This window comes from Podarcis raffonei, chromosome 6, assembly GCF_027172205.1.
Source record: "Podarcis raffonei isolate rPodRaf1 chromosome 6, rPodRaf1.pri, whole genome shotgun sequence".
NCBI classification, from domain to species: Eukaryota; Metazoa; Chordata; class Lepidosauria; order Squamata; family Lacertidae; genus Podarcis; species Podarcis raffonei.
The window spans coordinates 90,030,920-90,175,098 of NC_070607.1; the positions used below are offsets into that span (position 1 = coordinate 90,030,920).

At 45.6% G+C, this 144,179-nt stretch overlaps 1 protein-coding gene across 2 annotated transcripts; it reads right to left on the bottom strand.

Annotated features, from left to right (window-relative positions):
- Positions 1-11,308: 11,308 nt before the first annotated feature.
- Positions 11,309-64,206, bottom strand: GATA5 (GATA binding protein 5). 2 transcript variants are annotated; one of them, XM_053394455.1, is made up of 7 exons: positions 64,091-64,206; positions 38,341-39,011; positions 24,423-24,592; positions 15,749-15,874; positions 14,377-14,464; positions 12,854-12,978; positions 11,309-12,073 (listed from the first exon to the last, which is right to left on the bottom strand). In XM_053394455.1, the coding sequence occupies exons 2-7, from the start codon at positions 38,873-38,875 to the stop codon at positions 11,918-11,920; spliced, it is 1,200 nt and encodes a 399-aa protein (XP_053250430.1). In that variant the 5' UTR covers positions 38,876-39,011; positions 64,091-64,206; the 3' UTR covers positions 11,309-11,917. The 2 variants fall into 2 exon arrangements, with proteins under 2 accessions (XP_053250430.1, XP_053250431.1); XM_053394456.1 differs by lacking the exon at positions 64,091-64,206 and adding an exon at positions 44,369-44,430.
- Positions 64,207-144,179: the final 79,973 nt, after the last annotated feature.

Below are 144,179 nucleotides of genomic sequence, written 5' to 3' on the forward strand. Positions count from 1 at the left end.
GTGAATCAGGAGCAGCCCAGAATTAGCCAATCAGGTGGGGCCCATTGTGTAAATAATGTATATATAGCTAGACGTTTTGGAGAAAGTTACATTCATTGCTACTATGAGCTGAATAAAGAGCATGAAATTCACACTCAACTCCAAGTATATTTCAATGGAGTTCCATGATTCTGTATTGCAAAATCTAAAACACCCTGGGAGGAGGCTGGTTCTCTGTCTATCTGTTACATTTATATCCCACCTTTTCTTCAGTGAGCTGAAGGTGGCATAAGATGGTTCTCCATTTCCCTTTTGTGCCCTCACAACAGCGCTGTGAGGTAGGTTAGGCTGAGAGACAGTGACCGGCCAAAGACCACCCAGTGACTTTTGTGGCTGAGTAGCAACCTGAACCCTGGTCTTCTTGGCCTTCAACTCCCATCATTCCTCATGTTGGACCAACTCCCATCAGCATGGCCAATGACCAGGGATGATGGGAGCTGTAAGCCAACATCCTCTGGAGGGCAGCACATTGGCTACCCTTCTGCCCTAAAGTTTCATTGCTGGCCCATATTATGTCCAGCCTCCAATGGAACTCTTACAAAACATGGTGGTTGAAGTTAAGGACCTACAAGCCTAGAAACTCCTGAGTGGCCAAATGGGGACAGTATCAAACAGACTTGGTGTCTGGCTGAGGAACAATGGAGACAGATGTGGGAGTCATAAAGCCATGGCAGAGGCTTGTAATACTGCAGGGTGCCCCCTGACCTCGGCTGACTCACACTCTGTGCCTTACAATGTATTAGAATGTATTGACCTTATATGGTGATGGGCGTACCAAAAGCCATGACCGGATGAGGTAACGTGAGATATTGGCAAACGGCCATGCGGCTGGGGAGAACAAAGGAGAATTAATCGGAGGAGAGCAGAGAAAGGAGCTGCTCTTACCATCCTGAAAATATAGCTGGCTCTCTGTGTCTTTTTTCTATGCTGTGCGCCATTTAATGATGGCTGGACTCCGTCAAGTGGTGCCTTCTCTGAGGCTACTTAAAGAAAACAGTCTGAGGCAGACTAAGAGGCTACTAAAAGAAAACAGACTAAGAGGCTTTTAAAAGAAAACCGTGTGAGGTTTTTCGATCCACGCAATCATCGACTCACCACGCCCAGCAAGGGTTGCAAGCGCTGAATCATCTTCGGATCCCTGGTGAGTCGATCCCTTTTATCTTGATTTTAGAAAAATGGGCAGCTCTTTGTCTATTCCCCAACAGAAATTTTTAAAAGACTTAAAATTTCTCCTCTCCTCCAACAAATTGGAAGTTCCTGAGGGTGATTTGATACAGCTCATTCTGGCCATCGATGAGCATTGCCCCTGGTTTCCTCAAGATGGAACTTGGGAATTAAAACATTGGGATAAGATTGGAACACATTTTCACGGACACCCCAGCATAGGTGTTCGGATTCTAAATGCATGGTGCAAGGTTCGTTACGCCATGGGCTCTTTATCTCCAAAAAATATCTCCATGGCTGTATTGCCAACATCACCTCCGGCTTCTTTAGTCCAGCCTGCTGTGATGCCATCTGTTCCAGCACTCGCCTTGCCAGCATCCCCAGACCCCAAGCCTCCGGACTACAGTTCCTCACCTGAGGACCCAATCCTGCAAAAATACCGTGGTCTGGCCGGCAATGATCCTACTCTCTCATCGACAGAACCAGCCACCCCTTTTCAATGTGCAGTACTTGCCTGTTCCTTAATTCAGGATACTGTGGCATTTCCCGTTATTGTGCCCCCTGCTGGTGCTCCAGCAGGAACTCAAGCCCAACACCAACCTTTTGACTTTAAAATCTTGAAAGAGCTGCAATTGTCAGTAAGGACAAATGGACTCCAAGCCCCATATACGCAGGCTCTTTTGGAAGCCACATTAGCCCAGCTTTTGGTTCCAGATGACATGAGCTTTTGGCACGTACAGTGTTACCCCCATCAGCTGGTGTTTTGTTTGCCCACGAATGGGAAACTGCCTGCCGTGTTTATGCCCCGGCTTTGTTACAACAACTCAGAGGAAATAATCCAAATATTACCCTCGCAGACATCCTAGACGCCATGATGGGGCGTGGTCCCTTCGCTCAGGCTTCAGTGCAAGCCACACTGCTGCAAATCTTATTGAGGGACACCGCTCTTGCTGCTAAACAAGCAATGAGAAAAATCCCAGAGCCCACCAGTATTCAATCGAGGTGGGGGTCGATCAGGCAAGAGGCAAGAGAATCATATTCCTCCTTTATGGACAGGCTGCTTACAGCAGTGAGTCGCCAAATTGAAAATCCTGAAGCAAAACAAATAATTATCAAACAATTGGCCTTTGAAAATGCCAATGAGGATTGTAAGGTTGCGTTATGACCGATAATACACAATCCTACCACAGACACAGCAGCCATGCTTCGCATTTGTCAGTCTGTAGGTACAGCCTCCCATAAAGCTCTATTGTTGGCGGCAGCGTTATATAAAAACCAGCCTGTAGCCACCGATACAACATGTTTCCAGTGTGACAAACCAGGATCACCGATACCCCAGTGTGGGTAGGACAGTGGCCTCTACCAAAAGAAAAATCCGCAGCAGCGGCAACAGCTTATTTCTGAACAATTGACTTTTGGCCACATTGAACCATCTTCATCCCACTGGCTCCAGCAGACAGGGAACGGTTTGCTTTTACATTGCCAGTATATAACAATTTGCAGCCCACCCAGCGATATCAGTGGGTTGTCCTGCCTCAAGGCATGCAGAACTCTCCTACACTTTGTCAACATTTTGTGGATGAAGCGTTGAAACCTTTCCACATGCGCCACCTAGAGGTGCTGCACACGAGCTGCATCAGGCAGTGTTTGCCTTCCTCACCATCTGCCTTGCCATCCTTTGCTGCACTGTTATACAAGGAAGAGAAGCAGACGACCCAGTCCAGTTGAAACCACCATATTTCACCTTATCAGCTGGCAAGCTGCTGTCATCAGAATCCTACTCTGGCTGGCAGTATCCACGGCTCAGCCACTCTCGAACTAGAAGAACAGTGTTGTTGAATAAGACTTTTAGGGGAGAAAATTATCATAAGATATGGAGGGATACCGGTAATATTTTTGTACAAGATATGATTATGTTTGCCAGTTTATTGCATGCTTCTAAATGTTGGTTGTGTATGCCTGCCCCCATTTGTTTTCAAATTAAAGAGGGGAAAGAATCATGGGGCATATATCCAAACTGTCAATATACATTGAAATTCACGTTTAATAGCTCTTGTTCTCTTACAGGAACATACAGTGACCAATCTCAGTGCTATAGGAGCGATACCAGTGCATGGCTAAAAACTAGGAAAGAAACCTACCATGCAAATTGGAGTCTGAATTCTTCTATCCCTGGCTTAGCAAATGCCGCAGATGAGCAATTTCATATCAGTTCCTTATTTACTGCAGCCTTTAATTGGTCCCAACAGAGTACTAATATCAGCTATTAACTCCAAAGAGAGTTATGGTTGCTTTGTGGCGAAAAAGCATACAAAGCCATTCCTCGAAACCTCACAGGCACATGTACCTTGGGTATCGTGGTTCCGTTGTTGTATAAGGTTGATAAGTTACCATCTTCTCTTAGACTACGAAATCGTCGGGAGGTTAATTCACCCATAAATCAATATATCGGTACCCAGATCTCTCGGGCCTTGCTGCCCTCAGTGGGCGCAGCAATGAACTATAGGGACCTCCATCGGCTAGCAAATTGGACTGAAGGATTATTCAATGGTACCATAAAAGCCTTGAAGAATCTCAACCAAGAGGTGTCTGCAATGAGAGAGGTGGTCTTACAGAATCGTTATTCTTTAGATGTGATTTTAGCCTCAAAAGGAGGAGTTTGTGCACTTGTTCATTCTCATTGTTGTATGTTTATTCCTGATAATAATGTTAGCATATCTGCGATGATCGACCATATGGAAACCATGGTAGCCCACAATCCGTTTGCCCCCCCTCCTTCCGCTGATCCATGGGCATGGTTATTTTCTTGGCTTCCGGATGGAAGTTGGCTTCGACATTTATTGATTTTAGTGATCCTTATAGTAGTTATTTGCGTTATTTTGTGTTGCTGTATACAATGTATTCCTTCTTTAATCTCTGTATGTACTGCATGGTTCTCCCGTCCGCGGCCTGCTTCCGGCCTCACAAGAGTCGCTTATCGCGCTCGATGTAACCGTATTGGTACTGACATATATGACTCTGATTAATAAAATAAAGAAAGAGGGCATGTGGGAGTCATAAAGCCATGGCAGAGGCTTGTAATACTGCAGGGTGCCCCCTGACCTCGGCTGACTCACACTCTGTGCCTTACAATGTATTAGAATGTATTGACCTTATATGGTGATGGGCGTACCAAAAGCCATGACCGGATGAGGTAACGTGAGACATTGGCAAACGGCCATGCGGCTGGGGAGAACAAAGGAGAATAAATCGGAGGAGAGCAGAGAAAGGAGCTGCTTTTACCGTCCTGAAAATATAGCTGGCTCTGTGTCTTTTTTCTATGCTGTGCGCCATTTAATGACGGCTGGACTCCGTCAGACAGAAGTGCCTTCTGTCTATGGGAAGGGTAGTAGTAGTAATAATAACTAATAACTAATAACTAATAACTAATAACTAATAACCAATAACTAATAACTAATAACTAATAACTAATAACCAATAACCAATAACTAATAACTATAATATCCCACCCATCTGGCTGGGTTTCCCCAGCCACTCTGGGCAGCTTACAGCCTATCTAAAAACATAATAAAAACATCAAACATTAAAAACCTTCTCATACAGGGCTGCCTTCAGATGTCTTCTAAAAGATGTGTAATTCTTTATCTCCTTGACATCTGAAGGGAGAGTGTTTCACAGGGAGGGTGCCACTACCAAGAAGGCCCTCTGCCTGGTTCCCCGAGCAGACCTCAGTGTCTGGGCCGAGTGATGGGGGTGGAGACGCTTCTTCAGGTATACTGGGCCAAGGCCGTTTAGGGCTTTAAAGGTCAGCACCAACACTTTGAATTGTGCTCGGAAACATACTGGGAGCCAGCAAAGATCCTTTAGAACAGGCTTCTTCAACCTCGGCCCTCCAGATGTTTTGAGACTACAATTCCCATCATCCTTGAACCACTGGGCCTGCTAGCTCATGGGAGTTGTAGGTCAAAAGCATCTGGAGGGCTGAGGTTCAGGAAGCCTGCTTTAGAACCAGTGTTATATGATCCTGGTGGCCACTCCCAGTCATCAGTCTAGCTGCCGCATTCTGGATTAATTGTCGTTTCCGGGTCACCTTCAAAGGTAGCCCCACATAGAGCACATTGCAGTAGTCCAAGCGGGAGATAACTAGAGCATGCACCACTCTGGCGAGACAGTCTGCAGGCAGGTAGGGTCTCAGCCTGTGTACCAGGTGGAGCTGGTAGACAGCCGCCCTGGACACAGAATTAACCTGCACTTCCATGGACAGCTGTGAGTCCAAAATGACTCCAGGCTGTGCACCTGGTCCTTTAGGGGCACAGTTATCCCATTCAGGACCAGGGAATCCCCCACACCCGCCCGCCCCCTGTCCCCCAAAACAGTCCTTCTGTCTTGTCAGGATTCAACCTCAATCTGTTAGCCGCCATCCATCCTATAGATGAACCTTCAGTCTATAATCCATTAGAACGTTAACCACACGTCTTTGACTGTCTAATGGTCTAGCTTGAACCTCTCTGCCTGCAGCTATGATGCCTCTTCTGCCTATTACTTGCTGTCCTGTTATGCATGCACAGGGCTTAAAGACTTAGAACTGTGTCCCTGCCACACCTCCTTAACCTAAAGCACATGTGCAATATGTGCAACCCTGTCACCCCACGTGCGTTGGTGGACGCGCTCTGCTGTTGTTGCACAGCCACCTTCAGGCTATGTCCAAAGGCCACTGGCCCAGATGGTTTTACAACATAACTGCAGCGATCTGTTCGTCCTGCCCTTTACACTGATGCCTCTGAATTTTCACCGAGTCAGCAAGTAGCACAACGAAGCTCTCACATCTATGTCAATGCAGGTTGTTCTTGTTTATGGTCATGTTAATGGTGCAATAAATCTTGAACTAACCTGGGAGACTTAAAAAAAATAAAAATTCAAAGTTATCTCTAGGGAACATTACTGCTTCAATCCCACCAGGAACCTTTGCAACTTCAGTTCCACTTGGTAGCTTTGTACCTTCACAGTAATCTGTACTGCTTTGAAGAGTGAGGCCCAATCCACTAGGAATTTATTCTGGACCATTGGAATGAACAGGATCTGTGCCAGGGGCGTAGGAAAAGAGGTGCGGTCTGCCCCAGGTGCCATCATGGGGGGGGGGGGGACAAATGATCAAGGAACAATTACTGACATACTAGGGCGGTTCATAAAAAACTTTTTTTAAAAAAAATGCCTGCTCCAAAGGTTTTATCGTACTACACTAGGGATTATAAGGCTACATATGAAATTTCATGCATATCAGTTAATATCTTGACCCTCCTCCATGAAAATAGCTGTTTATTTGGCCCTTTTTTCCTGTGTTGTGAAGGCTGAAATTTCAACAAAGCGTGCTCCTTTGCTAGACTTTTTTTGGGCACCTGCTAAAAGCATTCTTCTTTAGGCAAGCATACCTAGATGCTTAGGTCCTGAGAGATCTGCATTGGCTCCCAGTACATTTCCGAGCACAATTCAAATTGTTGGTGCTGACCTTTGAAGTCCTAAACGGCCTCGGTCCAGTATACCTGAAGGAGCGTCTCCACCCCCATCGTTCAGCCCAGACACTGAGATCCAGCGCCAAGGGCCTTCTGGCAGTTCCCTCATTGTGAGAAGTGAGGTTACAGGGAACCAGACAGAGGGCCTCCTCAGTAGTGGCGCCCACCCTGTGGAACACCCTTCCTTCAGATGTGAAGGAAATAAGCAGCTATCCTATCTTTAAAAGACATCTGAAGGCAGCCCTGTTTAGGGAAGTTTTTAATAGTTAATGCTGTATTATTTTTAACACTTGATCGGGAGCCACCCAGAGTGGCTGGGGAAACTCAGCCAGATGGGCGGGGTATAAATAATAAATAAATTATTATTATTATTATTATTATTATTATTATTATTATTATTATTATTATTATTAGAATGCTTCCATCATATGCATTCCCCATGCCCAGAAATCTAGGTATCAGGAATGAAGTTCCTCCTCATTAGCTTGAGGACTAGTGCCTTAATTTAAGCAACAAAAGCTTTCAACTCTCGGGAAACTCTGCTCAGTTCAGCAGTCAAATCATTCCATACTGCTTTCAGTGCATGCTTCTGTATGCATTCCTATGTACATGTGGGCTTCATTGACCCTCAATGATTTAACCGTATTATCTTATCACATTCACATGGTCCCTGATTGGCTAGGATATTGTAGCAAAAGAAGCAGCCACCTTGTTAAAGATAAACCAGTACTGAAGCAGCAGCAGAGCTGGAGAATGATGGCTGCAAATAGGTATGGAAAAGCAACGGGTAAGGTTCCCCCCCCCCATACCTGCACCCCTGCAAAAAGGACTTATGCTGTTCTGAAGGCAAAAATGTGCTACAGCTCTAATCTTAATGGGTGTTTAAGCTGAAGTAGCTTTTGTCTAAGGGAGGAGTACAACAGGCACCAACAGAAATTATAGCGTGGCAGTGGAAGATCTGGAAATTGGCAGAGAAGACACTTGCTGTGATTAAAATTAAAGATTCCCAACTAAAGTTGGTAAAGTCCACTCAATACCAACTTGAATTGCAGTTGCTTAAGAAGATGTTCTGTGAACAGGCCTATGTTGCTGTTTGAATGGTGTTTTTTTTAAAGTGATCTTTTCAATTATTGTTTCGTACCATTTAAATGACGTTTTATCATTGTACACCACCCTGACGTTGCAGTATATAAATGGCAGTAGATAAATACCTTTACAAATAAAGATCGCATTCAGGCTCTGTCAAGTCCAGGATGTGGACCACGAGTATTGATTTGTGTCTTTATTGTTGTTGTTTTCATGTTGTAATTGTATAAAACTGAAGACAGAAACTGCCCGCTTCCCCCTTCCCAGTCATTTAGGCCCATTCTACACATGGATGAGAGGAACACGGGTGGCCCTGTGGGTTAAACCACAGCACCTAGGACTTGCCGATCAGAAGGTCGGCGGTTCGAATCCCTGTGACGGAGTCAGCTCCCGTTGCTCAGTCCCTGCTCCAGCCAACCTAGCAGTTCGAAAGCATGTTAAGGTGCAAGTAGATAAATAGGTACCGCTTTGGCGGGAAGGTAAACGGCATTTCCATGCGCTGCTCTGGTTCGCCAGAAGTGGCTTAGTCATGCAGGCCACATGACCCGGAAGCTGTATGCCGGCTCCCTCGGCCAATAAAGCGAGATGAGCGCCGCAACCCCAGAGTCGGCCATGACTGGACCTAATGGTCAGGGGTCCCTTTACCTTTTTACACATTAACAACATATGGGAACCAGGATAGAGATGGTGTGGGAGAGGGGTTAATTTTCCTGCCCCTGCCCATTGCAGAAAAGGAACTGTTCCATTTGCTACACTGGAGACTATTGTGTAAAACCTACTCTGAAGGCTACAAGACTGACTGCACATGAGCATCGCCTTTGGGTGAGGAACGCTGCTCCATTATATTTCAGGTGTAAAAATGGATACCTTGCAACAAGCCTCCTTGCAGCCCTCTGTAAAAGTGGTCGGGCTTGCAGTGCAACTGTTTCGTTTTTTCCTCATGCTGTCATTGTTTCTTTAAGCTGCAAGTGTACAGTCTGCATTTACCAGCAGCCCATAAATAACTCTACTGGAGCCATCGGGAGTCAGCTCTTGGCAGAGTTTTGGTTCTCTCTGTGCCCACTTTACAAAATGACTTATGCAGACAAGGTTGAGAGCATGGCTATTGCCTGTGGACATGGCTGTGGCTCGCTAGGTGTTGCTGAAGTCCAAAGGCCACCAACCCTGACCATTAGCCATGCTGGCTGGAGCTGAGCAGCAGCCATTGTTGGCTGATGGGAACTGGAGTCCAGCATCTGCAGGTCCATCCATTCCCCGCTGCTGGCTACAAGATTGATGGTCAATGGATTTAAAATAGCTCTCTCTGTGTGTGTGTCCCCCTTTGTTCAAGCAGTCTAAAGCATCCAGTATCTTCATTCCAACATCTCTCATCAAATCCAACACACCTTCAGGCATTTTCTTGCTCTTTGCTTCAGGAGGTTATTCACCTATTATGATGCTGTGGAGTTCCAACAAGTACAGAGGTGGCAGACATAAGGCACCATCTGCATTATAAATAGCCATGGTTTACCCCAGAGAATCCTGGGAAGCGTAGTTTGTTAAAGGGGCTGAGAATTGCTAGGAGACTCCCTATTCCCCTCATAGAGCTATAATTGGCAGAGTGGTTTAATGATCAATCCCTCTTCCCGGGGAACTAACAATGTCCCCATAATTCACAGACAGTCTCCTCTCCATCTCCTCTCTCCTCCAGTACCGTGGGACATTGTGTGTGTCTGACATCATAAAAAACAACACTACCACCACCAAACTACATATTTCTCTTTGACAAGGAAAACAACCAGTGCAGGAAGCCCTGGACCAGATTGTTTCCATAATAATGGGTAATTCCTTGACAACTTCCTGGCTATAAATAGCTCCTGCTAGATTGAAGCAAAGTTACTGGACACACAATTGGTCATGCTGAGCTGATGACACCTCACCACTCACTTCTCCCACTCCCATTTCTGTTTCCATAGAGCATTTCAACAGGAGAAAACAGTAAATTTGGGTCTCTCCAAATCTCCTTATATTGGTCCCTGAATAATCTTGGAAAATCCTCACTTGTTTACAGAAGCTGGTCTGGAAAGGAACCCAAGGTCATTGAACATAATATACTTTCACTGAATACTGGCAGATCCCAAACTTGAAGGGGTTCTTCAAGAGTAAGAGGGATCTCCCAAGACCTACTAGTCTAACCCCCTGCTCAACCCAGCAAATCCAGGGATAGAGCATCTCTAAGACATGGCTGGCCCAAGATTCCCCACTGCTGGCTACAAGATTGATGGTCAATGGATTTAAAATAGCTCTCTCTGTATGTGTCCCCCTTTGTTCAAGCTTTGTTCATGCTCACTGGAAGGACAGATCCTGTAGCTGAGGCTCCAATACTTTGGCCACCTCATGAGAAGAGAAGACTCCCTGGAAAAGACCCTGATGTTGGGAAAGATAGAGGGCACAAGGAGAAGGGGACGACAGAGGACGAGATGGTTGGACAGTGTTCTCGAAGCTACGAACATGAGTTTGACCAAACTGCGGGAGGCAGTGGAAGACAGGAGTGCCTGGCGTGCTCTGGTCCATGGGGTCACGAAGAGTCGGACACGACTAAATGACTAAACAACAACAAACAACAAGACATGGCTGCCTAATATTTGCCTGAAGACCTCTAGAGTTGGAGAACCCACCAATCTCTAGGTTATGAGTTCCTTTGTTGAGCTGCTCTTACCACCCTAATGGACAACTAAAATTCCAACCTCCTCCTCTAAGCCCATTAGATCTCGTCCTGTCCTCAAGGATCACACAGAACAAGTCTTTGCCCTCTGCTGTATGATAAGACAGTGAGGTATTTGCAGTGCTGTGAAATCTCCTGGCCCCAAGCTTCTCAGTTTATGTTTGACTGGTCTTTGAGGGCAAGAGCAAAGCTGAGCTACAAAGATTCAAATGCCTGTAATTTGGAAAGTCAAAATTAAATTCCCAAAACCATTTTCCATAGTAGTTAGTTCATAATGAAGAGTTCTGCTGGATCAGATCAAAGGCTCATCTTGTCCAGCTTTCTGAACTTACAAGGGCCAACCAGATGACTATAGGAAGCCCCCATGTGGAACATCAGTGCAAACTCTGGCTCATGTTCCCCAGTGACTGGCATTCAGAGGCGTACGGCCTCAGATAGATTCATTTACTTTCTTACATTTGTACCCTACCTTTCTTCAGCCATGGAGCCCAGGGTGGTGGGCATGGAGTTCCAGGCCCTGATCAGACCCAGACCTGCTGAACCTCAGCAAGATGGTGACCTCATGTGCCTTCAGAGCATACCCTGGGTGTATAATATGACAAGTAGGCAATGAAAGTCTTAATCCACAATGTGGCAGCTAGACTGGTGACTGGGAGTGGTCCCAACTCTGCTACAGTGTGATGGGCTGGTGTGTTGAGAAACTTCCTTCAACAGAATGCTTGGAAGAGCAGTTCAAGAGAATTTCTCTGTGCGATTTATTTTTTAAAATGGTGATAAATTAGACACTCCAGAAGGTAACACACTATCAGAAGTATTTTCTTTTTAATATAAAACAGCAAATGTTTTAAAACAGGTTTATTTCCCTCTCCTTCCTCCCCCCTTTGCCTTGCCCACGCCAATAAACATTAGGAAGGCAAGACTTGTTTACATTTTAATAAAATTAAGTTACTTGGTGCCACTTTCTATTATAGTCTTTATTGGGAAGTGGAGTAAAATTGCACACAGGGGAGTCATAAAAAGAGGGGAGTTGAAATCACTGTGAACAAAAGTATAGATTCTGAGATTTATTTCTTTAAAATGGATCATGGGGAAGATAGATACCTCCTCCTCCGAACAGAGGTCTGGGTTTCTTCCCACTTTCGATTGGTGCTGGTAAAATTTGAAAACTTTCTGAGAGCAAAAGAGACCCATAGAGTCAGATGTGTCAAGAGGGAGGCAATTGGCCATATTCAGTTCAAATGGTGCATCTTCCATGGAAAAAGAAGCCAGCATTTAGAAAACATAGACCCACAGTGATCACCCAAAGTACTAAGGTAGGAAGGTCCATTTTTTTGGCCTGCTATCCACTGACGTCATGGGAACAATAGGTTCATCTGCTGCCTGCTTTCAATTTTAAAAATGGAAAACCAGTTTCCTAGGCCAGTGCCAGGGCGCACCACGAGTCTTGGCGAAGAGGAACACTTAGTCCCGACTGCTGGGTCATGGTGGCCGCAGAGAAGGCGTAGTCCTCTGGCTCGTACTTGAACTGGGTGTGGCTGTCAGCCAGAGCGTCTTCAGATTGGCTTGGACCCTACGAGGATTTGCAACAAAGAAATGAATGGGCTTGCTGTCCCCATTACAGGTGAAATTTCTATTGCATTGGTTATTTTAACCCCTACCGTAAAGACTAAGATGTTTAACACGGGTCAGACCTCCAGTCTTCCTGATCTCTGCAGCTCCTGGCTGTATACACAAAGAATGGGAAACCTGTAGCCCTCCAGATATTGTTGGACTACAGCTCCCATCATCCCTGAGCAGTGGCCACTGTTGGCTTGGGCTGATGGGAATTGGAGTCCAACAACATCCAGAGAGCCACAGGTTCTCCATCCCCGACACACACCCTTCTTTATGCCTCCCTGCTTCTAGTTTCCCTTTCAGTGTTTCTCAGACTTGGGTCCCCAGCTGTGGTTGGACTACAACTCCCATCATCCCTAGCTAGTAGTCAGGGCTGATGGGAGTTTGGTCCAACAGCTGGGGAGAAACACTAATCTCTTGTATTCCTTCTTCAGGTCTCCCACTCATTCTTTTGCAGGACTCATCTCCATTCCCATAATTCCTTTGGTCTACTGCCCCCTTTTATAGACCTCCATTTTTAATACAGGCCTTTATTTCCGCTCTGGCCTGCCGTACTCTAAGACTATGCCCAATTTCTAACTGGCCCAGGAGACTCTGAAATTACGGCAGCTTGGCCAATGACTGCTAGAGGAGTCCATCATTATCATCTCCACCAGCAGCACAAAATCCATGAGCATGCTACATATCATATCGTATCATTTGTCAAGATGTACTGCAGTTCCTATCATCCATTTACCTGGGAAGCTGCCACGATCGACTGCCCTGGATATTGCGCTGTTACAGAGGGTTCCGTTTTTAAAGTGACGGTGCTTTCAGAATTTGTGATGGAGGAAGGGGAATTGGTGGTTGAATTGGTGGACCCTGCAAGATAAAATGGGTTAAAGAATACATACATTAATGGAAGTGTGAAGCAGAAGCAGATTGCATTATTATTGCTAGTTATAGGCCATATGATTTATTCATATTTCCATCTCCTTCAAACTTCTGACATCCGTGCAAGGCCTCAGACAAAACATTTGCTTCTTTCTCAGAGGTGAGGAACTGTCAGGTCCAGGGGCTGAATGTGGCCCTTCAGGGATATCTATTTGGCCCTTGGGACCCTCCCTAGACCCTACCCCACCCCATACTTCTCACTGGCTCTCCTCTGCATGTAACTTGAGAACTTTTGCCTAGATGTCACATTTTCTGGAACTGTGATAATGGCTCTTGCTTTGGGGATGAAGGATGAAGAGGCAGGGAGGGGAATCTATAGCTTCTGTATTGCTAGAATCTAGCCTACTGTACAAAGGCAACAATCACATCCATTGCTTTCCCTGCTTTCGCCTCTGGCCCCTACCCTCACTGCATGTGGCCCCCAGAAAGTTCCTGCAATGGAATACAGCCCTCAGATTGGAATAGGCTCCCTACCTGTCGTTTTATCCCATTACCAACAGCGAACTCAACCCACCGAGTGCCAATCCTTTTGCAGCCAAAACAGTACCGTCCACACACAAGAGGAGCAGTCCCCAAGGTTTGCACAAACAGAAAATACTTTAGTAAATCTTAGAAGATCTTAATGGGGACGACGACCCCCAAATAGCCAAACAAGGACTAAGCACTTTAATTTTATCACTTATAATTTAATATTAATTTTTATAATTGTCCTCCTTCAAGCTCACCCTTGCCCTTGCTTTAACCCTTATCCTTCACAGAGGGTCTAACTAGTCGGCCAGCAGAATCATAAGAAATAATTCTTTCTGGGTGGCATCTCTTCGGACTGTGGGTTTGGCTAGGGTTGGATGTGTGTGAGGGTGAAGGTTAAACACAGAGAGAGAAACCTTGGCTGAACTGTGGATCACACACACAGAGAAAGATGAACTCTCTGTGCGAACACATGGGGTGGATCTACACACAGGGGGGGACGCTATAAATAAGTCAGAAATTAAATCGTTATAGGAAAAAACAACGCTATGAAAAATCGCAAATATTTTTTTTTGCTCTCCAGCACCATCTGGTGTTGCATCTTTATAATGCATTCAAAACACTGTTTTTTTACTAATGTAGCTGACTCCATAGTGTGTATGAACTGTGTGAACACTTCATGAATTCTGCTTCACAATGGTAGAAAGAGTCGACATCGAAGGATCAAATCATGCAGATACTGCCTTCCTCTCCTTAATTCTGCAGTGTAGAAGGTCGGATTGTAAGCTTTTTGGAGCAGGACAGCCACGCATGCACCGAGACGGCATTTATTTTATAATTTACTATTATTATTGATACCTGTTGAGGATTTTCCTTTGGTGATATTTTTAGGTTTCCTCTTCCTTGTCTGGATGCTTTCTTTTTTCATTGCCAGAGGTCTGGGTACCTTGACATCAAAAAGAGGAAGAATCATCAGTACCAGCTTTGACTTGCTTTTCTGCAGAGCACTCCAGTATTCGCTTTATAGTCACTGTATCTGTGCAATGCAGACGGTGTCCTTGTTCTTCAAAGGGGTTCATTTTTCTCATTGGCAGTCCTTGGGCTAGTAGATGCATGAGGCAGAGTATTTGGAGAACCTTACGACAGACACACACACCCATATTTTCTCCCTTTTCTTTCCTACACTACTGGGGTAGGAGAAATAGCTGTGGCTGATGACTACAGTATTTTTACTTCTTGAACAAGGACAGTCTTCTGTCTCTGGGACAGGTGAAACCTAGGTCCACATTTTGGAAAGACGCAAAGCACACTGGCACAGGTTCTGGCCCAGCGGCAGATTCCACTTCTGAACTCAAATCAAAATGCTGATCTTGGTGCATAAAGCTTAGGACCCTGATTCCTTATAGACTGCCTTATCTCATAAGTACTGACCCAGACCCCAAAATAGTTGTCTGAACCTTTTCTCTCAGTGCCCTTTTTCAAGAAAAGTTTGGAGGAGAGCAATGAGAGAACAGGCCTTTTCCGTGGTAGCCCCTCAGTTGCAAAACACTCTCCCCAAGAAGGCAAATACACGTTTCTTTCTCAAGTACAGTGGTACCTCGGATTACATACGCTTCAGGTTACATATGTTTCAGGTTACAAACTCCGCTAACCCAGAAATATTACCTCGGGTTAAGAACTTTGCTTCAGGATGAGAACAGAAATCGTCCTCCAGCGGCACGGTGGCAGCAGGAGGCCCCATTAACTAAAGTGGTGCTTCAGGTTAAGAACAGTCTCAGGTTAAGAACAGACCTCCAGAACGAATTAAGTTCTTAACCTGAGGTACCACTGTATTTGGGAACTGATGGAGACCACTATATTGTGCTGCCTTTATGGCAGTATTTGTCCATCCTGTTGTTGGGTAGAAGGGTTTTTGTGTCTGATTCTTTTGTGAACTGACCTTTAGAGTCATTGTTTTTAACTACATACAGGCCACTCTCAATTTGTGTGCATTTGATGCACGCATGTACCATGTTCAGCACCGGAAGGAGGAGGGCTGGGGCGGGCGGCTTAATGCGCTCTGCCAATGCATGCGGTGACCTGGAATGTAACTCCGGTGTAAACTGAGGTATGTGTGCCTGTATTTATTTCTATATATTGTACTTGTTTCTGCATTTATTATTTCTCTGGGGCTTTGTGTTTGAAGAGACACATGCTCAGAATACCAGGCTAATGAATACATGCTCCTTACCCCATGCAGTTTCATGTATAATCCGCATGCGTTGCAGACTGGCTCCCCTTCTGCGTTCCGTCTCCAGAGCGTAGTGTTGGTCGTATGGCAGTTAGTGCAGCAGAGACCGGCGCGTCTAGAGGAGGACTGAAAAGGAAGAAATATATATAAGTGGGGTGGTGCTGAAGCGCTGCTGCATTTGCATCAGGCAGGAAATGATCAAATCTGAGATAAAGCCCATTTCCTAGAAGATGAGGGGTTGATGTGACGTCAAATATAAACATGTCTAATTGCTTTTTAAAGCCATCCAGGATGGCGGTCACCGCTCCCATCTTGGGGGGATGAATTCCATAGCTTATAACTATGTACTGGGTGGAGAAGGTAACTGAATATTAATGGGAAACTATGTATTTTTTTTATTAAATTTGTTAACTGTTGAAATATACAGGGTGAGTCTTTTAAAAGAGGCCCCGTGGAACATGTGCACTCTATATCCACAGGGCCTCTTTTAAAGGACTCACCCTGTATATATCGTATTTTTCGCTCTATAAGATGCACTTTTCCCCTTCTGAAAAGTAAGGGGAAATGTGTCTGCATTATGGAGCGAATGGAGGCGGGAGGCTCTGCTCAGCGCTCCCTTTAAAGAGCTGCACACACACTCTGCGTGCTCTTTAAAGGGAGCGCGACTCTTGGGGGAGCCTTAGCCATGCGCAGCCTCTCCTGGGCAGTGGGATGAAAGCTCCCCTTGCCCGGGAGAGGCTACGCATAGCTATCCCATAAGCCAGGATAGCCAGTGGGATCGCTGCGCTGTGATCCTGCTGGCTGTCCTGGCTTCTGGGATTCAGAATATTTTTTTTCTTGTTTTCCTCTTCCAAAAACTAGGTGCGTCTTATGGTCTGGTGTGTCTTATGGCGCAAAAAGTATATATACACACACAGTGAGGGAGGGAGGGAGGGAGGGAGGGAGAGAGAGAGAAATAACCCAGTGGCCTTCCTTGCACGATGGTTGTGTAAACAAGCAGAATACAGTGGTATCTCGGGTTACATACGCTTCAGGTTACAGACTCCGCTAACCCAGAAATAGTGCTTCAGGTTAAGAACTTTGCTTCAGGATGAGAACAGAAATCGTGCTCTGGCGGTGCGGTGCGGTGGCAGCAGGAGGCCCCATTAGCAAAAGTGGTGCTTCAGGTTAAGAACAGTTTCAGGTTAAGTACGGACCTCCGGAATGAATTAAGTACTTAACCCGAGATACCACTGTAGTAAAAAATTACAGTGCAAGAACTGACAATGCTAAGGGTACCTGGATGAGCTGAATCTCCTACCACTATCACCCAAGGCAATTATCACCAGCCCCTGGTGTCTTCTTCAAGGTGTGTTCATACATGTACCCATGTTCATGAAGAAAATTAAGAGATTCTCTGGCTCTCTTGCAACCCCTTCACTTTTAAGGGCTTCAAATGAGAAAGTTTCACGAGTTAGAATTATGGAGCCCAACTTGTTCCACTGCTAAGTCTCTGATCCAAACAGAGAAACATATTTTGACTGCTACATGCAATCAGCAGTTCCATGTGAAGTTCGTGATGATTTGCTTCAGAGATGCCAGCGTGAGAATCATACCATTGGATTTGTGCCTGGTGAAACAAGTACTCCTCCTTTCACATGAAAAGTTACCCCCTCTCTCTCTGTGTGTGTATAGAAGTGTTTTAAAAATATTTAGGAAGCTTTGATGGCAACCAAGACAATCAAGGGTCTGGAAACTGAGCCTTATGAGGAATGGTTGAGGGAGTTGAGTATGTTTAGCCTGGAGAAGAGGAGACAGAGAGGAGATATGATAGCCATCTTTGAATATCCAAAGGGCTGTCACATGGAGGATGGAGCAAGCTTGTTTTCTCCTGCTCTGGAGGGTAGAACCCCAACCAATGGATTCAAGTTACAAGAAAGGAGATCCCAGCTAAACATCAGGAAAAACTTTCTGATGGTAACAGCTGTTTGACAGTGGAACGGTCTCTCTCGGGAGGTTATGGACTCTCCTTCCTTGGAGGTTTTAAAGCAGAGGTTGGATGGCCGTCTGCCATGGATGCTTTAGCTGAGATTCCTGCATTGCAGGGGTTGGACTAGAGGACCTCCAGGGTCCCTTCCAACTCTACAGTTCTATGTGATGAGGGAAGGCTCTCTAACCCCCCACCCCAAACTGGCAGCTTGATATTGTGTAGTCCTGCAGCAGATACATCTTGCGAACTAACATACTCTCACTTTAGGTGCTTCAATAATATTTCACAGCCTTAAAGTATCAGTTCTTTGTGAGCATCACCCATTGCCTTGGAAATTACCCACAATGCAAAAAAAAAACTGTGCATCCGTTTGTTTCGCTATTAAAAACTTGGTCCCCACAAATGATGAATTAAGTGAAGGGGAGCAGGAATCAGAACAAGAAGTATTGCAAAGACCACAGTGGTGACCGGCATTTCAGGAAGACATAGTGGAATGACACATTTTAGCATTCTGGTTGTGAAGTTCCTGAATGCTCACCCACATGTTTGTTCCCCATTTCTAGGCACAGGTTTGGGATTTCCAGGTCCAGGCCTGAATGTTTTGTGTTTGTTTTCTCCCACTGCTTTATATAGTAATATGTAATATGGGGTCATCCCTCCTTCCCTGCCAGGTCACATTCTACAGCGGCTGTAGCAAAAATGGCCAGCATTACAGACCTCAACAAAATTATTGGTTAAACACTGTGATCACGATAATGGAAAAAAGTGTCGACAGATCACAATATTGTTAATTAAAGTAAAATCAACTAGGACTGTAAGGATTGCTGTGATACTGTTTGATCAAACAGTGGCATGGCTTCCCCCCAAAAAACAAAATCCTTAAGAAATGCCATTTCTTAAGGGTCTCATATCAGCTATCAGCCCCCTTCAAACCACAGTTCCTAGGATTCTTTGGGAGGAAGCCATGACTGTTTAAAGACATATAAGAGTGATCGAAACATATGGTGTGACTGTGACCATAGCGGATGAGCCCTGTAGGAAAAGGACTACTCTTCCAGAAGAGAAACAGTCAGATTACAAATTCTCTCCAGCATTTGGCAATAGTGGTAAAAGACTAAGGTCTATTTTGGTTGTCAGGGAAGGAGGGAGGGAGGCACATTTGTTGCAACAGCTCCAGCACTATTCTTACTGTGCTTTTTTAAAAAGAGAAAGTGAATTCCTCCCTCCTCTTCCTATTAAACTCTGCCTTTGCGGAGCTTTGACCTTGGCTAGGAAGTTGTTGACTTCAACATTGCGCCCCGATGTGTTTGTTTATACAAAACCAGACCGAGCCCTTAAAACAGAAAGTCCACCCCAGACTGCGCTCGGCAGCCAAATGCAGCTGATAAGCTTTTGGTATCGTGGACTTTGTAATGTGTTTCATTCAAAGCACGCAGGAAAGGCTCGTACGCAGCCTCAGCTACAAAGCCAGAGGACTGAACCAAGATGGAGAGTCGCACCCAGAGTCTTTGTGGCTCGAAAGACACACGATACTCAGCTGAACAATTATTTTCTCCCATTCTTTATATGGTTGACTCTACACCCACACAAGCGTTTGTGTGAAAGGCAGCTCAACTCTTTTGTACTCTGGTGTACACTTGTTGAATGCTACCTGTGAATAAACGTGCCAGTGTGCAGCTCAACGATTTGTGTGCACAAATTGTACATCTGTTGAACATACTGTGTGAGCACCCAAAAAACAGCCATGGGTCCATGCCCCATGTTGGGCAAAAGATACCTGCATTGCAGGGGTTGGACTAGATGATCCTCGTGGTCCCTTCCTATGATTCTGAGGGAAAGAGATGGACAACTCTCCCCTCTGGCTAACCTTCCCCAGAACTTTAGTTCTTAGTCAAACTCTGATTCCAGATGCATGCTTGGTTAGGAGAGGGGGCTAAGGGGAGGTTAACTAGCAATATTAGGTTAGATCTTATCTTCATGTCCAACTACTCTAGTCCGAACTTAAAAATGGAAAGCGTAATGCCGGTGGTCAACAAAAGAGGTTCAAAGACTCTCTCTAGGCAAATCAAAAAAAATGTAGTGTAAACACCGACAACTGGGAAACATTGGCCTGTGAGAGCTCCAATTGGAGAACAGCCTTTACCAAAGGTGTCATGGGCTTTGAAGACACTCGAACTCAGGACGCAAGGGAGAAACGTGCTAAGAGGAAGGTATACTTGGCAAACCCTCACCATGATCAACTCCTGCCCGGAAACCTATGCCCCCACTGTGGAAGGATCCAGAATTGGCCTCTGCAGTCACTTATGGACTCACTGTTAAAACCGTTACAGATAGGTAGCCGTGTTGGTCTGCCATAGTCAAAACAAAAAAAATTTTTTCCTTCCAGTAGCACCTTAAAGATACCTATCTGAAGAAGTGTGCATGCACACGAAAGCTCATACCAAGAACTAACTTAGTTGGTCTTTAAGGTGCTACTGGAAGGAAAAATTTTTTTTTGTTAAAACCGTGTTTATGGAAGACAATCTTACTCAGCTACGAGTGATAGAAGAAGAAGAAGAAGAAGAAGAAGGAGGAGGAGGAGGAGGAGGAGGAGGAGGAGGAGAAGGAGAAGAAGAAGAAGAAGAAACAGCAGTACTAGGAAAGGGCTTATCTTCATTCACCACTGCGATTAGAATTGGACAATTTGCCCACAATCTCCCCCTTTTTAACTTTGATTAAGGCAGATTCCAGGTGCATACTGATCAGCTGTCATTGTGTATTTTCCTCTCCCTTTCCAATACTACATTTAGGGCTTGAATAGTTTTAATCCAGCAAAGACAGATGAAGGTCATGGGAAATACCTTTGGAATCCCAAGGACAAGTCAACATTTCTGCTGCCAGGGATGTAAGATATATTCTCTAAACAACTGAAGGGGGAGGGAAGAATGTTATACTTTAAAGCTCGGTGAGTAACAGTGGAAGGGAAAGACGCATTGGGTTGTATCCAATGCTATTCCTGCTCAGAGTAGACCCATTGAAATTACTGAACGTGACTAACTTAGGGTCATTACTTTCAGTGGGTCTACTCCGAGTTAGCTGGAGTCCAGCCACAGGGTATAAAATTAGATGAAGTGTGAAGTTGCTAAATGTAAACATAGGCAGTCTTGACTCCAACCATGAGGCGCCAGAGTTTTGCAGACTGAATCTGGGGAATGGCTGTGCTTTTTGAAAGCTTGGGCTTTCTTTAGGAAACCTAAAATTGGAACCCCAAACCTGAAAAGCAGGCCAAAAGCAAAGCAAAGCAGGGAGTAGCAGTCACGTGGTTTTAAAACCTGCATTTGGATGTATTCAAAATAAAATTGCAAGTGGAAAAAGTCACATATATGAAGAACATGTTGCAAAAGGTTCCACAAAAGTTCCTACACTGAATGCACACTTTCTTGCTGAAGAGAGTCTGACCCTGTAGGCATCCTCAGATATGCCTCAGTGGCAGAATGCAAAGATCAGGCAGAGGAATGGGGAATAAGGTGATCTCATATGCACACTGGCCCCAGGTTGCTTAAGACTGTATGCCAATAGCAAGACCTTGAAAATAGGTTGGTGGAGTGAGATCCATTGTTCTGTCTAGCTCAGTACTGTCTACACAGGCTGGCAGCAGCAACTCTCCAGGGTTCCAGACCAAGGCTCCTCTCCCAGCCCCACCTGGAGATGCCAGGAATTGAACCTGGGCCCTTTTGCAGGGAAGGTAGATGCTCTGCCACTGAGCCACAGCTCTTCTCCAAGTACATTCAAGAACATACTGGCAGTCAGTGGAGCAACCTCAACTCAAACAGCTCAGAACCACAATAACTCAATGTCCCACCCAGACCCCGCAATCATCATGTGAGGTCCTTCTTTGTGTGCCTCCTCCAGAGGTCCAGAGGGTGGCAACACAAGCCGGGGCCTTTTCTGCAGTGGCTCCCTGTTTGTGGAATGCTCTCCCCAGGGATGTTTTCCTGGCACCTCCATTATGCATCTTTAGGTTCCAGGCAAAAACATGCCTCTTCAATCAGGCCTTTGGTTGGTTTGCATTCTCTTTCCTTTTAAATGTGTTTGTGGAAGAGGGTGTTATGGGTTTGTTTTGTTCTTGTTTTTATTATGTCTTTTGTGTTTTTATCTTGTATTTTTATGCAGTGTACTACCCCAAGATCTATGGATGGTGGTTTGTATACTAATTTAATAAACAATAAATAATAATAGGTGTTATATGTTGGCAGTAAAAAGTAAAGGTAAAGCGACCCCTGACCATTAGGTCCAGTCGTGGCCGACTCTGGGGTTGCGGCGCTCATCTCGCTCTATAGGCCGAGGGAGCCGGCGTACAGCTTCCAGGTCATGTGGCCAGCATGACTAAGCCGCATCTGGCGAACCAGAGCAGCACACGGAAACGCCGTTTACCTTCCCGCTGGAGTGGTACCTATTTATCTACCTGCACTTTGGCGTGCTTTCGAACTGCTAGGTTGGCAGGGACCGAGCAACGGGAGCTCACCCCGTTGCGGGGATTCGAACCGCCGACCTTCTGATCGGCAAGTCCTAGGCTCTGTGGTTTAACCCACAGCACCACCTGTGTCCCATGTTGGCAGTAGCCAACACCCAATAGCAAACAGGCTGCAGAATTCTGCACCAGTCATGGCTTCCAAACCAGCCAAGAGAGCAGCCTTATCTTCAAGATTACCAGTGCTTGAATCATCATAGACCAGCTAAGCTGATCCAGGAAAGATTGCAGCTGACTCACAAACCAAAGCTGGTCAGAAACATACCTAGCCACCAAAGTAACCTGAGCCTTAAGCAAAAAGCTGGGTCCAAGAGAACCCACAGACTATATTTGCTGCTTCATAGAGAATGCAACGCTATCTAAAACTGACAACACACCCATCTCCAAGATACAGGAACTACACCCAGCTTCCAGAGTCTCTGGATGTAAACTCAATCTTATTAAAATTGTTAGACAGATTAGCTTAGTAGACAGATTTCTGGTGGAAAAGCCTACTTACCAGGATGGCTTTGTGCCTTCAGTACTGGCAGCAGTAAGCCTCTGAATACCAGTTGTTGGAAATCGCAAGTGGGGAGAGGGGTCTTGCACCCGGGGGGCTTGCTTGTGGGCTTCCCAGAATGCTGGACTAAATGGGCCTTGGGCCTGATCCAGGGGAGTTCTGGTAGGCAGCTTTCCTTGTGCAGGAGGAGAGAACAGTCCCAAGATCTCTGCATTGGCATCCACTCAGTTTGCAAAGAGTTCAGAATATAAGCAGCCACCTGCTGGATCAGACCCATGGGGTGTGGGTGGGTGGGTGGGTGTGGGTAGGACACACACAAACACAGAGAGAGAGAGAGAGAGAGAGAGAGAGAGAGAGAGAGAGAGAGAGAGAGAGGGAGGGAGGAGTCCAACACCCTGTTTTAACTAGTATAATGCCAGATACTTCCAGGAAGCCCATTAACCAGAACAGGAAGGCATAGCAACTGGCGTGTAGATTTTACTGACTCTGAAAATGGAGGTTCTAATCTGCCTATTGAAGGGACGCAGGTGGCGCTATGGGTTAAACCACAGAGCCTAGGACTTGCCGATCAGAAGGTCGGCGGTTCGAATCCCTGCGACGGGGTGAGCTCCCGTTGCTCGGTCACTGCTCCTGCCAACCTAGCAGTTCGAAAGCATGTCAAAGTGCAAGTAGATAAATTGGTACCACTCTGGTGAGAAGGTAAACGGCGTTTCGGTTCACTGCTCTGGTTCACCAGAAGCGGCTTAGTCATGCTGGCCACATGACCTGGAAGCTGTACGCCGGCTCCCTCGGCCTATAGAGCGAGATGAGCGCCGCAACCCGAGTCGGCCACGACTGGACCTAATGGTCAGGGGTCCCTTTACCTTTAATCTGCCTATCAGGTTAGAAGCAAAAGAGGGAGGCAAGTGCTGTGTGGAAATCAGTCTGCCCACTCAAAATATCAACACTATGCATGCCAGACCATCGTATTATAGCTCAGTTGGTAGAACATGAGACTTTTAATCTCAGGGTTGTGGGTTCGAGCCCCCCATTGGGCAAAAGATTCCTGCATTGGACTAGATGACCCCGTGATCTCTCCCAAGTCTACAATTTCTATGATTATAAGATTTATTCATTTCTATATTGGAAATCTCTCCTTCCCTCTTTCCTCCCATGCAATGTGCAGAACCTCAACTAAACAATGTAAGGAATAAAATCCAGTGGAAATACAGGAATGGGTCATCTGACAAGAAGCTGATGAAAACTGTAAATCGTTTTCATAAGGCGGCTTGCTGAAATAATCAAGAATTAAGTTGGCTTGTGTAGCTCATTGCAAACGATGCCTACTTGATTTACTGGGAAGAGAATTCCATACCCCTGGTACCATCCGCAAGCAGAGAGAATGTGGATTTCAGACCTAAATGTGGCCCCAAGGCATTTCAATCTGAAACCGTAGAAATCTGTCCAGACCTCACACCTCTTCCAGACCCTTAATCTGTGACAAGGCCTCTGGCTCACCTGGATGGAGAGTGGCATGTAGGTATGTGGCCCCTGAAAGGTTGAGTGTGGCTCCTGGCTTGAAAAATACCCTGCCCCTGACACCTAAGACCCCAGAAGCAGTAAACACAAGAGGCCATCCAATATTAAAGACCAGACAAGGTGGATGTGGAGAATCCTTTAGTAAAACAGAAGCCAACTGAGGGTTAGCCAGACTTACCAGCCTTTTCTGGGGCTTGATGAGAGGCCGGTTAATGCCATTCATTTTGTGATATAGACCACAGGCGTTGCACAGGTAGTGCCCTGTCCCATCTTTCCTCCAAAGAGGAGTGGACATCGCTCCACAGTTAACACATTCTCTGCCATCTCCGGGGAATTCCTCTAAGAACTCTGAAAGTGAAACAAAAGGTGAGACACATTTCGTTAGGCATTCAAGTAGGGACCCGGTCCCTTCACAGCATCGAGACAAGAGACACCGTAGCACATCTCAGAAATGGTAAATCTCCAACCGTGAAGTACAGTAAGTCGTGGAATGGGAACGATGGCTTCAGAAAGCCTACAGGCTAGGTTTTGAAGCTCCTTACAGAGGCTCCCACCAGACATCATTTCCATTGCATTTATGAAAATTTGTGCTCATGATGGGGCAAGACAGTCACAAGAGATCCCACTGTCAATACTGCTTATACCTTCAATTTTGGGTGAGGTTGCCTCATTGCTTCACATCCAATTGGTGCATATCCCCTTAACTTCCTGCTGAAATCCCACAGGATCCATACCACAAATATTCTGGGTTTATTTTTGTCCCCCTTTTGGTACGCCATAGCCTCTTGGGGCAGCAGCAAAATGGTGGCTTGGGGAACGAGGCAGAGGGCCTTCTCTGTAGTGGCACCCACCCTGTGGAACACCCTCCCATCAGATATCAAGGAAATGAACAACTACCTGGCATTTAGAAGACATCTGAAGGCAGTCCTGTTTAGGGAGGTTTTTAATGTTTGATTTTTTATTGTGTTTTTAATTCTGTTGGGAGCCGCCCAGAATGGCTAGGCAAACCCAGCCAGATGGGCAGGCTATAAATAATAAATTATTATTAATTATTATTATTATTATTAGCACTGCAACTGATGAACAGGAAGGAATTCGCCACTAACACCCTTTTGTTGTGTCAATAATGTTAAAGGATAAACCTGCCCCCCAACCTTCCCCCAGAGAAATCCATTGCATTCCATGGGAGTGAAAGAAGGGCAAAGAATTTCAAGGAAGGGTGAACCTCATAGAGGGCATTCCTTCCTGCTCTCCTCAAACACAGCCTCAGGGTTATTGTGTGCACAAACATTTGTAAGTCGGGTATAACATTGGACTAAGGGCAGGAAGCCCAATCAGTATGACCGAGAGACAAGAAAATGACCACTGTGTGTATATATTTAAGACAAGGGACTGTGCTTGGGCCCTGAGAGAGAGAGAACCAGTCTGGATGAGTTGTGTCTTAGGTGAGAGCCAAGAGGTTGAGAGATCTTGAAAAGAGAGGTGAGTTGGAAGGAGAAAGAGGCATGAGGTACCATCAGTACTCAATTAGAGTATTGCTATCAGTATATATAGAACTTTAGTTGTGATTCCTGCATTGCATTCCTGGACTGGATGACCCTTTGTGTCCCTGACAACTCTACAAGTCTATGATATGAGGAGTGAACACTTAAAACCAATAGTTTCCACTTCGTATTATTGGAAAAGGTAAAAAAGCTAAAGGACCCCTGGACGGTTAAGTCCAGTCAAAGGTGACTATGGGGTTGCAGTGCTCGTCTCGCTTTTCAGATTGAGGGAGCCAGCGTTTGTCCACAGACAGCTTTCCGGGTCATGTGGCCAGCACGACTAAACCGCTTAGCCAGAGCACATGGAAACACAGTTTACCTCCCCACTGCAGAGGTACCTATTTATCTACTTGCACTGGTATGCTTTCGAACTGCTAGGTTGGCAGAAGCTGGGACAGAGCAACAGAAGCTCCCCCCTTCATGCGGATTCGAACCGCTGAGCTTCCGATCAGCAAGTCCAAGAGACTCAGTGGTTTTAGACCACAGCGCCACCCTACTGTATCATTGGTATCTTCTTCCAGATTGCATTTTGTCCCTGCAATCTGCAATGTGCTGTATGGATTGTTTTGGGGTTATGGGTGTGGCTGTGTGTACTGTTGTAGTTCTAACTGTATTTTTATATGCCTTCCAATGAGAGACGGGATAGAAATACAAACAAAATAGATTGTTAGGATTTCACTGATGTTCACGAAGCTGAGGTGCATCTAGATTTTGCCCAAGGGGTTTAGGATCAGAGCATTAAAACAATCAAATTTCCAATACTTGTCTCTTTCTTATGTTTTTAAGAGGCAGCCATGTGTCTCCTGAACTAGACAAGTAGAAAAATGATCTACATCCCCTCCACTCAGTCCCCACACCCCCCCCCTTTTCAGTTAATTTCTTGTATTCTTTAATTAGTGATAAATGTATTGTCAATGAAGCAGCCATAACTAATAGCCACTGACATCGGCGGAGACTCGGAGGAGTGTATGGCTTCCATTTGCCCCCAGAAAAACGCTTGCTTTGTGCTGTGTGAATGGGCGAGATGAAGTGCGACCCAGCTTGGTTGTAAAAATAAATGATCGGGATGATGTTATTCTAAGATGATAAAAGGGGAGGCGGAGGAGATCGGGAGACTTCCCTGATTTCAATCAAGCAGCGCTGCTTGCTGACTGGTGGCGACAGGCAGACTGGACAAGACCTGCTGGAATGTCTTTGGCTGATGGAGAAGGTTGGGGGATACTGAGGCCTGGGTATCAATCACACCGACAGCTCAGAGCTGACAAATGACAGACTCCGGGTAGAGGTTCGGAGTCAGTTTTACAGCATGACGCCGGCCAAATACTGACCTCGTGGTAGGCAAGGACTCCAGAGCTCTGCTCCGATGGAGGGTCAGAGCTAAGCCTTCAGGCACACACATTTGCCCTATGCCTTGCTTTTAGGGCTGCGAGTTTTAAACTGGTAGGTCAAGCCAAGGCTTTTCATTGCTTAAAAGGAGTCAGACCCATGTTAAATACCAGCAAAGACTGGTTTCTCTTTCATTCCTTGCAGCAGATACACACCACAGCCAAACCAGGCACAAGAGTTTTAACAGTAAGGATGAACTTAGCTTGTCAGATGGGGGGCAGTAAGTGAAGTCTACCCCTTCCTGGCTTAACCTCACTCATTTATTTATTTTTTAAATGGAAGTCTGCATGCTTGGAGAAGGGCAACTCAATATTTAAGGGAAAGAGGACACTGCAGTTTTCAGGTACTGCACCAAGAATGCCTCACATGCACCTTAGCTACATAGGCTTGGATCATAAGAGGATATAATTTAGAAGGTGCTCTTGACCAAATAAAAAGGGCAGATTCACAGCTGACCTCCACCAATGCACTTTCAGAACTGAATGCCACTGCAATGCATGAAGAGACCATTAAATAAAATAGAGATTGAATCTTATCATCTTAAAATGGAGGTATAGGTACGACAGACACATTTTATCCAGGAGAAAGATAAATATAGGGAATATATAGATATGGGCTGCATCCAGCTAGTGCTTAATCAAGGTGAGCTGTGCAATCCTATGCACAGGCAGAAGCAAGTCGTACTATGTTTAATTTACTCCCATCTAAAAGAATGAACTCCTGCCAACCTAGCAGTTCGAAAGCACGTCAAAGTGCAAGTAGATAAATAGGTACCACTCCTGCGGGAAGGTAAATGGTGTTTCCATGCACTGCTCTGGTTCGCCAGAAGCGGCTTAGTCATGCTGGCCACATGACCCAGAAGCTGTACGCCGGCTCCCTCGGCCAATAAAGCGAGATGAGCGCTGCAACCCCAGAGTCGGTCACGACTGGACCTAATGGTCAGGGGTCCCTTTACCTTTAAAAGAATGAACCGGGTTGTAGCCTTAAGTCATATAATAGCTAGAGTGGGGGCCACATGAAGAAGACCATGCATGTGGTGTTCTTATTGTCATTATTAGTTATTCAGTTTCTTACCTACCCTTCAATACAAGGTCCCTGCAATTTAAAAATGCAATGTTAAAATCAATTTAAAACAAATGTCAAGGTATGTATATGAAGAGTGTTAAATGTGCATGCATACTTGAAAGTGAACATATGCTAGTCTACATTTATAAATGGAATTGCATTACATGCAATCCAAAGGATAGGGTGTGTTAACTACACACCAAGATGACTGCCTCTCTGGTGCCATGTGAACGAAGTCACATGCATTTTAGAGAGATGCTCCCTCATCCAGTTGTATTTAGAGATCTAGACACAATGTGGCGTGTTATTCCCCACCAGTTTCAGATTCTATATGCGGTTGGGCTTTTAAACGATTGATGGGCCAAGCAAAGTCAAATTATGTGGAGCATCGGGCAAAGATACATAAAGTGACAGATATGCCCAAAGACTATTTTGCTGATGACACCCACACACCAAGAAAGCCAACCCATGAAGACTACCCAGAGGAGACGTCTATCATGCCAGTGGAGGCTGGTCCATTAGAGTGAATATGGCACTGCCCCACACCAACCTGAGTCTGCCCTCAGCCAGCCTCCACCTGCCTATCTTATATCTTTCATCCAATCCATAGGGTGGCAGTGCCTGTCACCTTTCTCCTCCTCAGTCTCAATGTTGCTCTGGTAGAACACAGCAGGGAGAAGGATGGGGTCCTGTCGTTGGTTCTGGCTCTCCATCTATTCTTGGACCTTCCTTCAATTTGCCTTACCACTTACCAATGGACCCCAGTCACCAATGCAGGTCACCCAACCCCAATACACAAGAAGCATGCAAAGGAGCTACAAACATACTCCAGTGGTTGCTGGTGCAAGTCCCAACATGGGGGCTTTTTGATCTTGCATGAAATGAAGGTGGACAGCTTGACAGTAGCCAGAAACAGGAACCCTGTGGTGCAGTTTGCAAAGCATGTACAGGCATGCTCAGGGGACTTCCAGATCAAATCTGCACCAGGGAATTCCTCTTCCCTTTCCAGGTTGCAATCATCAAGTTGAAAAGGTGATGGCCAGCAATTGGGTGTCAAGATACACTGTATCCTATGCACTTCCATGGTAAAGTTGTATGGGAGGCTTTTGACACAGGAGTGGCTTTTGTTGTCTTGCCTTTCATTGAAGTCAATGGGAGGGAAATGTCCTGTGCCGGAACTGGTGGTATTGCCCAATGATAGGCACATAACCATGTCCTAGAGGCATGGTGAAGTATATCACCCAAATTGCTGCATTGCAGCCATGGCATCAGAGGAGTTTGACTGGTGTAGCTGTGATGCCTGTAGAATGTATCTGGGGTTGCAGAAACATTGCCCAAAAACTCCAATACAGCGGTACCTTGGGTTACATACACTTCAGGTTACAGACGCTTCAGGTTACACACAGAAATAGTATCTCGGATTAAGAACTTTGCTTCAGGATGAGAACACAAATTGTGTGGCGGCGGTGCAACAACAGCAGGAGGCCCCATTAGCTAAAGTGGTGCTTCAGGTTAAGACCAGTTTCAGGTTAAGAACGGACCTCCGGAATGAATTAAGTACGTAACCAGAGGTACCACTGTACAGGAATGCACCCTTAATCGATAGAGTAAGGTAAAGGTAAAGGTACCCCTGCCCGTACGGGCCAGTCTTGACAGACTCTAGGGTTGTGCGCTCATCTCACTCTAGAGGCCGGGAGCCAGCGCTGTCCGCAGACACTTCCGGGTCATGTGGCCAGCGTGACAAAGCTGCTCCGGCGAACCGGCACCAGAGCAGCACATGGAACGCCGTTTACCTTCCCGCTATAAAGCGGTACCTATTTATCTACTTGCACTTTGACGTGCTTTTGAACTGCTAGGTGGGCAGGAGCTGGGACCGAACGACGGGAGCTCACCCCGCCGCAGGGATTCGAACGGCCGACCATGCGATCGGCAAGTCCTAGGCTCTGAGGTTTTACCCACAGCGCCGCCCGCGTCCCTAATCAATAGAGAGAGAGGTTAAAAATAATTAAAAGGGTTTCTTTGGCTATGTCTGAAGGAAGAGGAAGAACCAGCAAATGGTAGGTCCTCTGTATAGGGAACATGGAGAAATGCTATTGGGTGGCAGAGCAACACTGAGGAGGAGAAAACTGACAATTCAAGAAGGGTGTTGACAAGCTGGAACGTGTGCAGAGGAGGGCAACCAAGATGATCAAGGGTCTGGAAACTGAGCCTTATGAGGAATGGTTGAGGGAGTTGAGTATGTTTAGCCTGGAGAAGAGGAGACAGAGAGGAGCTATGATAGCCATCTTCAAATATCTTAAGGGCAGTCACATGCTTGTTTTCTCGTGCCCTGGAGCGTAGGACTCAAACCAATGGCTTCAAGTTCCAAGAAAGGAGATTCCAACCAAACATTCGGGGGGGGGGGGGACTTTCTGACAGTAAGAGCTGTTCAGCAGTGGAACAAACTTCAATGAGAGGTGGTGGACTCTCCTTCCTTGGAGGTTTTCAAGCAAAGGTTGGTTGGCCACCTGTCATGGACACTAGTTTAGATTCCTGCATTGCAGGGGGTTGGACTAGATGACCCTCAGGGTCCCTTCGAACTCTAAGATTCTGTGATCTATTCTTTATAAATAAAACATCAAGGACCACCTTTCCCCCTCTATTCATTTTTGGTTACTGAAATAACGTTCAATTTATTTCAGTATTTATACACTTGATATAAAGCTCCAGTTATAAACCCTTCAGACAATAAGCTCCCATTTCTATACAATGAGTGGCCATTGTTGTAAAGAGGATCTATTTAAAAGTCATTCCACAGGCAACTTCAAAGAAGAGCCTCGTTTTAAAATAAGTCACCTACTACCTATATGGTTTTGTTTTAGCCCTTTCATTTTTGATAAGTAAAGGACCCCTGACCATTAGGTCCAGTCATGGCTGACTCTGGGGTTGCGGTGCTCATCTCGCTTTATTGGCCGAGGGAGCCGGCATACAGCTTCCGGGTCATGTGGCCAGCATTACTAAGCCACTTCTGGCAAACCAGAGCAGCGCACAGAAATGCTGTTTACCTTCCCGCCAGAGTGGTACCTATTTATCTACTTGCACTTTGACGTGCGTTCTAACTGCTAGGTTGGCAGGAGCAGGGACCGAGCAACGGGAGCTCACCCCGTCGTGGGGATTCGAACCGCCGACCTTCTGATCGGCAAGTCCTAGGCTCTGTGGTTTAACCCACAGTGCCACCCGTATCCCTTCATTTTTGATACAGCAACTTAAAAATACACAGATCTGCTGCTCTGTTAAAGGGGTACCTGCTCTGATACGTAGAGATATATTCTATGTTAAAATCATCAAACCAGGGAAACAACCAGAAAGCATTTGATTTTCAGGTAAATACTGTGTTGTGCACATGTACCCATACCAGAAAATAGAAAACAACCACCCTCAACTCTTTCATGGGAAAGCTTAATTGCATACCACTGGTTTATTTCCAAGTGAAACATGGACCGGGCTTCATATCTCGACATTTAACTCTGGATTGCAATCAAGTGATATGTACTTAGCCAAGCCATTGTAAAGTTAAAAACAAACAAACAAACAAAAGTATCAAGTTCTCAAACTGAGAAAACAGTACTGAATGCTTACTATTAATAGAAACCAACCCTTGCAGCTCATGGAACATTAAGAGCAAACAATGAAGGAGGCATAAGCAAGGCTTAAACAGTTTATGAAAAAGGAATTGCCTCAGTGGTAATTTATTTCAGTGATGCACAGCATTGCTCCATTCCAAGGATATTTAGGTAAAAGGAACCCTGACCGATAAGTTCAGTCGCAGACGACTCTGGGATTGTGGCGCTCATCTCGCTTTACTGGCCAAGGGACGCAAATTCAACTGATCCCTCTCACCATCAATCCCTGTGGATACATTTCACATCACAGAGCAACAGCCCAGTCTTATTATATGTTTACTTCTGAACTTTCACTGAGCTCAGTAGGGTTTACTTCCTGATTAAGGGTGCAATCCTAAAGGCACTGGAATGTAAGAACAACTGGAACCAGGATTTGCATTTTGAGTAAATGAACAGAGGACTGCGCTATCAAGAATGCTGATTATAGTCACTGAACTATTAGAAGGTATAATGATACATAAAGGGGGGGGAATGTATTGATTTGATATGAAAATTATAAATATGCTTAACAGTTGATATGACTTTTAATATGATTTAGCACCCCTATCCAAAGACAAGTCATTTCAAATATCTAACTAATTTAGTTGATCACTTGTTTGATGAAGTTAATCTGTTACAGCTCAACAATTTCCATTAACACAATAAAATAAAACCACACACCCCAAACCTCAGCAGACGTATGGCTGTACAAAATGATCAGTAGACTGAATTCTGTAACTTAGATTGCAAAACTGTTACTGACGGGGATGTAAATGTGCTGGGCAGTTTAATGCCATCCACAATATGTCATATTCCAGGTAGACACTCTGAAAATCAACAGTCTTCAGTTATTTATTTCAACGGTCCTCCTCTAAGCATGACTTAGGAATACAATTCATACTTTCAATGACTCTGATCTCTGCAAGCTCAGAAAAGAGAATAATCAAGTGAAAAACTGGTGGTTATGTTTGCAAGGAGTTCTTAATGACATGCATATTTGCAATTTAATATATTGATTTAAACGGCTGAGAAAATTCCAAATGCAAGTAGCAGGGAGGGAAAAGACATGCCATTTTGATACGGATGGAAGTGTAAAGGGACCCAACTTTTTGTTGTTACATTGTGGAAATTCCTTGCAGGTTGAAAATGTTGCATTTTCCCACTTTCATATCCAGAATTATTTCACACCCCGTCCTGGACTCTTCTGCTGAAGATCAGTTTAGAATTTAAGGAAATAATGCACACAACTAGTACATAGAATTTCAGCCTACTAGCCCCACAGAATTAAGTTCAACTCACTTCTTATGTGCTTATTCGAAAGTAAATTCCACTTTTAGGGAATTTGTGTTCAGGGATCTACTCCCAGATCACCTAGGCACAGGATTAACAGTCTTATTGCCTACTAAACACCTATGTTAATATTTTGTAAATCCTAAACTGCAAGCCTGAACCTCCATACTTTTTTTGGGGGGGGTAGATTAATACTGCAATCAATTAAACTTATTTCAAAATAATAATAAAAATTCCACTGGTTTAATTAGGGCTGCAGTCTTCTGATCACTTACTTGAGAGTAAATCCCATTGAAGACAGTGGGATTTCTGAATAAAAATGCACAGGACCTGTCTAAACTACAGGTTGCAGCTCCTAAATACAGAAACAATGCCTTTTGGAAATTCAAGAATATTTCCTGCTATGCTAGGGAGACCTGGTTCCGTGGGTTTTGCAAAATCCAGCTGAACTGAAAGGGCAGCGGCGAATTCACTTCGCAAAGGGCTCTTTGCTTGCTCCTTTTATTCGAATGCGAAAATATTTCCAGCGATGAAAAGTAGGAGAAAGGCAGTGTTTAGAATGGCGTTCCCCGGTGCGGGGTGGGGGGTAGGATTTGGGTCACAACCCCCAAATTTTACTCCCGAAGCCTTTCCGTTCACTCTGGCGGTGGGACTCAAGGTTAAAACACTTTTTCTCCTTTTAAGAGTCGAGGACTAATTCTGCTTTGTTCTTAGGATAAAGATAAAGGGCGGAGAAAAGCAGAGACAGGGCCATCCAGCCAAGATAACAAAAGATTAAGTCGTCTTTCAAAAGGATTCAAAAGGGACTTCGGAACAAACATAAAGCCCAAATGAAGGGACAGTTGCAGGAACCAGATCGAGGCAGGTTTTATTAACCAAGCGCCTGCTTAAGAAAGTGCGTTTGACTGAGATTCTTTTCTGTTTCTGTTTCTTTCTTTTCTTTTTTTTAAAAAAGCAGTGTGAACCCAAAGCGAAGCGAAGCGGCTTTGATGGTCCTATGGCTGGGCGATTTTGAGCGGGTGTTGATGGATGGTGCCACGGCGCACGTAGCCGGCGAGGGCGAGAGATTTGTTTGGGCGAAGGCGAATTAGGAGCCTTGGAGTCTGTTCAGATCTCAACTCATTTACCCCAATAAATTACTTTTAAAAGGCGAAACGGCTGTAAATCTGCTCACCTCATTTAAACACCAAACAGCGTCACCTCTGAAAGCTGCACAACATGGATATTGTGGAGGGAGGCAGATTACTCCGGGCGCCCGAAACCACCGCTGTTATTTCTGACTCCATGGGGAAAGTGTAAACCCGTGGCTCTTTCATAGCCTATATGTGACTATAGAAAGGCTATTCACCAAGGCAGCTTTTGGAAGGGCGCGACAACAACAAAAAATCTTTTCCCTTCTGAAGTTTCGCAAGGAAGGGTTTGGGAAGAGAGAGAAAGGTTTTGGAAGCAACGAATCCCGGCAAAATCGAGGGCTGGTTGTGGAATGGAATGTAAGAATCTTCTGCCTGCTTACTTAAGAGGAAGCCTAATTGAATTCAGCGGATTTACAGTCAAGTAAACATGCATAGGACCAGGCTACATGGCATCAAGGTACAGATATAAAAGTTCATGCGTGTGTTTTGGAGACTAGCTCCATTTTCCGTTGGATTGTCAACCTTCCCTTGTCAGTCACTCTTCTTGCAACTTCAAGCATTAAACTTTGAGCCATAATCCAATTCAGTATAAACGCCCACCAATTTAAAACTGGAATTCAGACGCCTGTTTTGAAAGGATTCTTTTAAAGCGACACATAAAATCTCAGGAAACTGGATTTTTAAGTCAAATGTCCAAAGAACAGAAGATGGCCCTATTTTTAATCTGCAGTGCTGAAAACTTCCCTTCATTTGAAGAGTGCCACCTCTTACTTTTTTATGTTAACAGGTGACAGCTAACGAGAAATGTCATCAGAAAGACAAAATCCTCACAAGGCACCACGTTCCTACAACTACAACCCTTCCAAAATATTCCCAGGAGAAAGCCCAGTTGCCTCCCAGCCCAATGGGATAATAAACCAATAATAATGGGATAATAGCCTAATGCTATTATCCTAAAATACACTGCAATGGCATATAAAATAGTTGATAGCATAGTGCAGTCCCCATGCTAAATCAAGACTTTCCAATTCCATTCTGAAATCCCCTACTTATGAAAATTGATGGAAAACCCACTGGAGTGCAGTTGTTCATTCAAAAGAAATAAGAGATGTGCACACTTACACCCACCCACACAGACCCAATCCATGTGCAAAGCAAAGCAAGGCCAAAGTTTGATATAGATGAGCATTTGACCCCAGAATTCCTTCCCATTCGCGCTGCTCTTGATGGGGGTAAAGATCTAAGGGCAATATGCTGATGAGGCACAGGGAACACACCATCCCTAGTTCAGATCTGGAAGTCATGAACTCAGAAGCAGACTTAGGCGCAAGTGCCCCGCATGCAAATCAGTGCCAACTCACTTCCAAATGAACATTGACTTCAGGCTAGACCAATGGTGTGCAGTGAAATTTTTTGCAGGGGAACAGTAAGGCCAGAGGCACCAGCTTGCAGGGGCAATGGGGTGGGGGAGTCACATGCTCCAGGCCTCTTGACAAGATACTGCAGCCCTCCTGCCTCCTTCCCAAAACCAGGAAGGTGAAGGGAGAGCTCTTGGACCCTGTTGGAGCATCAAGCCTCCCTCCCTGAGCCAGGCAGAAGCTTCCCAGGCTTTAGGAAGGAGGCGCCAGGCTTTGATAATTTAATTTACCAGGAACATTTAGAGGACTAGTCTAGTCCCCCTGGTCCACTTGACTGCACACCATTGGGCTAGATCCTGCACTCTCAGTCTCATGTCAGCCCCATTGCTATCTGCATTCGTACAAATACTTCAGAAGTGCTGTGAACATTTGATACAATGTAGTGTGACAATACAGAGCATTGCCATCAAAGCCTTTTCTCCCTCTTGGAGCAGTTTTACACACACACACACACACACACACACACACACACACTGAATAGAAGTCACTTTGCCTAGGAAACGGCATAACACCTGAACAGATATATAACGACACAGAGCAATTGGACACTGAGCAAAATGCACCTAGGTTTATGAATATATCGAAAGCTACTGCCAGGCAAAATATATCCAGCACACAAGCGCTTACTGAGAGACAAGCAGATGAATTCATTGCCTGAAACAATCTACGTTGCTCCTTCCCATATAGGGCATGAAAAATATCCAAGTGTTTTCCTCAAGTTCCTTTGCATCTGAACACTAACTACAGCGATCAGGCACATATTCTAAACTGAAGGGTTCCCATATATTGCCTGTCTGCGGCCACACCAAGGATAGAATTTGGCTTCCAAAGCCATGTCCCATGCATGCAGAACCCCCCAAATAGTTTTTACCACTTCCAAGCCAAGGCAGGAGATTCTTGAATGCTAGGGTGTGGGGAGGATTTGTTTTGGCCAAAGTTTTCATTCTTCTAATATTCCATGGTTGCTACATCTCATCCCTCTCTCCATTGCCCCCATTTACAACACTACCTCTAGCAGATTATTCCATAAAGGGAGACTTAGTATTTTTAAAATGAATGATGTAGTTATGCATGCACCCACATAAAACAAAACAAAACTCCGGGACAAACTTTGAAGCCAATTTCAAACCAGCTTAAGAACACCAAGAGAGCCATCAATCTAGTTCAGCTTTCCATTTTCAACAGTGTTGACCCAAATGCCTTCTTGCCTTGGCTTGGCTTTCAGATACACCAAGGGTAGCCATCATAGCCAATGTCACTCAGACACTTCTTGGAAGCTTCTTCTTAAATAATCCCCTTTTCACAGACCTATAATTTGCAGCCGACCTTAGAGGAGAACCAATTACAAATCAACTAGATACTGGCTTCAGTACAGCCTTAAAAGCACTCTTAGGCCATGGATGGTGAATTTCTGCCCCTCTGAATGTTGATGGACTCCAGCTCCCATCATCCCTCACCCTCTGGCCATGCTGACTGGGACTGATGGGAGTCTGAGTCTGAAAAGATATAGAGGACCATAGCTTCCCCATCCCCAAAGTGGATTTACAGAATTTTCCAGGTTCTGGAACTGCGGTGGGTTTGCTTATGACAAATTAAGACCAGAGACAGATTGTAGGTCAAACAGACATGTACTGAACACAGTGTGATGAGTGTATGACATAGTCCTTGTTTGCATAGAATGCCAGGTCAAACCATGGCTTAGCGTGAACAAGCAAACATGCAGGCTTCTGGAAATGAGACAGTGGTTGTTCTGAGCTTCCAGTCATTCTGCTGCTGCATCAAGCGAAACCATGGTTTGGCTTAGCTGCATGTTGCCTGAACTCAAGCTTGTGGTTTAACACTCACCGGCAAACCATAAGGACAGATTTTGGTTACAGCTCATGGTTTATCAGAAGTGAGGTAAACCACAACCCTGGGATTGGATGATGCACCAAGCCAAACCATGGCTTCAGTCAGTGCAAGGCAGAAGCAGAACGGCCCAAGGAGGAACAAAACAACTCTGGCTGATACTCTGGGCATCTGTGTGCTTCCTCATTCATGTTATTATGCCACCATTCAGCTTCATGCTATGTGTGAACCGGGCCATAGACCGCACACTTCTTTAACATTCATTGACAGGTTTTGCGGACTTTCATGGTGCTTTTTAAGCAACTGCTTTAATGATAATTTCTGGACAAAAGAAACGGGTGATAAGGCCTCCATCATAATGCCCTCAGGTCTGAAAAAAGTATCCTACCCAGAATCAAAAGGTCCTCAATAGCAGAAAACCAGGTTCCCTTGGAATGGTTTCTGAGAGTTGGACTGGATAACCCTTTGGGTCTCTTCATGAGTATAGCAAGGATTTATGTTGGGGGAGGGTCAGGACACCCACCTGTTAACATCCTCTGTCTGGCTCTGTCCAGCAGATTCGGAATGAAATGTCTCAATGACCATTGTTTTAAATTACTTTCTTTTGACCCCAAGTGCTCAGAAAAACCTGCCAAAAATCTTTCTACTTTTAGTTAAGCATCTTTACTTATTTACTTGATTTAGGGGCCCAGCTGCCCCCCTTGCCCCCTAGCTATGCCCATGGGTCTCTTCTGACTCTACAATTCTATTAGTGGGAGATACGCTACATACCAAACGTGGGTCTCCGGCCAGGCAAGCCCCCCTGTCGCGTCTGAAGGCTGTGCAAGACGCTGCTCTCAAAGTGTCCCGCAGTCCAAGATGGCGGTATCTCCGCAGAGCTGACGTAAGCCCCAGGATAAGGGCTGGAGTAGGAGCCGTTGACCGAGCGCACCAGAGCATTGCCATACTGGTCGCGCCCCCCGGTGCCCAGCAACAAGGGGCTCTGGTAGCCTGCCTCTCGGCCGGCACCGCTACTGCCAGGGGGGCTGTGAGAGTAGGAGAAGCCCGGCGGTGCATGGGGGCTGCTGCCATTGAAGTGCGAGGCCTCGGCACTGGCCGGCTGCGCCCATCCTGGGTGGCTGCTCAGGGGGTGGCCCTGGTGGGCAGGTTCGCAGCTCTGCAGGTAAGGCAGGCTCTGGAGCATGGAAGGCATGCGGCTGGTGGGAACGTAGACGGCCGGGCTGGCTGGCGAGTGCAGGAAGTTGCTGGAGTCATGGGAGTATGCCGATTGGCCAGGGTTGGGGGCAAGAGTTAAGCTCTGGTACATTTTGTATCCTTCAAGGCAGGAGCAGCGCAGGTGGTGGGGCACAAACAAGGCAGCTGGACGGCAAGGGTCGGAGCTTTGACATGAAGAACTTCTTTAATCCCCCCTGGCCGATACAACTGAAGCAGGTTTCAGGCACCTGGAACACAGGAGAGAGGAGAAATAAAGAGATGCTTTTGAGTCCTGTATCTTGGCTCCTTCTGGCAAATGACAAGTTGCTTCATCCAGCCTTTTTCTTTCCCCCTCTTTTGCTCATCTGTCAGTTACATAAAAGAAATTATTCAAAACATTCACTCTAGGGTAACATCCAGCTGCTCTGCTATCTGCTAAGCAATATTGACCCAATCTTCAGACCCAAATGTCTCAAATTCATTCATTTCCCTTTGCACATAAAAAGTTCAAAAGGGGTTCTCTAATTATTATCAGTAGTAAATGTAAACAATGATTTTTCTCTAATCAAACATATCCATTTTGCTTCCCGTAGCTTCCATCCCTGCCCTAAAAAACTTAGCAAGAGTGGTTTGAACATCACAGCAAAGATGGGAAGGAAGACTGGAACTCACAGCATTTGAAATTTGGAGAGTGTTCAACATTTTTAAAAATTTCTTTTGCTCACATGTTGTAACAGCAGCTTGACCGTCAAAGATCATCAGTTAGTAAAATGTCTCCTAAAAAAACTTATTTAACTGGATATTATAATTTTTTTGCATCAATGACTTGAAAAGGGCTGGTAAATATAAAGAGGCAGCACATTCCATTTACATATCCTAGCCTATTCTCATATATATATATATTGCCCTTTCTCTAACTAGGTCAAGGTAGCAAACATGCAGGTACCCCATTGCTGTTGCCATTTTTAAATTATGAAATGTACAACTTCAGTGTTCAGCATGGGCAGCATAAAGCTAAGTAAATATAAGCTATACAATTAAGGGAAAAGGTAAGATCTTCACAATATCCCTGTGAGGTTCAGAGGGTGAGTGTCTGGAGAGCTTTGTTGCTAAGGGCAAAGGGATGGACAACTCTGTCCTGGACACCAGCCGACCAGTTCTGCTGTGTTTGAAGCACTTTTGGCAATCGGAAGCCAGAGGAGAGACATTTGCAGCTCACTGATGCCCTCCATCCATGTATATTTGGAAGTAAGGCCCACAGAGTTCAAAAAGGCTTGCTCCCAAGAAAGTCTGCAAAGGATTGCATTCTCAGATCTGGACCCCGGTGCAGCTCACAAGCCACTAAACATCAAACTCATGTAGATTCCAGTTATCCCTATACTACACCCCACCAGTGTATAAGCAACACTATGGTGACTTCCATTTCTTTATGCCTACCCAGCATTAACCCACTGAGCCCCATAGGGTTATGTTGCAATGAATGAGTTGAGGATTACAGCCTGCATCTGTAGTCTGACAGACGGAAAGAGAAGTGGAACAATTGGCTATTTTTAAAAGTATTTTACAAACAATGCAAGAATGCATTGTTTGTGCCCTAAAAGCAAATTCTTTTGCGAGGCTACATGGAATTTAGACCCACCCATGTCAGTGGTGCTGATCCCCTAGCAAGTGTGCATTGCAGTCTCCAAATACACTTCCCGACAGGGCCTTATACAGGGAGCAAGTGGCAGAGAGCTCAAGCCTACTCATTTTGAGGTAGTCCTATCACCCTCATAAGAACAGCCTCCAGGATCAGGCCAAGGCCCTTCTCGTCCAGCATCCTGTTTTCACAGTGGCCAACCAGATGCCTATGGAAGACCCAAAATCAGAACCTGAGTACCACAGCAGTTGGTTTACTCTAGAAGTAGTAGCTGAATCCACTTTGAGATGCTCTAGCGATTAGTAAATGAAATACTACTGAGTTGCAGCCAACTAAGTCTTACTCCAAGAAGATTCATTGAAGAGTCTTGTGGCATCTTCGAGGCTAACAAATTCACTGTGACATAAACTTTCAAGGACGGGGATCCACTTCATATGCCACCCAGCAGGAATTTGCTATATTCAGAAGTTGTGAATTGAAGCATAACAGCATTCTGACTTTAAGTGATTTATTTTTTATTTGCAGGGGCAGAAATATAATTTATGAACAGAAAGTCACATGGAACCCATTTGAGGCTCAAGAATGACACTGTTAACCAGATGAAATATCCTCTTCAGCTGTGAGTGAATTGATCCATCTATTATGAATTAACCAAGAGCAAGCGGTGTCATCCTGATAAGGTTCTTCCTTGCCACCAAGTTGAAAAGCTAATCTCTTACAAATACTTCTGGTGAGTATGGAGAACACATTTGCATGAAATGTGTCCGACTAAGATAATTAAGCGTAAGCAGTGGTGCTCTTGCGGGGCGGTGTGTGTATATATATATATATATATATATATATATATATATATCATAAGCACCACCATATTACAGTAACTTCCCCTAAACCCCCAGAATAGAACAGACTACCAAAATGAAACAAAAAGCAGTACAATCCTCTGCATGTTTATTGTTAATGATAATTAATTAATTTTTATAACTCCTCCCAAAGGAGCTCAGCTTACCATCTGCTAGGAATGCAAAGGATTAAAGCCCCTTACACACACACACACACACACACACACGGCCGAAAGCTTCAGAATAAGAAAGAGAAACACTTAGCACACAAACAACATGTGGAATTTACACCCAGAAGATGTTGTGATGGGCACCAACTTTGGGAAAAGATTATATATATATGACATATAAAACTAAAATACAATGAGCGATAAGTGCTTAATGGACACCAGGAATCTATTCAGAAGAAGTTGCTTTTGGAAGGCCAGGTTCCAGGAAGGAACAAGAACCATCCAGCTGGCCACGGTCAAACACAGAACAGACTTTTGGTCTCATTTGGCTGTCCTTATTAGGCCAGTGGATTGTGTGCTAACTGATGCCCCAGCCTCCAACTTCATTTACACCCCGGTCCCAAAAGCGCTGTCAGGGTTAAGTTGCATCAGCCCAGATGGATAATGAAGCCCGTTTAGAACCACATTGCCCGTTGTGGTGAATGCACTGCGCCAATATAAATGCAAGCCATAAATAGGATACTTTCTGTCCACTGAACTACATCTGAAAGCTCAGCCTATAATATTTAGACAGAAAGCTAGCAGCTTAACAGGATACACTGCAACACAGTCGCTCTTAACTGAGTTTGGAATTGGGCTAAGTACTAACAATTAATCCTGCGTGCTCCCAGGATCCACAGTAGATTTTGTCCCAATCATCACATATATGTGTAAATAAGTCCCACTTCTTTGAAAAGAACCAAGTTCCAGGTAAGTGGATGTAGAATTTTTGTCCTCAAAGGGGTTATCAACTGGCGTCAGAGTTTGCCACCATAGATGTAGTAACAAATTGCATTTAAAAAATAAATATTAGTAATATTACTGCTGCTAAGACTATTTGCAAATGATTTAATTTTTTTCTTTTTAATTGTTTTTATTAAGGATTTTCTTGGGTTATGATTTCTATGCCAGTCTACTCAGAAGCAGGGCCTAAATTCAATTAGTTGGCTCCCATTTGCTTGAACTACAGTTCGTGCTCCATGCCATTTACAAGGAAAAAAGTCGTGCCGAATTTGGTGAGCCATTTTTGGACCCAGAACTTTGGAAGGAAAACCCAAGTGTTATAATCTAGGGGTTCATAGTTTTTCTTCTTTCTTGGAACACTCTTGAATTATTTGTCCTCTCTCCTCTGTCCATAATGGTTTGGATAATTCGGATCTGTGAAAACTCTCCCCAAAATTACACTACTATCCTAATAGCCACTTGCCACCCTAATGACAATTTTGAGGGAGAAAACCAAAAGCACTAAATCCACTTCCACGAAGGTGGCATTAAAATACAGACTTTCAAACCAACCCCAAAACCTCATCCCAGATATAAAAGCAACACTCTGCTAGAACATTTCAGAGAGCTAGCAATGAGTTAAGAGTGCTGGACTAGGAATTGCCCGAGGTGAGGGTGGACTGTGTTCAAATTCCACTCAGCCAAAAAACTACTTTAGTGACCTTGGAAATGGGTGCTTAACCTATGGCTCTTTTTAAAGTTTCAAAAAGTAAATAAAGAAATAAAGTAGTTGAAGGATGAGGAGGTGAAAAAACATAGAATAAGTACAGTCCTCTGAATGTTTACATGGAAGCAAATAATTCAGCTGTTGTCCAAAAATAAATAAATTGGAAAAATGCATAAAATGAAAATAGTAGAAACCCTTTTGAAGAGTTCAGTAGGAAATCCAGATCTCTGATCCATCACATATTCAAAAAATATATATAGGAAGCCCCCATGCCCTGCAAATGAACACTGCAGTTGGAGGGCACCAGTATTTTAATTTCACTAAAACAATTTTATGCAATACAAAATAGCAGCAAACTTTCTGACGTAGTTAGCGGGTTTTGGCTGCTGAAACACAGGGACCAAAGCAGGACGAGTTACTACGGAAGGCCGACTTAAACCTACACCTATAACCTTTTACTCCAAAGTAACCCTCTGGTCTTAAGCAGCTCGTGTGGCTGCGACCTCGGTTGCAGTCCCATTCACTCGAAAGTAAAGGCTGTCGCGGAAATTAAATGGGATTTCCAGTGCGCCAACCTCGCTTTGAGAGGATCTCTCGAACAGATTTAAGTTTCTTTCCAACGAGCTGTAGGATCGGTAACCAACTTCGGTGCCCTACGCAGGTTTCCTTGCGGAAACAAGAATTCCCCCCATTAGTTTCGAGGATTAGAATCCCACAGACTTCAGAAGTAAACTTACTTCCGAGTAAAGCATAGTTTGGCTTCATGTTTACTAGAAAGTAAAATAAAAATTGGAGGAAGAAGCTGAACACACTGAATTCCAACTCAGAATTAAGCGGTTCACGATAGCATGATTTACTCCGAAGTCAGTCCAGCTGCGCTTAACTCCGAATTAAAACTCGAACAGGATTTGCAAGATCAGATTGCAATGTTTTGGGGTTGCTGCTGTTTCGTTTTGTTTTTTTGCACGGATACATGCAAAGGTTCTAAAGAAGTAGAAAGCCATTAATGATAAAATGGGACGTAAAAATCTCCAGTGTATTTGCTTTTAGGATTCGGGTGGAGCCAAGGAAAGCAAAATCAGTAAAGGGGATCGGCGGCGAGATAGATCCCCCGCAAGATCTATCTAATAGGGAAAAGGAATGTGCTTCCTAGGCCCACCTATATAACCAATCCTCTCGTTAAACAGGGCGGAGGGGCGCGTCCTTTCCCTATCAGTTCTTCTGTAGGAAAACATTATCTGAACAGGGTTCCCCCACCCTTGCAAAAAAAAAAAAAAAGATAAAAAAAGATGGGGGAATTAATCAGGAAACTCGTAAATCACAGACACGGTTATCAATAGTGGGTCTTTGCAGAGCTAATAGAGTCCCCCCCCCAACCGTTCCCTTTCCCCACTTCTCCGAGTGTGGCATTATCTGGGAAGATAAGCCCAGCTTGCACGAGAGATAATTTAGAGAGTGGGATACTTACGATGGAGCAATGAAACTTCTGAGTTGAGACGATTTGAAACAAAGTATAAGAATTTAAAAAAAAAAAATCCAAAAGGGGAAAAAAATCCCAGGCAAAAGGAAAAGGGTTTGTGCGTGTAAAGGGAGTCTAATCCCAGTATCTCCCCACCCCACCCCCTAAAAAAAAAAAATGCAAAAGGGGTTCTTGCTCAGCAGCCCATTCCTTTGAAGCGCGGCTCTGCTGCGTCGCCGCTGCTCCGGCTGCGCCTCTTATCTCTGATCCGCCGCGCTGATAGCTGCTGGGGACTCGGCTCGCCTATCGCGACTGGGAGACGAGCTCCTCTCTCGCCTAATCTCGGCCTTAAAGTGATTCCCTTCATCTGTGGCTCGGCCCCTTTACGGCGGGGGGGGGGAGAGAGGGGGCCGCGTCACGTGACCGCCCCCCCACCTCCTGGCAAGCTGGAGAGAGAGAGAGAGAGAGAGAGAGGCATGTAGGGCAAGGTTGGGTGGCGACCATTTAAAAAAGGAGGTGGAAAAAAAGTTTGGGAGATTTCCCTGCCCCGAAGCCAGAAAGTAACTTAAGGGGATTTTTATTTTATTTTTTTAAAGCAGGGTATGGATTTCTCTTGCGTTGCCAAGGCCTCTTGATTTCTCCCTCGATTATTTCCTTTCCAGAGCTGCCACGCCGGCTGGCAGAGAAAATCGTGCGTGCTTGTGAATATACATGAAAGCACATCCCCACCCGCCTCGCCCAAAGAAGCGCGAGAACTGTAGTTTGTTCAGGGTGCCCGGAATGGGGGAAACTATAGTTCCCATGGTTCTTCCATATATATATATCTAAGGGGAGAAATTGGCTTTTAAATGTCTGGTGTGCGTGGCGGTTACTTGATAGACTGGATTGCCAATCGGCTACCTCCCCACCACGAATGGAGGGGGGGACAGACCTAGCTACGGTTTTGATAGCATTTTAAAGACGGATTGCTTCGGAATTGTGGCCTCTGATCTCACCTCCAGCTTCGTTAAGAATCAATTTCTATAATTAAAACTGGGGGGGGGGGCGGAATTTGAAGGCTATAACCCTTAAACACCTTTGCATGGGAATAAATCCATTGGGCTTCTAGCTGAGTCAACAACGCAGTTAGAGTCGTGCTACGTTTATTACTTCTGGGAAATCTCATTAACATCACTGGGACTTTTAAGGGGTTTTTCTCTCCCCAATCTCTCGGCAGTCCCCCCCCCCGATTATTTTTCTCTGTTCTGACCGTTCACCCCTATTTTGCCGACATCTCCCCCCCTTTATGCAATCCTTTCTTGTCGACGTTTTCCCTTAGGTTCTAAGTTTTTCGTATCGTTAAATCCCAGTTATTCCGTATTCGCTTCCCGTCTGAATTCTCTGGAACTGACATGCATCTATATATCTATATCTCTGCAAATTCTCTCGGTCTAAGACAACTAAACCATTCCCCACGCTTAAAAAAGTGACTCGAATTAAACCGGCTTTAATTGTGAGAGAGCAGCCTTGCTATCATTCATTTGAAACCTTAAAAAAAAAACCTATGTAATAATATATGAAGGATTTTCTCACCCAGGAAATCAATTCAAAATTATGAGCGGCATGAAGTTTTGACTTAAGCAGAAAGGTTTGCTTCGGATACCGACCAGGTCTAGGCTCACATTGTTGCATATTCATATGTAACATCCACTAGGTTGATTAAAACTTAAGGGGACCATCCTTGCCTTGGGGCTTTTTTCGAAGACCCATAAAAAGGGGGGGGGAGAGAGAAAGCGATATCTAGCACCAGCTGACAAACTCTGAAAACCGAGCTTTCTCCCACCGCAGAAGAAAACCCTCACACTTACCCCTGAACTTGCAACTTTTAGGGTGCATTAAAACCGACCGACCGCTTTGCAGTTGTGCCGCTGGGCTGTAAGGCGAGCTTATCAGTTTCACGAAACTGTCCCGAAACCTCATTGAGCGAGTTTGCTCGCTTGTTCCACGCGGAACTGGAACCGACAGCAGCCGAAATTTGAAGTAGAGAGGATGCAACGCTTCTTCCCCTTAGACGTTAAAAGTCAGGGAAAGAAGACGATTTGCGAAAGAGCTCGTGAATTCTCAAGCTCCAGGACAGGGTGACTTTTAAAAAAAGTATATTTCTGCCTCGGGCGCAACAGAATTAAGCAGAAATACTGTGGTTTCAAAACCATCTCGCCCCTCCCCCAATCCTTGATGGCGCTACTAGGTCAAAGTTTGAGGGGAAGACCTTTAAAAAGAAAATAAAAAAGCGATTCTGGTTTCTGGCTGATAGCGAGGAATTTGTCAGATTTGGCCGGGCTTCGAATCAACCCAGCCAACCACATCATCGTAAGCTAGTATTACATTGTATAGCTTGATATATTTCCATTAAGCGGTTAATCTTTTCCTTTCTGACTGAAAGAGGCTTTCCCACTGCTGATTCTAGCCCGATTCTGCCTATTCTGTATGCAGTCTCGAGTCTAGTTAAGTTTAAATGGAATTTACTCCTCCAAATAACCGTGCGTAAAGCCTACAGCCACAACAACCCATTCCCAACTATGTTTACTTGGAAGTAGTTTGTTTCAATGGGATCGCCACACTTATTTAGGAGTAAGCCCCATTAAAGAACAAACTCGCAGAGGTAGGATTGGATTGTTTACTTCCAGAGACTTGAGGCTGCTAGCTGGAAAACTTGGGTTGGATTTTGCGCATTTCCAAATACATCCGCATAGGTGAGATTTACCGGCTCTGGCTACCTTGAGATTAGCGTAAAAATGTAAGTAGATGCATCAAACCCGAAACCTATTCATTTCTGATTTGCATTATAAAAACGACGATCAAAGCCTCGTGGATTTCAATCCGGGCTGAAGCTTCAAATAATTTCGGGGGGCGTCAGAAAAATGGTTGTGGGTTGTACCCTGAGCAGGCCCTAAATTCATAAGTGTTCCTGCTTTTATGTGGTCTAAACGCAAGCACCTGTTGCTCTCTGGCCGCTCTTTACAGGAAAGACGGAATGCTAGGAGTGATAATTAAGGGCGAAACCAGTTTCTTTGGACTTCCGAATAGACCTTAATTTGCAAATCTCTTGCGCTAGAATTGGTTTCTGCAGAAGGTTCCAGGTTCAGGGTCCGGCATCTCCGGGTAGAACTGGGAAAGTCTCTCTCCCTGGACAGCCGCTGCCAGCCAGTGTAGACAACACTGAACTAGGGGTGGCGTCTTCTATTCTCCACGCATGCCCTCGAATAATATCCTAAATAACGACTCCCTGCTCAGTTGCTTAAACGACAAAGTGAATTGGATGTGACTTAAAAGGGGATCAGGAAAACGCGCAATTCTTTCCAGAGCAGTCCTGCTCTCTTTCTTGGGTCCAGCTGACTCGAACCAGTATTATTACATCGGATTGCTCAGTATTCCATCGGATGTGGAGGGTCATTCATCAAAAACAGGCTCCACCTTTAAAGAAGAGATTTGTGAACCAAGGAGGCCTCCGAAGTTCAAAGAAATTCGTCTTCATCTGGCTGCGACTTATTTTAAGCTAGTGAGCGAGGAGCCTTAAACCTGAAAGCCCCAGGTTGGTCTTACTGACCTAAAAATCGAAGTGACTTCGGTTTAACTAGCTTGTGACTTCGAATCAGAAAGATGCCCTGACTTTCTGAATGTTCGTTGAACCTCCTCTCCCGCTGCAGAACAAATTAGGAAACCGAGAACCTCTCAACCGCCGAGGAAAGCGAGGTCTGCGGCACCATAGATCCAGCTAAAAGAAGCGAATAAAGAGGAAACCAAGCGTGCGCCCACCTCCCCACTCCGGAACAAATGCTCTCTGCTATGAGCAGTTGCCTGTCAGACAGTAGTTCAACAGGTGTGGCTTCTCATGGCTGTTAAAAACAACAGCCCTGTTTTTAGGGCTGAAAAAAAGAGATGACCAAGTAGCATTACTTTTGCAAATGTAAGCTGCCCCCACCCTCAAAATCAATTTGTCTTTGAACGCATTTAGTACCTCTGTGTTGACGTGCTTCAGGCAGTAACGTAGCTGGAGACAGTTGTCCCTTGGACAACTTAGTTTTAGTCTTTCTTTTCCCACTGGGTTTTAGTGTCGATTATTACTATTTTTAAAATTGGGACCCTCCTTGAAAGACGGTTGCGGCGGAGAGGCGAGATCTGAACTCCCAGGATGAACTACAGCCTAACCTCTCTGGGTTTAGGTTGTTGTAGTCTTAGACATACTTTCCCGGGAGTAAATCGCATGGCACTTGGTGGGCTTACTTCCGAGTAGACCTGCTTAGGCTTGCACTGCGGAGCCGAAAGCGATTTCCTGAGACGGAGATTGCAGGAAAGGTTCTGAAGAGACCTTATTGTATTTTTCTAAAACCAGACTCTTTGCCTTGATGAAATCTCGCTCTGAACAGGTATTACGGTGGAGATGTAGAATCCCAAGATACTTCCCGTCCATATCTTTCGTCTTCAAAGTCCGGAAATTATTGATAATTTCCTCAGCTCTTAACTATTCCCAATTCCTCCCCCTTCTCTGATGAATTTATATATATATATTATTTCCTGCAACCACGTTCACTCACAGAAATAAAACATCCAGACACAAATGATCAAACACAAGAAAGCGAGAGTCATAAAAGGCGTTTGAATTTCCCTTGGGCTACATTTTCCTGCTCACTTGCTTCCGAGTAAACCCCATCGGGGGTCCTACTTCCGCGTAAATAAGCATGCATGAACATCCAGCTATATCTCCATTCTCCCTTTATTATGGTTTTATTAAACGGACTGAGATTGCATCGTCCTTGGCTACTTTTATTTGAAATAAGAATCTCTAAGAGTGGCCTTATTTTGCTGGTTGATAATCTGCTTTTTAGAAGATGGTGGGCAGAAGGTAGATCTCGGGATAATTTGCAGCAGGACCGTAAGGATTTAGCAAGGCCCCCAGCAAAACGACCCCTTCTCCCTTCTCTAAACGACCCTGCTGAAATGGACGTTTGGACGGAACAGGAATTCGCAGAACGACTTCGTTCTGGAACTCAGAACAAATTCCTGGGCTCAGAATCCTTAAATTCTCTAGCTTTTCGTTCGGGCTCTGACTGGTTCCTCTTTCACTTCCAGCCAAAATAAAAGTCCACAAACCCGGAGTCTCCTGGTTCTCTAGCATACATCACATAGAAATAATTTTAAAAAGACTTCAAAGCACGAAAAAGCAACTCGCAGTCTCTCAAGATAACAAGAGCAACATAACAGACACACGAAGCTGCGGTGGTTGTCTTGCAATGCGTATGGAGAAATGATCGCAGAGAGAAATAAAGGGGCAACGGTGTCCCCTGGGCTGGGAAAAGCCCTTATCGCTTCTTTGCTAATGTATCTGGTCAGTTTCCCCCTCTGCAAAATGGGGAGAAAATGGCCTGCGACGCCTAGTCTTGCAGCAGCCCGATCTTACGCACGTGTAGCCAAGATCAGTTTCCCAATGCTCAATGAGATTTACTCCCAGGTGGTAAGTGCGCACGATAGATTTCTTTCAGCTCCTGCATGCAATGTCGGGGGCTTCATCCTTAGAGATGGGATTTACCCCCCTTTAGATTTACTAATATTGCGGCAGAACGTGGAATTATCCCCTCCCCGCCAGTCCTGGTGGCGTTCAGTTGGGAACAAAGATCCTCGCTCCAAAGGAAATCCTATTGAGTTCAGTGGATGATGATTTTGATTATATATTTATTTATAGCCCACCCTTTTCCATTGACAGGGACTCAAGGCAGCTTACGTATCAAATGAGAACAGCTAAAAACCCCAATCCTTTAAAAAACCAATTACTGTAAACAAATTCAAGAATGAAACTATATTTATATATAGTTTTATAACTACATAAATATAGTTTTAATTCTATTTCTATTTAACTGTTTCTTTATCAATCCAGATTAAGGGTGCTTTGTAGGTCTACAGCTCAAAATGCATTTTGTTATGGTAGGCACCAATTCATTTAACCCATGGGTAGGCAAACTAAGGCCCGGGGGGCCAGATCCGGCCCAATCAGACGGTCTGGGAATGAGCATGTTTTTACATGAGTAGAATGTGTCCTTTTATTTAAAATACATCTCTGGGTTATTTGTGGGGCATAGGAATTCGTTCATTCCCCCCCAAAATATAGTCCAGACCCCCACAAGGTCTGCGGGACAGTGGACTGGCCCCCTGCTGAAAAAATTTGCTGACCCCTTTAACCAGTAAATCACTTCAATGGAGGATCATGTTGTTGTATTTAGGCCTTTCTGAAACAAATACAGTGGCACCTTGGATTACATACGCTTCAGGTTACGGATGCTTTAGGTTACAGACTCTGCTAAACCAGAAATAGTACCTCAGGTAAAGAACTTTGCTTCAGGATGAGAACAGAAATTGTGCTCCGGCGGCACGGCAGCAGCGGGAGGCCCCATTAGCTAAAGTGGTGCTTCAGGTTAAGTACAGTTTCAGGTTAAGAACGGACCTCCGGAACGAATTAAGTACTTAACCCGAGGTACCACTGTACAAGCAGTTCCGAATTAAAGTAGAAAACAATGGTTTGACTGAAGAGTGGGGGACAGGGGTCCAAGGTGAATGCTCACAGGGTGGTACTGCAGTGATACTGGAGGAGCTGTTCTCCACAGCCCTCAATAAACTGAGCCACTTCTAAGACTGCACCACTAATGAGCTTCTGACTAACTAAAGCAAGACATTATGACTTCTGGAGCAAAAAGACTTCACTCTTCAGTAAAGCCCCACCCTTGGTTTTACTTCATATCCAGCCTGCTGAAAAGTCCTGTTGAACTCAAAAGCCCAGATGGGTGGGGTATAAATAATACATTTTTTATTATTATTATTATTATTATTATTATTATTATTATTATTATTATGACATTTTGAGTTGTGCTATATTAACTATTGTGTCTTTTTAGTTGCATCTGTTATGTTGTGATCCACCTTGAGCTCCTCACTGGGAGACAGGTGGACTAATGATTGACTGAATGGGCTTCAGAGTTTTCCAAATCATAAGCGGAAGTTGGACCATCCAATTGTTAATGGAACATACGTCCTCCCTCTCCCTAGTACACAACGGAATTAATTTTTTTCTCTATATAAGATCCAAAATAAAGAGATATAAAATTAACAGCAACAGCCCTCCCCAACAAACTCCAATAAGCAAATACCCCAGCCCAAGATGCTTGTGTTACAAAAGCCATTTCCCAGCATTCCATCTCACTCTCCCTACATTCTGTCACATTCTAGTGTGACCAGGAAACAGAACCTTGGGTGTTGCCATACAAATGAAGAGGTAAAGTTATGCAGATAAGAGCAGGATTGGTTCTTAATGGCTCACCAGGTTAGGTTCCCAGCCAACAGTGTCTCAGAATCCTTCACCTTCCTCTTCACAGAACCTTCTTTACAAAATATGAGCCATCTAATCGCATGCAATCCACCAGTCCGAAAGATGGACCTTTGGTGAATAAATCACCAGCATCTTCCTTTTGCACCAGGGTTTATTTATTTATTGTTTTGCCTTGTTCCCCTGAGGTGGAAACTGTGAGAACACTTGAAAACCGTGTTCAGGGAAGACAATCTTACTCAGCTAAGAGTGTTCGCCAAAGAAGAAGAAGACCACTTCAGTTCACATGACTGAACTCTCCTCCATATCAAAATATTCCATGCACATGGAAAACAAGTATGTCAGGAGAAAGGCAAGACTGGAACCCTTCTCTCTGGCAGTTACAGTAGTTTTCAATGTGGAGGGGATTTTTGAATGGTGTAATTATGTGAGCCTCTACCTGTAGTCTTGAAATCGTTCAGCTCAGACATCTCAGTAAGAACTACGCCCAAGGTTACCCCAAACCCACTAGGTTTACTCAGGGCCGGCCCACCCATGAGGCAAGGTGAGGCAACTGCCTGAGGCAGCAGGACTCACAGGGGCAGCAGATCTGGCCTCCAAGGAAGGCTGTCATTGCTGAGTGACAGTAATGGCTGCAACACACTCCTTGGAGGCCGGATCCACCACCTTTTCCGTAGGCTCCTTGTGCTGCGTCTTGGTGAATAGGAGGCACTGCAGGTCTCCTTCCACCTTTTTGTCAATTTACCAGTAGATCTTTATTCCCCGCTTGGTATGGATGTAAATCTCCACCCCCTGTTTTGTGGCTCTCCTTAGGTTCCGAAATGTTTTGGGCCAGCCCTGGGTTTACTGTAGAAGCTGTGATTTATGTGGTGGAAGTTGCTTGCTCTAAGCAGCCCTATTAGGACAGTCCTTGTGTAGCTTAAAGGGAAGCGGGTGGTGCTGTGGGTTAAACCACAGAGCCTAGGGCTTGCTGATCAGAAGGTTGGCGGTTCAAATCCCCACGATGGGTGAGCTCCCATTGCTCGGTCCCTGCTCTTGCCAACTTAGCAGTTGCCAACCTTGCAAAGTGCAAGTAGATAAATAGGTACCACTCCGGCAGGAAGGTAAACGGCTTTTCCATTGCTCTTCTGGTTCGCCAGAAGTGGCTTAGTCATGCTGGCCACATGACCTGGAAGCTGTACGCTGGCTTCCTTGGCCAGTAAAGCAAGATGAGCGCCGCAACCCCAGAGTCGGCCACAACTGGACCTAATGGTCAGGGGTCCCTTTACCTTTACCTTTTGTGTAGCTTAAATTGATGTCCCAATGGCAAGGTTAGAAGGCAGTGGTGGGGAATTTGGCCTGGTTTCGTGTCAGTGGGTAGAAAGCAAAGGGAGAGATGGATGGTAGTGTGTATGGGGAGGAACTGAGGGAGGGGGGCAAAATGGATGGAGCGATGGGAGGAGGAGGAGGATGAGGAGGGGGAGGGAGGGAGGGGGAAATCCTCAGTAATGAATTAGTCCAGACCTCTGACAAGAGTAATCTTTGCCCAGAAGGGTGCGAGGAAAGGGGCAGAAGAAAAGAGAGGAAGGGTGTGGTAGAAAATGTGTGTGAGAGAAGGGTGTGGAAGAAAAAAAGAAAAACAAGTGGAGAAGGGGGGGAGAGAAGGTGGCTGCTGTGAGAACAGGGTGCTGGACAAGATGGGCCATTCTCTCTTTTTATGTTGTTACACATAAAGAGAGGATTAAGTGACAGGACAAGAGAGGAGAAGGGCACTTTTGACTCTAGCCCTACCCACCTTGGTCTGCCAGCAAGTGGCCCCTGAAAGGTTACTCTCAAGGGAATGTGGCCCTGGGCGGGAAAACAAAAGCTGCCCCACCCCTGCTCTAGGTGCATAATCTATCTGGAAATGAGTGGGGCTTAAGGGAATGGCTGCCACTCTCATTATCCTCTTGCAGGATTTATTTACAGTTAAGCAGTTTGCAAATGTTGTTCAATAAATAAATCTGGCAGGGGCTTGTTCACCCAAAACAGTTCAGATGGCTTCCTGTGCCTCTGCCACCTCCTGTAAAAACCGTGACTTAATAAAATGTGGCCCTAGTTCCAGCCAATATCTTATGTCTTTGCTCTTTATTCCTACCTCTGTCTGCAAAGCCACATTCGTTGCTCAGCTTCTCTTCATTTCAAGTGGGTTGGATCAGACCTGCAAGAATGGACAGTGACTATTATTCAGTCCATCAGACTTATCCATTCTTAAGGAAATCAGCCCTGAGTGCTCACTGGAAGGACAGATCATGAAGTTGAGGCTCCAATACTTTGGCCACCTCATGAGAAGAGAAGACTCCCTGGAAAAGACCCTGATGTTGGGAAAGATGGAGGGCACAAGGAGAAGGGGACGACAGAGGACGAGATGGTTGGACAGTGTTCTCGAAGCTACCAGCATGAGTTTGACCAAACTGCGGGAGGCAGTGGAAGACAGAAGTGGCTGGCGTGCTCTGGTCCATGGGGTCACGAAGAGTCGGACACAACTAAACGACTAAACAACAACAACAACATTATTCAGTCCTAAATACTCCCATGGAAAGAGGGGAGAATCAAGCTCCTTCCTTGACACCTCCAGAAAAGTAAAAATGACCCAGGCACCTGATGCTTGTCAGAAAACAGAGCGAGTGGGTGAAGAACTTCAGTTCACCTTTTCTGCTTGACACGACTGCAGAGAAGCTAGTAAAGCAATTATCAGGATATCTGCCCTGTAGTCATTTCATCTCTCATTGCTTTGCTAGGTAATAAGTCATTGGCCCAGTACCAACCACCTTGGATCTGAGGATCAGATGATGAAGCCTTCTTGGTGGTGCTGACATTGGGGGCTGCAGGGCCTTTTTGGTGGTGGTTCTCCTTTTGTGGGATGCCCTCCCTCGAGAGGTGCATCTGCCTCCCTCTTTATTGACTTTCAGGAGATATTTAAAAACATTCTGGTTTACCAAGGCATTTGATGGTTGAAGAACATTTCTCCTGGCAATGCTGAGATCACCAGTTGAGAATGGTTTTAGCTGTTTTTCAGAATGTTTTGAACTGTTTTTAGTTGCTGTGTTTTAATGTTTCATCATCACTCTGTCTGCTGCCCTTGGAAAAATTGAATGAATTAATAGAGCAATAAGAACATAGGAACCTACTGGATCAGGGCAGTGGACCACTAGCCCAGTGTTCTGTTTTCACAGCAGCCAACCAGAGGCCTATGAGAAGCAGCAACTGAGTGCAGCAGTGCTCCGTCCATCTGCAATTCCTGGCAACTGGTATTCAGAAGCATACAGGGGTGGAACATAGCCATCATTGATAGAAGCTGCTTATCCACCATGAACTGATTGACCTATCCTCCTTCGAAGTCATCCAAGTTCGTGGCCATTGCTACCTCTTGTGGAAGTGACTTCTGTAGTGTCACTATGTGCCATGTGAATAAATACTTTCTTCTGTCAGCCCTGAATCTTCCAGCCATCAGCTTCATTTCAGTACGTTTCCGAGCACAATTCAAAGTGTTGGTGCTGACCTTTAAAGCCCTAAACAGCCTCGGCCCAGTATATCTGAAGGAGCGTCTCCACCCCCATCGTTCTACCCGGACACTGAGGTCCAGCGCCGAGGGCCTTCTGGCAGTTCCCTCGCTGCGAGAAGCCAAGTTACAGGGAACCAGGCAGAGGGCCTTCTCGGTAGTGGCACCTGCCCTGTGGAACACCCTCCCACCAGATGTCGAAGAGAACAACTACTACCAGACTTTTAGAAGACATCTGAAGGCAGCCCTGTTTAGGGAAGCTTTTAATGTTTGATGGATTACTGCATTTTAATATTTTGTTGGAAGCCGCCCAGAGTGGCTGGGGAAGAGCAGCCAGATGGGCAGGGTATAAATAATAAATTATTATTATTATTATTATTATTATTATTATTATTATTATTATCTGTCCACGAGTTCCAGTGTTATGGGAGGTGTGGTGGCAGAAATCTCTATCCACTTTCTCTATACCATGCATAATTTCAAACACTTCTGTCACGTTGCCTCTGACTCACCTTTCCTCTAAACCAGAAAGTCCCCTGATCTCTGGTTTATCTTATCTGTGGTTTGCTGGAAACCACAGAAGGGGAGAACTCTTTTGTGCTTGAGTTCTACTTGAGGGTTTCTCCCAGTCATCTGGTTGACCATTATGAGAAGATGACGCTGGAGTCTGGACTGGATGGGCCATTGGCTTGATTCAGCAGGGTTTTTTATGCTCTCCTTCAAAACAAGTCAAGCTTGCCAGCTTGCTCTCCTGAGAGGGCTACTATAGCACAATCGGATCCCTTCATCTGCCCCGGCTGCAACAAAACATGTCACTCCCTACAGCCAAAGCAGGTGTGCAACCTTCCAACAGCTTGACCTCACCCCCAAAGACACACTCCTCCACTGTCTCTTGAGACAGATGGGTCCCAGCCTGCTGGGCACAGCTTCTCCCTTCACAGTGATGGGGAAAGCTGTACTTGCACTGTAATTCTATACCCACTTAACTATGAAGTACTGTAGCACCACTGAACTCAATGGGACTCATTTCTGAGCTAACAGCATTCCACAACCACAGAGCATGCCCAGTCCCGACTGGGTAGTTTTTCTGGGTCCCCCTCCTTCATTTTTTCCCACCCTCTCAGTTCCACCCCCCTACTTCTGAGTATGTTGGGATTTTTTCAGTCTGTTCAGGGTTGGGGCCATTTTTCTGTACAATGAGTACATGCTTCCTTTGAGCACTGGAAATATAATGTGTCAGACATTAAATTTCTATTTTTAGCTATTGTGCTTTTAATGGACATTAATAGGCTGGCCCGTCATTCATTTCCCTAACGGGTTATAAGAACTGCCTTGCTGCACCTCAGACCAAAGGCGCTCCCAATCCAATGTTATATATCAGGTGTGGGCAATGGTTGGTTCTCCAACTACAGCTCCCATCATCCTTTGCCATTGACTGTGTTAGCTGGGGCTGATGAAAGCTGTAGTTCGGCAACCTCTAGCAGCGTTTCTCAACCTGTGGGTCCCCAGATGTTGTTGGACTACAACTCCCATCATCCCTGAGCTCTGGCCTTGATAGCTAGGGATGATGGGAGTTGTAGTCCAACAACATCTGGGGACCCTGCCTGGAGGGACAAAGTTTTTTTTATTGAGGTATACAGACCTTCTTCTAGAAACAATCTTGACAGCTATAGTGTACTGTCAACTCTAGTAGAAATTCACTGATCTTCAAAAGCACAGTCTCTCTTGTCTATATTGCAGAACAATCTTGCGAGTCACTCTTGAATACAGTCGGCAATGCTGTATAAGACTTCGTGGGTGTAGATAAAGAGGAATCATTTAAACAGATGAAGTAAGAATACAGCAGACTGGTGGCAGCGGAGCAGATCTCAGAAGGAATAGTCTCTGGGAGAACACAGAAAGCCAGATGATTCCAGGGACCGAGCCTCTGCAAACACTTGTTGGAAGTGAAACGATATCAAATCCCCAAACCACATTTTATTTGCAAGGGGGAAATTCCTTTGGCTTGCCAAAACACAACTGCATGCATTGCCAGGACACAATTATATGCGGTAACATGGATAAGGCAGATTTTTTTGAGTGCGTGTGTGCGGAGATAAGAACAAATAAATAAACGAGTGCAGAATCCAAATGTAGGATAGTTCATTCTCCCCCCTCTTTATCTTGCTTCTCTTACAAAAAGCATGGTCAGATAAAGGACCGTAATTACCCTAGCAGCATTTTCCAGCGCAAGGCCAGAAGTACTCCGAGCGCTGGGTATTAATAATTCGCAGCTGGGCTGAATCCAAAGGTTGAGGGGAGGGGAGAGTAGATTTAGGAGGGTTGAGCTGTCCAGGTAAGTTTTCTTCCAGGACCCTGCGACAGACAGAGCGGCGCCCTTTAGACGCCCCACGCCTAATCCATCCCCTCCCCACACGTTTCGCTTTTGATTTGTGGACCTTTCGCCCTAACAAAGACACGTGGCATCCTTAGCAGGGGTTGAGAATAGGAATCGGTGGCTTTCCACTAAATCCGGGGCTGTTTGTCGGCGGCGGGGAGGGGCCGAATCAAAGGGAAAACAGGCCTGGCATTAGGAAGAGACCTGGGTTCGAATCCTGTCTTTTTCATGGACCCGGAGAACCCGGGACCTTGCGCGCATCACTCCTTCCCAGATGCCCCTCTCTGCCCGCAAAATGGAAACAATTTCAGAGATTGAGTCTCTCAATCCCAAATCTGTTTTTAACAGGGCTGAGCAGGGGTGCCAAGTTTAATAAAACATTGAGGGGGTGGGTGGGCAGGTAAGCCCCGCCCCGCAAATTGATCACATGACGAAGTGCACGCACACCATTTAAATGGCAATGCCCATTAACTTGGGAAGCGGCCCGTCAAATATTTTATGGGGGGTGGCAAAGACCCCTCGGCGTTGGTTCCTATGGGGCTGAGCGATTGAAACTGTGGCTCCCAAACTTTGCCCCCCCCACAACTTGGTTCCAGTGCCTTTTACCCTGCCCTATAAAAAGCATTTTTCAAAACAGTAACAATTAATTTCACATTGATTCAGACTCCAGTTTAAAGTTATTTAGTTTGATTAGTTCAAGAAAACTCATGCACTTGATCCAATGATTCCAGCTTTTCAAAATCTGATGGTCATTTACATGGACATAGTCAAGGGACTGCAAGAAGATCAAACCTATCCATTCTGAAGGAAATCAGCCCTGAGTGCTTACTGGAAGGACAGATCCTGAAGCTGAGGCTCCAATACTTTGGCCACCTCATGAGAAGAGAAGACTCCCTGGAAAAGACCCTGATGTTGGGAAAGACTGAGGGCACAAGGAGAAGGGGACGACAGAGGACGAGATGGTTGGACAGTGTTCTCAAAGCTACCAGCATGAGTTTGACCAAACTGCGGGAGGCAGTGGAAGACAGGAGTGCCTGGCGTGCTCTGGTCCATGGGGTCACGAAGAGTCGGACACGGCTAAACAACAACAACAACAAAAGGGGGGGGGCAGCTCCCCCCCAGATCAATCAAAATCAATACAAATCTAAGGTTCTGTCCCCCTATCAACAATCATTTACACCTCCAGTGACACCCTGCCACACTCTGCGCTTAAGAAGCAGAGTCTGTGATAATTCTTACTATGTGTACATATTTATAACATTCGAATGCCTCCTTCCTACAAAGAGCTGAGTCTCCGTCTCCGCTTTATCCTCACGACAACCCTGTAAGGCTAAGAGACATTAGCTGACCTAAGGTCACCTAAGCTTTGCGTCTGAGTGGGGATTTTGCAGCTAAGTCCCCTGCTGTAATGGCAATGCACTAACCACTATACCTATGGTCTAAACCACAGAGCCTAGGGCTTGCCGATCAGAAGGTCGGGGGTTCAAATCCCCGTGATGGGATGAGTTCCCGCTGCTCAGTCCCTGCTCCTGCCAACCTAGCAGTTCGAAAGCAGGTCAGAGTGCAAGTAGATAAATAGGTACCGCTCTGGCGGGAAGGTAAACGGCGTTTCGTTTGCTGCTCTGGTTCGCCAGAAGCTGTTAGGTCATGCTGGCCACATGACCTGGAAGCTGTACGCTGGCTCCCTTGGCCAATAAAGCGAGATGAGCGCTGCAACCCCAGAGTCATCCACGACTGGATCTAATGGTCAGGGGTCCCCTTTACCTTTAACCACTATACAGGACTGTACTTGTGGCATGTTTTAAGGGGCATCTGGACCCAGAAGTAATCCCCACTGCATTCAGGGGTTCTTACTCCTAAGTAAGTAGTTATAGCATTGTGGGCTTAGGGTGTTCAACACAGTGCGTTTTGAAAGTGTGGGGATACAACTCAACTTTCACTGGAAGCTGATGTGTCTGCCTGGGAGAAGGGAGAGAGAAAAAGACCCAAGTTCCCTACCTTGTCCTTTCTGAAGAAGAAGAAGAAGAAGAGTTTGGATTTGATATCCCGCCTTTCACTCCCTTTAAGGAGTCTCAAAGCGGCTAACATTCTCCTTTCCCTTCCTCCCCCACAACAAACACTCTGTGAGGTGAGTGGGGCTGAGAGACTTCACAGAAGTGTGACTAGCCCAAGGTCACCCGGCAGCTGAATGTGGAGGAGCGGAGACGCGAACCCGCTTCCCCAGATTACGAGACTACCGCTCTTAACCACTACACCACACTGGCTCTCACTGAGTTCTCTTCTGAACTCATCTGTGCTGTTCATTTCCTCAGGTGCTAGCCTTATGCACTCTCAGGGTTGTTAACCTCATTTCCTAACTCCTTTTTCATCCTCACCATGGGAGAAGAGACATATTTGTGCGTGTCTCCTGCTGAGATGCCAGAACACGCATGACTCGAAGCATCTCCAACGATGTTAGACAGAACCAGGAATCTCCCTAATTCCTCCCACCCCATTTTGCAATTAGTTTTTTTTTAAAAAAAAATAACTTGCAATTAGTTTCTTGATTCAGGAAGCCCCAGCAAGGGGCTTGATTGATTCAGGGGGCTCTCTCGCCCCCACTCTCTAATTTTTAATTACAGTACTGTGCCATTTAAATGGGATTGCTTTGGTGTATATTTTAATAAGGGGTGATTCCATTTTTATGTTGCAACGGGATGGATTTTATTTGGCATTCATTTTAATTGTGTATTTTAATTAATGCACGTGTGATTTGTTTTTACATTTGTGAACTGCTGGGAAGCCTATTCTGCACCCGGTAGGATATGAATAAATAAATAAATAAATAACATTAGTAAATCAAATTTCCATTCCTCCACGATCTTACTATGCCAAAGCGACTTATTCTCTCACCACCCCTTTCCTTCTGCGATATGGTAATAATCATGCTGACCTATAGTGGAGCATTTACCCTCTTTAAGAACCAGCAAGTATTTATTTTAAGCCTTACTCCGCATTTCTTGGACCGTGCATAGTTCCAAATAGAAGCCGACCCCTCAGATTCTTCTTTTATTTCATGGAGGACGGTTGCCTCGAGAGAACTTCCACCCTCCCCTCAAAGCGCCAGGAGTTCTGCCTGTGAATTTCCCCTTAAAAGCTGCTCTACGGCTTCTACTGGTGGAGAGCTGGGGTCCCATCATCTCAGCCCCAGCCAGCATGCCCAATGGTCAGGGAGGGTGGGAGCTGGGAGTTCAGCAGCGCCTTGAAAAGTACAGGTTCCCTGTCCCTCTGCTCCGACCTTCTCCTCCACGTAGTCTGAAAACCATGGCAGTCAGCCCAAGAGGATTCCTTCTACCTGCATTGCATTGCATTGCATTGTATTGCATTTGCAGACGTGGTCGCGCTGCTGCATGGCTTTTCCCTCCCAAGAAGGGGACCTTTCACAACCACCTTTCTGACAGGGGTGCCCACTTGAATAAAATATTGGGGGGGGGATGTTTCCAGGTAAGCCCCACCCCGCACAATTGATTGCATGACAACGGTGCGTGCACACCATTTGAGTGGCAATGCTTATCAGCTTGGAGGGGGCAGCCCCCTCAAATATTTTATTGGGGGTGGAGGCCCCTCGGCTCCTAGGAGTTGGCTCCTATGCTCTCTGATGCTTCGGCCGTCGAAGATTCACGGGGTGGCGACTTTCCATCTCTATTCCTTGGAGTCTCACTCCATTGAAATGGAAGCGATGCGCAGCGGAGTCGCCTCTAATGAAATATAACATACATTCAGCATCAGGTCTTTTCTTGTGATCCTCACCAGAAACACCTGACTGTCCGTCGTTGGAAACAGAAAACTGGGTTAGACGAAACTTCGGTATTTGAGCTAGCGGAACTTCTCATAGGTTCCCAATATTACATACACTGTATATATATGTTTACAAATGATAATACTTTATAAAAAGTATTATAACTCAAATAACTGGAACTTCCAGGAAACCGTCGCGCTGTTCCTTTCCAGAGCTCGGGGCAAGAGAAAGTCGGCATTTGCGTCTGAAAAACGGCCGTTTCGGTCCATCTTACTTATTTCACATGGAAAAGATTTAAGGGTGTTTTCCCCACGTCTCAGGACGTGCGTTGCCCGACTCGGAAGTAAGCTCCCTTTTCTTTAATGAGGCTTGCTCACAATTAAATGTGGAGCAGGATCTCAGTCTTAAAAGTCTTAAAATTTTGGCTGGGTCTTGTCCCGCCTTTATCCCGCTTAATTAAACCTGGCTAAAGTAAGTTTCAAATCTGGCTGCCAAAACCTGCGTACAGAGCTTCGCTAAAACTGGAAATCCAGTTTCATAGCTGAAAAATCATGCAAGACCTCAAAGAGCAAATTCAAAATACAGATCCTTGATAGCTCCTGATTTTTTTTCCTGATTGCTGTGCTCTTAGGCAGTTTGGGATTCTGGAAACTTAAGTGACAATGTTCTGCCCGTCTTAATTACTCCCTTGTCATGCTAGAATGATGTGTATTGGATATGTGCAGAATGTCTGTGAATTATGAGCCATCTTCGAACATCAGACGAGTGTTCCGTATGCAACTCATGGACATATATCGTCTATTTTAGAGTATGCCACTAGCATAGATTAATGCAGTTTAAAGTGATTTTTAGATCTAGATTTTAAAGATGCACGCCATCTTTAAAATAAATACTATACACCCATTCATATCAAGACTTTTTGTGTCAACTACATCTGTACTCTTACACGGCGATGTGTTTCCCATCTGGGTAGCATTATTAACTTGACAAGGTATGCAAGGTATGCAAAATAGAAAATGCTTCTAAAAACACACACGATCATTTTATGTTTATATGATTCCGTACAGATTTTTTTTTTAATGGGCTCGTGTGATTTACTAGCAATTTCCAGAGGGCAATACATCTGTTAGTATTTGCGGTGCCACAAAGCTCATTTTATGTGTTCGTTGCAGCCTCTCTGGAAAACGTACAAAATAGTTTTGTATTGTTGGTAGATTCCCACTGACAAGTTAAAGTGATCGGGATCGCTCTGCGTTAACCGTTCGGATCAAATCAATCATTATTTACAGCTTTCAGCAACGGTTAAATAATGTTTAATATTTGGTTAGTGTTAAAAGGGATCGAAGCGCAGCATTTAACCGAAGTCGAGTTAGCAACTCAATTCTTCATTAGGTTCTTAAATTATGCTTTAATGAACTGTATTCATTAAGGATGGGGTGTCAGTCGATTTTATATCTCGATGAGGCGATTTGTCTGCCATATATTTGTCTGTCCATCTATTTGCGCAAGAGATCTAAGAACTAGCGTTTTCTTAAAACCCCTTTTTTTCATGGAGTTATCCAATCTATAGTCAGTGAATACCGGCTCCGATGCAAGCTGAGATCTATCGAGTAAACCGATCACTCCCTACTCCCCCGGTGCTAATAAAATAATAATAAATAATAAATATATCAATGAAACGCCTTGAGATTTGTTTTCTTCAAAGGCACACATGATCTCTCAAATGATTAAAAACAAGCAGGAAGCGCTTTGCGGGACGTGGGCACAGCTGGCCAGTTCTTCAGGCGCAATCCCAGGCCACTAGGATTTACTTTCGAGTAATAAGCTTGTTTGGCACCAACTCACGCACTTTCTTTAGAAGATCGACTTCGGGAGACAAATTGCGAATGACACAGATTGCAACTGGGGAAGAATTATTCTAGGGAAAAGAAAATCTGCTCTCGATAAGCGGACAGCGAAGGACTTAGGGCCCCGCGATCTCAGGCTGTATGGACACTATTACATTGAAAGCACATTATTTGCCTCAAACAGTTCTGGGACTTATAGTTTGGAAAGGGTGCTGGGAATTATAGCTCTGTGGGCGGGAAAACTACAGCTCCCAAGATTCCTTGAGGGAAATAATATGCTTTAAATGTATGCATAGGCACCAACCACATATTTCGGCTTATTTTGGGATCAGGCTGATAATCAGGTTAACCTAGGAACGTCTTTTCTTCCAAATAAGATGTACGAGCAGGCAAACCGTTTTCGAGGGCGCTGCTGAATTATTTCTTGCCTCTTCCCTTGCTTGCATAACCGACCCCGCCCCACCCCGAAATGCAACCTGGTTAAAGCGACTAACTTTGATTAAAAACCGCAGGCCACTTAAAACTTGGCGATCCCCTTAAATCACGGAAGTCGCAGTTGCTTATTTTATGTTTTTCAGCTGTTAGCTCAATGCGAAGCAAATTCAGCGGGTCTCGTTTCGCGGTGAAATTGACTTAAGACAGTAGCCTTGCAAAAGCCCTGAAACTGCCAAGACGACTGCAATGCTGCGAAATTAACATTTAGGATCCCAGAGCGCGTGTTCTATATAGCGCACACCTGACGATCGAAAAACGTCAGTTTCATAACCTGATGGTGGATCAGTTCAGGAAGCAAACCTTTCCCTCGAAAGCCCAGAGAAGATTCAAATCCACAAACACACACACCCCCCGCCTCTCTACCTGTCCAGAGTAGTTTTTCTCTAGGCGTTTTGGGTCCCGATTCCAAGCGCCTCTTGCAAGGAACAAGCGAGGAGGCGCTTCCGCCAGGCGCGCAGCAACAGAAAAAAGAGAGAAGATTGCTGCCTCGCGGGCTGGTTGGAAGGAAAGGAAGATAAGAAGGGTCGGCGGGGAGGAGGCCGAAGAGGCATATCGGGAAGCCGGAGAAACCCGTCTCTGGAAAGGGTTAAACAAACAGATCGCCCTGCAGGGGAATAATATTATTCGCCTTGCATGACTCCGGCTGGCGGGGATTCCCTTTGGGTGAGAAAATGCCAAACCGGGCTCAGTCCTCCAAACGGGTTTCCTCACCCTCCACCCGCAGGACAAGAGGGAGTCTTAACGCAGGGATCGCTTTCTCAGGATAATAAATTTATTTATTGTGATTCCTGCATTGCAAAAGGGTTGGACTAGATGGACTCCTTGGGTCCTTTCCAGCTCTACGGTTCTATGATCTTTTAGTTTGTTGTTGTTGTTTAGTCGTGTCCGACTCTTCGTGACCCCATGGACCAGAGCACGCCAGGCACTCCTGTCTTCCACTGCCTCCCGCAGTTTGGTCAGACTCATGCTGGTAGCTTCGAGAACACTGTCGTAGCTTCGAGAACACTGTCCAACCATCTTGTCCTCTGTCGTCCCCTTCTCCTTGTGCCCTCCATCTTTCCCAACATCAGGGTCTTTTCCAGGGAGTCTTCTCTTCTCATGAGGTGGCCAAAGTATTGGAGCCTCAGCTTCAGGATCTGTCCTTCCAGTGAGCACTCAGGGCTGATTTCCTTCAGAATGGAGAGGTCTGATCTTCTTGCAGTCCATGGGACTCTCAAGAGTCTCCTCCAGCACCATAATTCAAAAGCATCAATTCTTCGGCGATCAGTCTTCTTTATGGTCCAGCTCTCACTTCCATACATCACTACTGGGAAAACCATAGCTTTAACTATCCTTTAGTTAGCACACCTTAAACGTTAAGGTCCGCAGGCCGGAGGAAGTTAAGCGCGTCTAAGGTCCTAAGATCCTAAGCGCACGTGCCGAATAGCCAACCTCAATGGAGGCCTAGGTTAGGGCTCCTCTGAAATCCATGGCGCAATCCTATCCACACTTCCTCAGAATCCAGGGCCATTCATTTCAACGGGAATAACTCCTCAGTATGTAGCGTCGCTTCCCCCAACGTTTGATACCCTAAAAGGCCTGTTTACGCAGAAGTAAATCTCGCCGAGTTCGAGGGAGCTTGCTCTCAAGTAAGTGCGCCTAGGATCATAGCCTAAGGAATTTACCCCGCGTTTATTTCAATGGGATTGAAACGCAGTTAACCCTCGCATGATGGAGTCCAGTTAGTGGCGTGCAGTCAATAAATCTATCGCGAAAATGGCAAGGGGTGGTGCGTGTTTTTTTGGGAGGGATGACCTGACATTTCTAAATATGAGATGGGGAGGATGAGGGAGGAAAAAAAACAACTCGTGGTCGTGGGAGCGGGCCACAAAGCAAACCCACCCACAATTTTGCTAACTAGGACATTACACTTTGAAGGTGACGCGTAGCTTCATGCAGGACCGTGTGAATGCAGGACCCCGTTGGAATTCAGTAGAAAATGCTGGTCTGCGTTGCTCAGATTTCGGGTGATAGGCACGAAGAACACAATTCACTTGCTCTAGGGGAACCAATTTGCGGGGAGGCGTGCTGAAAGAACAATTTCTCCTGGTCTCAGCCCGCTTGCCAAAAGCTTTTCAAATCTGAATTCTGAATGTTCAGCTGTCCTGCTGGATTTAAAGTTTTTACGGTCTGTGATGGGGAACAAGAAGTACTATACTGTACAGTCAAAGCGAAACCCTATTAAATGTCATTGATTTTAAGCAGAGAGTTAAGAACATGCGTACACGCCTCCCACTGAATGCAATGGGACTTGAAAATGCTTAATTTTATTTGGATTATATCCAAGTCGTATTTTCCCCTTGCAGGTTAGGCATCAAGATTGCCAAAGAATTCATCAGCAAAATTTAAGATTTAAGGGGGTCTCTGTTTTTTCAAAACCAAGTGCGTCTTAAAAATGTGTTTCAAAAGGAAGTTCCAAAACTTGCGGAAGTTCCAGAATGTGAATCATATTTCTGAAAGTTTGCCTACAGTTGAATTTGTGTGAAATCATCAGCCTTAAGGCTCTTGGGCATTCCATCGAAGCCAGTGGGGTTCCGCTTCATATAAATGTGCCTGGGTGCCTTAAATCCAAGGGCTTCACTTCAACCTGACTGTAAATGGAGGTCAGATGGAATACAGTAGAATAGAGTCCAGGGTTATATTACAGCAAACACGACAATGAAGTTCAGTTGCTTCACATTTTCTTCTGCTCCACTTGGGGATGGTGGAATAGATGCTGGGGAGAGATATTTGTGATTCTGGGGTTGCGGCGCTCAACTTGCTTTATTGGCCGACGGAGCCAGCGTACAGCTTCCAGGACATGTGGCCAGCATGACTAGGACGCTTCTGGCGAACCAGAGCAGTGCATGGAAACACTGTTTACCTTCCCACTGGAGCAGTACCTATTTATCTACTTGCACACTTTGACGTGCTTTCGAACTGCTAGGTTGGCAGGAGCAGGGACTGAGCAATGGGAGCTCACCCCGTCACGGGGATTCAAACCGCTGACCTTCTGATCGGCAAGTCCTAGGCTCTGTGGTTTAATGCACAGCACCACCCGCGTCCCTAAAGCAGCCATAGCTGTCTTCAAAGCATTCTGGGACCTGCAGCTTCCTGAGAGTGCTGAGTGTGGTTAGGAGACCTGTACAGTGGTATCTTGGGTTACATATGCTTCAGGTTACATACGCTTCAGGTTACAGACTCCGCTAACCCAGAAATAGTGCTTCAGGTTAATAACTTTGCTTCAGGATGGGAACAGAAATCATGCTCCGGCGGCACGGCAGCAGCAGGAGGCCCCATTAGCTAAAGTGGTGCTTCAGGTTAAGAACAGTTTCAGGTTAAGAACAGACCTCCGGAATGAATTAAGTACTTAACCCGAGGTACCACTGTATTCTACTTACAGAGCTACAATTCTCAGAGTGGTTTAACAATAAAACCCTCTTCACAAGGAACTACTGAACCACACAACAACATCATGAATGAATGACTATCCAAAAGCCTGATTAAATGTGAATGGCTTTGCCTGGCACCTAAAAGCCGGCAATCTTGGCGTCAGGTTGAGTTTCTCTGGGGTTGTAAAGCAGTCCTTTTATTTCCCCAGAGTGTCTCAGATGGTGCATCATTCAAGGAAAAAGTGGTGGCTTCCAATGGGGCTCATAGATTTTATTACCCTGGGATGCTGTGGAACACCCAAGGCATTCTGGGAAAATTGAAGCGTCCTATGCTGCCGCTGCCACTACTGCTACCATCACAGGGGAGCAGCAGGGAGAGAAAAAAATAGTTAAAGTGGGACTGGCAGAATTGACGAGCAGAATCCGTGACCAGGGAGAAGAGTCGGCTGAAGAAGATTGGAAAAAATTCAAGGACTATTTACAGAAATATTGTAAAATTTAAGAAAGTTAGATGGTGTTGGATTGAAATTGAGAGGTTTCTAGCTGCAATGATATATAAGAACATAGACCGGGGAAAAAAGGGTTTGTAAAATAAGGTAATGTTACAAGCTGTAATGCTTGAAATGAAGGATTTGCTGATACAAGATACAAGAAGGAGAAGTATGAGGAGGTCTGAGAAATTTGTTATTTAAAAGTATGGTTTATGAATCTAATGCTTTTGTTTAATGTTTCTGTTTGTTTTGTTTGTTTGTTTTGTCTAAAAATTGGAAAACTTAATAAATATTCTATAAAAAAGAAAAAAGAAAAAAATAGTTAAAGAAATGTGGTGGTGTCACAGAAACAAAAATGAAAGAAGCAATATGGAACCAATAACGAAACAAGTGTGATTTTTTTTAATAAATGAGCAATTGAACACATGAGATAATGAATCACGAAAATGAATGGAATAATAAAACAAACACACACAGCACTGATTCAGATGAACATTTAGGAAGTGGTCACATGTAGCCACTTGAAAACACTGCAGAGATTACTATATTGCTCCTGTGGGACGGCGTTGCTGTTTGTACCATCCTGGCCACAGCTGGAAGATGTAGCCACACCTCGGGTGCAGATGTGTGCTAAAACATGTGGTGGAATGCGTGATTTGCTAGGGCTGCAAACTGGGAAATGGTACAGAGAGTTCTGCCTCACTGGAGGTAGGATTATAAAAAGGTGTGCCGACATGGTCATCTGTGCGAATCCTTATGGTGGGTAAGCTCCTTATAGGTGAATCTGTCCAATTTGGTTTCTCTTTTACCCCAATCTTAAATTCATTTTTTAATATATATTCCCACACCAGTTTGCATTTTTTTAAAAAATCCTCACGAGAAAAGCATTTTAGGGCAAATGCCTTCTAATATACATGCACTTGTAGCTTACCTTTTTTTGGTGACAAATAAATCTTACCTACTAGCATGCATTTTTGTATGGTATTTTCCTAATATATGAACATTATGCATGTTTTACCTCAGTGTGTGTATTTTTGTATGCAGTACTTGGCCGATTAAGTGCACTGCAGGTGTTGGAGGATTTTGGTTCTCATACAGTTTTGGAAGTGCAAATTAGGTAGGTTCACATTCAAATGGGAATGGAAATCAAATTTCTCCTCCCTCCCTAGGTCTTTGTCAGCTTCCACCCTGGGTGAGATGCAGAAAGAGCCACAGGCCTTGTGGAGTGTCTGGCCTAATGAGCAGAGCAACTCGTGCCCCTGTGGACCAGTTGCTGAGAATAAAAGTCCCCACCTCCCCACAGCTGTCTAAGTCCCCTCCTTTCCAAGGATTTCCCCAAGCAATCTGAGACTGTGCCTGTGTGAAGCCAACCTCTCATCCGCCCTTTTCATACCTCTTCTGGTTCTGGGAGACAAGTGGATGGGGTGGGGTACACCTATGACTCTTCTCCAACCTGACTCATCTCTGACTCTTGGCCTCCCTCTTCCCCTTTTCCTGCTTCAGCTTCTGCCTGATTCCGAACTTCTCTCTGTCACAGACTCCACCAGTTCACTAAGTCCTGTTGCCTTTTTAGCGTCCAAACCTCTTCATCCCAGTCTTCTCCCTCTGACCACTCGTTGTCACCCCACCACTACTCCCTGGGCTCTGAGCCTTCGTCCCTTGGGGGTTCCCCAGCTGGTTCCTCTCACCATTCCTCTGTGTCCAAGCAGTCCATGACAAGTAGGAATGCTGAGGTAACACTACGGGTGGCTCTATACACAGGAAAACCCCGCTATAAATAAATAACTCATAAATTAAATCATTACAGCAAAAGAAAAAAAATAACTCTATGTAAAATCGCATAGAAAAGTTTTGTGCTCTCCAGCGCCATCTGGTGCTGCATGTTTATAATGCATTTAAAACGTTGCTTTTTGACTAATGTAGCTGGGTCCTATGTATATTGCATTTGGAACCAATATAGGATTAATATATTGGGATTTTAGGATTAATAATGTGCACTGTTACCACCATTAAATCATGGGATGGGTGTTTCCAGCTACCGCACCCCTTGCCCTCAGGAGTCTGTTGCAGGAGAGGGACTGCAAGCAACATCATGGGAGGAGAGAAACTCTGAAGCAGGCTTCCTCAACCTCTGCCCTCCAGATGTTTTGAGACTACAATTCCCAGCATCCCTGACCACTGGTCCTGCTAGCTAGGGATCATGGGAGTTGTAGGCCAAAAAAACCTCTTGAGGGCCGAGGTTGAGGAAGCCTGCTCTGAAGCTCCCTTGTAATTTTTTGCTGTTGGCTGCTACATGTTGATTAAGTAATCTTGGTATATTTATAGCATTGGAATGTGGCTTTTTTTGGTAAGTTATTACATTTGCTATTGTTTTGCTAACTTATTATGACATTGTTATTGTTTTGCTATGTTATTATGACATTGTGTTTATAGTGTTTGCCTGAAATGCATCTCAGTTTCTTCATTGTAAGCTGCTTTGAGCATGATTTTGTGTGTGTGTGTGTGTGTGTGTGTGTGTGTGTGTGTGTATAAAAGTGTCATACAAATAAAATGAATGAATGAATGAAAAAGTGAAAATGTGAAAGTTGGTCCCATGTTGCAGCTTGGGAGTCAGAGGCCGGTCTTGGGTCTGGACCAGTTGAAGGCCACTGCTGCTGTGATGGGCTGCATAAACATTAGGGCACTTCTAGGCTGTTGCTATGCGCAGGTGGGATTCAGTTCCATGGCAGCAATTTCAGCTAAAGTGGATCCAGTGCTCTAGAACATCCAACCCACTCCCCCCCCCAAACTAGACTTAATGCAGTAAGGAAAGTGACGGGGAAAGTGTGGGATAACAATTGCTTGATGTGATTTTGTCTAACCTCCCTGCAAACAAATCAGAACGAGTGCTCAGTGAACTGCCAACATCATCCAACCTCCACACAAACTTTGTGTAAACTAGTCGCGATGAATGCTTAATAAGCAGATAATCTGGATGCGACCTTAAATGACCGCTGGGATATCCTTATGCTGCCTGTATCTTCCAGATTCTTCCAGATGACCTGATTATTGAGAATCCATGGGTGTAGCCAAGAGGGGGGCAGGGAGGGACAGCTGCCCCCCATCAAGTAAAACAGTAGAAATACTTAACTGGCCAATCACAATGGTTCTGCGCCCCCCAAGTCCTGCCCCCCTAACAAAAATCCTAGCTACGCCCATGTGAGCATCCATCCTGATTTGTTTGCAGGGAGGTTAGACGATGTGGCATCAAAGCAAGAACCACCAATTGTTTCCCCTCCATCACTTACCTTATTGTAAAATGTTCCAGTCTTTTGGGAAAGTGGATTTCGTGTGCAAGAACACCAAATCAGCTATAACTGAGCAATCTAGATTTACTGGTACAGTGGTACCTCGGGTTAAGTACTTAATTTGTTCGGTAGGTCCGTTCTTAACCTGAAACTGTTCTTAACCTGAAGCACCACTTAAGCTAATGGGGCCTCCTGCTGCTGCTGCACCGCCGGAGCACGATTTCTGTTCTCATCCTGAAGCAAAGTTCTTAACCCGAGGTACTATTTCTGGGTTAGCGGAGTCTGTAACCTGAAGCGTATGTAACCTGAAGCGTATGTAACATGAGGTACCACTGTATGTGAATGAATCTCACCCAAATACTGTGCCAGTCTGAAAACACCCTCAGTCTAAACCAAGCTGTAGTGACGTTGCTTTCCAGAATCCCATGACCCTTGCATACCCTCCAACATTTTTGCAATAATAATAATAATAATAATAATAATAATAATAATAATAATAAACATTTATTATTTATACCCCGCCCATCTGGCTGAGTTTCCCCAGCCACTCTGGGCAGCTCCCAATCAAGAGTTAAAAACAATACAGTGGTAATGAAAATAGGGAGGTTCTATTCCATAACAACAACAACAACAACAATTTTACCATTTATACCCTGCCCATTTGACTGGGTTGCCCCAACCACCCGGAACAGTTTCCAGCTTATATAAAAACATAATAAAACTTGAAACATAAAAAACTTCCCTATACAGGGCTGCCTTCAGATGCCTTGGGGGCGTCAAATAACTCCATACCCTCCAACATTTCTCTGATGAAAATAGGGACATCCTAAGGAAAAGCGGGACATTCCGGGATCAAATCAGAAACTGGGACGGCTTCTGTAAATCCAGGACTGTCCCTGGAAAATAGGGACACTTGGAGGGTCTGTCCTTGTTTCCATAAAAGAAGGGTCCCTCTTCCAACAATACTTGGCTTTCCTTCCTGAATTCTCCACCCCAGAGCCCATAAAGTGGGGGAAGGGCAGGAGGAGGAGGCTATTTTGGTTTATTAACCTCCTTGCGGCCAGGTGAAAGGTTAAATTCACATGATTCATGGGAGGCCGGGAGACGGCACTTTGTTGCTTGGAGTGTGGGGAATGCACAGGGCTCCAGCGAAGGAGTCTGACTAATCTTTAAGGGAGAGGGCCAGGCTCCTGTCTGACTGCTGCAGCCCCAGCAGTTCTGTGTTTCATTTCAGACTGTCATTCTCCTATCTCTCAGCTCACTCCCAGTTCTAGCCTCCTGCCAGATCCTGGGAACTGTTTGCTCAGGCAAATTTATAGATGAAGAGAAGCGAGGAGGCAGAGGGAGGAGGAGGCGCGGTTGCAGAGAGGAAGGGAAGCCCAGCTCGCTATTGTTCATCTGGGCCAAAGGAAAAGCTGCAACCATCGCGAACTGTGACATAATCTTGAACGGAGGACACACATGGGGAGACTGCGGCCCTCCAGACATGGTTGGACAACCGCTCCCATCGCCCCTGATGGGTCATGCTGTCTGGGACTGATGAGAGTTAAGAGTCCAACGATATCTGGAGAGTCACAGCTTCCTGGTCCTTGCAGTAGAGTGAGGAGGTTGTTTGTTTGTTTGTTTGTTTGTTTCTTGCTTGCTTGCATTTATAATGTTATGAGTTTGGGGTCAGGGTTAGGCCATACGCCCAAGTCCCTCCTAATGCCTGGACCCAGCAAAGATTCACTTGTTGGAATAGCCAGGCTAACTTAATGGCCTAAGTAAAGATCTTGAAAATAGCAAAGAAAATGGATTTGTGCCAGAGGGAAGTGCGTGGACCCTCCCTTCCTCCCTCCTTCAATCGGCTGGTAGTTAGAAGGACAAAAGCCAGAGGCTGAGATGTTCATGAGCTAGAAGTTTGAAGCAGGCAGCTGGCGGAAGGAAGCCTGGAGGGGACAGAAATGCTTGATTTCTGCTGGAAACCAATTCTGTGGCTATGGGAGAAACAAGACCTTCTTGTGGTGTTAATGTTGTGAGCCCCTCAGGTTGTACCTTGGTTTTCAAACAGCTTAGTTCTTGAACATTTTGGCTCCCAAACGCTGCAAACCCAGAAGTGAGTGTTCCGGTTTGTGAACTATTTTGGGAAGCTGAACGTCTGATGGGGCTTCCGAACGTTTTGGAAGTCAAACAGACTTCCAGAATGGATTCCGTCCAACTTCCGAGGTAAATAAACCACATATCATAAAGACACCACAGTCTCCTCATTCCAAGGAATCTGAACCCTGGCTAAACTCCTCAAACCACTGGAAACTCGCAATGCTCAGAGATTGGGGTGGCATGCAACACTATCACACCTCTCCCCCCCCCCCCGGAGCTCAAGGTGACATACATGGTTCTCCCCCTCCACATTTAATCCCCACAACAACCCTGTGAGATAGGTTAGGCTGAGAGGCAGTGACTGGCCCAAGATCACCCAGTGAACTGTGTTGAGATTTGAACCCTGGTCTCCCAGCTCCTAATCTGAAACTCTATTCACTGTACTACATCGTCACGGACTGCCTGCCACCATCGGCACCATCAGCTATGAAGGTTGCTTGTTTCTCCTTCTCGTTCCCCCCGTGAAATATTCAGTGTGTCCCAGTTTGACCTTTCAAGTTAGGAGCGTTTCCAAACATTCAAATAGGAGAGAGGGCAGAGAGACTGTTGCAACAGCTCTTAACTGTGTGATATATATTTTTTTTTAAAAAGCTGTTTTTAGAGAGATGGTCCACTTCAAGGTCTCTGTCCCTAGAAAAGAGGCCACCAGTTTCCCCAAACCAGTCTATTCTCTTCCCCTCCATCTCAGCTTTCTAATAGTACTTTTTAAAAAACACATCCTGAAAGCCTTGAAGAGCTGGTCATAAAGACTGTTCACACATTGTGCCAAGTGCATTGAACATCTCTACTGATTCCAACCCCCTAACCTGCCCAGCACACAGGAAGTTTGGATTGCACCCCAAATTATGCTTTTATGGACTACTTACATTAATAGATCCCCAAGAAGAGAGGAGATCCAGCCAGCTCTGCTCTCTCACCAGGGGCCTGAACAGCTTTCTCAATCCTAACCTTTATCAACAGTAGCATTTTCACACTGGCTACCAGGGCTTAGTGGCTGGTAGAAGGGAGATGATCAGACAGGCACTGACCACAGAAACATAGTGAGTTGCAAATGACTCATTAGTATGGCTAGTACACTTAGGTTGGCATTCATCTGTCTTGGGAGACAATGGAGGAGTGAGCCTTTGGGGGTGAAGTCAAACTTTTGGAAGGTTACAGTGTCTGCTGTGGCTGTAGAGACCAACATTGGGAGAGACATGCTTTGTTGCAGCAGGGGCAGAGACGTCTGGTTGTGCTGCTGCAGATGCACAATAGTGTTTCTTTTCTCTGTGCTCCTCCCAGGGTTATTCCTCCTCGGGTCACTGCTACCTGTATGTGTGCACAACCTTGACTGTCTGTCTCCAGGCACTGCAGTCATCGGCAAGGGATTCCTACTCAGCAGGGTTGATGTTGCCAGCCTTCGCATCATGTTTGCAGACATCTTTGTAACACATAGTCGGGACTCAGTTACATTAGTTTTTGAAAAAGTCTTTTAAATGGGTTATATAACACGGTGACACTAGATGGCGCTGTAGAGTTCAATCCTTTGGCAACGTGATTTCCCATTATGAGCTTTACAACACATTTTCCTGAAATGTTTTTTTGATGTGTCTAGATCCAGCTTTGGTCTCCCAATGGGCCTGGTGCCTGAAGCCAGCTCCCCATAGAGCATTTCCTTGGGGATCTTCAGCTAACATTTCCTATAAGAGAAAGGATTGCTGCTTTTGCAATGGGACTTCACCCCTCCCCAAATCTGTTCCAGAACAAATTTAGGGGGTTTAGGGGGAGGAGAGAGGAGACAAGACCTTTGGTTCAAGTAGAAATCCTTGCACAGACTTTGCACTGCTTTGGATACAGCCCATAAATAGTGATACAGTGGTACCTCGAGTTAAGTACTTAATTCGTTCCGGAGGTCCGTTCTTAACCTGAAATTGTTCTTAACCTGGAGCACCACTTTAGCCTATGGGGCTTCCTGCTGCTGCAGCACCGCCAGAGCACGATTTCTGTTCTCATCCTGAAGCAAAGTTCTTAACCCGAGGTACTATTCTGGGTTAGCGGAGTCTGTAACCTGAAGTGTATGTGACCTGAAGCGTATGTAACCCAAGGTACCACTGTACAATAATTTCAACTCACCATCATTTAAATGAGCCCCTGCTCTAGAATAATGCATCAAAACTTTTGCCAGCTCCTAGTTCTGCATTCAGAGCAGATAATGTACAAATCATTCCTAGCCATAGCCATTCTATCAGCTTTCAGAACAAAGAAGCAAAGCTATTCTTTGGTAGGGGAACCTAATGGGGCAACCCCCAGTAGCCCAATTAGGACAGAGCATGCTCAGTGGCTACATAATGTTGAGTACCTGTTTGGGGGTGGGCAGACATTAAATGCCAGGGTGATGGTGAAATGGAATATTCTGAAAGAAGGCATGGTTGGTTGGCTGGCTGGAGCCCTGAACAGGAACACTGCACAATTTTATTTTAGATTCCCCTTGCTGTGTATATTTAATGTAATGTGGGCACATAACACTTCCATTTCTTGGTTTGTTCCACAATGGGATTTCATGTCTCTCTGCCTAAGGCTCTCTCATTCCTCCACACTTTCACCAAATGCCTTTTAATCTCATTTTTTATTTCCATGTTCTTTCTCACCTCCTCCTGCAAGTTTCCGCTAAAAATAAAAAATAAAAATCTCTGTGGAATAGCTTTTCACCCACCTCTCCTTTGGCCGCATTTCTCATTTGACTGATTTCATTCTTCATTCACATTTATTCCTCGGTCCTTCACTTTCATATCTCAGCCGATTTCTCTCATCCTACCTCCTTTGGCATATTGATAGATATGAGCAAAAGCAGAGACGTTAAGTGCATGGGTGCACATGCTAGAAATGTGTTCGTCCCTGTGTGTCCTAAATGCGCCATTGCTGTTGCTGCTGTTTGATTTGTATGCCACTTTTCAAAGATCCTCCTAAGGCGACTTGCAATCTAAAGGCTCTGAACAAAGAAACACAACGGTGAAGTATCAGAACAAGCCCATCAATGAAATAACATGCAAATCAGACAAGTTTTCAAAAAATTAACAGAGCAGATTTCACCTGTGTGTGCTTATGTTGTGTGTGTGTGTGTGTGAGAGAGAGAGGGAGAGAGAGATTCTCCAGGAGATGCAACTCTCTCTCCCTCTCTCTCTCTCTCTCTCTCTCTCTCTCTCTCTCTCTCTCTGTGTGTGTGTGTGTATGCACAGTTTGGGGGATGGCTCTGCTGACTTTGAGCATTGCATGATTGTCATGGCTAGTAGCTATCAATGCTATCAATGACAAACCTAGACAGCATCTTAAAAGCAGAGACATCACCTTGCCAACAAAGGTCCGTATAGTTAAAGCTATGGTTTTCCCAGTAGTGATGTATGGAAGTGAGAGCTGGACCATAAAGAAGGCTGATCTCCGAAGAATAATGCTTTTGAATTATGGTGTTGGAGGAGACTCTTGAGAGTCCCATGGACTGCAAGAAGATCAAACCTCTCCATTCTGAAGGAAATCAGCCCTGAGTGCTCACTGGAAGGACAGATCCTGAAGCTGAGGCTCCAATACTTTGGCCACCTCATGAGAAGAGAAGACTCCCTGGAAAAGACCCTGGTGTTGGGAAAGATGGAGGGCACAAGGAGCAGGGGACGACAGAGAATGAGATGGTTGGATAGTGTTCTGGAAGCTACCAGCATGGGTCTGACCAAACTGCGGGAGGCAGTGGAAGACAGGAGTGCCTGGCGTGCTCTGGTCCATGGGGTCATGAAGAGTCGGACACGACTAAACGACTAAACAATAACAACAAAGTAGCTATCGGTCATCAAATGCCTGGGTAAGCAGGAATGGTTTTCAATTTCTCCTGAAAGTCAATAATGAGGGAGACAGTTGCACTTCACCAGGAAGCAGAGTTGGCCCACCTATTAGGAGAGTGGAAGCCCATGAGGCAGTGCTCCTATGGGTGCCCCACCCACTTCACTGCCTCCAGTGGTGAAGCAGCACCAGCAGTGGTGCCAGTTTCTAGCTAGATCTCATGAGATGTCACCAAGATCTCCCGACATCTTGCTGGAACTCACTGCCACCACTTCAAAATGGAACGGGCCATTCCTGCCATGGAGGGCACTCCCCAAAAGGGGAACCACCACTGAGAAGGCCCTATCATGGGTCAGTGACAACAAGGCAGCAGCTGGAGGTGGCACCACCAACAGGACTTCTCCTGCTGATCGTAGGGACTGAGATGGTTGATACTGGAGAAGGTGCTCTTTTAGCTGTTTGGGTCCCAAGCCATTTAGTGCTTTGTACACTAGCATGATGAACTGGGCTTGGTAGCTCACTGGCAGCTAGTGCAGAGGTTTCAGGAGCAGTGACACTTGGGCTGGCCCACCTACCAACTTAGCAGCTGTATTCTGCTATACTGTCTTCAAGGGCAGCCCTACATAGAGTGTTTTACTGCAGTCAAAGCAGGAGGTCACTAGAGTACTTCAGTCCAGAATCTTCCTGACACAGGTAACACTGTGCCAACATGAGTTGCACACCTTCGTTCTAGGCAACATGTTGCTAAAGGGGGCTACTGGGTTATTACTCTAAGTTGCCAATTCTAACCACCTGACATCTTGAACTCCAGTAGTTAAATATCTGATTGGGGTATGTTTTGAGCCCATTTCTCCCAGCTGTTTCCTAAATGGATTGACCACCATTGTTCATTCTGAAGACCAAGGCAGCTGAGGTCAGGTCATATGAGACCTTCATTGATTCACATCCAATGTTTCTTCCAGAGTTGAAGTTGAGGTCACCCCTTGAATAGGCTGACTTTGAGAGCTCTTGTTGACCAAGCAGAATTTGTTAACCAAGACAGACATTGACAGGTCTGATGTTGCATTTGACAGGGTGCATGTTGCAATGATTTACAATCCAGGTGCTGTTGTAAAAAGCAAGATATTTACCAGAGATTCCAAGGAAAGTTAAATTTTAATCCTTAAGGCATTTTGCTATTGGGACTCATTTGGAAATGTCCATTTTGACCCCAATTTGCAATATTTTCTCTCTCTTCTAGCTATCCACTAAAATGGCATTGTGCATTGCTGTTTCTTTTATATGGTAAACCCCCCAAAAAACTAAACCGGTGAGATGGGAATACTGACAAGGTTGTTCTAATGGAGTTTGCATGAGTACTGGATGAATATTGATCCCAAGCAATCCTGAAATACCATTTCCACTGTTTCATTATGTTCCTTTATATTCTGTTGGAAGCCACCCACAATGGCTGGGGCAATGTAGTCAGATGGGTGGGATACAAGTAATATATTATTATTAATAATAATGACATTGATTTCAATTGAATAACAATCATCTTTTCGTGTTTGTTTTTCCTTTCCTTTGGCCTTTTCTTTTTTTTATTAAAGATTTTCTTGATTTACAGAAGTATATGTAATGTCTCTTGTATTTTTTCCACGTAAGATTTTTACAAATCAGTTTCATTTGTTGGGACATTAGGAATAAAAGGGGTGGAGGGGGGAAGGTGAGTGGGGGTGGGGTCAGGTGGTGATGTTTCTATTTTGCTTAATGTATGTAGGGTTTGGTATCAGCGTTACTTGTGCAGGTTCTCTGCTGTTCACTTGTGTTCCTTTGGTGGTGAGAGAGATTGGGGTTGGCCTAGGGTATGTTTGTTTGTTTGTGATTGGCTGTGGTGATCTTTGTTTTCGTGTGTGAGTGGGGTGGGTGGGTATTTTGGATCAGGTTAGCCATATTGATTTGTATGCTGCTGGTGGATTATTGTCATTGTCTTGTTATAATAATAATAATAATAATAATTTATTATTTATACCCCGCCCATCTGGCTGAGTTTCCCCAGCCACTCTGGGCGGCTCCCAATCAGTGTTTAAAACAGTACAGCGTTACATATTAAAAACTTCCCTGAACAGGGCTGCCTTAAGATGTCTTCTGAATGACAGGTAATTATTTATCTCTTTGACATCTGATGGGAGGGCGTTCCACAGGGCGGGCGCCACTACCGAGAAGGCCCTCTGTCTGTTTCCCTGTAGCCTCACTTCTCGCAATGAGGGAACCGCCAGAAGGCCCTCGGCGCTGGATCTCAGTGTCCGGGCTGAACGATGGGGGTGGAGACGCTCCTTCAGGTATACAGGACCGAGGCCGTTTAGGGCTTTAAAGGTCAGCACCAACACTTTGAATCGTGCTCGGAAACGTACTGGGAGCCAATGCAGATCTCTCAGAACCGGTGTTATGTGGTCCCGGCGGCCACTCCCAGTCACCAGTCTAGCTGCCGCATTCTGGATTAATTGCAGTTTCCGGGTCACCTTCAAAGGTAGCCCCACGTAGAGCGCGTTGCAGTAGTCCAAGCGTGAGATAACTAGAGCATGCACCACTCTGGCGAGACAGTTCGCGGGCAGGTAGGGTCTTAGCCTGCGTACCAGGTGGAGCTGGTAGACAGCCGCCCTGGACACAGAGTTAACCTGCGCCTCCATGGACAGCTGTGAGTCCAAAATGACTCCCAGGCTGTGCACCTGGTCCTTCAGGGGCACAGTTACCCCATTCAAGACCAGGGAATCCCCCACACCAACCCACTCCCTGTCCCCCAAAAACAGTACTTCTGTCTTGTCAGGATTCAACCTCAATCTGTTAGCCGCCATCCATCCTCCAACCGCCTCCAGGCTGTGTATGTGATAAAGGGGAGCCATGTGGTAAAGGCGTCTTCTTCTGTTTGTTCCTGTGTCAGTTTCAGTTTGTTGGTTAATTTTTCTAGTAGGGCTGTTTCCCATACTATTTGGTACCATTGGTCCATGCTTACTCCTGACAGGTCTCTCCAGTGTCTGGTTATGGTGTTTCTGGCTGCTGAAAGTAGGTGGGTTATGATTTCTTTGTCGTGTAAGTGGGTATTGTTGTCTTGGAAGATGTTTAGTAGGGACAATTCTGGGGTGATGTCTAATACTTGCTTAGTTATTTTACATATTTCTCATATTGGCCTTTTCTTTAGTGAAAGGAAACCCATAACGATTTCACCCTAAAACACAAATGTTTAGCAGTGTTGAATAGAAATGGAAAGGAGAGATCATTTCCACTCTCCCATCCTATGTGGCACATGGAGTGAGGCTTGAGCAAAAGAACTTGCTGGGGGATTCTTGAGCTTTTCACAAGGACACTCCAACAAATAATCTTGTGCTTGGATCCTACTTGAGAGTTTCCCACAAGCATCTGGTTGCCACTGTGAGGACAAGACTACAGTGGCATGATCTAACAGGGTCTTCTTATGTTCTTATCTCCAGCTTGTATGACAAGAGACATACTGTCCAAATGCAGCTTACACAGAACCACAGGGTTATATCTAACACTATTTTTATGTGGCACAAACCTACTGAAAATAATTAACATGACATAGGTCCATCAATTTCAATGGGTCTTTGCTGAGTAAAACTCAGCTGAATCTCAACCTATAGTGTTGGAAAGGATCTTGGTGGTCATTTGGTTGAAACCCCTGCAACTACAACATCCAGGACAGACGGTTGTCCAACTTCTCCTTAAATACACCCACAGTTGAGAACGCAATACCTCCCACCAAGGCAGTTTGATCCACTGCCAAGCAGCCTCTTGCTTAGTTGAATTGCAGATGGAGAGACATGTTTGTCTCTGTGTAGAATCCTCTGGCTTTTGCATGGCTGGAAAATGTGCTGCTGTACAACAGCAACAATCAGATCCAGTTTCCTCACTCACTTTTGCTTCTGGACTTGCCCACCTTCTGTCTCTGGCTGCTCCAACTTTTGCCTCTGGCCTCCACCCACCAGAGTCATGCTGAAAAAAGTTCTCCACCCTTCCTTACCAGACCATAGCGTGGCCATCTATTAGGTGGGCCCCAAGCGCATTATACACTTACATCTCAAAGGAAGGGAGAAAGGACAGAACTTAGCTCTGTTCTTCTGCACAGATGATCAGTGCTGTCATTGTGACTGGAGTAATGATGAGCTTCTGGACCACATGGGCAACATCTGAAATGTGTACACACATCTTTCTCCAGTTAGGTGCTTGTGTATGGAATCTTCCTTCTACAAAAGATGCCTCTTGGCGATGAGGACTTGACTGCAGCCTCCCTGGGTGATTTCACTGTGCCAAATTTCTTAGAGTTGTCAGATAGTAAACTAGGGCTGGAGAGACCTTTCAGGAGTGAACATGGACCAGTGGTACCAAATCATATGGGAAACAGCCTTACTAGAAAAGCCAGTGGCAGAGGAAGGGGAGTGGAGGGCGGTCCATTCTGGGTGCCATCTCTGAGGGGGGTGACAAGAAAGCACCCCGCGGGGGGCTCACCCTGCCACCCCGGGCATGGCGGCATGAGCGGCTGCCATTGCGCCGCCGCAGCCGTGTGTGGAGGATCCCTGCCGCTGCCACGGCAGCTGTAAGCAGCGCCATCAGCAAACTGCCTGGTGGTGCATGAGTGCTGCTGCTATGTATGGCGCATGTGTGTGCGCCTTATGTAGTGGTGCTGCACATGCACCATACATAGTGGTACCACACATGCGCTGTAGGTAGCAGCACCGCGCAGGCGCCGCTGGGCAGTTTGCCCTGCCCCCAACACCTTGCACCAGGGGCCGGTTAGCCTACCTTCGCCCCTGAGAAAAGCTAACCAAGAAACTGAAATTGACACGGAGGCAAATAGAAGAGGATGCCTTCACCCCAGTATGACTCCCCTTTATCACATACATAGTCCAGCAAGACAACAAGAGGAACCCACCAACGGCATACGAATCAATATGGCTTACTTGACCCAACAAGCCCTCCCCCCTCACAAATGCAAACAAACCCCATTGCAGACAACCACAGATAACCAACCACACCCTGGACCCCAAACATCTCCCAATACCAAGGGAATGTAACAAGTGAATAGAAAGAGAATCTATCTAAGTTGACGCTGACACAAAACCCCACATGTACACTGTAAAAAACATACATTTTAACACCACCCCTCCTCTCCCCTTCTCTTCTCCTGACCTTATACTCTATGCAGCACTAATGTCTCATAACAAAGACTGTAGAAAAGACTGTACAACTTGAAAAAAAGAGACAAGGCACACACTTTTGTAAACCAAATCAAACTTTAATAAAAAATTAAGATAGTAAACCAGGACAATGGGTTGTTGTATTCAACTGAGTCCTATTCAGAGTAGACCCATTGAAATTAATGGAATTGAGTTAGTTAGGTCAATTAATTTCAATGGATCTACTTTGAGTAGGGCTAGCACTGAATACAACCCGACATTTATAACCCATTACCACACAGGCATGTCATGAAGGCAAACAAGATAAGGGCTTTGAAAGCCATTTGTGTGCTGAAGGTGATAGATAAATTACTATTAATAACAAATGATACCCACTTCATGAAGCAGTAAATATCATCTTTGCCAATATATGCCTTATTGCTGTGTTTTGATTATTGCTGGGCAATTTGTGAAAGAATCAGAATTCCTGGGCATGTACAACATCCAGCAGGCAAGCTGGTGATCCGAACTCCAAATCTATTAGCTGTAAATTATTTTAACGTGAGTGACATCACACTTGACTCTTGGCAAAACAGTGTTAAGTTAGTGGGTAATAAAACAGCTTGACACTAATGATGGGCTCTGCCTGATAAATTACTGTCAGGGATCAGATAAGGGTTCTTGAGAGTAACCTTGAACCAAATTTCTCTCTCTCTTGCTGTGTCTTATGTGCAGATCTTTTCCACTCAACTAGGAAAATTAAGTACCAAGGGACCCAGACCAGCAAAATGCTATGTGTGTGAGAAAGTACTTCCCCCCCAATGTACATTCACAGCTACAAGTATCATCTTCTGAATGAACAGCCTCCCATGTTTTATTTTGCTTAACATTTTCATACTGTGACCCAAATAATAGCAGTGATTTTGGTGATGGAATAATGGTGCATTCTAGATTTGCTTAAAGAATCTGAAGCAAGATTGACACACCTGAACAAAACAAAGCAATCTGGCAGCACCCCTGTGCTTAAAGAAGCCTGAAATATAATGGTAAATTTGAAGGAGGAAAAAATAGGAAAAACTTCCACCATATTATGAAAATCACAAGCCTGCATCCTAGGATCTTGACAGCCTTTTTGGAGAAATTCAGACGTGATCAAAGAAGCATTGATTTCCATTGTAAGGGAGAAAATAAGTGCAGGATATTCTCCACAGTTATGCAGCTTTTCAGCAGATCACCTGAACAGAGTTTGCAGACCATAGTTTGACATGACAACCTCTGGTCTAATCCTTTAAGAGTGCTTCTGAGTTTGTGGACATCGTGAATGAGTGAATCCCAACAGCGATTACACATTTGGTTCAGAGTTTCCCCCAGTAAGGGAACCCTGACCGTTGTTAGGTCCAGTCGTGACCGACTCTGGTGTCACTTTACTGGCCTAGGGAGCTGGCGTTTGTCCGCTTCCGCAGACAGTTTTTCCGGGTCATGTGGCCAGTATGACTAAGCCACTTCTGGCGAACCAGAGCAGTGCACGGAAACACCGTTTACCTTCCTGCCGGAGCGGTACCTATTTATCTACTTGCACTTTGATGTGCTTTCGAACTGCTAGGTTGGCAGGAGCAGGGACCGAGCAATGGGAGCTCACCCCGTCACGGGGATTCGAACCGCCGACCTTCCGATAGGCAAGTCCCAGGCTCTGTTGTTTAACCCACAGCGCCACCCGCATCCCCCAGTATTTCATCTTAAATGTACTGCCAACCAACTTCATCAGGTGAGCCTGAAAGTTCTTGCCTCTTGGAGGGAGGAATTAAGAGACGTCCGTTTCTCCAAACAAACTGCAGCCCTGCAATAAATATCCATCTTTTTGTGGGACAATAAAGGCAATGTTAGTATTCTTTGATGGAATGTATTTGTGAACTTTACCATCATTAGAGATGTAAACCGAAGGCAACAAGATAACCTCTCTTCCAAATGTTCTATTTATTTCTGTAAAGTAATTTGTATGATTTATCTTAGAGACGCAGGTTTATGGCTCACTTTGAACTCCAGGTTCTTAACTCTGTGGCTGCCTGCTTGGGCTGCAGCCGGTAAGTGATGCCATGACCCCGAGTGGGAGATGAAAGAGACGAGACAAAAACAAGACAGGCTTCTGGGATTCTTGGACCCCACATTTCTATACTCCGCTGACATCTCCGGGTTAAATATTTCCCTTCGGAGGAACTTACAATGTCTTTCCCCACGTTGCACAGTCATTAGGGGACCAGCCAAAGTTTAAAATCCTGGCATCCTTTAATGGAAGGCATACTGAAAGATTACAAAACAAACCTTGGAGGATGGATGAGATGTTCCGAAACGACTCTTGATTTTCTCATTCGTCTAAGAGGCTTCCCATTTATGCTGTGATTTATAGCAACAGACAGGGTTCATATGGCCCAACAGAACTGTACAACCCAACTCTTCCTCCCTCCCTCCTCAATCCACAATCACATTGTTTTGTTTCATTGCTCTCCATTTCCCTGAGTGGCAGAAAGTTTTGGTGGTGGTGGTGGGGTCACTGCAGAAATAGGGGAGCCACTGTTTCCCTGTGTCAAGGATCAGCTGAACGGGTACAGAGCTGGGAACCAAGAACCCAATGTCGTAGGGAAGAGCCATAGTTCAGTGTAAAATGACACGTCTTGCATGTACAGTGGTACCTCGGGTTACATACGCTTCAGGTTACATACGCTTCAGGTTACAGACTCTGCTAACCCAGAAATAGTACCTCGGGTTAAGAACTTTGCTTCAGGTTGAGAACAGAAATAGTGCTCCGGAGGTGCAGCAGCAGTGGGACGCCCCATAGGCTAAAGTGGTGCTTCAGGTTAAGAACAGTTTCAGGTTAAGAACGGACCTCCCGAATGAATTAAATACTTAACCTGAGGTACCACTGTAGAAGATTCCAGGTTCAATCCTCAGCGTCTCCATGCAGGGATGGACAACAGTCCTGGCTCAAACCCTGGGGATACATCATCATCATCATCATCATCATCATCATCATCATCACCATTTATTATTTATACCCCATCCATCTGGCTGGGTTTCCCCAGCCATTCTGGGTGGCTCCCAACAGAATATTAAAAACACAATAAAACATCAAACATTAAAAACTTCTGCCTTCAGATGTCTTCTAAAAGTCAGATAGTTGTTTATTTCATTGTCATTTGATGGGAGGGCGTTCCACAGGGCGGGCGCCACTACCGAGAAGGCCCTCTGCCTGGTTCCTTGCAACCTCACTTCTCGCAGTGAAGGAACCGCCAGTAGGCCCTCGGAGCTGGACCTCAGTGTCCGGGCAGAATGATGGGGGTGGAGACACTCCTTCAGGTATACTGGGCTGAGGCTGTTTAGGGCTTTAAAGGTCAGCACCAACACTTTGAATTGTGCTTGGAAATGTACTGGGAGCCAATGTAGGACTTTCAGGACCGGTGTTATATGACCTCGGCGGCCACTCCCAGTCACCAGTCTGGCTATCACATTCTGGATTAGTTGTAGTTTCTGGGTCACCTTCAAAGGTAGCCCCACATAGAGCGCATTGCAGTAGTCCAAAAGGGAGATAAGTAGAGCATGCACCACTCTGGTGAGAGAGTCTGCGGGCAGGTAGGGTCTCAGCCTGCATACCAGATGGAGCTGGTAAACAGCTGCCCTGGACACAGAATTGACCTGCACCTCCATGGACAGCTGTGAGTCCAAAATGACTCCCAGGCTGTGCACCTGGTCCTTCAGGGGCACATTTGCCCCATTCAGGACCAGGGAGTCCCCCCCACCCCCTGCCAGTCAATGTAGACAGCACTGAACTCGAGGGGACGATGGTCTGACTTGGTGTAAAGTATGTTCCTATGTCCCACCATGTTATCAGGGGAAAAGTTCTGATCTCATGTGAGCCAGCCTTGGAAACTTTCACCCAGGAAGACCAACCTGCCCCAGTGGAGATGTTCTGGTTGTCCATGTTAAAAATGGCATCTTGTTCCAGCTGGGAAAAACCTGATTGGCCCTGCCAATGAGTATTTGTTGTGCGACCTGCCAAAAGAGAGATCAAGCAAAGGTCATCTCCAGAGCAGAGCTCAGTGATTGCCTTTGTGCTTATCTGTTGCGTCTCTTGGTGTGTGGGATCAGTGTGGTGAAGGCAGCTGCCAAGGAACGGGCTTGATAAGGTCACCAGCGGGTTATGAGAAATTGTCACCTGAGATGATGAGAACAAATTCAGAAGAAGGGATAGGAAAACTATGTCGGTCATTTGGCATTGGCAAAGAATAGTTCAGTCCTTACTGATGCCTTTTAACATCTTGATCCAAAAGCATGGTGTAATGAAACATAGCCTTCCTGAAACTACAGTGGTACCTCGGGTTACATATGCTTCAGGTTACAGACTCCGCTAACCAAGAAATAGTACCTTGGGTTAAGAACTTTGCTTCAGGATGAGAACAGAAATTGTGCTCCGGTGGTGCGGCAGCAGCAGCAGGAGGCCCCATTAGCTAAAGTGGTGCTTCAGGTTAAGAACAGTTTCAGGTTAAGAACGGACCTCCGGATTGAATTAAGTACTTAACCCGAGGTACCACTGTATATAGATCTGCAGAGTCCCAGAATTAGAGACCACTTTATCAACACGATTTTGAGTTCCCACATGCAAAGAAGACAGGAAAGAAATGTAACACACAATCTCAGAATATTTAGATATCCACCACTATCCTCATGAGCAAAATGTGACTTAAGGCTGCAATCCTGAACCCTTTAACCTGGGAGCAAACTCCACTGAACTCCATGGGATTTCTAAGTAGACCCATATAGGATTGCACTGTATGTTTGTTTGAAAGACAGAATAAAATGTACTCATTCATGCAACAGACCAACAGTAACTGGCAAGCTGTCACCCCACTATTGGTCTGCCTTTGTGAGCTTTATCAGAGTAGACCTATTGAAAACAATGAGCCCCAGTTAGTCATGGCCATTCTTTGCAAAGGATTCGTACTCTGAAGAAGACTAGCATTGGATACAATCCAATATATCAATTCTGGTTTTCTGTTGTATTTGATGGCATGGAGTTGTGGAAGTGCTGGTTTATTTATTTTTCAACGAAAAATAAAAGAGCAGTTTGTCTTTCTACAACTTCATAATGAGAAAAGTTCTGGGAATGCAATTCCTCCCCCCCACTTGCATCTCCCCTTTTCCAAAAAACAAATAAATACAAGATTACTAATAAACAGCATTGCTGCTCTTTTGAATGACCATCCCAGAAGTCAATTTCTCCCTTTCATACATCTGTGAAATGTCAGAGGCACGGCCAGCTTAAATCAGGTTTTATTAATTGTACAGATACCTGGAGCCGGCAGTTGGCTTGGACTTCAAGGTTTACAAAGACACTTACCTTTTAATTCACCATAGGCTTAACCTTTGGTACTGGGGAATTTCTGGGATCAGTGCCAGATTTTTATTTGGGGAGGGGGTGGAGAGAGAAGGGGTGCCAATTGTAAGACAAATCTCAGCATCTTATTAGTTTAGACAGGAAGGAGCTTGGGAGGAGATGGGAGCTCATAGCTCTGGGAAACATGTGCCATCCTTGGCTTGGAAACAGGAATGGAAGAAAGCACTTTCATTGGCTCAAACCCACTAAGGTATAGCTACACTATAGATTTCTTTTCATTTTATACACGGCTCTCTGCAAAGACTCCTGGGAATTGCAGTTTGGTTAGGCTCAGGGCATATCTCCTGCACTGCCGACTTAGGATACTTTTTATACTGTCTTTGCAGGATTTCATCACATACCAGCAAATTCAGCTGTGTAGGTGTACTTGATTGGGAGGTGTAGTACTGCAACAAAAACAAAAGACTGGCCTTTTCTCAAGAAGGAAAGTGATTTCTGGAAATGCGCCAGAAAGTGCGGAATAGCACTGGCCTTGATGCAACACCATCTAGCCTCTCCGCAAACAAATCAGAATGAATTAAATAGCCGGTGTTTTCTGATCTCCTTTCGAGGAAATCAGGCAGTATCATACCAATTTTAAACAGTCATGACTCCCCTCAAAGAATTCTGGGAAGGGTAGTTTGTTAAGGGTTCTTAGGTGAAGGCAAAGGGATCCCTGACCATTAGGTCCAGTCGTGGCCGACTCTGGAGTTGCAGCGCTCATCTCACTTTATTGGCTGAGGGAGCCGGCGTACAGCTTCCAGGTCATGTGGCCAGCATGACTAAGCCACTTCTGGCGAACCAGAGCAGCGCAAGGAAACGCCGTTTACCTTCCCGCCAGAGTGGTACCTATTTATCTACTTGCACTTTGACGTGCTTTTGAACTGCTAGGTTGGCAGGAGCAGGGATCGAGCAATGGGAGCTCACCCTGTCGCGGGGATTCGAACCGCCAACCTTCTGATCGGCAAGTCCTAGGCTCTGTGGTTTAACCCACAGCACAACCCATGTCCCTTAGGAGACCCCTATTCATCTCACAGAGCTACAATTCCCAGAATTCTTTGGGGAAAGGAACTGGATATTAAATCACTCTGGGAATTCTAGCTCTGTGAGAGGAACGCTCAGCACCCTAACAACTACATTTCCCAGGATTCTTTGGGGTAAGGCATTGCTCTAGTATAGATATGACCTTAGCAGTGGTATATTTCTAGAAAAGGAGGTGCCAGAACTCTCCATAAATGCCTCCATCTTTCTCTTAGAATGGCAATGGTGCACACCTGAGTGGTGCCAGAAGTGAGAGGTGAGTACTAGCTGAAAAACAACAACCCCTGGACCTTAGTTGAAACTCCCTGGTGTAATGTTCTTTCACCTCTGTCTATCTTTCTTAGCCTTATTCTACCTAAGCCCCGCCCTCCAACTAAGGCCTGTTAATGCCCAAGGATATATGGAGATGGACTTGACCCCTTATCGAGATCTTGAGTCCAGCCATTTCCCCAGCACAGAAAATATTTCACCAGCAGCCTTCATCAACATTATCGCTCCTGGCCTTTCATGATCCCTCTTGGATGATCCTTTTGTTTACACTACAGTTTGAGAAGGAAAGAACGGAAGGTACTGGAGAGAGAGAGGTCAGCAGGCATAGTTCAAGCAGAATGAGGAAGCCTCCCTCCTGCCTTGCTTTGATCTGCAGAGGATATATTCCATCCATCCGACGGACCAGAGATGGACATTGGAGAGTAGCATCATCATCATCCAGATGCCCAACTCCCGTTGGAGCCACATTGGAGGGGCCCGCCAGTGCCCCTCCCTCCCTGGCCCTACGTTGCTGCAATTTGCAACAGCCTCTGCAGGTTTATGGCTGGAAAGGGTATGAGTCAACCAGCCTCGTAACTGGCAGTACCAGGCTCCAGGGCCTTTTCGTCACATTGCCGGTGCTGAGCTATTTGCGATTGCTGCTGAGCCAGGCTGTTTGCTTCTGCCACGTTTCACAGCAATACGGGAGAGGCTGACAAAGGGCTGGAGTTTAATCAGACGTTTCTCAAAACACCCTTTCCAGGCTCTTCTGCCCTGTAGTCCAAAGTCTGGGACATGCTTTTTGCAAACTGGTTTGTTTTCTAGATGTGATTTGGTCATTTTCTCCTGGTTTTTTTTATTTTAAAAACCCCCTCAAACATATATTTTGATATAGAATGTTTATGTGGTTCATAGTTCTTTTACTTATGTTTAGAGGTGGATTTCACAGGGTTGGACTAGATGATCCCCGTAGTCCCTTCCAACTCTACAGTTCTATGATTTATATATATTTAATTATGTTACTTAAAATGTAGAATGATGCTATTGGTGCTGCCGATTAGTAATGCACTGCATCCCCACCAGACATATCTAGCACTATGATACCACTTTAAATGGCCATGGCTTCCCTCAAAGAATTCTGGGAGCTGTAGTTTGTTAAGGGTGCTGAGTGAGGTTAGGAGACCCTTATTCTGCTCCCTGAGCTGTAGATCCAGGGTGGCTTAACAATCAATCAATCGATCGATCAATCAATCAATCAATCAATCAATCAATCCCTCCCTCTTCACAGGGAACTCTGCCTTTGTCAGAAATCTACTGCAGTTACCTTGAAATTCCTCAGGATTCAGAGGGATTGGCTTTGCTTGTAAATGTCATCCAGTGGTGCCCCCAAATTTAAAAGATTATCAGCATTTTCTTTTTAATTTTTAAATATAATTTTTAGGTGTCCAGCACAAAGCTTTCTGGACCTATTTCCTCATAATTTAGCAAGCTTTATCTACTATATAGGGCAGGGGTCAGCAACCTAAAGCCCATGGGCCGGTAGCGGCCCATGAGGCTTGTTTAACTGGCCCATAGCGACTCCTGCTGCCCCCTGCTGCCCGCTCTTACCAGCGTGGTGCGGTGCAGGGACCGACTTCCGGGTCGATGGCGCCTGCGCACGGGTGCTCCTCCTACCCGGATGTGGGCTGGAAATAGTGTGTGCACACACGGGCATGATGGAGAAGTGCCCATGCGCATGTGCATGTGCACACACTATTTCCAGTGCACTTCCGTGTCGGAGGAGCGCCAGAAATAGCGTGTGCGCACGTGCACATGCGCTCCTCCAACCCAGAAGAGAGCACCTCTACACATGTTCTGGTGCATCCTCTGACAGACGGAGCATCAATCGGCTGACCTCTGATATAGGTTGCTAGTACACCAGCAAATTTCATCCACTTCTGCAAAAGGGGGGGGGGAGTTACAGCTTTATTTTGTTTTCCCTGTACCAGTGAAGGGCGGTGGCAGTGGAGGAGAAGCACTGGGGACCCAGATGAATCAGGCAGTCTATACAGTGCCTCAGACCAAGGTGGGCTGTTTCCTGAAGCTCCACATTGGGGTCCTAACCAAATCTTGTAGTCTGTACGCACTCCTAAAAATACACAATGGAAGGAGAGCAAATACTTCACACTGGGTTGCCATTCCCTGTCAATTCCCCTTCCACACTTCCTCATGGTTTTTCTTTCCTCTTGAAACCATTTTTACTTCCCAAGACTTTTATTTTCTCCTTATCTGCTTTTGAAATGTTAAACTCACTGAGTCAACTAAGGCCTAATGTTTCAGGTTGTTGTTTCAAGCGAATTATCAGCTCCACCAGAGCTGTTAAGGAGACTTTATTTGCAAAAGTTTGTTTCAAATATTTGAAAGACAGGGCAGTGAATGGAACTATTTCTTTGTCCTTTTTTAAAAAAAACAAAAAAAGAACACTGTGTCATAAAAATGCAAAAGGGAAACTGGCCCCAAATCCATCTGGATTTTCTTGAAAGCAACCCTCTTTGAAATGAATGTCAGATCCACCAGGCAGATGTACAGCTTCTGCTTATTTGCCAAACCATTTGCCCATGTATGTGTTCTGCTTTTCAGTGGTTCTCCCGCTTCTCAGGAAGAGGGTCTTCCCCATTACCCAAGATCCTTTTTTGTTGTTGTTTAGTCGTTTAGTCATGTCCGACTCTTCGTGACCCCATGGACCAGAGCACGCCAGGCACTCCTGTCTTCCACTGCCTCCCACAGTTTGGTCAAACTCATGTTGGTAGCTTCGAGAACACCATCCAACCATCTTGTCCTCTGTCGTCCCCTTCTCCTTGTGCCCTCCATCTTTCCTAACATCAGGGTCTTTTCCAGGGAGTCTTCTCTTCTCATGAGGTGGCCAAAGTATTGGAGCCTCAGCTTCAGGATCTGTCCTTCCAGTGAGCACTCAGGGCTGATTTCCTTAAGAATGGATTGGTTTGATCTTCTTGCAGTCCATGGGAATCTCAAGAGTCTCCTCCAGCACCATAATTCAAAAGCATCAATTCTTCGGCGATCAGCCTTCTTTATGGTCCAGCTCTCACTTCCATACATCACTATAGATCCTTTTTTATGGGGATGCTAATGACAGAAAGTGGGACCTTCTTATACAGAGCTTGTGATGATCTTCCATTGAGTTATGGTCATTCTCATAACTCCCCCAGGTTTATACTTGTCTTTCCTCCTCTGGGAAACTCAGCCTATGGAGGGCACTTGGAGAAGCTTAGCTTCAATATTTTAGCTATGTGACTCTGACAATGCATAGATACCTCTGGATTACCCGTGGACACCCACTGGCATGTTGAATGCCAGATATGATTATAATTATAATGACTTATTAAATTTGTATACTGCTCTTCATCTGAAGATCACATGGTGTTTCAAAACATATAGAAAATGAGAATACAAAATACATTTTTTAAAAAATACGTCCCCTCCTGCAAACACATTTAAAAGGCCATAGAATGTTGATCAGCCAAAGTTTGGCTGGTTATAGAGAAATATTTTCACCTGGTGCCTAAAGATATTTAATGAAGGCACCAGGCAAGCCTTCATGGGGAGAGCATCGCACTAACGGAGCTACAGCAGAAAAGGCCCATTTTCATGTTGCCACCCTTTGGACCTCTTGTGGAGGAGATGACCTCAGATGATGACAACAGGGTCTGGGTTGGTTCATATGGGGCACTGCTGTCTTGAGTTGCAGACCTGGCATCATTTGCAGATTATTTACACCATTATGCAAAAGCATAGGTGGCAACCATCCTACAGCCATTTCCCAGAATTCTTAATGTGCAAATCTCCCAACCAGTTTCTCAACAAACGGACATAGAAATTCTGAGACATTTTCCAGTCCCCCCAAACCCCATGGAATGTGCATGCAGCTCTATGCAAGAGGAAAGGGATGATTGATATGAGTATTCCCTTGTAGATGTGCTTAGTACAGTGGTACCTCGGGTTAAGTACTTAATTTGTTCCGGAGGTTCAAACCTGAAACTGTTCTTAACCTGAAGCACCACTTTAGCTAATGGGGCCTCCTCCTGCTGCCGCGCCGCCGGAGCACAATTTCTGTTCTCATCCTGAAGCAAAGTTCTTAACCTGAAGCACTATTTCTGGGTTAGCGGAGTCTGTAACCTGAAGCGTATGTAACCTGTAGCATATGTAACCTGAGGTACCACTGTACACTCAAGGTGATCCCAGAACAGCTCCATGATTATTTGGATCTTCTTTTTCCTTATTGTCCACTATCTCTGATGTCTGGCATGTGTGCCCTCAGCAAGCCAGTCAGCCCAACCTCCCAAGTGCCTTTACTGGGAGCAGTGGCTAGGTTGTTTATGGGGAGAAATTACCCCCAGCATTTAATGCCTTCTCTGTGGGATCTGTGCTGGCTTCCAATCTGCTACTTGGTCAAGTTCAAGGAGCGGGGAATGTTTTTCAGCCATGCTTGTGGCATGATTTCTGTTCATGGGGGAGAAATCAAATAGTTATTATCTCAGGCGTTACTGTTGCTTGTTTGCATGTTTCTATATAGTCCTGCAGAGAAATTAAGATCTTCCACAAAGGCTGGCTCTTGATTGCAATCTTGCAATATCTGGGAGAGAACCCTGTCTGAAATTATGGGCAGCTGCTGCCAGTGGTGTAGAACAGTGTTTCCCAAACTTAGGTCTCCAGCTATTTTTGGACTACAACTCCCATCATCCCTGGCTAGCAAGACCAGTGGTCAGGGATGATGGGAATTGTAGTCCAAAAGCAGCTGGAGGCCCAAGTTTAGGAAACACTGGTGTAGAATGAGATGGACTAATGGTCTGGCTCAGTAGAAGGCAGCTTCCTATGTTATGAGCTCAAAGGACAGGGCCTTTTCGGTGGTGATGTCACTTTGAAACGATCTCCCTATTTAAATCTGCCAGGCTCCCTTTTTGTATCAAAACAGACCACCTTGTTTCAAAGAGGCTTTAATGTGAAGCCATTTCTACCATCACTGCTGCCACATGTGTGTTTGTCAGTATGCTTTTTGCTATGTTTTTATTATGTTTTTATCCTTGATGTTTTGTAATGTGTTTCTAATGTTGTACACTGCCCTGAGATCCTTTGATAAAGGGTGGAATATAAATTGTAATAGTAGTAGTAGTAGTAGTAATAATAATAATAATAATAATAATAATAATAATAATAATATCCTTTTTGCTTCATTGCAGTCAGATTTTAGTGTTGTAGATCACTGCTTTTAGTAATTTGTTTAATGTATTTCTATGATTATATTGTATTATAGTTATGCTGTAAGTCATTCAGCAATAGATAAGTGGGAGACTAATAACAGTAATTATTATTTCAACATATATTGTGTTCCGCGGGGAAAGTAAAATGAGCATTGAGGTGAAAGCTATGAAATGTAAGCTAAAATTGGTATTTAGCACATCTATTTGCATACATACTGACATCTTAAAAGCTGAAGTGTAAAATGAAGCAATAATTTTTAGCTGATTAATCACCTGCCTTTTAACTGACTGGCAGGTGACATTTAATTAATTTGCATATTAATTACCAAAACCTCAGTAGAGGTGACTTTTTGAGACAGCTTGCAATTAAAGAAAAGGTGCTGCTGATGGTTACAAGGCAGGTCCATCTTATAGTATCACACCAGAAACATACCGTATTTTTCGCTCCATAAGACGGACCTGACCATAAGACTCACCTAGTTTTTAGAGGAAAACAAGAAAAAAAATATTCTGAATGAAACAGTGGATGTATGATTTTTGTGGTTCATGCTGTGGCCACAGACATGATATGTGATTTGACGGTGAGTTTGGGGTAGCCCAATGCAAAAATCCTGAAAATCCATGTGGATCCATGCTTTGTAACCATGTTTTTGTGCCATTGTGTCCCCACAAAACAGTGGATGTGGTTTTTTTTGTTGCAGGCTATAGCCATGGACACGCTATGCAATCTGATGGTGAATTTGGGGTGACCCAATGCAAAAATCCTGAGGATCCATGTTATTTTACCTCCCCCCTCCCAGGCAGCCTCCTTTATCGCTAGCGTCCCTTATCTCCCTCCCGATCGCTTGCCGATCAGCTGCTCAGCGGCTTCCTTTCAACACCCCCTTCCCTCTTTCTAAAAGAAAAAAAAAGCACAATGTGCTTTTCGCCCCTGGGCAATTCGGCTCCAGGGACCACGCATTCGCTCCATAAGACGCACAGACATTTCCCCTTACTTTTTAGGAGAAAAGACGTGCATCTTATGGAGCGATAAATACGGTAATAGCACTGAAACAAAAGCAAACAAGTGTGCCTTTAACTCTTAGTAAAAGGTAAAAGGACCCCTGACTATTAGGTCCAGTCGTGACCAACTCTGGGATTGCGGCACTCATCTCACTTTATTGGCCGAGGGAGCTGGCGTACAGCATGACTAAGCTGCTTCTGGCAAACCAGAGCAGTGCATGGAAATGCTGTTTACCTTCCCGCTGAAGCGGTACCTATTTATCTACTTGCACTTTGATGTGCTTTCGAACTGCTAGGTTCGCAGGAGCAGGGACTGAGCAACGGGAGCTCACCCCGTCGTGGGGATTCGAACCGCTGACCTTCTGATCGGCAAGTCCTAGGCTCTGTGGTTTAACCCACAGCGCCACCTATGTCCCGTAGACTCGCCACTTAATAGCACTGAGTGATTCATCATCAACACGTGTCCCCTTCTTTTGAGTGGGACCTGGAGTCAAGTAGCATCCGCTCATGCCATTTGTTCTATTCTTCCATAGCTCTATCCTCTGTTCCATCCTTGGATGGCGTATTTATTCACTGATCCCTTCTCTTTCCCCAGGGTGCCCAGAGCAGTACACAACAACCCTGTGAGGCAGGCCAGACCGAGAGAGATAGGAGAGCAGGTCATCTGGAAGCATCCTGACTTGTCTGCACATAGTTTGCGGACATCCGTTGTTTATCAAGCATTCATTCTGATTCTTGCTGGTGGGGAGGTTATACAAGGTCATGCCAAGCAATTGCTACCCAACACTTTTCAGTGTATTTTCCTGTCACTTTCCTTAAGTTGAAAAGTCTGATTTTGGGGGCAGGGGCTGGGAAGTTGCATAGGAGCACCAAATCCACTTTAATGGTGCAACCTGAATTTGCGGATTGAAACCCACCTGTAAAAATAGCAGCAGGCTGGATGCGGCCATAGGGAATGGCCCAAGCTTTTCCAGGGGAGCAGAGCTTTCAGTCTCAGTCTGTACTCAACACTAGCTGCTGCACACACTGGCTCCTGTGTTTCCTCTCTGTTTGTTTCCAGGTTTGTAACTAGGCGCTGCCTACTCAAACTAATCAGCTCCTTTCATTAATAAGTAACCTTTGCCCCGTATGGAAGAGACTGGGTCCTTGTCTTCAGATGAGGTGGTCAACTTGTGGCCATACCACTTCACAATGTGTGTGGAGGCGGGGCTGTTGCATGATTTAATGCTCTTACATTATAATAATTTTTAAAAATCCCTGCACACAGAAAGCTAGAACATCAGGGTTATAAGGGTAGGCCAGAATCTTTCTGTGCTAGTTTTCTGTGTTCAGGGTGGTTGTTGTTTTGGTGTGCACAAGGTGGGGCTTTAATTAATTGAGGGGGGACAGGAGACAGTGTGTGTGAGAGAGACAGAAAAGGGTGGAGGGAAGAGGATCATGATGAGTGCCAACACCTTTTTTTTCCTAGAAAAAAGCACTGTACACATATTATATGTAAATCTGTAGCATCTTTTTAGGTGATGCATTAGAGTCAGGGGCCTTATCCCTCCAAACACCAGTTGTTGGGAATCACAGGTGGGGAGAGGGCAATTACAGACTTCACACACATCTGGTCAGCCATTGTGAGAATAGGATGCTGGACTAGGTGGGCCTGATTCAGCCAGGCCATTGATCCATCCAGCATGGTATTGTCTGCACTGATTGGCAGCAGTTCTCTGGGATTTCGGACATGGAGTCTCTACCTGGAAATGCTGGGAATTGAACCCGGGACTGTCTCCATGAAAAACAGATACTCTACCATTCAGCTATGGCCTCCCCTAAAATCCAGCATACCATATTTTTCCGCACCAGACCATAAGATGCACCTAGTTTTTGGAGGAGGAAAACAAGAAAAAAAATATTCTGAATCCTAGAAGCCAGAACAGCGAGAGGGATCGCTGTTCTGGCTTCTGGGATAGCTGCACAAAGCCTCTTCAGGGCAGGGGGAGCCTTCATCCCACTGCCCTGAAGAGGCTTTGCACAGCTATCCCAGAAGCTAGAACAGCGAGAGGGAGTGCTGCACAGCAATCTCTCTCACTGCTCTGGCTTCTGGGATAGCTGTGCAGCCTGCATTCGCTCCATAAGACGCACACACATTCCCCCTTACTTTTCAGGAGGGAAAAAGTGTGTCTTATAGAGCGAAAAATACGGTAAGTGTTTCACTCACCTTGGCCTATGATCCACTCTCAGAAAGCAGTTTTCCAAAAAAATACTCTTGGAGGAACTTGGAGAGCAGAAGTAATCATCATCAGGGGAAACAAGTAACCTCTTAAAATAATAATAATAATAATAATAATAATAATAATAATAATAATAATATTTTTTAAAAAAACAGAAAATGAGACAATTTTGGGTAGAGAAGTACAGGTGGGGTAAGAATATTGAAAGAATATTTCCCCTCCTGCCAGGCCATGCAGAGCTTTCACACCTCCCCCCCAGTGGTTTAGGGCTCCATCAGGACCCAGACAGGATCCTGCCCGCACCGCACTTCCTTGCTCCCTTCGTTTCGCTGTCTGCAAGACCCACAGTGACCTCTGCTGCTTTCTCTCCAGCAAGCCCTAATCGGGTAGTGTAATGTAACGGCAACATGCATTTTTTATGAGCAATATGAACTTTTGGTTTATGGCTATCCGGAAGGCTCGAAGCTGGTGGGGATAAAACACACACAAAAATGTGAGCGTCCTTGCCTCTCACTCACGGACATTCTTGAGTGCCATCTTCAGGCTAATCGAAGACACTGCGGGCACCGAAGGCTGGAAGCTCTTGGAAAAGGAAGGAGATGGCTGCTTCAAAGGCCCTTACATGCATGCAGTTAGAATTAGAATTAGCATGTGTGCAATTGAAAAAGAAGTAGTTGGTTGGGAAGGGGTTCTGGCTTAGTGGCAGCATGCATGGGGTCCCAGGTTGAACCTCCCCCCAACCAGTGACTTAAAAACGGGATCTCAACTTACCTGCTTCTGAATCCTTGAAAAGCTAGTTCTAGTCAGAGTACTATATTCCTCCTCCTCCTCCTCTCTAGGGGATAGGGCTGGAGCTCACTGGTAGAGTATCTAATTTGCATGCAGATGGTCCCTGGTTTACTCCTTGGCAGCCCTGTATAGGGCTGGGAGAGATCCTGCCTCAAATCCTAGGCAGCTGCTGCCAGCCTAGGTAGGCATTACTGAACCAGTATAAAGCATCTTAAAAAGAAAATCCCCCCCCCTTCCAGTAGCACCTTAAAGACCAACTAAGTTAGTTCTTGGTATGAGCTTTCGTGTGTATGCACACTTCTTCAGATACACTGCAATGTATCTGAAGAAGTGTGCATACACACGAAAGCTCATACCAAGAACTAACTTAGTTGGTCTTTAAGGTGCTACTGGAAGGAAAAAAATTTTTTGTTTTGACTATGGCAGACCAACACAGCTACCTATCTGTAATTGCATCTTAAAAAGCAGAGACATCACCTTGCCAACAAAGGTCCGTATAGTTAAAGCTATGGTTTTCCCAGTAGTGATGTATGGAAGTGAGAGCTGGACCATAAAGAAGGCTGATCACAGATGAATTGATGCTTTTGAATTATGGTGCTGGAGGAGACTCTTGAGAGTCCCATGGACTGCAAAAAGATCAAACCTATCCATTCTTAAGGAAATCAGCCCTGAGTGCTCACTGGAAGGACAGATCCTGAAGCTGAGGCTCCAATACTTTGGCCACCTCATGAGAAGAGAAGACTCCCTGAAAAAGACCCTGATGTTGGGAAAGATAAGGAGAAGGGGACGACAGAGGACAAGATGGTTGGACAGTGTTCTCGAAACTACCAGCATGAGTTTGACCAAACTGCGGGAGGCAGTGGAAGACAGGAGTGCCTGGCGTGCTCTGGTCCATGGCGTCACGAAGAGTCGGACACGACTAAACGACTAAACAACAACATAAAGTATCTTCCTCTGCCCCTCCCCTCTATGCTCACGGAGCCCACAAGAGCAGCTCAGATCAACGAAAAGGCAAGAATCACAAAACTGATGACAAACAAAACAGAGGAAGAAATTACAATCAAAAAGAGTGATTGCGTGTAGAAGCAGATGAAAAACAGTGCCATCAGTTAGGGTGGTTGGGAACAGAAGAAGATGCCTTTGTTCCCAAGTCCATCTAGCTCAATATTGTCTGCATTCTGGCAGTGACAGTCCAGGGTTTCAGGCAGGGGACGTTCCCATCTTCTACCTGGAGATGCCAGGGACCATTTTCTGTATAGAAGGGAATCCATGAATGGATGCCCCTACCTGATGTCTGAAGTGGTACAGTCCAGGCAGACTGCACCAACGACCTATACCAGAACTAGGCTTAATTTTGCTCAGTACCTTAGTAAGGATGGCAGGCCAGGAAGAGCCAGTATCTAGCATTTCACCTGCTGTTTTGCAAAAACATCTCATGGTTCCCAATGCAAAAGAATGTGGCGTGTGCATTGTGTTAAAAGTATTTTGAACCAATGTGAAGTGTGTCTATTGTTCTATCCTAGTTGCACCACTGGGAGGAAGTCCTGTTCTTCCCTTCCATAGAGTTCTGTTTCAGCCATGGAGAATTCGGTTCATAGGTAATAGAGCTAAGAACTCTGGGATATTCCCACAAAGGCTCTTCCTGTGTGTTTGTGGAGACTGTTACATATTCCAGAACTTAAATGCAAATGTAATTGGTACAGAAGTCAGGCAAATGATCACAGTTGGCACCAGAGGCTGGCAGGATTAGATCGTTGTTGGGCACGATCTAGCAGGGGTCCACAGACTGACAGGGGATGGAGAGCGTGTGACACAAAGGCACTTGACTGGATCCCAAATGTTTCTTGGAAAAATATATAGTTTAAGGAAGAGAAGAAGCTGTTGGAATACGCTGGAAGCTTCAGTGCATGAGTGGAGGGAGGAGAGACAAAACATACTCATATTAATTTGTATGTACAAATGTATAGCTTTAAAAAGATCAGTAAAAGGTTTGAATGAATGCAGATTTTTCCTCCAGCTTTTTATCATCGACTTAAAAACATGTTTCTGTTTTACTCTATCATTGAGATTTATTTATTTTTTACATCAAAGTTTGGTACATCAAATTGATGACATCCCCTCCACAAGCTGGAGAAGATTATTACTGCTGATTATGTTCACACAGAACTTGATAGAAAAATAGTATATTTCCTCACTTTCTCTTGAACAGAGAGAGAGAGAGAGAGAGAACATCTTTCTAACATCAAAGTTAACAACTGAAGTGAAGCAGGATACTGACCTTCCACAGCCTCCCTGATAGGGCGGATTATTGCATATCCGCAGCCACCTGCAATATAAACTATACCTGCTTTTGATGAGGCCCATATAGACCATTCAATGCTAGAAGTAATACTGGGCCACTTTCCTCCAATAGGAAACCATCAGCTACCATGCGTGCCAAAAGGAGAGTCACAAGAAACCAAACTTTGCTTGTGCTCCAAGCGTCAGACACTATTATCCAGTTAATGGCTGCAGTTCTGAACCTGCTTATCAGGAGCTTAAGATGCATTGCAGTGAGATTTACTTCTGAATAAGTATTGCTGAGATGATCATATGAAGAGCTTTGCTGGATGAGACCAAAAGTCCAGCAAGACCAGCATTCCGTTCTCACAGTGGCCAACCAGGTGTCCCTGGAAGGTTCACGAAGCCACACCCTCAGTGCAACTATGCAGACCTGGATTTGACTAGTGACTGGATGGGCGAGCATCTGAGAACCACATGCCGGCTGCCATGGAGCTTACAGTAGAAGGAAGCTGAGATATAAATGGAAAAATTCGGTGCAATTCAATGTAAATAAGTTTACACTGATGCACGTAGGGGCAAAAAACCCTTAATTTCCCATATATGCTCATGGGGTTTGAAATGGTGATGACTGACCAGGAATGCATATATGTATAAACCATGGGCCGGCAAACTAAGGCCTATGGGCCAGATCAGGCCCAATTGCCATCTAGATCTGGCCCACAGACGGCCCGTGAATTGCCGCATCGATCACCAGTGTGTGGATCACCAGCGCACACGTTCTTTCCCTCTCCCTCCCTCTCCCTCCCTCTCCCTCCCTCCCTCTCCCTCCCTCTCCCTCCCTCTCCCTCCCACGGCGGTCCTTTTCTCCTCAGGGACAAAGCAATCTTGTCCCATGACAGGTGCCATCAACAGCGAGAGTCAGCTTGCCCACCTGCCTGCCTCAGCAGGGCTACGCTCTGAAGGGGGGGGTGTGATGCCGGCTGCCGCTGCGTTTTCCTCCTGCTCCTCCTCCCTCTACCTCAGTCCGTCCTTCCTTCCTTCTCCTCGTCCCTTTTCTGCACCGCTTCCTTGTGCACTTTCTTCGTCGCCACTTGCCTGCCTCCCTCCCTGAAATATACTCAGAGTCGCAAAGTGATTTCATGCTCTTTATTCAGCTCATAGCGGTGAGGAGGAATGAATGAATGTCCCCTCAAAGTATCTGCTTTATATACATTATTTACACAATGGGCTGCACATGATTGGCTAATTCCGGAATTCTACTGTAAGCCAATCAGGTTGTGGATTCACTTCTATCTGGAGCATGATTGGGTAGTTCCTGCCAACCAATCATACTGCTGCATTGTTCTAGGACCAATCAGACTGCTGCCTTTTGGATCCTATTGTTCTAGGACCAATCAGACTGCTGCCTTTTGGATCCTATTCAACTCAGTACATAACACCCCTCCCCTCTAAGTTCCAGTCCTGCCCGGGAGGTCGCATTCATAGTCCTCAAGGTACACCGGCGGCCTACGTGTGCGTTGCGGCCTGGGGTGTTCCCTGGTCCGGGGTTCGGGTTCTAGCTCGTGTTCCAAGGATGCTGGCTGTGATGGGGCTGTTTGGTCTGGCACAACCGGCTCGCTCAGTCATGGTTCTGGTTCTGGTGTCCTTTCGGCCTCGCGGGTCCTCTCTGTATTTACTGATTCTGCCTCTGCTGCTGGCCCCTCGTGCTCTATGGGCCTCACTGCCCCTCTGTTCCCTTGGGACTCCTCTGACCTGTCCTCCTCCTCCTGGTTTTCTCCCGGGAATCGTCGCTGTATCTGGTCGCAGTGGCGGCGCCAGCATTGCCCCCCATCTGTTAGCACCTTGTACGACACGGGGCCAGTGACCCTGGTGACTGTGGCGGGTACCCATGCTGGGCCTGCCCCCAAATTCTTTGCATACACTGGGTCCTGAGCCTTGAAGGTCCGGGGGTTCTTGCCTTCCCCCACCACTACCTCATCCTGAGCTCTATCGGGGTGAAGGCGGTCCAATCTGATTGCAAGGCGCCGACCCATTAGTAGTTCAGCGGGGCTCCGGCCAGTCGTTGAGCTGGGGGTGCTGTGCTGTGCTAGAAGGAATGTGGCAAGGCGGTACTCCCAATCCCCTTGCGTCATGCGGCGAAGGGTGTCCTTGGTGGTCCGCACCATGCGTTCTGCTTGGCCATTGGTGGCAGGGTGGAATGGCGCCGAACGAATGTGGCGGATGGCATTCTGTGCTGTGAAGGTTTGGAATGACGTGAATGCAGTCCCATTGTCTGAGACGAGAGTGTCAGGGAGCCCGTGGGTTGCAAACAGCCTGCGTAGTACCCGGATGGCTGCAGATGTAGAAGTGGACGGTACCAGTGCGACTTCCAGCCATTTGGTGTAGGAGTCCACCACTATGAAGAATGTTTTCCCCTGAAAGGGGCCAGCGAAGTCCACATGCAGGCGTGACCATGGTGCTCGGGCGGACTCCCAGGACTGGACTGGGGCCCTTGGGGGATCTGGGCGGCATTCTTGGCAGGCCTGGCAGTGTTTGACCCAGGCCTCTATCTCTCCATCGATCCCCGGCCACCACACATAACTCCTGGCAAGGGCCTTCATTCTTACTACCCCTGGGTGTGTCTCGTGTAGCGCTGTGAGGACCCTTTTGCGGAGGGGCTGGGGAACAACGACCCTGCTTCCCCATAACAGGCACCCCTTGTGGGCCGACAGTTCATGTTTGCGGGTTGTGTAGCTGGCGAATTCTGGCCCGGGGCTGCTGCTGGGCCATCCCCTCCACACCCAGTCCAGGACCCGGGAGATGACCCTATCTTTCTTGGAATGGTGTGCAACTTCTTGTGCCTGAATGGGGCGGTCGGGAAGCAGCTCCAGGCTCATAACCTCTTGTGCAGGTGCTGGGTCGGGGCCTGTTTCTGGTAGTGGTAGCCTGCTGAGGGCGTCCGCATGGCCCATCGCCTTCCCAGGACGGTGAATCAGTGCATACTGGTAGCTGGCAAGGAAAATTGACCACCTGAGGACGCGAGGAGACAGCACTTGGGGGGTCTGCTTTTCAGGGGCAAACAAGCCAAGCAATGGCTTGTGGTCAGTCACCACGGTGAAGGGCCACCCGTACAAGAAATCATGGAATTTTTTTACTCCCTTCACGATTGCCAGACCCTCCTTGTTGATTTGCGAGTAGTTCCCTCGGTTGCGTTGAGTGTCTGGGAAAAGTATGCCACTGGTACCTCTCTTCCATCCGGGAGTTGGTGTCCCAGGACAGCGCCAATTCCATAGGGCGAGGCATCGCATGCTAGCACCACCGGCAGCCTCTCGTCGAAGTGTGCCAAGACCGAGTTTGAGACAAGCAAGTCCTTGACTGCCTGGAATGCGGCCTCCTGGCGCTGGCCCCACACCCAAGGGGCCCGCTTGTCCAGGAGTCTGTGTAGGGGCTCCACTACCACCGCCTTGTGGGGAAGGAAGGAATGGTAAAAGTTCAATAGTCCCAAGAAGGCCTGAAGTTCAGTCTTGTTCTTGGGCGCTGGGGCATCACAAATGGCCCGTACCTTCTCCCCAGTCGGGTGGACCCCTTCTGCGTCCACCATAAATCCCAGAAAGTCCACCTGAGGCACTCCTAGTAGACATTTTTCCCGCTTCACCTTGAGACCCGCGGTCTGGAAACGGTGCAGAACGGTGCGGAGGCGGTCCTCAAACTCCTCTGGTGTGGGCCCGGCAATCAACACATCATCGAAGAAGGGGATGATGCCAGGAATCCCTTTAAGGAGCGAGTCCATTAGATTCTGGAATATGCCTGGTGCCACACTGACACCGAATTGCAGCCGCTTTACCCTGAACGCTCCTCTGTGCGTCACAATCGTCTGTGCCTCTGCTGTGGCCTCATCTACTGGCAGCTGTTGATATGCTTGGGCCAAGTCCAGCTTGCCAAAAATTTTCGACCCAGCCAGGGTGGCAAGGACATGGCTGACCACTGGCACTGGGTATGCATGGGCCGTGAGGGCCTTGTTTATGGTACATTTGTAGTCTGCACAGATGCGGACCGAACCATTAGGCTTGACGGGTGTGACGATTGGGGTTTCCCAGGGGGCATTAGGCACTGGCTCCAGCACTCCTTGCTCCACAAGCCGGTCCAATTCCTCGTCTATACGTGGTTTCAGGGCGAACGGGACCCGGCGGGCCTTGAGCCTGACCGGTCGTACTGTGGGGTCAAGCTGTAGAGCAATGGGGGGGGGGGGGCCCGTATACTGTCCCAATTTCCCAACGAAAACCCCCGGAAATTCCTTGCATATGGCGTCCACGTCCACTTGTAAGCTAGTGTGGTTCACCCCGGTGACGGCTAGCCCCAGTGGTCCAAACCATGCCAATCCCAGTAAGCTAATGTAGGGGCCCTTGACCACAAGCAAGTCCAGTTGCCGCGTCCGCCTTCGGTATTGCACCCTGAAGGTCCCCACCCCCATTGTGGGGACCTTACGTTTCTGGAAGTCCCGGAGGGTGAATGGGGCCGGCCTGAGTTTGGGACCCCCTGTAGGACACTGTTTTCTTAAGGTCTTTGCCGAGATTATGGATAGAGTTGAACCCGTGTCAAGCTCCATGCGGCATGGGGCCCCCTCTATCTGTACCTCTACATAAATTTTCTCTACGTTGGGGTGGGGCAACTGGTATACCTGGAAGTCCGTGAGCTCCATCGAGTTGCCTTGGTGTGTTGGGCCCCGGGACCTGGGGCTCTTGGATTGGTCATCTGATGCCTGGCGTCGGGTGGGCCGAGCCCGACACACCCGGGCGATGTGTCCCAATTTTCTGCACTGCCTGCACTCTGCGTTGCGGAAACGGCAGGTCCTCCTCTCGTGACTTTCTCCACAGCTTGCGCAGTTCCCCCCTTCTCGTCGAGGCAGCTGTGGTATGTGGGCTGCTTGAGTGCGCTGCTGTACTTTGTGCACCTCCTCCCTGTTGGATCCTGAGTCGTCGGTGAGGTCTTCGTGGTGGACCCTCAGTTGGGATGGCTGGCTCGGCCGTGCCTCTTGCGTCGACCTTTCGGCAGCTTCCGTTGCCAGGGCCTCCTCCAGAGCGACCTGGAACGTTAGGTCCTTCTTAGCGTAGAGGAGTCGTTGCAGCTTCTCATCCTTCAGGCCACCGACGAGGCGGTCCCAAAGCATGTTCTCCAGCTCTGAGAAGTTGCAGAACCGGGCGGCTTGGCGGAGAGAGGTCACAAACCCAGTTATGGTTTCCCCAGGGGCTTGCCGCTTTGCGTAGAAGGCATTTCGACGAGCCACCACTGAGGGCTGTGGCGAAAAGTGCCCCTTCAGCTGTTCCATTATTGTTTTGTATGGAACAGTAGCAACGTCTTCAGGCGCAAGGAGAGCCGGGGCGATTTCAAACGTCTCCTCTCCGCAGACGCTGAAGAATATCGCCCTCTTCTTGGCGTCTTCTTCGTCAGTGACCCCTTTGGCTTCTAGGAGGAAGGTGAAACGGGAGGCGTACGCTTCCCAGTCTCCGGATGCGGGGTTGAATGGTGAGAAGCTGTTGTCGGTTGCCATTCTGAGTTCCTTGTGTCCCGGAGCTGAAGCCCAGATACACGGTGCGAGGCAGCGGTGCGGCAGGTGGCGGTGCTGCGGTGCTGTATGTGGCAGTCAGCTCAGCGGGATCCCATCCCCGTCACCAGTGAAATGGGATCGCAAAGTGATTTCATGCTCTTTATTCAGCTCATAGTGGTGAGGAGGAATGAATGTCCCCTCAAAGTATCTGCTTTATATACATTATTTACACAATGGGCTGCACATGATTGACTAATTCCGGAATTCTACTGTAAGCCAATCAGGTTGTGGATTCACTTCTATCTGGAGCATGATTGGGTAATTCCTGCCAACCAATCATACTGCTGCATTGTTCTAGGACCAATCAGACTGCTGCATTCTGAATCCTATTGTTCTAGGACCAATAAGACTGCTGCCTTTTGGATCCTATTGTTCTAGGACCAATCAGACTGCTGCCTTTTGGATCCTATTCAACTCAGTACATAACACTCCCTCCCTCCTTCATTTCTCCCATGGTGTTCAGAGAGCCAGTGTGGTGTAGTGGTGATAGACTCATAATCTGGTGAACCGGGTTCGCTTCCCCGCTCCTCCACATGCAGCTGCTGGGTGACCTTGGGCCAGTCACACTTCTCTGAAGTCTCTCAGCCTCAATCACCTCATAGAGTGATTGTTGCGTGGGAGGAAGGGAAAGGAGAATCTTAGCCGCTTTGAGACTCCTTCAGGTAGTGATAAAGTGGGATATCAAATCCAAACTCCTCCTCCTCCTCCTCCTCTTCTTCTTTAGGTGGGTTGTTGCGGTGGCCATGGCTGCCACTTGTGGGTTGGCAGGTGGCTCTGTCTTCTCTGTGGTGCCTCTGTCTTTGCCAGCCAGCGCAACCTCCTACCTCACCACAACACCTGGCTGGCTGGAGAAGCCCAACTGCGGCTGTTGGGATGACAACTGGGACAGGTGAAGAGAAGCATCTTCAGGCCTCTTTGCGGGTGGGCGAAAATCGTTGATTCCCCCCCTTCAAAATATAGTCCAGGTCCCCACAAGGTCTGAGGGACAATGGACCAGCCCCCTGCTGAAAAAGTTGCTTGACCCCTGGTATAAACCAATGCAGGACTTTGTGATTCTAAGAATGCAAGAAGAGCCCGCTGGGTCCCATCTAGTCCAGCATCTTGTTCTCACAGTGGCCAACCAGATGTCTGTGGGGAAACCCACAAGCATAATAGAATCACAGAATTGCAGAGTTGGAAGGGTCCACGAGGGTCAGGAATCTCAACTAAAGCATCCATGACAGGTGGCCAGCCACATTTAGTATTCAGAAGCATTAATGCCTCCGATCACAGAGGCAGAGCATGGCCAGCATAGCTAGTAACCATTGAGAGCTTTATTCTCCATGAATTTGTCTAACTCTCTTTGAAAGCCATGCAAACTGGTGGCCCCCACTGCATCTTGTGGGAGTGAGTTCCATAAGTTCCATAGTATATCTGTGCACTAGATTGTATCTGAGCTTCTAAGGTGCATACCCTGCGCAGCCTTAGGATAGGGAAGTCACAATGCCTTCCTCTATAACTCTCAAAGATGATATCTGTCCTGTAAGCACAGTCCCTTCCCTGCAGATCTTCTTTTTTGAGGAACAGCCTCTTCTTCCCACCAGTCATTCAGGGAAACAGTAGGGTCTGCTGGGCTCCGGATCTGTTGTCTGTTTTACATTTTGCTCCATAAAACATCTTTAGGCGGATTTATTACAAGCCTGCGAGGAAGTTTTGTTTCAGAAAGGGAAATATTTATGGATGTGGAAGGGAACTTGGGGAAGAAAATCTGGGAACACAGAACCAGAGGGACCCAATTCTGAGGCTGGGTAGCCCTGGCAGGTGAAGTGGACCTCCCGTTAAGAATTTATGGAGCACCAAGGTTTCATTCAGTCTTAAAGCCTTGCACACACTTTTCTGCATTTCCCTGCTTAAAATTGAGGCTGCTGGGGGAAAAAGATTAACAAAAGGAAAGAAAAAAGTCATGGGGCTTTTTTTTTTTGGAATGGCCATGCTAAATAAAGCACAAGTTGCTTGCTTCCAGTTACCTATTATTCTAAGTGTCTAATCGTTAAAGCTAAATGAAAGTGGAATGTCGGCTAAAAAGCCTTTGCAGTCCCTCCTTGAATGCAAATTGAAGTCATTATAGTCAGCCAGTGCTAGCATAGCAAAGGCCAAGGAGATTCAGTATGGTAATCAGCTGGATCCTTAAACTTCGGGTGGCAAGCACAACATATATGTTGATCCGGCTCAACCTTGGACAAGTGGGTCATTTGGCCAGGAGCATATGCTCTCTGGGGATGCTGAGAAGTCACCCACCAGACCCACCTGCTTTCACCACCAGTTGGACAGCTCTCAAGCTGCCAGTGTCTAGTAAACACCTGGGTGCCTGAGCAAAGCTGGGAGCAGAGCTGGGAGGGAGAAGACTCGGGTGCAGAGCAAACTCGGGAAAGCTAACTCTGCACAGACCCGGGGACAGCTTCTGAGGTGGGGATGGGGAGTCTGTTGTCCTTTGGATCTTGCTGGAAGACAAATCCCATCAACATAAGAAGATCCCACAAGAAGATCCTAGAAGGCCCATCTAGTCCAACGTCTCACAGTGTCAGGAACTGGGCAGAGGAGGAATGGTGGAGATGGCCTCCCCAGCTTGACCCTTTCAGGGAGGAGGAAGAGGAAGACAGTTTAGATTTACAACAGGGGTCTGAGGGAGGTCACAGCTCAGAGGCAGATGAGGGGAGAAGTTGGGAAATAATGGGAGAGGAGGAGGAGGAGGAAGCACCAAGGGGGCGACACCTGGTCGTTACAGTGTCTTTAAAAAGCATTCCAGATCGCCCCCTCCCAGAATCCAGTGAGCCTTGAAAGTAGGAGAGCAAAGAGCTCAAAGACAGAGGGCACATAGCAGCACCCGTAGAAGAGATGATGAGAATGACAAATGAGGAAGTGGGAGATTCACTCGGGACAATGCCATTATCCTAGAGGCTGGGTTGTATAGCCTCTCTCATCAATACTGAGTAAAAAGAGGATGGTAATAAAAAATTGAAATACTTTATTGTCACTTGGACAACTTACAAGATTACACGAGCACCCCTCACTCAGCTCTCTTAGTCTTAATTCCCCTCCTTTACTGACGCACACCCACCAAACCCGAAAGTCAGTTGCCCTGTTGTTATCTTTTCATTCAGCAGCCTAACAGCCCACGGATAGAAGCTGTTCTTTACCCTGTTGGTGCGACTAATCATTCTTCTATATCTTCTGCCCGAGGGCAGGAGATCAAGAAAGTGCCGGCCAGGGTGTGAATCATCCCTGAGAATTTTCCTCACTCTCCTGAGGCAATGTTCTTCTGCTATTTCATCCAGCGGATTCACGGGACAGACCATAATATCTTGTGCTGTATTCACCACCCACTGTAGGCACTTCCTATCAGTTTATGTCAAACCAGCGTGCCACACTGTGATGCAGTATGAAAAGATACTTTCTATTGTAGAAGTTTTTACTGGTAGAAGGAGATCATCAAATGTTGATTGACATCGTTCTTTCGCAATACTCTGAGGAGATGGAGTCTCTGTTGGGCTTTCTTAACATGTAATAAACATTTCCTTCTTAACATGTAATAAGCATTTCCTTGTCTTTGTACGTTTCTGGGCAACCATCCATGCGTTGCTGGCAGCAGCCTGACACACAGTGACCCACTTGTAAGAGGTCCATCAACAGAACCTGACTGCACCAGCCCTCTCCCCACTGGTGGTTCCCAGTGGCTGATATTCAGAGCATACTGCATCTAAGAGTGGAAACAGAACATAGTTGTCATGGGTAGTAGCTGTTGACAGCTTCAGCCTCATTCATTTGAGGTTTTTAAGCAGAGCTTGGATGGCCATCAGTCATGCAGGATCTAGTTGAGATTCCTGCATTGCTAGATGACCCTTGCGGTCCCTTCCAACTCGACCATTCTATGATTCTATGAACTGTGGCCTTAAGAACTTAACTATCTGCCTATGTGGCATTGATTTAGCTCCTGGCTGGGAAACCTGTGCCCCTCCAGATGTTGCTGGACTCTGTCTCCCAACAGCCCCAGGCAGCATGGCCAATAGTAAGGGGGGGATAGGAGTTACAGACCAGCAATATCTGGAGACACACAAGTTCCCTACCCCTGATTTAGTATTTTGCACCTATTACAGTAAAGAAGATCATCTCTGGGGAATCTCAGTGGCAGAATATCTGCAGAAGGTCTCTGATCCAATCCGTGGCATCTCTAGGTAGGACCAGGAATGTCCATATTCTGAAACCCTGGAGAGTTGCTGTAGAGGCAATACTGGGCTGTATGGAGCAATGGGTCTGCAGTATAAGGCAGCTTGATGGCTGTTCCTTGTGAGGAAGGGAATGTACACTTGAAGCAGAACTGGAACAGGATAGCTCCGTTGGTTAGAGCGTGGTGCTGATAAATGCCTAGGTTGCAGGTTCGATCCCCATAGGGGACAGCTGCATATTCCTGCATTGCAGGGGGTTGGTCTAGATGATCCTCAGGGTCCCTTCCAACACCACAGCTCTATGATTCACCCATCCACTAGATGTAGGTTTTGGGCAAAAAAATATTAAGAGTTTTAAGAGATGTGTGCCCTGAAAGGTCGCTGCTGAAGTCCTCAGCACAAAAAATATATCATTCCAAACCTGACGTTGTGTAGCCCCTGAAGAGAACATTTATAGCTGCATTTTGGCCAATGGATATGATCACCCAGCCCCTAAACCAGTCTGATTTATAAGGAAAATTCATCAGTTTAGAGCTGACAATTTAAGGGTTCAGAATCCAGGATGGCAATGACGCTTCAGTCATCAAGGAATATGGCCGTAATGTTTTATTGAAATGCCTGATGCCTTCTTCCACGAACCTCCTCCTCCTCCTCCTCTCGCTACAGGCATGAAATACACAAGGCTTTTGCTTCAAGAAGTCCTTACACATTGAGCCATAAAGGCAAACCTGAGTGATCTTGTATCTTCTGGGGGCTTTATGGCGTTATAAAATATGTTTTATGTCCCAATCAGTGGCAACAATTTATGAACAGAGAGGCTCCAAAAGATATAACATCAGACTATGTATTTTAATACAGTTTGAGCGAACGGTAAAGCTGTGGATGACATTTGCTCTCTACACTCATGGAAAATGAATAGTAATGCGGGGAGATTGATGGCTTATTCCATCAGGAAGGGGGTTCCGGAGAGATGTGTTTTATGAGCGATGCAGACAATAACTAGTTGGCTTAAAGAACAGGATTGATTGGACCATGTGCTCTCCTTCTTAAAGAACGCTCACACTTTCCCTGTCTCCGTTGGTGCAATTTCACCACTAACAAGTCCAAACGCTTTATTTTATTTTTTTAAGGAAACATCATTAGGTCTGCCGGTAGGTACCAGCAGCTGCTGCGGTTGCCTCGTTTTATTTACACGGACGCGCCGGTTATGAGGAAGCATCATGGGGTAATAATGAAATGATCCCGTTTTATGGGCAGCTTCCTTGTGAAATTAAAATGAGGCTCGTTTTGAAGCAAAATAAATAAATAAGGGGGCATCAACTTGCGCGAGGATTAGGGCTCGCACGTGCTGCGAGGAGTCTGCCACACTTAAGCATCGTGCCGCAAACGATGCATACTGAGTTTCTGTCGCAAAAAGCTGCCGTCGGGTGACATTGCAGGCAATGTCCTGCTGCCCTTTGCGAGAGGGCGAGACCCCTTCTCATTACTGCATAACGTTATATTGATATCTTGATGCCCTGACTCTGAAATTCCTTTCTGTTGATGCTTAGAGGAATGAGATTTCACCATGCAGACATGCATGGGTACGAACACTGCTCAATGTTGGATGCCTCAGACCTAGCCAAATGAGAAGGAAGATGTGAAACTAGGAACCCCAAGAACTGGGTGTGGGGGCAGGAGGGGAAAAATACCCCCCAAAACTAGTATAGGAGCATTATAGCTGAAATTCACAAGAATGTTCTGGTATAGTTGGGCACATGTGTCAAGAAGGTAAAAAAAGGTAAAGGACTCCTGGATGGTTAAGTCCAGTCAAAGGCGACTATGGGGTTGTGGCGCTCATCTCACTTTCAGGCCGAGGGAGCTGGCGTTTGTCCATAGACAGCTTTCCAAGTAATGTGGCAAGCATGACTAAACCGCTTCTGGTGCAAAGAACACAGTGACGGAAACCAGAGCTCATGGAAACACCATTTACCTTCTTGCCGCAATGGTACCTATTTATCTACTGGCACTGGTATGCTTTTGAACTGCTAGTTTGGCAGGAGCCGGGGCAAAACAACAGGAGCTCACCCCGTTGTGGGGATTCGAACTGCCGACCTTCTGATCAGCAAGCCCAATCAAGAATTGTGTCAAGAATAACAGAATGGGGACATGGATGTTCAAGCAGGAATGAGGAAATGAAATTGCCATGCTAAGAGGAATGTTAGAACACGAGGGGGTGGGTAAGAAGATTGTGGTTAGGCAGGTACCTATTACGAGGGGGAAGCCAGGAGAAGTCATTTAAGTTGTCACTGTGGATCTCAGGTTCTTTACTTCTTCATGCAGGCTCAGTGCTCAGGCACAGAGGGGAGAGACTGGAGATTCGTATTTGCACGCAGGAAGTCCCAGGTTCAATCCCTGGCCTCTCCATTTAACAATAAAATAAAATCAGGGGGCGGGTTATGGGAAAGATCTCTGCCTGCGACCCTGGGGGAACTGCTGCCAATGAAAGTAGCCAATGCTGTGCTATATGAACAAAGGCCCGTATAGTTTATGCTATGGTTTTCCCAGTAGTGATGTATGGAAGTGAGAGCTGGACCATAAAGAAGGCTGATCGCCAAAGAATCGAAGCTTTTGAATTATGGTGCTGGAGGAGACTCTTGAGAGTCCCATGGACTGCAAGAAGATCAAACCTATCCATTCTGAAGGAGATCAGACCTGAGTGCTTACTGGAAGGACAGATCCTGAAGCTGAGGCTCCAATACTTTGGCCACCTCATGAGAAGAGAAGACTGCCTGGAAAAGACCCTGATGTTGGGAAAGATGGAGGGCACAAGGAGAAGGGGACGACAGAGGACGAGATGGTTGGACAGTGTTCTCGAAGCTACCAGCATGAGTTTGACCAAACTGCGGGAGGCAGTGGAAGACAGGAGGGCCTGGCATGCTCTGGTCCAGGGGGTCACGAAGAGTCGGACATGACTAAACAACTAAACAACAACAACATGGACAAATAGTTGGGCCTGATAGGAGGTCTCTTCCTATGATTTCCACATGTCATAAGCCCAGGGTCTGACCACCCCTTCCTCGTCTTCAGGAGGTGAGACTGGGCATCCAGAGAAGTGGGAAAGGGACCAGCTTCCTTCAGAACCAGCTCCAGATGTTCCAATTGCTCTGGAAGCTCAAGCAAAAGAGGATCCTGTCTTGCCAGCACCTCTCAAACCCGAGCAGGTTACATGGGTGCCTTGGACTCAATGCTTCAACCTAGAAGCCCCAACAGAATCATGGTCTCCCCTATGCTGTCAGGGTCAGTGACTACTGAAGTATGCTAGTGTCAGGGAGCAAGATTTCTCAACATCTGGTGATGGAGAAGAGGACTCTGAACCCAAAGAGGAACATGCAGGACCAGCTCCAGAAGCACTGCTTTGAGAGGATGTGGCACTGCCATCTTCTGACTCAGAGGACTCCACTGTAGAAGACCCAGGAAGACCAGTAGGACACAACTAGACTTGATCCCTTTAAGTAGAGCAGCATCTTGTAGCACATGCGGTGCTAGTAATTAGGCTATACCTGATGTTACTGCTATAAAAAAGCTCAGTGGCAGCACCTTCCTCGCTGGAGCAGCTTTAAAGCTCTGTGTTCCTGGGAGTCCAGGCTGAACCTGTTCCTTGCTTCTGAGCAGGACATATTGGTCTCTTTAACTGAGAAGTCTTTTCACACTGGAGGTGGAGCTAGTCACTCAGATGCCAACTGTAGCTCTGTTTGATGGTCAACCTGGGTTTGATTCTCTAAAGGTGACTGTTATGTGGAGCTATCCAGGGTGCTACCTACTGTGTCTGGAAATTGCCTTAACAGAACCTGACCTCTACTTTGCTTGGGCTTTGCCTTATTTGGACCGGAGCCTTGCCTTGCTTAATCAGAACCTGAAATTGGACTTGCTTGACTTAGCTCTTTGGGAACACAAGTTTGTGCTCAGGAATTTTTGGCCTAGAATCCCAACTGGTTGAGACCCCCACCTGAAACTAAACACTATAGTCATACCTTGGAAGCCGAATGCCTTGGCTCCTGAACAAATTGACTCCCGAACGATCGAAACCTGGAAGTGACTGTTCTGGTTTGCGAACGATTTCCGGAAGCCAAATGTCCGGCGTGGCTTCCGCAGCTTCCAATTGGCTGCAGGGTGCTCCTGTAGCCAATCGGAAGCCATGCTTTGGTTTTCGAATGGTTCCGGGAGTCAAACAGACTCGCGGAACATATTCTGTTCGAAAACCAAGGCACCATTGTATTAGTATCATAGAAATGTAGAGTTGGAAGGGTCATCTAGCAATGCAAGAATCTCAGCTAAAGCAGCCATGACAGATGGCCATTCAACCTCTGCTTAAAAAGCTCCAAGGAAGGAGAGTCCACAACCTCCCAAGGGAGACCGTTCCCTGTCGGACAGCTTTTACTATCAAAAGTTTTTTCATATGTTTAGTTGGAATCTCCTTTGTTATAACTTGAAGCCATTGGTTTGAGTCCTACCCTCCAGAGTAGGAGAAAACAAGTTTGTTCTCTCTTCCATGTGACAGCCCTTGAGATATTTGGAGATCACTAGCATATCTCCTCTGTCTCCTCTATTCCAGACTAGACATATCCTGCTCCTTCAACCATTCCTCATAAAGCTTGGACGTAAAAAGCCCAGTTCTCTCTCCCTCCATATGTGTATATGGGTGCTCAACATGCCAAACTATTAAGAGGTATGGAAGATCTGTCTGTGTCTCCCAAATCCCCTTCCTCACACTTCTCAGTCAAGGAATTGAAGCACCAAGCTTTTCATCACTAACTGAATACTGCATGAAGTGGTCTACTTCAACTTGCTTAATGGTAGAGTTGGCATGGCTCTTTTTAGCAGAAGACCAGCCCAAAGTATTTGGTCTTCAGGGAGGAGAACAGGCACAGCAGACACAAACTCTAGACACTAACTAGGTGTCATGATAAGTGCCACCCCAATTCCTCCTGTGCTCGTGTCGGGTGTTGAAAGTGAGAATGCAAGCTTTGAGTTGCAATAAAGTATTAATGCAGACCCACCCACTGGAAAGTGTTAGAAAGCTTTATTGCCAAGCAAGGAAGGGGCGGAGGAGCCACATTGATTTAGGGAATGCAATTCACATGGTAATTTCCACAGCACCTTAAGAACTGCCGCAAAGTGATCTCGAGAAGGCAGCAAATGAGATGCAAAATCACAGTGATAACATAAATCACGGCTGGCCTGCTCAGTGTTAATAATGCTTAAGCTGTGTGTACATCCAAGGGAATTGCTTTGTAATTCGGTATCAACGCACCATTATTTTAAACTTAAAGGGTTACTAGAGTCGAAACTAGAAATGGGAATCTTTATATGGCGATCTGGGAATGGCAGGTGCACCCCACAGGGATTTCTAAGCCCTGCTAGCAGTGGCTAAGCAACTTGTGCTGTGAGGTTGAAGGGGTATTTCTTCTCATGCCCATGTGCTCGCCAGCCTCAGTCGCCCTGCTCTCAACCTTCTCACTCCAATCAGGAAGTTATAAATGGATTGCATTTGGTTGAATGAGCTCAGAAGCCTCCTCAATATTAGTGGTGTGCAGGTTTCAGACTTCTCAGATCTACTTCGTTTTTCCCTAGAAGAAGAAAATCTACTAACCAGAACCAGGTGCATAAAACATACTATCTGCTGCTGTTGTTCTACATGCACAACAGCTCTCCAACTTGTACAAGGGAGCTTTGCCTTTCTTTCATCTCCCCTTCACCCTCAAAATCTTCTCAGTTTTATTGCAGGCTTAAAGAACAGGGCACCTCTCAGCATATTCTGAGCTAAGGGATTTGTTTTCAGGACCAGAACTGAATGGAGAGCATGGCTCTCTCACAGGAAAGTCCACTGCTGAACAAAAGCAGGATGGATCGGGCCAGAGGCCCATCTAGTCCAGCGTCCTGTTCCCATTGCTCTGTCCCAGCTCCTGCCAACCTAGCAGTTCAAAAGCATGCCAGTGAAAGTAGATAAATGGGTACTGCTTGTTCCCCAGGGAGGCAACTTCGATGTTGCTAGTGCAGCAGTTTGACTTCACCCCCAGAGGCGCACTCCATTGTTTCTTGAGACAGACGGATGCAAACAACCAACCCAGATGCTTAGAAAATGGAGGTAGTCTTGAAGAAGAAGAAGAAGAGTTTGGATTTGATATCCTGCTTTATCACTACCCAAAGGAGTCTCAAAGCAGCTAACAATCTCCTTTCCCTTCCTCCCCCACAACAAACATGCTGTGAGGTGAGTGAAGCTGAGAGACTTCAGAGAAGTGTGACTAGCGCAAGGTCACCCAGCAGCTGCATGTGGAGGAGAGGGGAAGCGAACCCGGGTACCAGATTACGAGTCCACCGCTCTTAACCACTACACCACACTGGTGTAGTGTGTAACTCTTGATCTGTTTTAGTATTTTAACTTTTGTAAGTTTTAAAGTATGGCTGTAATTTTTCCTTGGTTTTATTGTTTTACCTTTTTGTATACCTCTTTGAGGTTTTGTTCTGTTTTGTTTATTGTTTTACATTCAAATGCAGTGTATAAATTTTATGAAACCAACCAATCCCTGACCTGCTGACCCACCTATGCTTTATATGAACTTTTAAAAACTGAATGCCCTATTCTCAGAATCCATAAAGAATATAATAATAATAATAATAATAATAATAATAATAATAATAATTTATTTATACCCCACTGGCTGGGTTTCCCCAGCCAATCTGGGCAAATTCCAACAAAACATTAAAAAACAATAATTTATCAGATATTATACGCTTTGCTAAATAGAGCTGCCTTCAGATGTCTTCTAAAAGTCGGATAGTTGTTAATTTATTTGACATCTGATGGGAGGGTGTTCCACAGGGCGGGTGCCACTACCGAGAAGGCCCTCTGCCTGGTTCCCTGTAACTTGGCTTCTTGCAGTGAGGGAACCACCAGAAGGCCCTCAGAGCTGGACCTCAGTGTCCGGGCAGAATGATGGGGGTGGAGACACTCCTTCATAAACAAAAGCCGAAATGGATTATTATTTTTTAAGTCATGGTGTCAACATGTATGGATTTGTGTGGAAAAAATACTAAAGTGGGAGGAGCTCCAGAACCACCCACCATCTTCCTGAAACACGATCCTGGCTATGCTATGGGAGGAAGTGTGCTGAACACCTAAACTGTCCGGAACGGAATGCGTTTCTCTCTATATCCACTGATGGATACAAATGAAATATCCCCAGGGGACCACCCACTGTGGTGTTTGGTGAGAACTACGCAACCACGCTCTTTGTGAAACAGGGAGGAAAGAAAGGATCACACCCAAATTTGCCGGTATAGATGTACTCTGAGCCCACTCCAACTCTTCTTTTCCACTTCTTTAGTGTTTTTTAATTAAGAGCCCTGGAAAAGATTCTCTGGGGTCTCTCCGCAGATAAAAGACAGATGCAGCACTTAGGGTAAGAATGCCAGCGCACGTCTTCATGGAATAATGGAACCCAAGGGAGTCCCTCATATCACTACAAATTACAAGGAAGTCAGAAATCCCCTTCATTAAAGGAAGGAGTGCAGGAAAACTTTGCTTTCCATAAATAATGAGCGCACCTGAAACCCATCTGATCAGCTCGCTTGGTTTGTCAAGCTGCCGCTGTATTGTACAGAGGCTAGTTTGACCCATGATGCAGCAAGAGGTCCACTCAAGTGAGCAAGAGATTGACACAGTGGTGGATGGCTCTAAGGAGGTAATTGCACTTCCAACAACTGCATGTAGGCCTGTATGTCTTCTACATGAATTGCCTCTGGGCATTTAGCTGCAGTTGTAGCCTCTCTTGTTGGAAGGTGGGCAGTGATTTTGTGGTTATTACTGTTGGACTTCCTTCGCCAACCGAATTTGCGCAGCAACTGGGACGATGGAATAAAAACTTGCCTGCAATACCTTTGCTTATCTTTATTTTAAATAATAAACACCTGCAACTCACCACTCTACACCAGCCAGTACCATACAAAGCATTTGGTCAACTTAAATACAGTTTTCAAAATAATCAATTACCCTGTCACATCGCTGCATCACGTAACTCCACCTCTAATTAGTTACATTGTTAAGATACATGTGTGCTGAAACGTCGATAGTTCACAGGTGTGCTGCCATGCAAATCATTATTACAAACAAACACATACCTCGAAGTAGCACCATTGACCACGTCAATATTAAGAAAACCCAACAATTACGTCTTCTGTTGGCATCTAGAGTTGGGACCTTTTCAGATGACTTATTCCCCCCCAACCCACCAAGAGGCTTGAAAGAGGACATGATATCTTATGGTCCAACCCTGTAGCACCACAATCTCTAAACCCAGAGATCAGGGCTGGCATCAGCAACAGGTATCCTTGATACAGCTGCTAGGACTCACTTTCCCTCCAAAGCCTACCTCCGACACCTACCCCAGACCCATTTTTATCAGAACTCGGGTGAGTAATGGGGTAGCTTGGAGCTCACAATTAAGTTTCCTACAATGCCTGGACCTACTGTCACATTTGGGCAATAACAGTGGCAGTTCTAAGCCACCTTGGTGATCATGGCAGTGCCCCTGCTGCTGCTCACTATTACAGTGGTTCTCAAAGGGTGTGGTATGCCACACCAAGGTGGCAAGAGAGGATGCCATGTGTTGTGGGAAGTTTCAAGGACAATCAAAGAAACATTCAAACATGTCAGTGTAGTATAGTATAGTATAGTATAGTATAGTATAGTATAGTATACTCTATTCCGAACTTAAAAATGGAAAGTGTAATGCTGGTGGTCAACAAAATAGGTTTAAAGACTGTCTCAAGGGAAATCTTATAAAGGTAAAGGTAAAGGTACCCCTGCCCGTACGGGCCAGTCTTGACAGACTCTGGGGTTGTGCGCCCATCTCACTCTATAGGCCGGGGGCCAGCGCTGTCCGGAGACACTTCCGGGTCACGTGGCCAGCGTGACAAAGCTGCATCTGGCGAGCCAGCGCAGCACACGGAACACCGTTTACCTTCCCGCTGGTAAGCGAGAAACGTGCTAAGAGGAAGGCACACTTGGCAAATCCACACCATGATCAACTCCCACCCGCAAACCTATGTCCCCACTGTGGAAGGACGTGTGGATCCAGAATTGGCCTCCACAGTCATGGACTCATTGTTAAAACCGTGTTTATGGAAGACAATCTTACTCGGCTACGAGTGATCGCCAAAGAAGAAGTATAGTATAGTATCAAAAAATATTTTTTTGATAGACAACCAGAAACAGCATCCTGCAGATTTTACATATAGAGTAAGAGAACAAGAAGAATATACGTTTAAAGAAGACTGGAAAATGTTTCCTGAATAAATGGGTGAAAATTGTGTTCATTTAAAAACACCGGTAGCATTAAGATAAATTCAACGGCATAAATAAGTTTCTATGGATGTGACAATGGTTTACTGAATGGCTTCGTTTATGTAAAATATGCAGGGATGTTTGGTGTGCAAAATGAACCACAGAAAGAGAAGGGATGTCACTGGTTTAAAAGTGTCTAAATGAATATTTTGAAATGTAAATTAGAAAATTTAATATTACACACACACAAAGACACAGAAACAGTATCCACGCCTCTCTTCAAGAGCATTGGCTATTCTTCTACAGGTCTCCATGACACATTGTTGTAAACAGAGATTTTCAACTCGGACAAACATGAAGAATCAGAAAAAAGAAAGGTTGATTTGTGTTGGTGAGGAGATGAGAGTTTGCCTGTCTCAGATTAGACCTAATATAAATGAGATTACCTGGCAGAAGCAAGCTCACACCTCTCATTGAGTTTGCAAACATCCTGAAGGTACATATACATATACAAGAGGCTCATTTATAATTATTAATTTGGGAGTGATTCATGTTCTTAGTGTTACGAAAAAGGAGCAATGCAGCAGAGTGCTCCAGATGGCTGGGAAGCCAAACAGGATGTTGATGTTTTGGGACTGTACCGTGGGAACAAAGGACAGTCTATTCAGTGTACTGAGCACCGGATGTTAGCTCAGAGTGTCACATGATCTGTACTGGAAGTACATGGGAGGAGTTTTCTCTCTCTGCTGTTGGTGTTAAGAGAGAGCAGTCACGTTTCTCTGTACTGCTGGAAGGACAGAAATAAAGGCATGTAAATACATTTCTGTCTGTCTCCTTCCCCTCCCTGGGATGGCAGGGGAGAGGGGAGGAGTGGTGTGTTCTTCTCACGTTGAGGAGGATCGCCGATTGAGATCTCGCCTGATCTTGCCGGGAGTCGCAGACGGGGAGGTCAACAAGGAATTTCAAGCCGGGTGCCTGGAGAATGGCCAATTCCTCTGATAAGGCTTGATATTCCGACACTTAGGCCTTGTACTTTCTAGGTGTTCCATGATCATGCTATCAAGTAGTTGTGCTCTGTGTTCTAAATCAAGTCCTACTAGGAGTTGTTTCTTTCTGTTTTCCAATTTATAGGTGGCAACCATTGAGTGTAGGACAGGGGTTTGCAACCTAAGGCCCATGGGCCGGAAGCAGCCCGCGGAGGTCGTTTGACTGGCCCCCAAGCTGCCCCCGAACTCAGTTGCCTGCTCACACCCTGCACTAAACCAGTGCAGTGTGGCGTGGGGACTCACTTCCACGGCGCTGAAAACCACGTCTGCGCAAATGCAGATGCTGAAAATTGTGCAATCCAGCCAATGGAGGGATCTCCGTGGGACCAATTTGGCTCAGGCAAGATAAACCTTGCTGACTCCTGGTGTGGGGGCTCCATTTCTGGCCCCAGAGCATGTATAAGTGCATCCTGCCCTGTTCTCCCATATTCTGGGTCCAAAAGGACCCGTGTGTCAGTGATCGCGTGCCAATTGCCTAAAATGGTCTCTGCCTCTGCTGGTCCCGTGGGTTACCCGAGAGGCGAGGTCCAAGTCTGGTCCATGGTCAAAGGTGCAACGTGGAGGCAGTCCATAGTAGCTGAATCTGGGTGCAGGGCAGGGAGTCGGGTGAAGTCAGGAACAGGCTTGCAAGCAGGGAGCCAGAGCGGGGCAGGAAGGCAGGACAGGGTTCAGACAGGAACTAGCTACCAACAATGTTGCTCCCGCAACTTGGGACTGGGGCTGGCCGGCTTTTATCTGCCCCAAGGCATAGGGCGGCCCCGATCCTCTGGTGACTCGCCTCTCCTGGCCTGGAGGCGAGCACTCCTCCTGCGGGAACTTAGTTCCCTCCGTCTCTCTGCCCTGAGCCTCTGCAGCTCAGGAGAGGCTGGAGGGTTACCGGACCCAGAGGCAACCTCAGCTTCCTCTGACGGGGCTGAGAGTGGAACACCTGCAGGCAATGAGTCCTCCATCACCTCAGGAGCCAGTCAGACTCAGCTGATGCCTGCACCTGAGGATCCAGCACAGGTGAGGACCCTTCAGGCTCATGCCCCAGCCCCGGCTCAGCTGGTTCTGGAGGTGGGGAATCCTGTGCAGGCTGGGATCCCTCAGGTTCAGCATCCGAGTCCGATTCCCAGGCCATCACACTGCCTGTTAGGAAATTTGGTGTGGCACAAGCAAGTTTTTATTCTGAAAGTGTGGCTCAAAGAAAACATTTGTGAACCACTGGACTATTTAGGTAAGCCCACCAGAGCATGTTTGGGACAAAGATATGGAGAGCCCACCAGAGGTCATTATACTGAAGGTCCTCTCGTACCCACAGAGGTCCTTTTAGTGGTTGTTGCGGGCAATGCATGTAGGAACCTGCAAAGTCCTTTCTTCTCTTGAAGCTAAAGCCAAATGTCGAAATCTGGTTTTTCAGCTTTGATGGATGTCTTCAGATTCAGAACCTGTGAATTTAAGAAGGCTCCTTCATTCTGCCCAAATTCATTCCAGCTGCGGCCAATGTCCTACCAGCCACTGTTGGCCCCCTAGGAATTGCGGACGGTATTTCCTGCTGATTTAATGGTCTGAGCCAATGTCAACTCAGTTATTTCTATTGACAGTTCTATGAAATACTTGCAAAAGCAACAGCCATAAGGAAAGCCAGGGCCGTCATAAAGCCGGGACAGTGGCTGTGTCTTCCACAATCAAGCCTTTTAAAACCTAATTACCTCTCGGTGACATCAGCCATATATTATCATGTAAAATCATGCCAGCATGTGACTGCCTTGCAGAATAAAGGGAAACAAATGAGGTCTTGTAACAAGGGAGAGATGAGAGCGATCATTTTGAATCTGCAAGCAAGCGCGGGCCGATGAAGTTTAATACAGCTTGTTAAATCCCCTAATAAGCGAAGCAGTGATTAAGTATCACCCTCCAGCCCGAGGGAAAATGGGATCGGCTCTTTAACGGGATGGAGACTGATGGGACTCGGCCCTTTGCAATGGATGGAGTGGCGGGCAAAGTAACTTCTAATGATCTGAGTCCACTTTGAGCCATAAAGGTTTAGAAGGAACAATATTTTTTAAAATGATCAACTTCTCACTTTTTACTGGGGAGGATAAAGAACACTTCTCCGGGGAGGAAATTGCATAGGATGGATTGCTACAGTTTCATCACCTGCTGACAATGCTGGGAGAATTCCTTAGGGACTTAATTGGGAGTCCACAGAGCAGACTGGCGTAGAGAGCGAGGCGTGAACCAGGAAGACCTAGGTTCGAATCTTGTCTCTGCCACTAACTAAGGAGAAGAGCTATCCTAATTACAGCTCTAATCTTGCAGGACTTGAAGCATCCAGGTTTGCTGTGGCAGGCTGGAAGAGAGGCGAGAACAATGTCACCCCATTCCCACAGCCCTTTCTTTCCCACACCTGTCTTTATATAATAATAAATAAATAAATAAATAAATAAATAAATAAATAAATAATAATGATGATGATGATGATGATGATGATGATTTATTTATACCCTGGCCATCTGGCTGAGTTTCCCCAGCCACTCTGGGCGGCTTCCAACAGAATATTAAAATACAATAGTCTATTAAACATTAAAAGCTTCCCTAAACAGGTCTGCCTTCAGATGTCTTCTAAAAGTCTGGTAGTTGTTCTTCTCTTTGACATCTGGTGGGAGGGCGTTCTACAGGGTGGGTGCCACTACCAAGAAGGCCCTCTGCCTGATTCCCTGTAACTTGGCTTCTCGCAGTGAGGGAACCGCCAGAAGGCCCTCGGCGCTGGACCTCAGTGTCTGGGTAGAATGATGGGTATATATTTCTGGGGAAGAGAAAGCATCTAAGTGGGCCAGTGAAACTCTGCCTCTAGTATGGGAAATAATATCTAGTAGCCGCTCTGATTTCTGAACTTTCAACAGACATAATACTTGCAATCATAAGGGCTAGTAATTTGCTTGTATTTTTCATTTTTTCTTTTTCTTTCTTTTTAAAAAAACCCCTCTAGGATTCTATAACGTGGATTTCTGTGCCACAATCTGCTCTTGCTCCATACAGAATCACAGCATATGCACAACCTTCCTTGCAACGTATTATCCAAGCAACAACCCCCTTTGGAAAGGAGCCAGCGGTTAACTGAGCACCTTCCATCCGGAGCCTTTGCCGTTTCTTTTTATGGCACAGTTAGTCATAACTGTCCGTGTCAGTACATGCAAACCAAGCTGGCGACGCTCCCACCTCTGGGTCAGGAGGTCAGGGCAGAATCCAGAAACAATTGCAGCGGTGATAATTCCCAATGCAGACACTGCAATGCAGGGTCTATGCAGAATTCTCCAGAGAGGGAGGGAGATACAGTTAGGAGCTGCCTGTCTTTGGATAATAAGGTCACTTCAAAGGAATTTGTCTGTTATAGCCACAGAAAGGGGTTCTAGGCACCGCCTGCATTGCATGCTGTGTGTCTATCTTCTCCCATTTGGGGTGAGCCTGATCCTGCTCCGTTGAAGCCAGCAGCGACTATGACCTTGCTCTCATTGAAAAATCAATCACAGTGGCTTGGATAAAATCCACGTTTTGTGTTTCATTCGCTGCACAAACTCCATTTCGGTCTCTTCAGTGGCTCAGAGCCATTTCACAACTTACATTTTCAAAGGTGGTCATCTAAAACAGGGGTTGGCCATGCTCTTTGAACCCATGGGCCCATGTGCAAACAGGAGAAACTGTTGGTGACGCTACAGACCCACACCAAAACCCTAAAGGTAAAGGGACCCCTGACCATTAGGTCCAGTCATGGCCAACTCTGGGGTTGCGGCGCTCATCTCTCTTTATTGGCCAAGTGAGCCGGCGTACAGCTTCTGGGTCATGTGGCCAGCATGACTAAGCTGCTTCTGGTGAACCAGAGCAGTGCACGGAAACGCCATTTACCTTCCCACCTATTTATCTACTTGCACTTTGATGTGCTTTCGAACTGCTAGGTTGGCAGAAGCAGGGACCGAGCAACGGGAGCTCACCCCGTCGCAGGAGAAGGGACCCAGTGGTTGCTAGGGAAGGCCTCTGTGGGCACACTGTGACCCTGATCTAAAGATTTTCAGGGTTTTCCAAAGGTATAAAAAAGAACAGGGAATTTATAAAGAATATTTAATTGAACATTGTCCACAAGTGAAAACCTGGGCATGCTTTGACTAAACTCTGCAATCTGTAAGTTAGATAAAGAATATATGAGCTAAAATAAAAGAAAGAAATGGAGATAAGGAATATGGAAGCAGTGATAATAAGAAGGGGGTGGGAAAGGATGAACCCTCAATGAGGAGATTGGAAGTCATATGGAGAAATTAAGAAATTATGAATTAAATAATACAAGTCTTCTTTAGGAATTTAAGGATTTATACATATTTATTTGTTTGGTAATTTGTTGTTCCTTTTGTATTTTATTTGGACTGTATAATCTTTAATGGGCATAGGCAAACTCAAGATGTTTTGGGACTACAACTCCCACCATCCCTAGCTAACAGGACCAGTGGTCAGGGCTGATGGGAATTGTAGTCCCAAAAGCCTATGCCTGATCTTTACCATCTAAGAAAATCAATAAAAAGCATATTAAAATAATAAAGTAAAGATTTTCAGGGGGGTTTTCCCCACACAGAAACATGTGTATACTTGGAGAAAATTACACTAAAATGCTAATGATCTTTCGTTGTTGTTGTTTAGTCATTTAGTCGTGTCTGACTCTTCGGGACCCTATGGACCAGAGCACGCCAGGCACTCCTGTCTTCCACTGCCTCCCGCAGTTTGGTCAAACTCAGGCTGGTAGCTTCAAGAACACTGTCCATCTTGTCTTCTGTTGTCCCCTTCTCCTTGTTCCCTCCATCTTTCCCAACATCAGGGTCTTTTCCAAGGAGTCTTCTCTTCTCATGAGGTGGCCAAAGTATTGGAGGCTCAGCTTCAAGATCTGTCCTTCCAGTGAGCACTCAGGGCTGATCTCCTTAAGAATGGATCGGTTTGATCTTCTTGCAGTCCATGGGACTCTCAAGAGTCTCCTCCAGCACCATAATTCAAAAGCATCAATTCTTCGGCGATAGCCTTCTTTATGGTCCAGCTCTCACTTCCATACATCACTGCTGGGAAAACCATAGCTTTAACTATACGGACCTTTGTTGGCAAGGTGATGTTTCTGCTCCATGATCTTTCGTAGGGATTTTTAAAAAGAAGTCACAAATTGCTGCAGAAATGTAGAGCAATGAATTCAAGACTGGCAAATTGAAAGGACTGCAATTGAGTGACCCATCCATCCCTCATGGCAGGTGGCTATGTTACTAAATCGGTCCTCACTTACCAGCAATGTTCCAGACACTGCAAGGGACATTGCCTCCCTCGTCTTCCCCACCTTCTGGCAAGCTCATCACCTGAAACAAAATTGGCATGGATTTGCCAAAGCGCACGGCATTTCTTTTTATGGCTTCCTGGCAATGTTCTGGATTTGAGGATATGCTGGCCAGAGCTGTCCTGGCAGAGGGCACATAGCGAAGAAGGCAAGTGGGTCTATAGAGCATGAGAGCATGGGAGATGCACACAGCAGACTCAGACCTGGGATAATAAAAAAGTTCAGTGTTACGTTTCAATTTTCTTTCCTTAATAAAAGGAGGATTATCCATACAATGCACCCCCAACAAATGCCCTCAAACAGTTCCTTGAAATCAGCAAGGGAAGACTGCCCAGTTCATCCTTCGTCTGACTGTGATTGGGTACTCTTAGTTTTTTTCTTTGAAATGATGAGAACTGGTAACATGGGAGTGGTATGCAGAGTGCCTACACAATGGGCAGAAACTGAACAGTCTTGATGCGAGAAGCTACAAGTCGGACCTGAAACAAAATATAGCATAAGGCCAGGACACCTGAACAAACATCTCACTCCATGTATACCCAGCTGATTATTGCTCTATTTGGGAGATGCTTCCTGCAGATGCCTTCTTACCAGCTGGTCCATTCTGCAAATAGGAAACAGGGCCTTCAGTGTGGTAGCACCTTCCTTTGGGAATTCCCTTTCCTTTATACACTAGACAGATGCTGTCTCTGTTGTCTTTTCCAGACCTACTGAAGCTCTTCTTCTTTCAATGAGGCTTTCAAGTGGAGATCTTTACCACTATTCTCCTCACAGTTCTCAGAGTGGTTGAACAGTCAATCCCTCTTCCCATGGAACTCTGGTAACAGCAGCTCTATGAGGGGAAACAAAATAAAATAAAATAAATTAAAAAATTCCTTCCAGTAGCACCTTAGAGACCAACTAAGTTAGTTATTGGTATGAGCTTTGTGCATACCAAATTTTTTAAAATTTTATTTTATTTTATTTTAACTACGGCAGACCAACACGGCTACCTACCTGTAACTAGATCTATGAGGGGAATAAGGGTTTTCTAACAGGTTTTTTTTTTTTTTTTAAAAAAGCTGTTAGGAAAAAAACTGTTTTCTAACAGCTTAAAGGGACACAGGTGGTGCTGTGGTCTAAACCACTGAGCCTTGGGCTTGCCGATTGGAAGGTCAGCTGTTCGAATCCCCACGACGGGGTGAGCTCCCATTGTTTGGTCCCAGCTCCTGCCAATCTAGCAGTTCGAAAGCACATCAAGTGCAAGTAGATAAATAGGTACTGCTACGGCGGGAAGGTAAAGGGCATTTCTGTGCGCTGCTCTGGTTTCACCAGAAGTGGCTTAGTCATGCTGGCCACATGACCCGGAAGCTGTACATCGGCTCCCTCAGCCAGTAAAGTGAGATGAGCGCCACAACCCCAGAGTCGTTCACGACTGGACTTAATTGTCAGGGGTCCTTTACCTTTACCTTTAACAGCTTAAAAGGCTATTGCTCCCAAGACTTTTGGAGGGATGCCATGGCTGTTAAAGTAATATAGCAGAGCACTTTTCTGCGACTTAAAATAATGGTGGACATGATTTCCAACACCTCTGTCCATTATTCCAGGATTCAGTCAGCTTCCTGAATGATAAAATGACCATTATCATGCCTGAGAATAGCTGCAGATGCAAAACCCAGCCCATAATTCTTTGTGTCGGCTAGATGAGGTCATGGCAAAGAGGTCAGGCATCAAAAAGAGAGCTGGTGGCTTAGTCAGCCTTTTCCAAAGTGAAGGCCAGCTAGTTTCCCAGCCATGTTGGCAACTCTGCTGCAACAGCCCTATAAGCAGCACTTAGGGGGCATTCAGAAATGGGACATATTGCATTAGTTGACCCAGTTATTCTGCTAGCATTCTGTCCCGTTTCCTAACATTGCTTTCACACTGCGGTATCTGTTGAGTTATGGAACCGTGACTTTTTTGACCAATATACTGGCATGTCACGCTGAAGTTCATTCGTACCACTGAGTGTGGTTTGACACAACAACGGATGTAATTGGACAACAATCCTTCACCCTTTCTGCAAATGCTTGCTTTATTCTCCTGTGATGCCCTCACATTAAAAACAACAGAAGATAACCGTATCCTGATATACCGCTGAAAATTTGCCACACCCTTGATTCTCAGCGCTGAGGGGTTTGTATATCATATCAAAACTCAAACGTTATGTGGAAATGAACAGTTAGGGAAACGTCGGGGAACTAGAATGAACTGTCTTCCAGTTCACGATGCCCCAAATCAGCTGCCTGAGCAGGAGGCTCTTAATCTCAAGGGTCGTGGGTTCACATTGCAGGTGGCTGGCCTAGATGACCCTTGTGGTCCCTTTTCAACTCTACAATTCTAGGATTCCAAGGGGCTAATGTGGGGGTGATGGGGTGGGATGGGGTTGGCAAGCAGAGGAACAGCCCTTAGTTTTTTGCCTATTGTCTCATTTGGCCCTAAGCACACCCCCCCCCCCCGGTTTATAGGCAAAGGGAAGCTCATGGGCAAAAATGAAACAAGAGTCCAACATCATTATGGATATAGCTAGGCCTCGAGCCGTTCACTCAGAAGTGCTTAAACGTTCCAAATAAATTGGCCGTTTAAGGATTTTCCCATAATTCCAATTTGCTCGTGGAGTATTTCTGATGGGCACTGAGAGAAGAACGATTCTTTCCCAGCTAAATGTTTGCTTCGTGTGTGTGTGTGTGTGTGTGTGTGTGTGTGTGTGTGTGTGGAATAAGTGAATTTATCTCACAGGGAGAGGGAAAAGGAAGAAATATGGCATTAAAATATGCAGATCTGGGCTGAACATATTTCTCATATACAGGGGAAAGCATGATTTAAACGCCCTCCATTTCCAATCTTTAATAAAAGCCATAATTCAGGATGCAAAGCTGAAACCCTGAGCATTGATACAGTGATTTGAGCAGGGGGGTGGGGGTGTGACATGGTCACCCCCTTCCTCAGCAAAGTAGCTACGCTTTAAGGCATTTGTCTCCAGGCCTAAATTAGCTTTGAGATGCAATCTTTCTTATATAAAGAGACATCGATACAGCAACAATTATGTGTGATCAATGAAGTTCAGCTCTAGAAGCCCCAGTGACTCAAGCTTCCATCGTATTTATGGATGGAAGCCTTCCCATTATCATTTTGTTCCTTAAAAGAATAACTGGGTTGACGAATGTGCTTATGTAGAACTAAGCTTTCCACAGGTATTTTATAAGTCATGGGAAAATAAGGAAGCCGGGGGGGGGGGGTGGATAGTATTTTTTTTTCTTTTGAATTTCATTAGGGTTTATAGAGAAAAACGCAAAACTTAATAACAAATATCTCTTCCTTTTTTGGGGTCCAAACTAAGACTTTGATCTAAATAACAATAAAAACATAAAGAGAAGGGGGCAGGAAAGAAAGGCATAAAGAAAGAGAAAGAGAGAAATAAAGAAAAAGAAAGAGAAGAGTAGATACTGATAAGGATAAAATGAAAAACAAGAAACAATTTTGCATCGCAAAGGACCACAGATACTTTTGGATTTGTTTAGGCCTTAGCAGGGTATTCTATTGTGGAACAGAAACTTGTTTTGTTAAAAAGGAAGCTAGCTTTCCTTGCACTCAAGGCCACACGACACATTGTAAGACTTAGCCTTGGGCATACAGATTTGTAAATCTCCAAAACTAAACGTGAGTAAGGAGTCACAACAGACAATCATATGGCAGAATTATCCCTGAGTCAAGGGACTTCAAGTATGACACTTTTGACTGAAGTGATCCACAATATAACAAAGTTTAAATAATAGGATGTTAATCAAACCACAATGTCTCAGTAACCGAATAGGAAAGCTGATACCATTCCAGCAAGCTAGGGACAGGATTTGAGTGCTTGTATTTGCTTTGAATGAAAGCATATATCATCTCTGTGATAGTCCAGATGAGTTATCGTTCAGCCAGATCCCTTTCACCAGCAATATATGTTTGTGATGCCATGGAATGATGACGAACATTCTAACTGCTCAAGAAGAATGTATGTGCAGAGTCAAGGACTTGAGGGATGAAAGAAGGAAATGTTTTAGAAGAGGAATAAAACCGGCAAGAGCCCCCCCTAGGCCAGAGTATGTTATATGATGAAGGCCCCCCTTCTTGCTTTGCTTCCAGACAAGGTCAGCTTCTTTGGCCAAAAACCAAAGAAGTTAATATCTTCATGCAACAGATCCACGCCTTGCTGGTGTCTTGAACCTGAGATATCTCTATGCCACCATAAACCCCTGGTAGAAAAGACCAAAAGCCTGGGAGACAGCTCCATCCTGCTTCCACACTAGCAAGAGGCAATTTGAGGTCACATTCCACCCAGACAAAAACATGTGAAAAGTGTGCACAGAACAGCTGGCAAGGAGTGTGGCCTGGGGACAGTACTGAGGGCCTGATAGAGAGGCTCAGAGGGCCATAGCCAGTCTTCAGGCTTCACTGCCCTGGCTCCAGTTCTAATTCAGCATGCCAATCCTGGCACAATCCTGGCTCCTTTCTGCACAAACTTCACAGCATTTCCAACCCAGCCCAATATTTTCTGCTTGTTCTCATTCTGAAGCTTTCGCATGAATGGAAAACAAAACAAAACAAAACCCCCTAACCAAATTGCTCCTCGAACGAATATTCGCCGATGGTTCAGGCTATTAGAACAAATTTACAATCTGTAAAGAAAAAGAAGGAACATTTTATCATATGTGGTGGGAATGTAAGAAAGTAAAAAACTTCTGGGAAATGATATATAATGAGATGAAAAAGATGTTGAAATATACATTTCTAAAAAAACCCCAAAAGCATTTTTACTTGGTATTATAAGTGAGGATATTAATAGACAGGATGTTAAATTGTTCTTATATGCAACAACAGAGGCAAGAATATTGTTGGCTCAGAAATGGAAGCGAGAAGAAATACTGACGAAAGAAGAATGGCAGACAAAATTAATGGACTATGCAGAACTGGATAAAATGACAGGAAGGATTCGAAACCTGCGGGACCACAGATTTACAGAAGAAATATACGAACTATTTGAAGAGCAACTGTAATCAACAAATTATGCTAGTATGAATACAATAAGTTTTGTAAGGAGAAATATATGAAATATTGCAAAGAAGAGAAAGAAGAGACACATTAGTTATGAGATTTAAATGTAATAGTGAAAGTAAGAAATGTATATTAAGTGAAAAGATTGGAAAATTTTCAGATGTGATTGATGGAAGTAAAAAAAAATTGTATATGATATAAAAGTATGTTTAATAATTGTTGAAAGTGATATGTTAAAAAACTGATTATGTATATAATCATATATATATATATATGAACAAATTTACAATTTAGCTTATGCCTGCAGTGGAAAATGTGTTGTTTTTGCCATGGTAGGGAGCAGAAAGCTAAAAAGGATGGGTCTTGTCTGACTCAGCTGGTTTACCCCTTTGCCTGAGGAGGGCTACGGAGAGGGACAGCTCTTGAAATTAGGATGCCATCACTCAGTTAAGCACCATTTAAATGTTAAAGATATAGTTTCGTGGGGTTTAATGGCCCCATTACTTCTGATCCATAACCTGAGGTAAAGACTCTGATTGGACTCTCTTTCAGGATATTTTAAAGGTTAGATGGACAATTAGGTTCATCTGCAACACAGTCTTTCATGTTTTACTTTTTAAAAAATCTAACCAACTAGTTAAAAAATAATAATCCAAGAGTGTTATCCTGAGATAATAACTCTTTAAGTACTGGACTTTTTACTCATTCCCTCCCCATATGGGTTAATAGGGCAGATCCTAATAATAATAATAATAATAATAATAATACCCCACCCATCTGCGTTAAAAACCTCCAAGTACAGGGCTGCCTTCAGATGTCTTCTAAAGGTTGTGTAATTCTTGACATCTGAAGGGAGGGCATTCCATAGGGAGGGCGCCACTCCCAATAAAGCTCTTAAAGCACATCCAACACACATTTAGAACATGTGCCTTTTTCCAAGGAATCCTGGGAAATGTAGTTTCTTAAGGGGGATAAGAATTGCAGCTTGCTGAGGGAGAAACTACAGTTCCCAGAATTCTTTGGGGAAGGTACCTATGTTATTTAAATGCGCATTGGATGTGCTTTAAGTGCATGAGGTGGATCTGCCCTAAATGTGGGGGCGGGGGGAAAGTTGCACCCACTTGTCTCTGTTCCATGTGCACAGCCCGCGGACATTGCCCCTGACAACTGTGCTTTCAGTGTGATGTGTGTCATTTCAGCTTTACAGTAGAGCCCACCTAATTCACACTTTTGAAAACAGTATGAAAACTGAAGCCCGGTCATTCTTTGAAATTTGCACTTCTCCAAACTTCGCAATGCAGTTCTCCAGGCAAGTAATATGTACATGAAAATGCATAAACATTCACGAAAGGAATGCATTTCATGAAATTGCATGAAATTGCATTATATTAGAGAAATTTGTTTTGTGAACGTTCCTATTAGGAAAAAATTACATACTAAAATATGCATGCTGGGAGAAATTGTCGCAAAACTTCACACAAGCACTTGCATGTGTGTAGAGGCAGCTCATACTTGGGTGCAGTGCAATCTGTGAACAAGCTGATCCCTACTTAGGTACCTAGGACCCTCGTACCTATGGGACTGCCTCTCCCGGTATGCCCCACGGAGGACCTTAAGGTCCATAAATAGCAACACCCTAGAGGTCCCAGACCCTAAGGAAATCAGAATAGCCTCAACCAGAGCCAGGGCCTTTTCAACACTGGCTCCAGCCTGATGGAACGCTCTGTCTCATGAGACCAGGGCCCTGAAGGATCTGATTTCTTTCTGCAGGGCCTGTAAGACAGAGTTGTTCCGCCTGGCCTTCAACTTGAAATCAATTTGATTCCCTCCCCCTCTTCTTTTTTCCTTTCTCTTCCTGTGATGGAACTCCTATTGGGGGACTTCCCTGGCTTTTTTCTGGCCCATGTAGGACAGTCTGGAAAGTTAGCCTTGGTGAAGACTTGATGTTTTCATCCCCCCAAAAGTTTTTGATTTGAGTTTCCATTGAAATGAGGCGGTATTTTAATGTTTTAATGTTGTATTTTAATATTGTTTTTAAGTTGTATTTCAATCAATTTGTTTTTATATCGGGTGTTAGCCACCCTGAGCCCGGTCTAGGCTGGGGAGGGCGGGGTATATATAAAATTTATTATTATTATTATTATTACTTCCAATCTGGATTAAGTTGAGTCACAGAATTGGAGGGGGTCTTGAACATCATCTATCCCAACCTGCTCCAACCATCTCCAGCAGGTGGCTCTCCTTGAAGACCCTCAAGAACCCTCCACCTCAGCTGTCCTTGGATGGCTCTGCTGGCACAATCAGTGAACATAGGTAGCTATACGAATATGTGACTAAGCCTCTCCTCTGCCCCCTCCATCCTTGCAGTGTTTTTGATAGCACAAAGGCTAGGGGGAGAGGCAGAAGTGGGGTGGGGGGAAGAATGGGGTCTGGATTTGCCAGAAAGTCACTTTGCACTTTGGAGGTGAGGGGCTGGATTATCTGACTGCCCTGCCCATCAAAGTGGCTTGCTAGGCAAAATGTGTTGCTGACCAGAGCTCACTTCGCCCTGCCAGATAACAATTTTTGTGCAGATGGAAGGCATGGATAGACCAGAGGAAGAGTTACAACCTTGCCACTCACCATTCATATTGGTGATTCGGTCCACAGGAGCTTTTAAGGAATGCAGGCATAATAAAGCACAACCTGTCTGCTTTAATCACAGCTGGAAGGTGTTGCTATCACCTGATTTGAGATTCAGCATTCCTTTCAGGTGGTACATCACAATTCTTTTTCATTTATTTTATTTTTATCACTAGTACAAGCTCCCACTGCAGGAAAGAATTGATGAACCAGAGCTGTTTTGATTCGATTTTCCTTTTTGAATGCATCACCCTTTCGTTGTGTTCTTGGAATGAAGCATGGAACACTGCCCAAATCCTGCTTGTTAAAAAAAGGAACTGGAAACTGCTTTTGTATGATCAAGATGCCCACTTTCAGAATGGGTGAGTTTTGAAGTGCTCTTAGCATGGATTAAGCAGTGCTTTTGTTTATCTTGCTGTGGCAAGGGGTAAATCATTTTAACAGGAAACCTCATCGTAATTGCACCTAGGTGTAAATCACTTGCGATCAGAAAAACTAGCCTCTCTGCCTGCATCTGTCCTCTGAATTACATTTATGCAAGACTCAGATATGCCACAGGGACAACCGGTTGAAAGTCAGATTTCAAGTTTTCTCTGCATAATGTGCCCCCCCCACTCAAATACATGGCATATGGGGAAAACACACATTGACATTTGCCAGTGCCTCACAGATTATTATTGCTACTACTGCCATTGCTATTATGATTTTTAAAGGATAAATGTAGGTGCTCATTGATAAATATTTACTAGATAAAGCGTGCTTGCATATAATAAAGAAAAGAGCATAAAGCACAGCAATAGCCTCCAGAAGATCAAAAGAGATTACGAGGCTCTGGGCAGGAAATTGAAGCAATTAAATGCACAAATTGTCATCTCATCTGTCCTCCCAGTTGAACGACGTGGCCCAGGGAGAGAGGGAAAAATAGTGGAAGTGAACAACTGGCTTCGCAAATGGTGTAAACAGGAACGGTTTGGATTCTTAGATCACGGAATGCAGTTTCTTGAAGATGGACTTCTGGCAAGCGATGGGCTGCACCTCACAACGGTTGGTAGGAATGTTTTTGCAAAAAATCTCAGAAACCTCATCAGGAGGGCTTTAAACTGACTAATGTGGGGGAGGGAGACAGTGCTCCTGAAGGTAGGAGTCTATCAATTGATGAAGATGATCATCCAAATGTCATAGACCGAATGGAGCAAACAGCACGCAGACCTAGTGGTGGGAGGAAAAAATCCTTAAATAAGAGACACGGGGGAATGATTAATGGACTTCAATGTCTGTACACTAATGCGCAAAGTATGGGAAATAAACAAGATGAGCTTGAGCTCTTGGTACAGCAAACTAAATATGACATAATAGGCATCACTGAAACCTGGTGGGATAAGTCCCACGATTGGAATGTAATAATGGAGGGATACAACCTATTTCAGAGAAACAGACCAGACAAGAAAGGAGGAGGAGTGGCGTTATATGTCAGGGATGTGTATACCTGTGAAGAGATCCAAGATTTAGAACCTCAAAGCCAAAGTGAGAGCATTTGGGTCAAAATTAAGGGAGAGAAGAATAACAGTGACCTCATTGTGGGAGTCTACTATAGATCCCCAAGCCAAACGGAGGACATAGATGATGCCTTCCTGGAACAGATGGCCAAGCATGCAAAAGGAAGGGAGATAGTAGTAATGGGGGACTTCAATTACCCGGATATTTGTTGGATGTCAAACTCAGCCAAGAGCATAAGGTCAAACAGATTCCTCACTGGCCTTGCAGACAACTTCATTGTCCAGAAAGTGGGAGAAGCTACAAGAGGAACAGCCATTTTAGATCTGGTCCTAACCAATGTTGATGACCTGGTTAGTGGGGTAGAAGTGGAAGGATCATTAGGCGCGAGTGATCATGCTCTTCTGAAGTTTACTATACAGCGGAAAGGAGCAGCCAAGCATACTAGGACTCAATTTCTCGACTTTAAGAAAGCCGACTTCATAAAACTTAGGGAAGTGCTGGGTGAGATCCCATGGACAGTAATACTAAAAGGAAAGGGAGTTCATGATGGCTGGGAGTTTGTTAAGAGGGAGATAGTAAAAGCACAACTTCAGGCAATACCAATGAGACGGAAACATGGAAGGTGCCTAAAGAAGCCAGGGTGGCTATCTAAAGAACTTTTAACTGAGTTAAGATTAAAAAAGGATGTGTACAAAAAATGGAAAAGGGGGGAAACCACCAAAGAGGAATTCAAACAAATAGCCAGCACGTGTAGACACAAAGTCAGAAAAGCTAAAGCACAGAATGAACTCAGGCTTGCTAGAGAGGTTAAAAGCAACAAAAAAGGCTTTTATGGGTATGTTCGTAGCAAAAGGAAGAACAAAGAAACAGTGGGGTCACTCAGAGGAGAAGATGGTGAAATGCAAACAGGGGACACAGAAAGGGCTGAACTCCTCAATGCCTTCTTTGCCTCAGTCTTCTCCGATAAAGAAAACAATGCCCGACCTGAAGAATTTGGAGCAAATGATTCAGCAGAGGAAACACAGCCCAGAATAACTAAGGAGATAGTACAAGAATACTTGGCTAGTCTAGATGTATTCAAGTCTCCAGGGCCAGATGAACTGCATCCAAGAGTATTAAAAGAACTGGCAGATGTGATTTCAGAACCACTGGCAGTCATCTTTGAGAATTCCTGGAGAACAGGCGAAGTCCCGGCAGACTGGAGGAGGGCAAATGTTGTCCCTATTTTCAAAAAGGGGAAAAGAGAGGACCCAAATAATTACCGCCCAGTCAGTCTGACATCAATACCAGGGAAGATTCTGGAGCAGATCATTAAGCAAACAGTCTGTGAGCACCTGGAAAGGAATGCTGTGATCACCAATAGTCAGCATGGATTTCTGAAAAATAAGTCATGTCAGACTAACCTGATCTCGTTTTTTGACAGAATTACAAGCCTGGTAGATGAAGGGAACGCAGTGGATGTAGCCTACCTTGATTTCAGCAAGGCATTTGACAAGGTGCCCCATGATATTCTTGTAAAGAAGCTGGTAAAATGCGGTCTTGACTATGCTACCACTCAGTGGATTTGTAACTGGCTGACTGACCGAACCCAAAGGGTGCTCATCAATGGTTCCTCTTCATCCTGGAGAAGAGTGACTAGTGGGGTGCCACAGGGTTCTGTCTTGGGCCCGGTCTTATTCAACATCTTTATCAACGACTTGGATGATGGACTCAAGGGCATCCTGATCAAATTTGCAGATGACACCAAACTGGGAGGGGTGGCTAACACCCCAGAGGACAGGAACACACTTCAAAACGACCTTGACAGATTAGAGAACTGGGCCAAAACAAACAAGATGAATTTTAACAGGGAGAAATGTAAAGTATTGCACTTGGGCAAAAAAAATGAGAGGCACAAATACAAGATGGGGGACACCTGGCTTGAGAGCACTACATGTGAAAAGGATCTAGGAGTCTTGGTTGACCACAAACTTGACATGAGCCAACAGTGTGACGCGGCAGCTAAAAAAGCCAATGCAATTCTGGGCTGCATCAATAGGAGTATAGCATCTAGATCAAGGGAAGTAATAGTGCCACTGTATTCTGCTCTGGTCAGACCTCACCTGGAGTACTGTGTCCAGTTCTGGGCACCACAGTTCAAGAAGGACATTGACAAACTGGAACGTGTCCAGAGGAGGGCAACCAAAATGGTCAAAGGCCTGGAAACGATGCCTTATGAGGAACGGCTAAGGGAGCTGGGCATGTTTAGCCTGGAGAAGAGGAGGTTAAGGGGTGATATGATAGCCATGTTCAAATATATAAAAGGATGTCACATAGAGGAGGGAGAAAGGTTGTTTTCTGCTGCTCCAGAGAAGCGGACACGGAGCAATGGATCCAAACTACAAGAAAGAAGATTCCACCTAAACATTAGGAAGAACTTCCTGACAGTAAGAGCTGTTCGACAGTGGAATTTGCTGCCAAGGAGTGTGGTGGAGTCTCCTTCTTTGGAGGTCTTTAAGCAGAGGCTTGACAACCATATGTCAGGAGTGCTCTGATGGTGTTTCCTGCTTGGCAGGGGGTTGGACTCGATGGCCCTTGTGGTCTCTTCCAACTCTATGATTCTATGATTCTATGATTCTATGGATCTGGAGACCATTGGGATGGGTGATTTAGGGAGGTTATATTATACCAGGGAATTCAAGTACAGAAAACAGTTCTGTTAAAATAGAACTTTTTCTTTCTAGAATCACACTTAGCTTGGCAGTCACTGCTCAGTTATGAAGTCTTCCCCGAAGGCTTGGGACTCCTTTCTAGGCTTTTTGCTGGAGGCCAAAATACACATGGCTGGATGGTTCATATATCTTAAAACTTCAAATAAGAACTAATTGGGAGGTCCAATCTGATCAGAATAATGGTGGGAGGAGTTTAAAGTTCTTCCCTCTTGCCCCCATCATCATGGTTGAAATATACTTGGAGTCGAGAGTGGATTTCATGCTCTTTATTCAGCTCATAGTGGTGAGGAGGAATGAAAGTTCCCCCAAAGTATCTGCTTTATATACATTATTTGCACAATGGGCTGCACGTGATTGGCTAATTCCGGGATTCTCCTGTAGGCCAATCAGGTTGCCGATTCACTTCCATCTGGAGCTGGATTGGGTGGCTCCTGTGGACCAATCATACTGCTGCATTGTTCTAGGACCAATCAGACTGCTGCATTCTGAATCCTATTGTTCTAGGACCAATCAGACTGCTGCATTTTGGATCCTATTCAACTCAGGACATAACAATGGTCCTGTTGAAAAGTACTCTCCTAGCTGTTAGTTGCATTGGAAAGAAATCTCCTCCACTGGCATGCTCCTATGGACCCGAGGGGTCTTTGCCCCCCCAAAAATATTTGAGGGGGCCGGGACTCCCAAAGTTGATGGGCATTGCCATTCAAATGGTGTCCTTTCCCCTATCATGCAATTGATTATTCAGGGCGGAGCTCACTTGTCCCCCTTCCCTATTTTATTCAAGCTGGCACCCCTGGCTGCAGAAATGTACCAAACAGCCACAACTGCTAGCCCTTATCTGCTGGTAGCCTGAGCCCAGCGCATGTTTCCAAACATGTGCCTTGCCATCCATATCTTCCATGTGCCCACTGTGCAAATTATCAGTGCAAATTAGAAACCCCTCTTCACCCTGAGTACAACTGGATGGTTTAAAACCATGCAACCAGGTCAGTGGCGTAGCTTGGGTTGTCAGCACCCGGGGCAAGGCAAGTAATTTGCGCCCCCTAACCCGAGTGAGCCAGGTAGGGGCAGAGAGCTGTGAGTGCGAGTGCCCCCCCCAGATGTTGTGCCCGGTGCGGCCGGCCCCCCTGCACCCCCCACGCTACGCCACTGAACCAGGTAACAAGAATCCTGTTCAGCGGTACCTCGGATTATGAATTTAATCCGTTCTGGAAGTCCATTCTTAAACTGAAACCTTTCTTAAACTGAGGCACGCTTTCCCTAATAAAGCCTCCTACCACCGGTGCCCTTCCACCGTTCGACTTCCATTCTTAGACCGAGGTAAAGTTCACAAACCGGGACACCTACTTCCTGTTTTGCAGAGTTCGTAAACCAAATTGTTCATAAACAGGACTGTTCTTAAACCAAGGTACCACTGTATAGTAGTACCTCTGGTTAAGAACTTAATTCGTTCTGGAGGTCCGTTCTTAACCTGAAACTGTTCTTAACCTGAGGTACCACTTTTGCTAATGGGGCCCCCCGCTGCACCTCCGCCACGCAATTTCTGTTCTCATCCTAAAGCAAAGTTCTTAACCCAAGGTACTATTTCTGGGTTAGCGGAGTCTGTAACCTGAAGCATCTGTAACCCAAGGTACCACTGTATTTTATTATCTGACCTTCCATTTTTAATTCTATAGAAAGAGGCATCTTTTCAACAAGGTGATGGGGGAACTACTTTGCACCAGTCTATTCCGTTTCTTTTTTTTCCCCCTGCTTAATTTCAAATATGCTGTAGAGATTTGTTTTTAAGTCTTTTTTAAAAAAGCTTAAATCACCTTCACCATCTGCTTAGTTAACCGTTTAATGCTTTTTTGGTATTCTGCTTCAAAAGGTACCCCTGTCTTGATCTTGGCTAGTTTGTTAAAGATAATTGCTATGCCAGCTCCTGCGCTTGGGTGATAATAATGCGGAACTGGTGGCAGGACTGAGGCTGTGGGGATATTAATTTTAACCCAAAATTTTAGGATGACGCCTTTCTGTTGTTGCTCTCATTGCTGGATGTCAGAGTGATGTTTCTCCCGATGATCTGATACACACACAAACACAAACACCATTAGATGCTGCCCCTGCCCTGTTATAGTTCATTTCAGCAGCGAGACCTCTTTCCCTTCCCATCTTCCTCCCCGGCTCGTACTAAAGCAAGAGTCAAGAAGATTCAAAAGGCATTCATCCACCTCAGGGAATACTTTGGAGAGATCAAAAAAGTGCTGTTGCGCAAGCTGTTTCCTGTGGGAGGGGCATGGCAGAGCAATCAATCCAGGAATGCACTGTAAAATCAATGCTCTGTATAATTAGGGCACTCCAAGGGTAAAAAAAAACCCTCTCCGAGGCATAACAGGCCTCTCAAACACAAGGGATCTGACATGGCTCCAAACAAACAATTTTTAAATAAAGTTCACAGGCAGGGGAATGTATAGCTCTGTGGGTTTTGGTTCAGGAAAGCCTCAAGAAATGACAACACACTTTCAAATGAAGACAGGTCCATCTAGCTGCTCACTGTCTACACAGACAGGTAGCAGCTGTCTGGGGTTTCCAGGCAGGGGTTTCTCCCATCCCAGGAGATGCCAGGGACTGAACCAGGGACCTTCTCTGCCTGCAAAGCAGATGCCCTACTGCTCAGCTACAGCCAGTGGCGTAGCAAGGTCAGGTGGTACCCGGCGCAGAAAATTTCTTGTCAAACCCAAATGAAATCTAGTTGGACTCCCAAGGGACAGCGATCTATGTCCATGACTTCTGGTGTCTGATTCTCTCTCCCAACTGTATGTTCTGGTGGTGCAGGATTGGGTGAGTGTGATTATCATGCTTGTTCACCCCTCCGTCTTTTGGGATGGGTCTCTCATCCTCACATACCTGCTTTGAAAAAGTCCAGAAATTCACTTAGACTTTCCTTCCCCTTTGTCCAACTTTGCCCTATCGTCCACCACTTCCAAAGCTTCCCTGTTTACTCTCACCCTGTTTACCTTCCTATAGCATGCATCCCTTCTTGCTCTTGGGCCCCGGGCGATGCTTTTGCCACTCTCCTTTTTATTTAGTTAAAAATACTTTTACATAGCAGTGCACAGTACAATGTTAGCATTGCAATAAAACCAATGCCTATACAATATTTGCCATTAAAAAAATAAATCAGGAAATCCAAAGCAAACAAATTAAGAACAGACTGGTATTAATTGCCAGCAAAATGCTTGGGGAGAATAGACGAGCTTTTTTTGAGCAGGGAGCAAAACAGTCTCAATCTAGGCACCTGTTATGATTCAGAGGGGAGATGGTTCCATAGAGAGGTTGTCAGAATAGCAAAGGATCTCTTCCTGGTTACTGCAAGCTGGACCATTTCGAAAGGGCCATAGCTCAGTGGAAGAGCATTTGCTTTGCATGCAGATGGTCCCTGGTTCAATCCCCAGCATCTCCAACTTGTTGTTCTTTAGTCATTTAGCCGTGTCTGACTCTTTGTGACCCCATGGACCAGAGCACGCCAGACACTTCTGTCTTCCACTGCCTCCCGCAGTTTGGTCAAACTCATGCTGGTAGCTTCGAGAACACTGTCCAACCATCTCGTCCTCTGTCATCTCCTTCTCCTTGTGCCCTCCATCTTTCCCAACATCAGGGTCTTTTCCAGGGAGTCTTCTCTTCTCAAGAGGTGGCCAAAGTATTGGAGCCTCAGCTTCACGATCTGTCCTTACAGTGAGCACTCGGGGCTGATTTCTTTAAGAATGGATAGGTTTGATCTTCTTGCAGTCCATGGGACTTTCAAGAGTCTTCTCCAGCACCATAATTCAAAAGCATCAATTCTTCGGCGATCAGCCTTCTTTATGGTCCAGCTCTCACTTCCATACATCACTACTGGGAAAACCATAGCTTTAACTATACGGACCTTTGTTGGCAAGGTGATGTCTCTGCTTTTTAAGATGCTGTCTAGGTTTGTCATTGCTTTTCTCCCAAGAAGCAGGCATCTTTTAATTTTGTGACTGCTGTCACCATCTGCAGTGATCATGGAGCCCAAGAAAGTAAAATCTCTCACACAAGCTGTGTAGGTCTGTGCTAAGCAAAAGGCTTCATGTTCCATTGCTGACTCTGCACAGGAACCAAGGATGTAATACAAAGTCCATTAGAGTCTTGTGTTTTCCTTGGGACCAGGTATGAATATGAATGTCTGAAAGCAATAACACAATGTGCAGCACTTAAAAACTATAGCAAATTAAATCGGGACATGCCATGTATTCAAAAATGAACACATTCATTTTTCATAGACAGGATAACAACCTTGGGCCACCAGCCAGTCTCTTTCCAAAATTAGCCGGGCAAAATGGTGGGCCGGAGCCAAACTGCTTTTATAGATGTTCTGATTCTTATTAGTTTTGCCCACCTAGCTATTGTAATTTTTTTATGGCTCGATTGAAGAAAGGAAGAAGTTGGATTTAACACCATGTCGTCTTTTTGCAGTTTGACGTTAGGCAAGGGGCTTGGGATTTATTTGCCCTGTGGAATAAGGCTCAGGAGCAGTAATGGAATATTGAGGATCACAGACCCTCTTATTTATAAAAAAGCAAGTTTCTAGTAGTACTAATTGCTGGAGGCAGGGGTGGGGGGTGGAGAGAGATGATGAAGACTTTCCCTGGATTCACACACCCTCCAAGTGTCCCAATTTCCTGGTGACAGTCCCGGAATTACGAAAGCCACCCCAGCTTCTGATTGGATGTCCCTAGTTCCCCCACCAGCGCTGCTGCCACCGAGCTCAGGGAAGTGGGTGTCCCAAGCGGTGGCAGCAGCAGTGGGGTGTGTGATGGCCTGGGACTCGGGGTCGGACTCAGAGCCAGAGGAGTCTCAGTCCGCACCGGATCCTTTGCCTCAGGCAGCAGCTGAACCTAATCTGGGCCTGATTCTGAAGAGCCCCAGTCTGCACAGGTTCCCCTGCAACAAGCACCAGATGGGGTGAGTCAGAGGCCTGAGCCTGCCCTGGCTCCAGATGCAGGGATTACCTCGTTGCCTTCAGCTGGGCAATCACTTACAGCTGCTCCACTACCGGTTTGGTCAGGGGAGGCTGAGGCGGCCCCTGGGTGTAGTAACCCACCAACATCTCCTGAGCTGCAGAGCTGAGAGAAGGAGAGACCTGAGTACTCGCAGGAGGAGTGCTTGCCTTCAGGCGAAACAGGGAGGTGAGTCACTGGGGGATCAGGACTGGCCGTTATCTTGACAGAGATAAAAGGCTGCTGGACCCTGCCCCAGGTTGCGGGAGCAATGTTGCTGTTTGCCAGCACCTGCCTGTGATCCTGTGCCTGACCTTGCCTGGTTTCCTGCCTTGTGTCCTCGTGGTCCTGTCAAACTGACTCCTTGCAGAACCCTTGGATTTGGGACCGGACCTGGACCGCATTACTTGGGTTACCCCTGGGCCCAGCACTGGGGAGCTATGAGGGAGCACCTCATTATCTCTCCATAACTGCCGCTGCTGGTCTCCTTCTTCGGGCAGCTTGTAGTGGCTGCTAAAGAGCAAGCAAGGAGAAGGAGAGGCAGCGGCGGCTGCCAAGGCCCAGCTCTGTGTGATGCACCAGCTTTGAGGGGCAGGCCATCCTGGGAGGGAAGCAATACAGAGTGGAGCAGAGTGCAAAGAAGAACTTGATGAGAGAGAGAGAGAGAGAGAGAGCGCGTGCGCTTTGGGCATCCACGTCTATTCTTGCCCATTTATAAAATTTATTTCATTGGTGTGTCTTTTTCTTTTTGGAAATCTACCAAAGAATAAAATAAAATAGGGATTAAGGGGTTTTCTCTCTTTTTTAAAAAAGATATTTATTAAAATTTTCAATTTTTTATGCAAACAAAAAACAAACAAAAAAATTAAAAAAACATATAGTTCATAATACTTAATTTTCAATAACATATTTCTCTGACCTCCTCATACCTCCCCTTCTTGTATTCCAATTCAAATTATTTGTTCAGCAAATCCTTACCTCCAAGCATTACAGCTTATAAAAACACCTTATTTTCTGTCCAACATCTTAAGTTATTATAACCTTAACTTTTTACTTATAAAGAACAATTTTTTCGTATTCCTTTATACCATTACAGCTAGAAACCACTCAATTTCAATCCAGCATCATTCAACATTCCTTAATTTTACAATATTTCTGTAAGTAGTCCTTAAATTTTTTCCAATCTTCTTCTGCCGACTCTTCTCCCTGGTCACGGATTCTGCCAGTCATTTCTGCCAATCCCATACAGTCAATCAGTTTCATCTGCCATTCTTCCAGAGTGGGTAAATCTTGCGTCTTCCAATACTTTGCGATGAGTATTCTTGCTGCTGTTGTGGCATACATAAAAAACGTTCTATCCTTCTTTGACACCAATTGGCTGACCATGCCCAGGAGAAAGGCCTCTGGTTTCTTCAAGAAGGTATATTTAAATACCTTTTTCAACTCATTATATATCATTTCCCAGAAAGCCTTAGGGATTAAGGGGTTTTCTCAGGACGGT

Coding starts and splice junctions, on each gene's coding strand:
- GATA5 (XM_053394455.1), bottom strand. CDS start 38,875: ATGTACCAGAGCTTAACTCTTGCCCCCAACCCTGGCCAATCGGCATAC. Junction 12,979..14,376: donor CAAAGGAAAATCCTCAACAG/GTATCAATAATA, acceptor TTTATCTTGCAG/GGTCCACCAATTCAACCACC. Junction 12,074..12,853: donor CGATCGTGGCAGCTTCCCAG/GTAAATGGATGA, acceptor AAATCCTCGTAG/GGTCCAAGCCAATCTGAAGA.